This window comes from Hyperoodon ampullatus (genome assembly GCF_949752795.1).
Source record: "Hyperoodon ampullatus genome assembly, chromosome: 1".
Classification (NCBI taxonomy): domain Eukaryota; kingdom Metazoa; phylum Chordata; class Mammalia; order Artiodactyla; family Ziphiidae; genus Hyperoodon; species Hyperoodon ampullatus.
In genome coordinates this window covers 58,769,532-58,882,149 of record NC_136914.1, presented here as the reverse complement: position 1 = coordinate 58,882,149, position 112,618 = coordinate 58,769,532, and the positions used below count along the sequence as shown (strand labels likewise).

General features: G+C 39.8%; 3 protein-coding genes across 3 annotated transcripts; all 3 read right to left on the bottom strand.

The window, feature by feature from the left end:
- Positions 1–13,440: 13,440 nt before the first annotated feature.
- Positions 13,441–37,402, bottom strand: SUPV3L1 (Suv3 like RNA helicase; the record flags this gene model as incomplete). The annotated part of the gene is made up of 15 exons (XM_079698682.1): positions 13,441–13,914; positions 14,572–14,720; positions 17,432–17,608; positions 17,964–18,044; positions 19,672–19,891; positions 20,853–20,946; positions 21,485–21,665; positions 22,645–22,736; positions 24,260–24,337; positions 26,574–26,685; positions 28,465–28,633; positions 29,790–29,904; positions 31,039–31,146; positions 31,537–31,614; positions 37,129–37,402. 15 exons carry the CDS (start codon positions 37,400–37,402, stop codon positions 13,482–13,484), a joined length of 2,361 nt encoding a protein of 786 aa, XP_079554808.1. The 3' UTR covers positions 13,441–13,481.
- A 5,523-nt stretch (positions 37,403–42,925) lies between these two features.
- VPS26A (VPS26 retromer complex component A) lies at positions 42,926–65,944 on the bottom strand (the record flags this gene model as incomplete). Its single annotated transcript, XM_079715472.1, is given in 10 exon segments — positions 42,926–43,359; positions 44,925–45,067; positions 47,016–47,084; positions 50,523–50,629; positions 52,284–52,448; positions 53,087–53,243; positions 54,343–54,418; positions 61,144–61,293; positions 65,853–65,878; positions 65,881–65,944. Coding segments are annotated over 10 exon segments (1,071 nt in total). The 3' UTR covers positions 42,926–43,245.
- Positions 65,945–80,892: 14,948 nt separating this feature from the next.
- On the bottom strand, positions 80,893–97,693 carry SRGN (serglycin; the record flags this gene model as incomplete). Its single annotated transcript, XM_079704003.1, has 3 exons — positions 80,893–81,124; positions 87,038–87,185; positions 97,618–97,693. 3 exons carry the CDS (start codon positions 97,691–97,693, stop codon positions 80,893–80,895), a joined length of 456 nt encoding a protein of 151 aa, XP_079560129.1.
- Positions 97,694–112,618: the final 14,925 nt, after the last annotated feature.

Below are 112,618 nucleotides of genomic sequence, written 5' to 3'. Positions count from 1 at the left end.
GTCCGGAGCCTGTGCTCCGCAACGGGAGAGGCCACAGCAGTGAGAGGCCCGCGTATCACAAAAAAAAAAAAGTCAGTGACGGGACTTCCCTGGTGGCACAGTGGTTAAGAATCTGCTTGCCAATGCAGGGGACACAGGTTCGAGCCCTGATCCAGGAAGATCCCACATGCCACAGAGCAACTAAGCCCGTGTGCCACAACTACTGAGCCTGTGCTCTAGAGCCCGTGCTCTGCAACAAGAGAAGCCACCGCCATGAGAAGCCTGCGCACCGCAACAAAGAGAAGCCCCCGCTCGCTGCAACTAGAGAAAGCCCATGCACAGCAACAACGAAGACCCAACACAGCCAAATAAATAAATAAATAAATTTATAAAAAATAAAAAATAAAAAAATAATACAGTACTACATGATCCAGGGTTGGTTGAATCTGCTTGTAGATGTGGAATCACAGATACGGGGGAACCACTTGTACAGAGGGCCGGCTATTAATTATAAGTAAATTTTTGACTGTGTAGAAGGTCCAGCGTCCCTTACCTCTGAGTTGTTCAAGGGTCAATAGTACTTGGAAAACTAAACACAGAGATATCACTTCAACAGGATCTTCCCAGTGGGGGAAAATGGCAAATGAAGAAATTCCTGACCACAACATCCCAAATACTAATCAAATGCTTACTAAAATTAGCAACTGATCTGATGTTAATGAAGGTCAGCTGGGCACCCCAGTGTTTCTCTGCTCCTATAGGCACCTGCTCTACAATACAAAGAGAAAAAAAATGACTTTTCCTGGTCAACTTAGCGGCCTCAGCTTTGTTTGCTTTGCAAGTGCATAATCTCATTAATCAAGACAATTGCCAGATAATTGCCTGGCGAGAACCTTCAACAGCTGCCTCTTCAGAAGCCACTGATTCTCCAATCAGTGCTCTTTATCCATCCATCATGTGGATGAGCCATTGGAAGTCTAGCCTAAGCCCAGGGTGTTTGATTAAAATTACTCAGATGCTTTTCTCAGACTGATATAAAACCGTCTCCCAGAATGAGAAACACTATCCTTTTCAGTGTGTCTACCCCTCAGACTATGAACTCTTCTAGCTCCTTTACTTTGTCGTTTCTACAAACAAGCAAAGGCTAATCTTTAGTTGTTGACACTATTCAATTCCCCATGTGGAACTGGTGTTCTGAAACAGACGTGCTGTCCCTGAGTCTGCACTGGATAACATCCTGGGCAGATCACCGCCTACAGGTGATAACAGTATTGTCTTAATTCCTTCATTTAAAAAGTAACCTCAGGTGCAGTATGGCACCAAGGTCATTGACTTATTCGACATAGGGATAAGGGGTTACAATGGCTCATGGACAAAAGGACACAAAGCTATAACCAAAGACCTCTGCAGTCTAGTGGTTGCTTTTATGTGCCAGATAGGCAGCTTTGGGGATTTTAATTAGGCAAATGACACCAGAGAATTTTCAGCTATTACATCATTCCATTTTTTTAATCTAAGCACATTAGCATCTACATTCCAGGTCTGAGCTAGCTGACTAAACCAAGAAGCTTAATGATTATAAAAATCACATGTATTTGAAGTCATCTAGCTCGGCCCCCTAACTTTAGAAAGACAAAATAATTAGATTATTTTACCATTCCTCATCTGATTATTTCAGTTCAACCATTGGAATTTTTCACCCTTACTAAAGCTCTATGTAGCTATTCAACGATATACAAGTCTTATAAACACTTAGATTTTGCTTAAGAACACCATTTGAGGGTTAGCGCTGCTAAGTGACATTTTAGTTAAAACATTACCTGTCTGGCCCAAACCTTCCATGTAAGAAGGAACTCTCTCACATCTATACACATTTCTGTTTCCACAGAGCTGGCCCTTATGGGAAGACCTAAAGACAATATCTGCTTTCCTTTTAGTATTGAGCACAGTAGGAGGACAAGAAGTGCAACACAATTTACCTATTATTTAGTAAACACTTGTATTGATATAATGTTTACTAGGTGTTTTACAATATTAATTCCCACGACAACTATCATTCTATTTTACAGATAGAGAAACTGAGGCAAAGATCCCAAGTGGTACATGGTAGAATAGATATTTGAAGGCAGGCAGTATGGCTTCAGAGTCCATGCTTACCCACTGTGCTACACTGGCTCTCATTAACCTGGAAGCAAAGCACAGGGGAAATACAGGATCTAAGCTAGGGAAATCTAAGCTAGGGAAATACAGGACCTAAGCCCAGTGGAAAGTGCACAAGCCCTGATTTCCCACTTTGGCTCTGCCCTGACTGAAGACAAAGGCTCCAAGTTCATATCTGTGAAGGGTTCATAGCTCCCTTGTGATCATTTGCAGAATAAAAGTAAATGAGATCACATAAGAGAAGCCATGCATCCCATAGTGGGCACACTAAAAGCATCTCTTTAATCTAAGCCTTCACCTAGCTCAGTACCCCTTCTTAAAATTGCTATTTCAGGGCCTCCCTGGTGGCGCAGTGGTTGAGAGTCCGCCTGCCGATGCAGGGGATACGGGTTCGTGCCCCGGTCTGGGAGGATCCCATATACCGCGGAGCGGCTGGGCCCGTGAGCCATGGCTGCTGAGCCTGTGCATCCGGAGCCTGTGCTCCGCAACGGGAGAGGCCACAACAGTGAGAGGCCCGCGTACCACAAAAAAAAAAAAAAAAAAAAAAAAAATTGCTATTTCATCTCATCCCATTTAATCCTTTAGGATAAAAAAAATGCATGCAGCCCTTTCAGTACATTCAGTAAAACATAAAACATATATTACTTATATATGGAATCTGAAAAATAAATTAGTGAATATAACAAAAAAGAAACAGACTCGCAGATATAGAGAATAAACTAGTGGTTACCAGTGGGGAGAGGGAAGGGAGGAGGGGCAAGATAGGGGTTGGGGAGTAAAAGGTACAGACTACTATGTATGAAATAAATGAGCTACAAGGATATACTGTACAACACAGGGAATGTAGCCAATAGTTTATAAAAACTACAAGTGGAATATAACCTTTAAAAATTGTGAATCACTAGGTTGAACATCTGAAATTTATAATATTATGCATCAACTATACCTCAATAATAAGCAAATAAATAAACTTGAATAAACTTTTTAAAAAACCATAACTGTAAACCATTAGAAGGTATCAGTTCCATTTACTGGAATTATAGAAACAATTAGGAATTTTATAAATATTTTATTCCTGTTACTAAAGAAAACAGATCCTGAATTCTGTCCCCTATTTTTTTAATGATATGTCCAAAGTTAAGTTGTCCATAATATAAAACAGTCTGCCCTGCTGGTATTCCACATGCTGCAAAAGAATAAGAAAGAGAGTGTGTGAAAGAGCAAACTGCCATAAAAGAAAGTCAAAGTAGAAACTTTCAAACCCTGCCAGCAGTTACAGTTACTATGGTGTTGCCATGGGAGCAACCATAAATGAAGCAGAAATGTTAACTTCAGCAAGTTTCAAAAGAATACTACTGATAGTTTTTTATAGGCTTATTCCTGACCCAAGAGCAGTCAGGGAATGCTCATGAAGAAATGATCATGTATGTTAACTACAGTTCAATAAAAATCCATGTATTAATTAATCTTTAATAATTTTTTAAATGGGTGCATATTATTCTGTATGTAAATAATACCTAAATAAATTTGATTTCTAAAAAAGGGGGAAAAAAGAAAGACATCAACTGCACACAATTATTTTTTTTCACAACTGTACATTAAGAGCTGTATTTGCAAAATACGTAAGTGTGGCATAAACCCACAAGGACAAGAGAGCTTAACATAATTTTGGAAGACAGAAAGCTAACAGAGAAGTAACAGCTTAGCAGAGGAAACACTGACACCTCAGTGTCTGCAGAGAGTGACTGCACCAAGAAACGAGCAATGACATCTATAACTATAGAAATGCTCAGGAATTGAAGGCCTTGATACTTCAGAAAAGCAAGAGGCTGAAAAAAAAAAAAGATTGGCTAAAAGTGTATATAAAAAGCTTTCAGGGCTTCCCTCCCTGGTGGCGCAGTGGTTGAGAGTCCGCCTGCCGATGCAGGGGACGTGGGTTCGTGCCCCGGTCCGGGAAGATCCCACATGCCGCGGAGCGGCTGGGCCCGTGAGCCATGGCCGCTGAGCCTGCGCGTCTGGAGCCTGTGCTCCGCAACGGGAGAGGCCACAACAGTGAGAGGTCCGCGTACCGCAAAAAAAAAAAAAAAAAAAAAGCCCTACAGATGCTGATATTTGGGGCATACACTAAAAAAGTCAGCTTATACCCCATTTAGCCAAAGCAATCATGAGAAAGAAAAACAAAGCTGGAGGCATTACAATACCTGATTTCAAGCAGTATTACAAAGCTAGCAATCAACATAGTATGGTAGGGGCTTCCCTGGGGCTTCCCTGATGGCGCAGTGGTTAAGAATCCGCCTGCCAATGCAGAGGACATGGGTTCGAGCTCTGGTCCAGGAAGATCCCACGTGCTGCGGAGCAACAAAGCCCGTGCGCCACAACTACTGAGCCTGTGCTCTAGAGACCGCAAGCCACAACTACTGAGCCCGTGTGCCGCAACTACTGAAGCCCACGTGCCTAGAGCCCGTGCTCCGCGACAAGAGAAGCCACCGCAACGAGAAGTCCACGCACCTCAAGGAAGAGTAGCCCCCACTAGCCACAACTAGAGAAAGCCCACGCACAGCAACGAAGACCCGTTGCAGCCAAAAATAAATAAATAAAATAAATTTATTAAAAAAAACAACAACAGGGCTTCCCTGGTGGCTCAGTGGTTGAGAGTCCGCCTCCCGATGCAGGGGACACGGGTTCGTGCCCCGGTCCGGGAGGATCCCACATGCAGCGGAGCGGCTGGGCCCGTGAGCCATGGCCGCTGAGCCTGCACGTCCGGAGCCTGTGCTCCGCAATGGGAGGGGCCGCAACAGTGAGAGGCCCGCGTACTGCAAACAAACAAACAAAAACCAGTATGGTACTGGCATAAAAACAGGCACATAGCAGTGAAACAGAATAAAGAGTCCAAACATAAACCCCCGTATGTATAGTCAGCTAATTTTTGACAAGGGTGCCAAGAATACACAATGGGGAAAGGACAGTTTCTTCAATAAATGGTGCTAGGAAAACTAGATATCCACATGCAAAAGAATGAAACTTACCCTACACCATTCACAAAAATTAACTCAAAATCAAACAAAGATTCAAATAGAAGACCTGAAGCCATAAAACTCCCAGAAGAAAACATAGGGGAAAAGATCCTTGACATTGGTCCAGGCAGTGATTTCCTAGATAAGTCACCAAAACACAGGAAACAAAAACTAAAATAAACAAGTGGGACTACATTAAACTAAAGAGCTTCTGCATAGCAAAGGAAACCATCAATAAATTGAATAGACAGTCTACAGAATGGGAGAATTCGTAAACCATATATCTGATAAAGGTCTAATATCCAAAATATATAAAGAACTCATACAACTCAACAGCAAAAAAAGAAAATAATCCAATTAAAAATGGGCAAAGAACCTGAATAGACATTTTTCCAAAGAAGACATACAAATGGCCAACAAATATACGAAAAGATGGTCAACATCACTAATCATCAGGGATATGCAAATCAAAACCACAGTGAGATGTCACTTCACACCTGTTAGGATGGCTTTTATCCAGAAGACAAGAGATAACAGCGTTGGCGAGGATATGGAGAAAAGGAGACCCCTGTGCACAGTTGGTGGGATTGTAAATTGAGATGACCATTACGGAAAACAGTATGGCAGTTCCTCAAAAAATTAAAAATTGAAGTACCATATGATCCAACAATCCCACTCCTGGGTATACATCCGAAGGAACTGAAATCAGCATCTCAAAGCAATATCTGCATACCCATGTTCATTGCATCTTTATTCAAAATAGCCAAGATATGGAAACAACCTAAATGTCTGTCAACAGCTGAATGGATAAAGAAGATGTGGTGTATACATATATACAACAGAATATTATTTAGCCATGAGAAAGAAGGAAATCCTGCCATTTGGAACAAAATAGATGGACTTTAAAGGCATTATGCTAAGTGAGGTAAGTCAGAGAAGGACAAATACTGTATGATCTCACTTATATGTGGAATCTAAGAAAACTGAACTTGTAAAAACGGAGAGTGGAATGCGGTTACCAAGGGCTGGGGATGGGGGAATTGGGGTGATACTAAAGGTACAAACTTGTAACTAGTAAATAAATAAGTTCTGGAGATCTAAGGTACAATGTAGTGATTATAGTCAATAATACTGTATTATAAACTTTAAAGTTACTAAGAGACTAAATCTTACCTACTGTTAACATAAAAGAAATGATAAATATGTGACATGATAAAGGTATTAGCTAATGCTCCTGAAGTAATCATATTACAATATATAAACACACTGCATACTTTTTTTTTTTTTTTTTTTTTTCGGTACGCGGGCTTCTCACTGCTGTGGCCTCTCCCATTGCGGAGCACAGGCTTCGGACGCTCAGGCCCAGCAGCCATGGCCCACGGGCTCAGCCGCTCCGCGGCATGTGGGATCTTCCCGGACCGGGGCACGAAACCGTATCCCCTGCATCGGCAGGCGGACTCTCAACCACCGCGCCACCAGGGAAGCCCCACACTGCATACTTAAAATTAGTGTTATATGTCAATTATTTCTCAATTAAAAGAAAAAGCCAGGGCTTCCCTGGTGGCGCAGTGGTTGAGAGTCCGCCTGCCGATGCAGGGGACGCGGGTTCGTGCCCCGGTCCAGGAAGATCCCACATGCCGTGGAGCGGCTGGGCCCGTGAGCCATGGCCGCTGAGCCTGCATGTCCGGAGCCTGTGCTCCGCAAGGGGAGAGGCCACAGCAGTGAGAGGCCCGCGTATCGCAAAAAAAAAAAAAGAAAAAAAAAAAGAAAAAGCCAGCTTATGATCCAATCAACCTACATCAAAAGCCAAAAGCCTTACCCATGTAAACAGAGCTTCCTATTAGCTTAATTCCTCACTTTTTTTTTTTCTGACCACACTGCAAGGCATGTGGGATCTTAGTTCCCCAACCAGGGATTGAACCTGTGCCCCCTGCAGTGGAAGCATGGAGTCTTAACCACTGGACCACCAGGGAAGTTCCGTAATTCCTCACTTTTAAATATGAACATAGCCAAAGGCTACTAGACACTAAAGAAAAGTTTCCAATGGCAAAAGCAAAAACCAAACAAGAAAAAAAAATGTAGGAAACAGAAAAAAACTATAATATCTTTAGGGAAATAAGATATTGATTGTATCCATGAAACAAGAACAAGAGGATAACTAAAAACAAGGGTGGGAGCAGGGGGGAGGGAGAGGAACTATATGACACTTAAAAAAAAAATTCAGTACTTTTTTCCTAGCAAGAGTTTTAAACTCAAAAAGAGAAATTTAACTTTGAGCCATAACTGATAAAAAAAAAACTTATACGAATCTATAGGGAACGTCCTAATAAAACTTCTGGGAATAATTTAAAGGTGTATTCTCTAACGCATTTTCCAATATTTTTTGATTGTATTAAACATTCATATTCTCTGGTTACATTTTACAGCACTCTTAATTAGCTGTGAGTGGTTTAAATTCCACTAATAAGATAATGGCCTCTGAGAAATACATACAGTTGTACTAGGATTGTCTGTAAATGAATAAGGATAATACACACACGCATACATTGTAAACTTTGCTATAGCAATACAATATGATGTATTAAGTTGGTAAGGGAAGAAGAGCATTAGCTGAGGAAAATGAGAAGCTAAAAAGTTTTAAGATCAAGGCAAGATTTATAGTTAAAAGAATATGTGAAAATATATGAGTTCTAATATTACTAAAAATTAAATAACAGGAATCAGAATTGATAATTCAGCTGGAAATCATTTATGTGAATTTTCACATATAATTGAGTAAAAAGTCACAGTCTATGGACCAGATGGCGATGAAATTAAATCACTGTGCAGAACTTAGGAGACTAAATCATGGGAGGTTTTTCTTCTATCATCTCAAGGTAGACTCTTCTAGTGGCTGAAAACCTCCAAGAAAAGGCCAGAGCTGAAAGCATCTACTTTCTGAGAACTCAGGACTGCCAGCTGTTAGAATGTCAATATTCTCAAAGGAACCCTCCTACACTGTTGGTAGGAATGTAAATTGGTACAGCCACTATGGAGAACAGTATGGAGGTTCCTTAAAAAACTATAAATAGAATTACCATGTGATCCAGGGATCCCACTCCGGGGCATGTATCTGGAGAAAACTATAATTTGAAAAGATACATGCACCCCAATGTTCATTGCAGCACTGTTTACAGTAGTCAAGACATGGAAGCAACCTAAGTGTCCACTGACAGATGAATGGATGAAGATGTGGTAAATACATACAATGGAATATTACTCAACCATAAAAAAGAATGAATGCCATTTGCAGCAACATGGATGGACCTAAAGATTATCATACTAAGTGAAGTAAGCCAGAGAAAGACAAATCATATGATATCGCTTATATGTAGAATCTAAAAAAAAATGTTACAAATACACTTAAGTACGAAACAGAAATAGACCCATAGACATAGAAAACAAACTTACGGTTACCAAAGGGGAAAGGAGGGGGGGAGGGATAAATTAGGAGTTTGGGATTAACATATACACACGACTATGTATAAAATAGATAACCAACAAGGACCTACTGTATAGCATAAGGAACTATACTCGATATTTTATAATAACCTATAAGGGAAATGAATCTGAAAAAGAATATACACAGGCACACACACATATATATACATAACTGAATCACCCTGCTGTATACCTGAAACTGTGTAAATCAACGATACTTCAATTTAAAAAAAATGAGAGAATGCCAACATTCTCATAATAAGCAACAAAAGTCTTACCTTCTTTCTCGCACATTGCCATACTCCCCTTTATTCTTCTGAATTCTGTAACTCTTTCTTTTCAAATGTGTATCTGAATCTCTTCTCAGATGTAGACATTACACTGTTTATTGTTATGCCTCTTATTTTCAAAATGAAAAAAGGAACTATCAAATAATGAGCTCTAAGAAATGAAAACTAATATTGAGAAAATTAAATTTTCAATAGGTTAGAAGATAAAGTTGGAGAAATTGCCTAGAAAGTAGCAGAAAAGTCATGAGTATAATTTTAAAATACTGATTTAACAACCACAAAAAGGAGTAGTAGCTATATCAAAAGAGAAATGGAGAAAAGGAATGATTTAAGAAAGGAGTGATTTAAGAAAGCTAAATCCTCACCTACTATAACAGGAAATCAGTAGCTAATGCTTTAAAATGATGACTCAAGAGACAGTAGGAGATGTATATTATGCAGAGTCAGTGAGGTAAATATTAGAAGAAACAGATAATAGAGTTGAAAATGCTTGTTTCTGGTTTTTAAAGCTATGTATATATTCCTTTGACAAAAATTAATTTTTAAAACACGGCTTAAGCTTACTTGGCTTATGTATATAGAGTTAGAGGTAAGTTAATGTGCAGAAGTGTGGCTTAGGGGAAAGTTCTTATTTCCAAGTGAGCTTTGTTTTGAATTTATATTATATACTACTTTTAAATACATGTGATCAACATCTATTTATCAGTTTTTAAAGAATAACAATGAGTGATAAACATGATAAGAAAATGAAAATGCAGCTGTTAAGAGGAAAGAATAAGTCAATTTGTGAACATTACAAATTACTTAAGGAACTTTTAAAAATATATATGATCTCGACCTAATTACAAGCACTTGAAAAAAAACGATCTCCCAGCAGGGAATTATCAATTTCACTGCACTTTACAGGTGTGTCAAATAGCAGTTCAAAGTAGTCACTGACGGCAATAGAGACACAGACCAACCGGAGAACGGACTTGAGGACACGGGGAGGGGGAAGTGTAAGCTGGGACGAAGTGAGAGAGTGGCATGGACATATATACACTACCAAACATAAAACAGATAGCTAGTGGGAAGCAGCCGCATAGCACAGGGAGATCAGCTCGGTGCTTCGTGACCACCTAGAGGGGTGGGATAGGGTGGGTGGGTGCGAGGGAGGGAGACGCAAGAGGGAGGAGATATGGGGATATATGTATAACTGATTCATTTTGTTATAAAGCAGAAACTAACACACCATTGTAAAGCAATTATACTCCAATAAAGATGTTAAAACAACAACAACAAAGTAGTCACTGAGGTCACAAGCCTTTCCCAAGCCTTTCCCAAGCCTCTATAAGCACCAAGGCTTTTCAAAATCCCGGACTGGTTAAGGAGCACATGATACTGAATCTCTGGGCAGATTCTAAGAGTGTAGCTTTGAAGGACTTCAGAACGCCTCCTCAACCCAAATTTGCCAAAAGTAGCTTCTTAAATTCAGTCTTCAAAACCCGATCCTACTTCAAAAGCTTTTTTCCCCTTCTCTGGCATCTTTCTGCCCATTAAGACAACTACTGTTTATCGTCTCTGTTGGAATTGTCCTACTATGTTGAGTGACAGACTTTTAGATAATAGTGCTCAGAAGCATGTTTATAAACATTGTTATCTCTGTTCAAGTTTATGTATTTTAAAACCTTTGAAAATAGAGTAGGGAAACAGCCTAATTCATTTATTCATTTGCTTCTCTTATCAAACCACAACTTTTCATTATATCCTCATAGGTTTGTTTTCAATTGGACACACAAAGAATGACTGCATCATAATTACAGACTCCCAGGTCTGAGGTGTAAGAATTTTTGGTGATTGGTGATGACAGTTTTGTGATTCACAATAGGTCATTTTTCAAAAGATCCAATTCCATTTTGTATACTCACACTCCTCCATAAACAATGTACAAAGCATTACAAGTCATTGGTTATTATTGTTAACCACTTATGTACTAACCACATTTTACTAAATTACCCAGATCTGTACTGATGGAACTGAGGTCGGCATCTAAGCCTCAGTCCATACCCAATGCTGATGTTCAGCTGAATCCACAATAGTCCAAGGAGGGTTTTCAGGCAAGTATTTCAAAACCTGTTAGAAAACTGCAAGAAAAAAAAGAAGTTTTGGAAAGATTGAAAACATGACCTTAGTGAAATGTATGCCTTGAACTTAGCTTGCCCCATAAGCCCACAAAGAAAAATAAGTGACATGTCAAACTCATAGCAGAGAAGGAAGACCTGATTTCACAGTGACAATTTTAAACACACTGCAGAGTTATTCAAGGCCACTCCAATTATATTTTTCCTGTCTTGTTCCACCTGATTTCATCTTTCTTTTAATCTCTTCTTCTGCCTAACCACAGAGCTCTCCCTCCCCCACAAAAACGGGAAAGGTGAAAAGTAAACTATCACTAGTATTTATAAACACTCTGTAGCTCAATGTTCAAGCCGCCCCTCTCTGACAGCACCCCACCCCCACTCCTCTTATCTGAGCCTTCACTAACATTTAACTTCAAGAGTCTTGCCTAAGTGTCTTCTCTGATGTACCAATTCTATCTTCCAAACTGGAGAAAGTGAGAGAATTAATAACCCTCTAAGGGCTTCCCGTGGTGGCCCAGTGGTTAAGAATCCGCCTGCCAATGCAGGGGACATGGGTTCGAGCCCTGGTCCGGGAAGGTCCCCCATGCCGCAGAGCAACTAAACCCGTGTGCCACAACTACTGAAGCCCGCGCTCCTAGAGCCCGTGCTCCACAACAAGAGAAGCCACTGCAATGAGAAGCCCGCGCACTGCAACGAAGAGTAGCCCCCACTCGCCGCCAACTAGAGAAAGCCTGTGAGCAGCAATGAAGACCCGATGCAGCCAAAAATAAAATAAATTTATGAAAAAAAAAAACCCTCTCAAGTGACGTATCTCATCACGTAAATACGAGACCAAACAGTCACAGCAGAAAGCAAGTCCTAGAAGTTAAAGTTGCTCAAATGCAAAATATCAAAAGAAATATGCTCTTCCAGGCATTTCACTATTGATTATCCACAAGTAAGGGAGATATACAGTCAGTGCTGCCTGTTCAGCCTTTATTTTTATGAAGGCAAAGGTTAGAAGAATAAAGACTGCTATCAATTAAATATCATCTGAACTCTGAACTACTGAAGAAAAAGTCAGAGAGATGACTAACTGTAAACTTGGTTACTCCTTGACCCAACTGCAACCAAATCAGTTTAATCCCTAGTCTGAAGTCAGCCTCGATTTAGCAGTTGCTCAAGAAATTAGTTTAGTTCTTCGAATGACCTAAGAGCTCAATTCACAGCCCAGAATGAACCCAAAGCTTCAGGTTCATTTATAAAACACTTCCTGTAGACCAAGTCCTGTGCTATATGGCATCTCATCACATTTAACCTCCCAAACAACTCTAAGTAGGTGTTATTGTCCATCTTTTTCAGATGTGGAGACCAAGCCATAGAGAGGGTAAGATTACTGAACTAACTGGTAGTGATGAGAGAAGCTAAACCAAGATCTATCCAACTCCAAAGATTATGTCCTTAAGCTCCTTTTAGCTATATCTCTAACCAAGGCTTAAAACTTTATTGGACAAGTAAAGGCCACTACGCATCAGACTGGCCTTTGGACACGGGAAGACCACTCACTCTATGTAAAATAGCCCACAAACCACTACCACTCTCTTCCCTTATTCTACTTCTTTCTAGCATTTATCTCTGAAATCACATCTATTAATTTCACATTCATTTGCGCTTCTACTATATTCCAGGCACCATAGATATGGCAGTGAATTACACAGAGAACAATATTTGCCCTCACAGAGCTGACATTATTTATTTAACTTATTCCTGTCTGTCACCATACCAAAATATAATCTCCACAAGGGCAGGAACATTATCTGTCTCACTTACTTGCGTATTTACAGCACCTAGAACAGCCTCTGGTACATGGGTACAACAGACAGCAATCTCTGTCAAAGAATTCTACCTGTGACATCCTCAGCAAAGGTATAGGAAACTGGTCAAAACAATTCACCAAACTGATTTTATTCCCACGCAGAGTTCCTTATAGTGCATTGTCTTAGTGCTATACTACAAATGGCCATTAAATAAATCTTTATTTTTTTTATTTTTATTTTTTATTTTTTTGCAGTATGTGGGCCTCTCACTGTTGTGGCCTGTCCCATTGCGGAGCACACGCTCTGGACGCGCAGGCTCAACGGCCATGGCTCACGGGCCCAGCCGCTCCGTGGCACGTGGGATCCTCCAGGACCGGGGCACGAACCAGCGTCCCCTGCATCGGCAGGCGGACTCTCAACCACTGCGCCACCAGGGAAGCCCTAAATAAATCTTTAAATAAATCCTCTAAGAACAAAACAAACAGCAGTTTAGTTATCCTTAACAATTAATTTTTCTTAGCAAGAAAAAAAAAAAAAAAAAGACCAGTAAAAGATAGCCACAGTACCATAGCAGGCAGTAAATGCATATGAGGAAAAAAAGGATTTTAAAATAGATTTTTATTTGCAAAAATAAAAATAAAACTAATCTGAATCAGGTTCCTTCTTCTTTCTTCTTGTCCCTTTCGAGGAAGTCCCAGATTCTGTTCTTCCTTTGCCATGCTCAGTTTGTTGTGCCATCCACTCTTTTTCTAGCTGTTTCAGCATGTCTGCAGTGAGGAGTCCTTGCTGCACCAATCTGGAAGCAAGGGATTTCTCTCCTGCACCAGGGCCAAGTGGTTCAGCAGCTTTACTCCCTAAAGTTTTGGTGCCGTGATTCCTTCTAGTTTGGCTCTTTACTGTTCCTGACAAACGGGACTGCCTTTCTGATGAGTTCTGCAAATTCAGCAGTTTATGTGCCTCTGAAATTTTAATCAGTTTGGTGATGTTATGTACACCATCTTGGATAATGCCATCTAATTGTTTCTGGAGATCTCGAACAAGGCTGGCATCTGGAAACATATCTATAAACCGGTAGCTGGAAAAAAAGACATATTACATTATAGGAACAGCTCTTACCGCAGTTGCTGGACTAATCTCAATGAAGTAACTACATCTTGACACTGACTCATTCCAAATATTCTGTTTTTGCAAAACTGTGTCCAGTGCCTTTGCTCAACCTTTATTTCGGCCAACATACCTAAGGAAGATGTTGTTATGAGAGTCGGTCATTGCTCATATCTTAAATGATTCCAATATGCTCCCCTAGTGGGACATGCACCTCTTTTGATAATCACTGATCTACAGCAGTACCTCTCAAATCACGATGTATACATGAGTCACCTCAGGATCCTGTTACAATGCAGAATGTGATTAAGCCTTGGGTGGGTCTGATATTCTCTATTTTTAACAAGCTCCCAGTAGATAACAATGCTTTTGGTCCAGGGATCACCATTTGTGTCACAAGGATCTAGGGGACTTTCTCACCTACCTATCTTAACTAGAATCGTAAGAACTCCTTAAGTCATTTTTGGAATAGGTATAAACCAGGCTCAACTGCCTTAATGGACAAGAAACACAAAATAGAGCACCCTGCAAATATGTCCCTAATTTGAAAGTGCAAAAGACCATCATAAAACCTTTGATTCGCCCTATTACTTAAAAAATGAGAGCACATACAGGAAAAAATTGGTACCTTAGCCACAGGTAAAGATCCAAGACATCATGGACAGCTTCAAGATCCATGAGGTCTTTAATATTCTTAGGTGGAAGTAACGGCCATTTAATATATCGTCGTAACCATGAGAAGGTCAGGGGCTCATTCCTGCTATACTGCCTGGCAAACTGAGAGAAACAGAAGAAACGAATTTGGTAAAACAATCAGAATTCACTTCAGTCTGTGACCAGAAAAAAAAAAAAAAAAACCAGCACAACAAAATGTTAACTGTGGCTATATCTCAATAGGCAGGCTGGTTTCTCTCCTTCTTTATATTTTTCTGTATTTTAGAGAACACTTAATATCTTATAAAGGTAATTTTTTAAAAAAAGAGATGATTTCCTTCTTTTTTCCAAAACCAGGGCAACAATATGTACATGAACTAGCTTTCCAGGGACTGTCTATTAACTTTTATGAACAATTAATGTTCTAAGTTCTAGGCAGACAGTACCCAAAGACTCTCATTCCTTCATGCAATAGTCCTATAGCTTCAAATATGAGCTTGTATTTTTTTTTTTTTTTTTTTGCGGTACGCGGGCCTCTCACTGTCGTGGCCTCTCCCGTCGCGGAGCACAGGCTCCGGACGCGCAGGCTCAGCGGCCATGGCTCACGGGCCCAGCCGCTCCGCGGCATGTGGAATCTTCCCGGACCAGGGCACGAACCTGTGTCCCCTGCATCGGCAGGCGGACTCAACCACTGCACCACTAGGGAAGCCCGAGTTTGTATTTTTTAATATCCTCACTTATTATAAAGAAACTCTTTGAGGTGGCTTTGTGCAAGGCTGGTCATGAGTCAATCAAACTAGTAAAGAGACTGCCTCTTTACTAGTTATATAGTTTTGGCCAAGTCACCACTGTGCTTCAGCTTCCTCATTACCATAAGACCACCATACCTCCTTCTTGAACCACACGACACTCTTGGAGAATATGCCGCCTCCCAGACAATGCTAGGCATTATTATGCATCACAATATACTATAGGAGACAGAAATAAAACCATGCAAGAACTATCAAGCAGAAGTTTAAAATCTTTAGCTTCAAGGATAAGGTGATTTCAAATGGTTCATTTCCTAATTAGGGAAAATTATCTCTAAATACTTAACCTAAGCAAGGTCAATACTTTAGAGAGGCAGGGCAGTTTTCAAATAATTGTGGTTAAATAATGTTACAATTTTATTAATTTCAGTCTGGTGCATTCTGCTAGGTTTAATAAATGCCAAGTAGAACAGCCATGAAGAATGTAAATGTGACCTCACTAACTTACTAATAAGCAGGACATGCCAAAAAGTTCTCTTATAAAGGCAGTGGCTTTAATATTTTTGGCCACAAACAACTAATGGAAGCCCAATATGTAAAAGAGCTAAGCACGGAGCTGCTCAGAGATGGGGAAGGAGAGAGGCCCATGCAGGAGCCATGGAACACAGTTTCAAAACAGCTTCCTAAGGGGCATCAGAGACCATCAGTGGGATTGAACTCCTTTATACTTCAGTAATAATGGAGATCAAGAAAAAAGAAATATCTCTGGATTTCACATTTTAATCTGTAAACACAACACATAACAACTATTGACCTGCACTGGTCCAGACTCCTTACTCCTTGGTAAGATGCTTCCGCTTTATTAGGGTAGCTGCTTGAAGGATGGTGTAAATGGGGTCAGGGCCATGGGCTCCAGCTCCATCCAGGCCAGTTTTTTAAGTTTAAGACTTTGTTCCATAAACTTCAACCTTATGCTAGTTAGCTCTCTCACAAATGCCAGCTCTAAGAAACAGAGAGCTGGTAATAGCTGGACACAGTAAACAGCTGGACACAGAACACCTCTGAGACACATTAAGGAAAAAAGAAAAAGGCAAGCTACAGACTAATTCATTGTAACATTTATGGGAAAGCACACCCACCAAACAAAAACTAGAATTTCTACTCATACAGGTATGTAGGCAAATGTAACGGAAAAGGTCTGCAAGGATACACAAAGCTGATAATAGCAGTTATGCCAGAGGACTGAGACTGAAGGTGGTAGCCCAATTTAACCTTCTCTAATGTTTTAATTTTGCTCACACAAAAAAAGTACTTACGTATTATTTATGTAATTTTAAAGTAATTTAAAACAGAAGCTTATAAATAGATTTGCTAAGAACAGAGCTAGTATGCAGAAAGCTAACATCTATTAAGAAGATGGCAGTGAAACTACAGCAATGAATCAGGAAAAGATTCAAAGAGGAGACCTTTGGATTTAGTGGGGAGGGCGCTCCAAGCAGAAGCAAGAGGGAGAGCAAGGGCCCAGAGATGTGAGAGGACACGGCAGGAGACTGGAAGTTCAGCTTCTACTGCCTTTGCCTAGTCCCCCTGTTTGGGTGAATCTTGTGCTCAGAAGTTAGAGATTAGTATCCCTACCCAAATGAGTTAAAAGAAAAGAGGCTGGAACCTTGGCACCAAATTCACACAAGACAGCCATCCCTGGCCCAATGCCTGATAGTTAAGAAAACTGAATACTATTACCACTACTGACCCCAAAGCCACCTCCCTTCCAAAACATATTACCCAACACTAATAAGGGAAAAGTATATCATCAGGCAAAGACCCCTTTCCTCGAAAAAACTGTTTAATTATTTTTGTTTTAGCTTCTTCAAAAAGGCTACCATATAAGCCCAAATACAAAGCAAGACTTCTCCTTCCCCCAAAAAATTATCTGTAAGAAAAAAGAGCCATTTTTATTTAAGTTCGTACACAGTATCTCATATTAAAGGGTACTCTCTTATTTCTTTATTTTGAATAACAAACTATTGTTTGGGGAAAATGCATCAACCTGAAACAACTCAAAATATCACAAAGATAAAGGCTTACCTGTAACAATGAAGAACAGACAAAAGGCTGCTTCTTGTTGATAGGGGCTGTGCAGAAAACATACCTCACTCGTAGACTTAATGGAATATGCTGGATCAACTCTGCAGAAAATTTAAAATCATCCATGTTGCAGACAAAATACTGCCCATCAACTTGTGAAAAGTCTACAAAAATATCCTGGGGGAAAAAATATATTAAATTACTGGACTACCTAGCTGGGCATGAATAAAGTACTCAAGTCTATAAATGACAATCACTTTAATCCATTAATAGACTTCCAGAAAGGCTTGCTTAATTCACTGCCTCCTCAAGCTAACAGACTTCCCCCATAGCCTTCCCGACCTGAAATACTCAGAAAATTCCTCAGGACAAAAGTCCCAAAAGATTTTGAGAGAAAGTTCCCTCTTTCAAGATAAACTTCATAAACAGCAACTTCACAAAAACAGACTATCCATTCATGTCCACAAGGTTAACCAGTAATTGTCTGACATACTGACCTGTTTAGAAAAGCGATGTAAGAGTTTCTACTTACAATGAGATTAGAAAGCGTTGTGTCAGGGAGATGGTAGGCAAACATTTCAATCTGTTCAGCAGTTGGATGAAGACCAGCTGCCTTTAGTAAAGAAAAAACAATCATAAGCTTATTTTTTTAAGGATAAATTTTCTTAAGTTATTTCAAGATAAGTCCTATATTCAGGTTAAGCTATTGCCAAATGAGTTAAGGGACAAGAATTTAAGTAAAACAGAGAAAAGCATCATACTTTGCCATTTATTACCAACTGGGAAAGCTGACGAGATGATTTAGTAAAACTAATCAAGTATACCCATTGAGTAATTAATCTTTTGCTTATATTTTAGTTATATTTCTAAAATCTATGATGATCTGATAGAGTACCACAAATAGTTTCCGGGGTCCCAATTCTCCGCACTGAACAAAAACGAAAAAGGAAAACCCAATCACTTTAACCAGGGCAATAAAACTGACATACATACATAAAAGAGAAAATGTCTAAATTGGAGGTCAGCTATCTCTTTACCTGTATATTTACAATGCTAAGAACTGCCCACAAGTATAAGCAAGAAAATAAGACAGAAAAGGAATGGGAAAAAGAAACAGGAAAGGAGGAGAGAGAGATGAGTCATAGGAGGGAGGCAGACGATGAACACAAGAAAGGAGCTACACAGGAGGGAGATGGGGGAGATCCATTATCAGCTGCACTCTTAACAAAAGCTACAGAAATGATTTCAACCACAGCTTTCCTCCAGGAACTTTTCCTTGCATTCTCTCATTTATATGCCCTTTTACCTGGGTTCACTAAAATCAGATGAGCCTTAATTAGTGAATTTTCCAGGCAAACTTTAGTTTGTAAGTTTGTTTAAAACATGTACACTTCTGCCTCATTAACTACACTAACCAAAATTTAACCCTGTCCTTACTGGTTCGAAGTTGTATAGCTTAATGCTATTTTTGCCCCACACACAAAGGTTTCTTCTACTTCCAAGCTTCTCACAATTTTCAGTCTGCTGACATAGCTGTGTGCCCACCTGAAGCAACCATGCCCCTATCCCCACCCACTGCTAGATTATAGGAAGAACTAAAGGAAAATCAGGTTTACTAAACTTGTTATATTATGGCTACATTTGTAAAATCTGAATCTTTCACTTGCATACCATTCTCTAACCAAGGGGTCTCTAGTAGGCCTCTCAAAAGCAACAAAGCAGGGTTTTCTCTTCTTTCTTTCTTTATTTATTTACTTATTTTATTTTTGGCTGCGTTGGTTCTTTGTTACTGTGCACGAGCTTTCTCTAGTTGCAGCAAGCGCGGGCTACTCTTTGCTGTGGTGCGCGGGCTTCTCATTGTGGTGGCTTCTCTTGCTGCAGAGCACGGGCTCTAGGCATGTAGGCTTCGGTAGTTGCGGCACGCAGGCTCAGAAGTTGTGGCTCACGGGCTCTACAGCGCAGGTTCAGTAGTTGTGGTGCACGGGCTTAGTTGCTCCGCGGCATGTGGGATCTTCCCGGACCAGGGCTCGAGCTCGTGACCCCTGCATTGGCAGGTGGATTCTTAACCACTGCACCACCAGGGAAGCCCAAAGCAGGGTTTTTTTGACATGATTTTCATGGCACAAAATTTTCTTTTGCTTATTTGTTTCCAGGTGTCTGAGGCAAAAGTCTGGAAAGTAAGTGAAGGAAGGAATGACTGTCCTCCACAGAGAAGTAGCAATTACTATGTTACACCTTACCTTTATAGGATCCACAGGCCTATTCAAAATTTCTTTTAATAAACTGAGGTCTTCTCGATTCATTGTTGTAACCTCTCCTTCTTTAAATTTTGAACTGAATCTACCAGCTCTGCCAGCAATCTGCAAGGCTTGAGAGGTGGTGATTGGTTCTATTTCTTTCTCTCCCTTTTCATTGATACTGGGCTTCATAAGGGAGTAAAAAATAATTCTTCTTATGCTCCTGAAACAGAAATACAAATGACCTCATGGACTGCTGTCTGAAAAACCGTCCATCATTCGATTCATTACAGAAATGCTCACTCTAATTCTAGTTTAGGCCTACTTGCAATATTGCCCACTATTTACAAAGTAAGGTAAAAGGGTTTGTTGGTAATTCTTTTTCTTCCCTTTAAATAGCATTTTTAAACAACTGTGTACATTTACTAAAAATCATCATCAAATTATACACTTAAAATGGGTGAACCGTATAATATGTAAATTATACCTCAGTAAAGGCTCTAGAAAATAACTTTTTTACAAATAAACCATATAAAGCCTTCTTAGGCTACTTTTTTTTTTTTTTTTTTTGCGGTACACTGGCCTCTCACTGTTGTGGCCTCTCCCGTTGCGGAGCACAGGCTCCGGACGCGCAGGCTCAGCAGCCATGGCTCACGAGCCCAGCTGCTCTGCAGCATGTGGGATCTTCCCAGACCGGGGCACGAACCCGCATCCCCTGCATCGGCAGGTGGACTCCCAACCACTGTGCCACCAGGGAAGCCCTCTTAGGCTACTTTTAAACATTACTGCTGTTAATGGCTTTGAATAGTTCTTTCATGCATAAAGGTACAGCTGCATTCATTCCCCAGAGAGGAATACTCAGGCTTAATATTGTTAACCCCTAAAAATAGTGGCTGGCCCCACACGCCCAACAGGCACACACCAATATTGACTGAGACACTGAAAATAAAGTGAGGTAATGTAATAGGTTAGCAGTGGTAGGAAGCAGCACTCAAAAGTCCAAGTGTTATGTGATATTTTCATTTTATTCCCTCAACAGGTGTGAGCAAGATAAATCTCAGATCTATACTATAATATCCATTCTCCTAAATCAAAGTGTTTAGTTATTCTAATGCCAATTATAAGTTTTTAAATTTCCATCTAACCCACTGAATATCCATGATTATTAAAAACAGATTACTTACAAATTAAGTCCCATGCCAACTGCATCTGTAGCAACCAGGATTTTGCATGGATCATCAGGATCATTAAACTTTCTTGCTTGAGCAAGTTTGGTTCCTAAAACAGCAACAGTTTATATTAAATTAGTATTCTCAATCTTTTACTACATCACACTAAATATATCTTGGAAACCCTTACCTCCTACTCTCCATTTTTATGGATAAAACTCTTATTGTTTCAAATTTATTTCTTTACATTCTCAAGGAGCCAGTTACCCTTTATTTCCATTCCTTTAAGTATACCCACAAAGAGCAACACAATCCTCTTATCATTTCTGAGGACACTTATCAATAGATTTCTGGCAATATTTTAAGAATATTATCAAGTTCATATTTTAATGACATTTCTGTAAGAAAATCATCAACTCAATATTTAAAAATAGTCTAATAATAGCAAGTAACAAGAGCTATAAATAATTAAAATACTTCTATCACCACAAAGATGACTAGAGAAATATTTATTTTATATGACCTATAATAAATTACACACCAAGCAACTTAATTCATATGTTTTACTGTGTTTTCTAGACATATCTCAACATAAATGGCAAAAACAAGAGATTTCATATCTTGTCACGATGAAAGCCAATAATTACCAGGTGGGAGACTGCCATATATAACAGCTGATTCCAATCCCCGAATTTCAATCTGTCGACTCACAGAATAAATATCATTCTTGCTAAAACAGACAATGCAGTCCCCAGGCCGAAGGTTGTCTAAAGATTCTAATGCGTGATCCAGCACAAAAATGGGGGTAAGCCTCTTATAGGTTCGAACCTACAATAAACGATAGGATATTGTAAAATAACATACCTAACTCAGCTTCTTCTAATATTGTGAAAAACTCACAATCAAGAGTAGCTAGAAACTGATAAGTTCCAACTTTTTCAAGAGAAAATACAGAAAAACATTTATTTTGATATTATAAATGTTACCACCCATTCTCACTGGTATTTCTAAATTAACAAAATGTTAGAGGATTTCATAAATTTTCAAAGCACTTTCATATATATTTGATTTTTATGGCAACATGGTAATTTCAGAAAGGTTATTAAATATTATTTCCCTTTTATGAAAGAATAAAATAGAGTCTAATAAAAGCTCAGGTCTGATGAGGATTTTTCCAGTTCTAGCCTTCTGTGATTTGCTTAAAAACACAAAGTGAATAACAGCAAAGCCAAGACTAGAACCCAGAATTTCTTCCACTACATTCCACTATCTCTCCCTGAAAGCTAAGCACAAAACTAAAGTAATGGACCAATTTAAAAATATTTCTTCATTTTATTATAGAAGTCTGGTAAAGAAAACAAAAGTAGGATTAAATGGAAATGAGTTGCTTCCTACTCTAGGAATTTGAAAAAGGGTACAAACTATCTCTACCAATCAGATATATATCAAAGTCCCCAATATCTGACACCTGAGACTTTGAAAATCACAAACTTTTGCTGGAGCCTCCAACTTGCAACATTCCTGATTTATTTAATTCTAAAGAGTTCTGTTTAAACTCCAAAAGGTTTTGTCAAGAAAAGATAAGGAATCTCCTTATACTTTTGGAGACTTAGGGTGTGACAGCCACGCAGTCAGAACTTTAGTTCATGAGGGTCAACCAACTATGTATGATCTAGTCAACTACGAGAAAATGAAGCTAATCTTTCAAGTTCTGATTTTGCCACCATCTGGGGCCTATGAAGCCACTGCCTGGGTACTCTGGGCTATTTGCTATGTCACCTTGAGAACAAAGTGTATAATCTAGTACCTCCACATCTTCCCCAGTTGTGTACATAAGCTCGGTAACCAGGTCAATAGCAGCAGATTCTCCACACAAATGGATTTCTTCAGCACAGAGTCCTGTTAAATGCAAAATTGGCGTTTCTTAAAATTTGAAAGATATAAAATCAAATATGCAATACTCTAAATACCAAAAATACTTTGTTTGCTTACCTATTGCTTTACAACTTTACCAAGTGTTTTCATATTATCTCTATGATTCTAACCTCAAAACAAAACCTTCTAGTAGGCAAAAATTATTACCACTTTTATAAATCTTGGGGTTTTTAAATTGCTTTGGCCAAGGTTTTGAGTCTACTAGAGGATGAAGCCAGCCTGAACTAGAACCTGCATTTTAATGGTTAATACTGAACATCAGTCCTATACATTTTTTTTTCAAATTAGGCTCCATGGAATCACTGAGGTGCCTCAGAGGCTGGGGGCTGGTGGGTAGAAGAAACTCCAAGCTCCTTACCCCTGAGCATATCCACTTTCATCTATTTTATATTACAGGCTTTAGGGAATACTCTTTGTTTACAGAAAGAGTTTACCTATGTTTTTAAATTTGAAAACACTTGCCCTACAACATGCTGATCAAAAATTCACTCCAATATCAAGCAGGAGAAACGTTCATTCATGTCTATGGACCTCACTTCCAGGAGCCTATCCTAAAGAAGTAATAAAATGAATAAAAAGTTAATGCCTACAAAGATTTTTACTGCATCATTAATAATAGAGAAAAATGTTCGACTCTTTGGGACAAATTTCAACTGGTCTCCCACATCCACAGGTTTCACATCTGCAGATTCAACCAACCGCTGATTGAACATATTCAGTCCACGGTTGGTTGAATTCATGGATGCAGAAGCCATCCAACTGTAAAGGATTTGAGCATCTGCAGATTTTGGTATCTGTGGGGGTCCAGGAACCAACATCCCACAAATACCAAAGAACGACTGTGTAGTACAGTTCTTCAATGGAGAACATGCAACATTAATATGTGGTATGAGGGCTTCCCTGGTGGCGCAGTGGTTGAGAGTCCGCCTGCCGATGCAGGGGATACGGGTTCGTGCCCTGGTCTGGGAAGATCCCACATGCCGCGGAGCGGCTGGGCCCATGAGCCATGGCCGCTGAGCCTGCGCGTCTGGAGCCTGTGCTCCGCAACGGGAGAGGCCACAACAGTGAGAGGCCCGCGTACCGCAAAAAAAAAAAAAAAAAAAAAAAGTGGTATAAAAAAAGTCTATGAAACAACAGAACTGAAAAAAAAGCGAGATAAAAATTATATATTCACAAAACACCATATACATAAGAAAAAAGACTGCCATGAAACACCAAAATGTTAATAGTGATTGTGTAAATATGGCAAGATTTGAACAGTTTAATTAAGTGATTATGCTAATTTTTTTATGATAGAAGAAATGGACTTCCCATTATTAGAACAATATTTAGAAAATTAAAGCTCACACTTAGCTGACTTTTTTTGTTTGATTTGTGCCAAGAGAGAACCTAGCTGGCTCTGTTTGGCAATGTCAAGCAGATAAATGCAGATAAATCCCAGTGCAGATGTCACAAAGCACAGGTTTTATAGCAATAAGACCACCAACCTAGTAGTGCTCTGGTCCAGGCCCATCCTCTGGCTGGATCTTTAATCATTTGAATTTCATCAATCACGGCCACTTCATCTTGAAATAAAAAGTTATCATAAGCAAGACAATCTACTTCAATAGTATTATAAACATACCACAATACCAAAATTCAAGCTTCCAATACCACCATAATCATCATCATTACTTATTAGGTGCTTCGTTTCTGGCAGGCTTGTTCTAAGTGCTTTACAACTCATTTAATCCTCACAACAAACCCATTAGGTAAGTATCATTATTACTTACATTTCCTTTTTTTTTTTTTAAATTAAAAAAAAATTGTCTTTGGCCACGCCGTGCAGCTTGCGGGATCTTAGTTCCCCAACCAGGGACTGAGCCCATGCCTTCGGCAGTGAAAGTGAGGACTCCTAACCACTGGACCACCAGGGAATTCCTCTACATTTACATTTTACAGAAGAATAAACTGAGACCCAGAGAAGTTAAGTCACTGGCCCTAGTGTAAGATTTAAAACCGTGAAATTCAAACCCAGACTGTCTCTACTGCACTGCCTCCCAAACTGAACAGGTTCAGTTGTCCTATTTTCTGCAATCTCAGAGGCAGCCTGGAGAATCTGCCTAACAAGAACACATCCACACAGCAGTTGAAGTAGCTCCTGGGACCAAGGAGTAGATAACCCTGCAGTAAAATGAAGCACCTCAGGAATCCAGACGGGTGTCAGGAGGAGAACTGGAGAAGAACGTGTAATTCCCTGAGCTCCAGCTCTACTTATTCTTAGGGGTTTTAAAGCTTATTATTATGGTAAAAAAAATAGTGGCTGTTTTCTAATGCCAAAATGCTTCCAACCATATTACTTTATTCTTTTTAAGTCATATAAATTATATTTTAGTTTGCTTCCCAAAATACCAAGGAGTTGCAAGGAGCATATTTTAAAAAAAGGAAAAATTTAATGTGCCCACAATGACATTTAGCAAACAAAAGAAAGCTAATTTTATACTGAAAAACCATCAGATTAAAAATCACTAGCATATCTGAGCGTATACAAACAAGATTAGAAAAGAGGGCGCAGAAGAAGGAATTTTGATTCATATGTGCTATTTTAATTTTTACAATGTATTACTTTTAGAATAAATGGATTTTTTTTGAAAACTATCCATTTACTCAGAAAGTTAAGATTATTAAAATGAAAAAAGCAGGCTTCCCTGGTAGCGCAGTGGTTGAGAGTCCGCCTGCCGATGCAGGGGACACAGGTTCGTGCTCCGGTCCGGGAAGATCCCACATGCCGCGGAGCGGCTAGGCCCGTGAGCCATGGCTGCTGAGCCTGCGCGTCCGGAGCCTGTGCTCCGCAACGGGAGAAGTCCACAACAGTGAGAGGCCCGCGTACCGCAAAAAAAAAAAAAGAAAAAAGCAAGCTACCAAATAGTACATAATATATAATCCCTATTTTATTTAATATACACACCCACGATGCACACATAAGTATATGCATACACAATACAAACACAGTCTAGAAAATATACACCACAGGGTTAACACTTGTTGATTCTGGATGGGTGGAATTGGGAGATTATTTTTTTCCTTCTCTTTGCATTTATTTTTATGTTTTCTATAATGAAGAAATGATTGCCTATATAATAAGGAAAAAGTTAATTTTCATTTAAAATACTTTCAAAACTACAGTACTTAAATAGAAGTTCTCTGTGGCACTATATGTAATAGTGAAAAACTTTAAACAACCTAAATATTCTTTAATAGACAAATCAATAATTTTAGTCATAATATGGAATACTACATAACAATTTAAATGAATAGATGTGATATATATTCATGATACATATATATGTAAACAAGACTAGATCTAAAAAATGTGTAAAATAAAAAGCAAATTGTGGAATAATAATGCAATATGATAATCATGTAAATGTTTTAAAACACACAATCCACAGTATTGATAGGCAATACATTAACAGTGATACCAAAAAAAAAAAAAAAAGGAAAGGTATATACCAAATATTTGATAGCAATTGGATCAAAAGAGGGGAGAGGAATTGAACTGGGGAGTGATACAAAGGAAAATTCATACTAATTGACATTTCAGTTCTTTTAAGAGAAAAAGGGAAAGAAATTCAAAAGCAAACATAACAGAAAGTTTGGCATTTTTAAGTAGTGGTAAGTCCTGGGTATCTGCTGTACTATTCTTTTCTTTGTCTCAATTTAAAATTTTTTTCACAATAAAAAACACATTCCACATGTTCATCTGAATTTTAAAATAAAAATATACTGAACCATACAGTTTTTAAAATGGTGTATACATACAAGGAGTTGTAACACTGCACATCTCAACAGTACAAGCAACATGGGCAGCCTGTTTCCCATCTGGCTCTACTGTCACACGTTCTTCACCTGTTACCAAGTCACATGGCACACCCTAAGATGACAAAAAGAAAACTGCAATTATTTCCACCTTGAAAACAATAGCAAAAAGAAGTTTTGGATGTTTAATAGAGTATTCTCTCCATTATGTCAAATTTATTTGTCTAATAGTTGAAACAAAATATTCCCAATCCTTTAAAAAAAATTTTAGTAAGAAAATAAAAGCCACTCTCTTTTATAACCTATGTAAACTTGGAAACATCTCAAATCAGCTAAATTCTCAGGTAACAAAAGCATGAGAAATTGCAGCAGTTTCACTTTTTACCTCTGTACTATTTCAATAGTTTCTGTACCATTTTAGTTTATTAAAATGAAATTGTTTCTATGTTCAAGAAGAATATTATAAATAAAATTTAAGAATATAAAGACCTCCTAATATATTTCTTTGAGAAGGACCAACATCAATGCTATGGTGTATTAGAGTTACCAACCACCCCTGTCCACTCAGGACTGAGGGGTTCCCCAGGATGAAGAACATTTGGTGCTAAATGAGGGAAATTCCAGGCAAACTGGAATAGCTGGTCTCCACAGTGGCCTGAAACTAATGAGGAACCATCAGACATATCCAAACTGAGTGACAACTTACAACACAACTGACCTGCAGTCTTTCAAAATGTAAAGTTATGAAAGACAAAGAAAGACTGAGGAATTGTCCCAGATTAATGAAAACTAGAGACATGACAATAAAACATAGCGGGAGACCCTGAACAGAATGCTGGGGTGGCGGGGGATGGGGAAATGGAGTGGTGGCAGTGTTATAGGACAATTGGCAAAATTTGAATATGGACTGTGGACTAAATAATGGTATTCTATCGATATTAAATGTCCTACTTTAGATGAATATCCTGAGGTTATGTAAAAGAAAGTCTTTGTTCTGTGGAAATACTTTAAGTATTTATGAATAAGGAGGTATCATGTATGCAAATTACACAAATTATTCAGAACATAATAAAAGAGAATGCAAATCACCTACCAAAGCGGGTTAATCTTTCATTATAAAGTCATAATAAAACAATGAACTAAAATGTGGCCCCTTTACTGAAATGATGCCTCAGACCACAGGGCATTCAGTCCTTTTCTCAGTCTCTATCGTTAGTTCTAGTTGACAGCATCAAAGGTCTAATCTTAAAAAAAGGTAAATTGAATACAACAGAGTAGGTGGGTAACTCTGAGGAGACAAAGAAGGGGTTCAGAGGGCGTTTCATCTATATCAATACTTTTTCTTTTTTTTTGGCTGTGCCACGTGGCTTACAGGATCTTAGTTCCCCGACCAGGGATTGAACCCGGGCCCTCCACAGTGAAAGCACCGAGTCCTAACCACTGGACCGCCAGGGAATTCCCCAATAATATTTTATTTCTTAAAAAAAGTTAAAAAAAAAAAAGTATGGCAAAATATTAGAATCTGATGGGAGTTGGGTAGTGGACTCAGGTTATCTGAATGTTATTCCCTGCAATTCTCTGTATATGTAAAATATTCTGTAATATTGTATTTCACTCATTCTAATACACGTTCTTTCACATTTTAGTATCTCTGAAACCAGGATACCTCTTAACAATGGATGGCATGTCAGAATTCACTCGGCAGCATCATCTTCTTTCTCAGTTTTACATAAAATAACAGTACATCTTACACTTGATGGTTTGTTAGATGCAATGCAATATGGCACTTTTTGTTAACAGTAAATTACTACATACGCCCTCCCCCTCTACCCCCTTCACTCTACTCTCCCCCAAATTAACAAGAAAAAGAGAGAATATTTGGTAATATACTAACAGCAGCATTACTCTTTTCGAAGATCTCATGTGCCAGTAATTTTAAAGGGCCACAATATACTCCAGATTTTGCTGACAAGTATTTCTGGATTGCATGATAAGTCTTTCCACTGTTTGTGGGACCTGAATGGAATATTATCTTCCGCTGTAAGACTCTGGCTTCTGGGTACCTAAAACATGAGTAGGTAAACAGCTTAATTCCATTAACCTCAAAATCCTGGCAAAGGTATTAAATGAAAAAAATTCCAAGGAAACATCCTCTTAACATTCATAAGATAGCATCTTTGAAAAATTAAATGATGAGTTTCATATCCACACTAAAATGACCGCTTTCCAAGAATAGCATTTACTAACTAGAGGACAGAAAAATCCAAATGCAAATTAATTTATTGGATATTCTTTCCACTGTACAAATCCCCTTCCCCAAGAGTTACCTAAAATAAGTTTAAACTGCTAACAGCCCCAGAGATTTGTCCACATTATTTCCATAGCTCTACATAGGCCCTATAAATAAATATTCCTAGGCTTCTGAATTTCAGCATATACAATAAAATGACTGAGTCTTCTGCTTCTGGCCATGAGCACTTGCCCTCTCACCATAAACAAGTACAAAACTGGACAAAATATATACAGCAGCTGCCTGGGGACATGCACAGGAGGCAGTGCAGGACTACAAGCCCCAAAAGAAAGGAACACTTTAGATGAGCCCTGCTGTACCCCAGTAGGGCATAGGGAGGTGGAACCCAAGCAAGGTAAAATAGTCCCACTGAGCTGAGCAGTAGAGATCAAGTTCAAAGCTGCTGAAGCAGCTGGAATTTGAAAGCCAGAGTGTGAAAGAGAAAAAAGGGTGCAATAGAGGGGAAGCCTTGAAGTCTGTGCGGGAGTTCCTTGGGTCCTTGGCCAAGGGCTGGGCTGAGCATGTGCAGGGCCTAACAGAGGACAGTTTGCTAAGAGTTTGAGTGGAAAGTCTCAAAGAGGTGGCAAAGTGCTAGGAGATGCTGGAGTTCCAGCCACAGTGGTGGTGGAGAGAGCTCATTAATAGCGTATTCAGCTGAGACACCAGAAAGGCCACACCTAAATTGTAAGGATGACACCCTAAAGGGCTACTCTAGATCTGCCCTAATAAAACCTTAAACCAAACTTGATTAGGATTCAAGGGGAGATACCAGTTAACTGCCTGCCAAAACTGCCCACTTTTCTAGAGAAAACAAAACAATCTAGACGACTTATGATTTATCATCCAGCATACAATAAAAATATATAATGATCACTAATTTTCCAAGATTAGGGACTGAAAATTTCAAATCCACAAATAAAGAAACTAACCAGTTAGGTGGTATTCTTAGGTCACTGATTTTACGTAGATCATCCTTACATTCCAACACAGGAAATATCTGTTTTGCATGTCTCAAGAAAAATGGAAATAAATCATCCACGTGAGCTGGAAAATAAAACATTGCATTAATATGTGCAATCTAAATGTTATCCATAACTGAACTGAATGAGAACTTTACTCTTAGTGAGCTAAATTAAGGGTACATTGCCAGAATAAAAAGAAAAACCCTAAAAAAAGGAACTCTATCCTTCCCTGAGATCCTGCTTTGTCTCACATTTTTCTCCTTATTTCATTTATATTTTCCAGGAAAACAGAAAATTGGCTTTCAACAACCATGTTCCACTTCTTCTATGCAAACAGGTAAAGATCAACATTGATGAAAGTTAAGTGAAAAACAAAGAACCTGGGGGAATTCCCTGGCAGTCCAGTGGTTAGGACTCGGCACCTCATCGCCAGGGGGCCCCAGGCTCGATCCCTGCTTGGGGAACTAGGATCCACAAGTGGCATGGTACGGCCAAAACAAACAAAAAAACAAACAACAACAAAAACCAAAGGACCTGGGAATATACATTAGAGAGAAGGCCTGTGGTTACTGAAGAGAAATACAGGTGCAAGTATTTTTTAAACTACAGAGACCACTTAGAGACAAAACATGAAAGTGAACTGACTCCTCAGCAAGAAGTCTCCACACCTTAGTGGCTCTGATGAGGGTGGGGCTGTGTCCAATTCTGCTTTGTGTCTAGGTTCTACTTCAGTGCCTGGCCCAGGGCAAAAGTCTAATAGTCAAATACTTAAAAATATAACCAAAGCCAAACTGCCCATGGGAACAAAATAATGATGTTCCTACATTTTTATCTTTTATAGCAAGAGCTTTGTCCTAATATGAGAGAGAAACAAGCCAGTGGCAGAAACAGATGGAATCTGTTATGTATTAATTCTGTCTTGTGTGAGAGTTTATTTCACTGTAGCCTACATTACTACATAGTGAAGAGCAGATAATGACAGATGAAGACCCCAGTCTTACTCCAGACTAAGACATACGGGTGATTTAATAACCAGTTCAGAGACCCACTATAAAAGCAAAAGGACCTAGAAGGCCTCCTATGAAAGCACTGAATTGTTTGCAGAGGATATTAACAGGGCTTATTCTAAAGCAAATACACCCTAACCAGAGAAATAAACATAGGAAGAAATAAAAAGTATGCTCAACAGGATTTTAAAAAGTCTCTAAACACTTGCCTGCACTGAAGCAAATATCATTCAAAATAATGTGAATGTCCACATCCAGGGAATGAGACTGCATGATATAATTTCTAAAGCTTATGAAAGCTTGGTGGAAGAGACGAGCTGTGGGAAACACAAAATCAAAATAGGTAGGACTTAGTTTTCATTTAAATTCTCATTTAAAAAAATACATATACACGTCACACCTAACTCATCAAAGTGTCTTTTTCTTTTCTTGTAGTACAGCTGGTTTGTTATGATCTGGGCTAAAACTGATATTCTAGTAGAGCATGAAGGAAAGCTGAACACACAGCTCCCTTGCCGTGTGTCTGGCTCCCCAGGTGCATCCTGCCGATCTCCTGCCTAGAGAGAAGCAAAAGTCAGGGACATTCTCTAGATTACAACTATGTATTAATACGTATGTCCAGGCCACACTAGGTCCCACACAATAATGACAAAGCTGTAAGCTAAGCAGTAATAAGATGTCTCTAATGGAAATCTTATTAGCCTTACCATCGAGTCCATAATCAGCACTCAGTTTCTGAATTTCTTTTCTCTTGTAAAACTTATCTAAGATCTTCTTTACTTCATCTGGAAGAAAGATATACAAATTTAACATATGTTTAACATTTGTTTTCCAGATAGAGAAATGCCCAAAGAGCAAAAGAAACCTGAAATCGTAACACTCAAGGCAGCAGTCTACTGAGTGTTGCAAGAACTTGAAGGTTTTAGTTGATCACAAACTCTTTATAGTTTAATAGTGTCTAGAAAAAGTATAAAGTCAAACAATGCAATATTCCTGTAATACTGCAGAAGACTAAGCAAGGTGCTACAGGATTAGCATCACCCCTAGCCTCCATCAGACCACTTTCAGATAACCGTGTTGTTTTGTTTACTTACAACCATTCTGAACATCAAATAGTGAGCAGCTAAAGGTATCTAGAAAGATAACCCATACTGTGAGGGCCAGATCATTATGCTTTCATGTGAATGACTAAAGGAGCCAGGGATGATCTTTAGCTTGAAGATGATTTTAGGGAGAACAGACTATACATATTTTTTTCTAGATGGCATAACTAAAGTCAGTGGGAAGTGAAGGAAACAGATATCAGTGTAATTTATACAAGAATCTCCTAATAATTAGAACAGGGAAAAAAGGGGTTGTCTCACAAAAGTGCCAGCTCGTTGTCACTGAAAAGTACTCAAGCAAGGCTTAGATGACTGTATTTCAAGGGTGACAGCACAGAAATTACTGTGCTATAGAGGAGGTTGAATTAGATACCTGCTGAAATAACATGCCACTATGAGGCCCTAATTTTACAGGTGAAAATACTTTAATCAAGCTGAGATTGTATTAACACTGTACATGTTAAAACACTACTGCATTATTCTGTAGAGATAAACATTTTACTAATCCAGCCATACACTCTACATTTCTGGGAAGGCAGGCCAAAACTGATACAGTCTTTGCTCATGAAACACAGAAAGGCCAGGTGGCCTGTATTTTTGCCTCCCACCAGAGTACCAACTGCATTTTCATCCAACCACAACACACACACAACACTCACTGAAGAAATTAAGCCTGAATAAAGCATCTCACTATCAAAACTTTGTTTTGCAGAATGAGGGAATTTCGAAGTCACTGGTTTAGCCATTAGGTTTGCCCACAACTAAATGTAAGATGCATAGAAATATATCTACTATCACAGGCAGCTATCCTGATATTTCTGGGTTTCTGTTATTTTGTACCCAGTGGGTGCAACAGTTTCTTTACAACAGTGGAAAAATCAGTGACAAAAAAGGCACATGCAATTGCTTGGGGAAATTCTGCTGACCTATAAACTCAATACAAACTGAAGACATCACATTTATTAGAATTAATCCATTTTCTGTAACTAATACTCCAGTGTTATGCAAGAATTATGATACTTCACTCAATTGAAAATGCTTCAGAAATATGAGATTTCTCATGCTAAGTGAAAGAAACTAGTCAGGAAGGCCCACGTACTGTATACTATTTATATGAAAGGTCCAAACAGAAAGAGAATGTGGATTAGTGGTTGCCACGGGCTGGACAGAGGGGAGTGGGAGCTAGGGGAATGGGGAGTCACTGTTTCTGGGTATGGGATTTCTTTTGGGGGTGATGGAAATGTTCTAAAATTAGATTATGGTGATAGTTTCACAACCCTGCAAATACACCATTTAATTACACACTTTAAATGGATAACCTGTACAGTATATAAATCATACTGTACAGCTGTTTTAAAAAATGAATACTACCCACATACTAAAAGTGAAGTTTCTCTGTATCAGTACTTTCTTTTATCTAAAATTTAAAAGATAACTGCAAAAACATTAACCCAATGGAAACAGCACAGAAAAAAATTTAATCTACTACAGAAGTATATGGAAACATAGTTTTGTTTTTCATAAAAATTAAGCTTTAACCGTCTCATTGTTCTTTTTTAAAATCATTCATTCATTTATTCACTTATGGCTGCGTTGGGTCTTCAGTGCTGCGTGCGGGCTTTCACTAGTTGTGGTGAGCGGGGGGCTACTCTTCGTTGTGGTGCGCGGGCTTCTCGTGGTGGCTTCTCTTGTTGCAGGCTCTAGGTGCGCAGGCTTCAATAGTTGTGGCACACGGGCTCAGCAGTTGTAGCTTGCGGGCTCTAGAGCACAGGCTCAGTAGTCGTGGCACACGGGCTTAGCTACTCCGCGGCATGTGGGACCTTTCCAGACCAGGGCTTGAACCCATGTCCCCTGCACTGGCAGGCAGGTTCTTAACCACTGCGCCACCAGGGAAGTCCCTGTCTCATTGTTCTTAACAGAATGACCTGATTTGAGGATCACAGTTACTTCTCATTTAAATTAACAGTGATTAAAGGAGACTCTCTAGATTTCAGCCACAGTAGAAATGACTCAGTACTACAACTTTTAACCAGTTAATAGCTTTCTTCCAGCTTCCTACAATGGGAGTTTGGGATTTAATAACAGGTTCTCTTCTAAAATGTAAATGTACCTCACATGAGTCTTTACACAAAAATGATCCACTTTACTCACTCCACGTACATCTCGATGAAGAACGATGTAGCTACTACTAATGGTTGGGACTGCTTAAACCTTATGATTTACCCATTTTGTTAAAATGTTTTAATTCGCTTGTTCCACTGTACTTATCAGTAATTAACTAGAAGCCCATTACTTAATACATCAAAGCTCTATGATCACTTGAGGGTTGGAGAAGCAGGTGGAAAGGTACAAAACTCAACCTCTTCAAAACAGAACTAGAAACACCAAAGTCACAGTGGAAACACAGGTGGGAAGAAGTGATCAGAATAGATCAGAACATCTCTAGGATCCAAAAAGGAAAGGGAGAATCAATCCTGAAGAGACTGTACCAAAGACCACCTAGTAGTGGCATTTAGTTTCCACCCCTTTAATATTACAACTAGTATTACCACTCTTGTTGAATATGAAGAAGCACTGAAATATTGTTCTAGTAGTGGTTGAACTCATGATGAACCTTTTGTATCATCACAAAGGGAATTATAAACAATAGTACTAGATTTACTGAAACTGTCCCTACTGCAGCAGACAGTTGCATTAGGCCAAATGCCTCCGACCCTTCTGCATCTCTCTCAGATGATGGGTGTGAGAGATGACTATTCCCTACACCCTCAAATGTATCTGTACCTGATACACCTACATCAAATTACAATGACTTCGTTAGGCCTCCGTTCTTTCTTAAGGTTCCCCTTGTAACCAACAGCATGATTCTCATCCAGGAAGCTAGCTCTGCTCTGGGCAGAAAAGTGTTGCCTAATACCCTATGCAGAAACTGTCTCCATAATCTTGACCCCCTTAGCATTACACTGTAATTCTGTACTTCATGAGTGATTCGCCAGAACTTACCAATCCAGGTGTTTTGACAAGCAAGCTTCCCCCAAAACTCTGACTCCAGTTCACTTTACTAATATGGAGCTGAGTGGCTTCAACCTTACGAATCCAAGTTCCAATCTGCATCTACCCATCTAGCACTACTAGCATCTATGAGGAAACTACCACAACCTGTCTCAATTAATCTGATACCTTCCCTAGGAGTCACAACTGCTAATAAAATTCACCATGAGTATTATTTGTTGTTGTCACGTCCTGTAAACATACCAGTGATCAATCAAAAATCAGAAAGAGATCATGTGAGGTGCATCAATCACCCATGGTCAGCCAGGGCTCACCTAGCTTACCTCAGTGCCTGGGTGCCACCTTCCTCCTTCACTGCTCCACTTGAAACCACCCAAAACTTCCAGGTTAGTCAGTTGTCCAAGAAAGGGGAGGGCCACTCTGCCATCAAAGGTAGCTGCACTTCATTGTTAGAACTTCCAAACACTTAAAAATTCTTAACAGTGCCCAAAAGATTTCAAAACACTAATCTGGTGGGACCAGCTGATCATGAGTAAAAATACATCCAAGGAATTTTACACCAGCTATTAACAACCTAAAGAAAGAGAGGCTTAGAACCTTTATTTATATGATAACCCCAAAATAAGTATTCTGTTAAATCCTCACATCAACCTATGCTATATAGTTGGGATAGATTATTTGGGCTCCTAGGGTAATAGTTTTCCCAGTTTCCACACATCACAGATTCTACTGCAGGGTAATTCCATTTTTTAAATAGCAAATTTTTAGTACAAGTGATACTAGTTTACATTTGTTCACCCCTTTACACTTTTCAAAGTGCTTTGCCCAACACGTTATCATGACTTTCACAATCCAGAGATGTAAGCAAAGAAAATATTATTCTCATTTTACCATTTGGTAAATGGAGAAAAGGTAAGTAAACGGTAAATCGGGCCAGTCACTTAAGTGCTGTAATGACTATCACAAATATGCACCATCTTTCTACTTGTACTCAATCGTGTTCACATGGCTAAATGTGTTACAATCAACCAGAAAAAATACATATATACATATAATATATATACATATACTTATATACATATATGTATGTGTTACAATCAACCAGAAAAATAAATATATATTATATATATGTTTACATAATATATAAGTATATGTATGTGCTACTGCATGACTAGATAAGTATCTGTCAGGGGTAAAGACTGTCTACTTCATAAGAGTTACTGGAAAGATTAAATGGGTCACATGCTTAAAACAGTACCTATCTCTAGCAAACTCTGAGTATTAGCCATTGTTATTTTTAGAAAAAGAAGAAGAAGATGGAATTACAGATGTATTCTAGGCAGAAGGAGTAGCATGTGTAAAAGCCCTGGAGCACAAGTGCACATTTCATCAGTTTGACTGAAACAAGGAGAGTGGCGCACAACAACGCTTCTCCAACAGGTACCCACGCCAGATCAGGCAGGGATTGAGGACCCTTTTAAACTGGGAACAATGTTTTGCAAGGGGGCAATAGGATTAGATCTTGCCACTTGCTGATGCTAAGCGATTCCTTTCTCTCTGGAGCCCCGGATAACCAGGGAACCTACCACCTTCCGTGAGCACACCCTTATGTTCTACCTTGTACTACAGCTGACCATCCATATGTCCTTCCTCCCCATGAGACTGTAAGTTTCTGGAGCGGAAGAGATCTGGATGTGAGTCTGGTTCCTCTTGGCAACCACCATACAGCCTAACACAGTGTCTGGTTTGCGTAGGTACCCAGTCAATGACAAAAACTCCTGAAAGAAATCTTCCTCTGGCTTTTCAATGCCCCACTCCCTTGTCCCTTCTCGGAGCAATAGTTCTGGGTAGCGGGGGAGAAGGAGTACGCTAGAAATCAGTCGTCCACCTAACGACTCAAAAAGGTGAATCGTCCCATCACAAGAGGGCTTAAACCATTCACAGGACAACAGTGAAAAGGAGAAGGCCATTTCTGGAGCAGCACATCAAAGGATCAATCAGACACAGTCCCAAGCCTTGAAGGGCTCACACGCCAGTAAGGGAGGCAGACACTGACGGGCACGATGACAACGCTCAAGGGGACCTCGGGTCTCCAGGGGAAGGGTGGTGGTGGGGGGCGGGGGTAAGCTTCTTCGCGGGCCCTGCAACACCACCCGCGCCGCCCTCGCCAGCTCCTGCACTCACTCTTGTCCAGAGGGCGGGTTAGCTCGGCCCCGACATCGCCGTCCGCGCTGCGGCCCTGCGGTTTCACAGTCAGCGGTACGAACAAGGACGTGTTCGGAGCTTTGGAGCCTCCTGAGGCAGAGGAAGAGGCGCAGGCAACGGCAGGAACGCGCCCCAGAGTCCCAGGAAAGGGCCCAGTGTGGGCGCGAAGGGCAGAGCAGACGGCTGCCCGGGGGCCAGGCTGGCGCCCCGGGGGAAGCCGAGCCCACAACAGGGTACACCGGGGGAAGGACATTGAGACCGCAGACTCGAGAGGAGGCTGGCTGGAGCAGCCTGCGGACACGGCGGCGGGCAGTGACGCACAGCGCCAGTGCCTACAGCCCGCAAAGACCCAGAACAGCGGAGCTGCCCAGGAAGACGCCCGATCAATAAGGAAAAAGTGGTGCCGGAAGATTGCTCGTAAAGGGGAGGAAAAGCTTACAAGCGAAAATCACAGAAGATAAGTGCTTGTAAGTCCGTGTTCTCTCTCTCTTTTTTATTGGAGATTGAAGCCAGCTTTCTTTAAAAAAATAATCTGGCACCTTTGGGGATGTCACAGATGAGAGGCGCGGCCTGCGAGGTGTGTCACATGACGCAAGCTGGCCCTGCGGGTAAGTGTTCGGAAGCACGTGGGCAGTGCGGCCAAGCCCTGTGGGTGCGACTGGTGGAGACGCAAGTCTCTAGGTTGTGGCGCGAGCGTGGCTTGCGGACTCGAAGCTTTGAGGAGCATTTCCCAAAAGTTCCTTAGATTATAAACTTTCGTTTCCTGATGGAAGGCGTTAGAGAACATAACTTGATCTGCCCTTCAGGACCGTTATTAAGGAATTTTGTTCCACAGGTTCTTAGGTAAACCCCTTGTATGACGTGTGTAGGTACTTATACTTTAATGTGAGCAGTTTGTATACATCATCCTAGCAGCTGGTATGTCACAGCCGCGTAGCAAAAATATGTCCCCTGTACTCGGGGCAAAGTTTAATTTCTTTTGCATTAGTTGGATACTGTTTCATTTGAGGTTGCAACATCTTAAATTCAAGATATGCCATTGGATTTTCCATATCTCTTATTATACTTAAAACATTAAGGTCTTGCAACTTGAAGGAGCACGGCATATGATTTGTAATATTGTATGTCAAATAAGATTTCAGTAACAATTTGCTATTGTGCCTTTGATTCACCAAATACTTTTTAAACATCAGGGATTCGGGTAGACGGCCCTTTGCCCTCAAAGAGTTTTTTTTTTTGCGGTACGCAGGCCTCTCACTGCTGTGGCCTCTCCCGCCGCGGAGCACAGGCTCCGGATGCGCAGGCCCAGCGGCCATGGCTCACGGGCCCAGCCACTCCAAGGCATGTGGGATCTTCCCGGACCGGGGCACGAACCCGCGTCCCCTGCATCGGCAGGCGGACTCCCAACCACTGCGCCACCAGGGAAGCCCTCAAAGAGTTTTTGATCTGGTTTTGGTCATACGAACTGTTAACGTTAAGTAATGAAAATGTTTATTATTCTTAGGCTAATGAGAGTTCAAAGAACTATTCATGCCAGAACTACAGGCCAGTTGTTATGTCATTTCTCACCTACATACCTCTGAACACATTGGGTGCCTAGTACAACTGCTATCAAAGCACGAAAACTGGATCATAATTGTGTTTCTAGAGTAGTAGTACTCAAACTTCAGGGTGCATCAGAATCATCTGGAAAGTTTGTTAAAATTGTTGGGGCCCTACTCCTGGAGTTTCTGATTCATAGGGTCTGGGGTGGGGCCCAAGAGTACGAATTTATAACATGTTTCCAGGTGATGTTGACCCTGCTGGTCTGCGGAACCACACTTTGAGAACCACTGCTCTGGGTTATAGTTCCTTCAGGGTAGGGCAATAAAATAGCACTAAGGAAATACTCAGGAAAATGCTGAATGAATGCATAAATAGAGAAATAAATGGGGGACAGGGAAAGGAAGTGGGAGAAGTAAAGATATCCTTGGCGTAGGGAATAAACTAAGTTCTCTCTTCTTTGCCTTTGCTATTAACAAAACCTGGCTTATGTTTTCTCAAAAGCACATTCTAGTAGATTTCTCCCCCTCACATCTTGCCTACAAATTCTGTAATTTGACATTTCTAGAGTATTTTTCTAATGTAAGGTTATCATGATCTGGATAACAAATTGTTTATCCCTTAGAATCATAGAGTAATAGAGCAGGAAAGGGGTCTTAGAGATTACCTGGTCCAGTTTCCCCAGACCGAGGGAGGGAGCAACAATCAAATGCATTTGTAGAACTTGTAGATAGTATCCACATGGTCCTGCTCTGCTGTCTTGCTTTCTCTCCCCAGCCTGATAAGACTCCTAGAGAGCTTAGTCTATTTCCTTTATTCCAATACTAAGTTGCATAACAGTTCTTATCCATAATTTTATATTTAGACACATTTTTTTCCTAAAGGAGGACACCTTTAATTTTATAAGCACTAGGGAAATAAGCTTTATCCATTTATTCAGATATTGAATGTATTATGTGATAAGCACAAAGTATACCAAAACAAAACAGGCTGAGCCCTCAAGAGGCTTATTAAGTCCATACAATTAAAAAGTCTTCTAGAAGTGTGGTAAACAGTCCTGGAGGTGTGCACAGCATGACTTGGAAGCACAACAAAGGGACATCTCTTTGACTTAGCGGTGGAGATGGTGTCAGACAAGAGTGGCCTGGAGAGTCTTACAAGAACTTAAGTGACGTGCCGGCACAAGGGCACGCATTCTCCAAGGAGTCTGGCATAACTGGAGCTGAAGGTGTTTTGTAATAGGGAATTCAAGCTTTTCCTGGAATCGAGTCACTGAAAGATTTTAAATAGGGGAGTGACGTAAGAATTATGCTCATAGAAGATCCCAAGCCTAAAAAGGGATCTGTCATATTTAAGAGTGCACATTTTCCTCACTATATCTTTGATTTGAAACTGTAAAATATGTTACATTTCAATCCAGGCTAGTATAAACCCCCTGGAGAGTGCCTGTATATGTGTTCAGCAGATTCAGCTGAATATAAAAGGAACAATTTAAGACTTTACTGACCCACAAGGTAATTAGAATTGAGTATTCCAACTACTTGATCCACATTGAAGGGGTCCAGAATATGCCACTGGGGCATAAAATTTTTGGTAGAAGGCATTGGAGTTCCTGAAATCCTCTGTCTGCCTAATAGCAGAGCCTCCCAGAAGAACTCCATTGCCATAAATCCCCTCACAGGGAGCAACCAGGGAAGATTAACTCATCACCAGAGACAGCGAGAAATCGACACCTAAACAGACTTTCGTTACAGAACTATCATATATCTACCATCTATTTTCCTAAGGATCGTTTTATCTTTCTTAAAAATCATTTGCTTTCCCATTAGTGCTTTCTCCCCACAACTTCCTCTAAGTCATTTATAAGCGTACTTCACCCCCTTTCCCCTAGCAAGGTGATATATAAGCCCCAAATTCTAACCACTCCTTTAAGTCACACTTTTGTGAACTTCCTCTAACTCGATTAGAACTGTCTTTTCTGTTGCTAATCTGTCAGTTTAATTAGTAGGCTCTCAAACACAAAAGTGGGTAGAGGAAAGTTTTTCCTCCCCAATTCAAAACAATGAAATTAGCTATTTCTCTCTTCACCAGCGAGAGAAATAACTAATTAAATGGTTTGAACAGTGGTTCTCAATCCTGGGTAGTTTGTATTTTTTAAATAAATTTAATTATTTATTTTTGGCTGCTTTAGATCTTTGTTGCTGTGCACGGGGGCCTTCTCTAGTTGCAGAGAGCAGGGGCCACTCCTTGTTATGGTGCGGGGCTTCTCATTTCTCATTTCAGTGGCTTCTCTTGTTGCGGAGCACAGGCTCTAGGCACTCCGTCTTCAGTAGTTGTGGCACGTGGGCTTAGTTGCTCTGCAGCACGTGGGATCTTCCCAGACCAGGGCTCGAACCTGTGTCCCCTGCATTGGCAGGCGGATTCTTAACTATTGCGCCACCAGGGAAGCCCCAATCTGGGGTAGTTTTTGAATGCTGCTGTCCAGGCCCCTGAAATTCTGATTTTATTGGCCAGGATAGGACCTGGCATGATTATTTTTAAAAACTCCTAAAGTGATTTGAATGTGCAGCCAGGGTTGAGAACCACTGGATTAGATATTGTACTCTTTATTAACGACAAATTTCTTTTTCAGTTCATTTCTAATTAACTGGCCAACTTTTTACAGTTCACCAAATACCGAGTTCAAATTTTTATTTTTTAAATCGGTTATGCAACAAAGTTTCAAGCAAAGTGAATAAGCGTCCTATTTATGACAGTGTTTTAAGCCACCTAATTAAAAGCATTATATATTTAAAATTGAATATTTTTAAAAACTTCTAATCACAATTATAGCTTCCTAAACTACTGAGCAATCCTGTCCCCAAAGATAAATATGACAATGAGAAGAGATTTGAGAATATAAATATTTTAATCATTCGCATAGCAAGCTCAGTATGTGTTTCAAATTCTTTATTATACATCATGGTTGCACAATTTAAGGCTGGTTAAATACAACTGTTTTTCAATTTTTCTTTTAATATTTTCCAGATTACTACATGCAAGTGACCATTAAAATATTTGGCATTTTAAAATTTTGAAACTCTGAACAGGCACTTACATGAAGGAAAACATTACCATTCACAGATATCCACATTTAAAATAGATGCTCCAGCACATGGTACCTGGAACCTTTTGCCAGTTAAGAAGTTGGTTACTGACCATTTTTCAAAGTGCCATAGTAGTAAAACAGGCTTAAAGAAATGTAATTTGGGTTACTTAGCTTACCCATAAAGTAAGGTTAACTGACAAGACTTGCACTGAAGTGTATAAAAAAATATTGGTACAAAAACCAATGAACCGTAAGTGAAAGTAGTTTCACACAACAGGCTTCATTTTAGTTCCTACTCCCCACATTTAGTGTATTTGCGATCAGACCCCCATGCATAGCATAAAAACAGATGACTGCAACCTTCTTTTTTAGAGGCTTTGAACAATACTTGAATTTAATATTAAAAAAATTTAAACAGAGTGGATGAATTAGTTTAAATTTGAGTTTGAACTAGTCAAGTTTCCAATTTAACAAACATGAAATTGTTGAGATCTGGGCAACTACATACTTCACCAGTTCTCCTGAGTCCTCCATCCTCAAATTTTCCCCTGAAAAGGGAAGAGAATATCTGCAAGGAAATTATATTTGCATATATGTGCTAAAAAGATTCCTTAAATCAAAAAAATTTTTTTCAAAGTATTTATGGAAAAATTATATAGTTTTAACAAACTAAAATGCCAACAGAGTCAACTCCACATTGCAGAAAACATACCGTGGTACCTATCTGATAGTAGTAGCAAAATGGTTACTTAATATGGTACCCCCCCCAAAAAAAAGCTGCAATGACATGCCATATAATCTCTTATGGAAAAAAATTTAATATTCACACCACAGAAGACTTCAAAAAGAACAAAATTCAGGAAGCCATGAAATGGTAGACTCAGAGGCACCTACAGCGAAACACTCGTATGCATTTCTCAAACACGTATGGAAAAACAAAAATGTAGTTTTCAAAAATATTGAGATGCCATGTTTTAAATCTTTGCAGGATTAAGGGCCACTCAGGTTTTTCTAATTTTATTTGAACACAAAATGTTTAATTTTTTGCATGTAGAGAATAAGAGGTAATCATTAGCATGAAAAAGGAGAATAAAAAATTTGTAATCAACATTATGCAGAAAGAAAGCAAAATTACAAATACCAACCTACTCACATGAAAATCTTTAATGTTTATACTGATGTACAGCTGAGTGCTCATCATTAAATGAAAGTGTGTGGTTAAAAAAACAACAACACGGCAGTTTAAGAAAGTTCCAGTGTTTCAAAGAAAGCACTTTTTAAATGTATATACATGAAGAACATTTAGTTATGTCATAAAATAAACTCAGCACTGTAAGATAAAGGAAGACTATCATAAATGGAGTTTTGGCCTTTTCCCCGCCCTACACGCTGCAACCATCTTTAACCTGCCGAACTTAAATCTCAACAGATATAGGAGTTTTTTTCTTTTTTTTCGCCTATTCAGTTCACATTTCAGGCTGCTCAGCAGATGCCTGCGATTCTGGCGATTCAAATCGCTGGTGAAAGTTTGTTCTCTGTTTCCTCAGTTTTTCAGGAGCTTTTCTCCACAAAATTATCTCCTAGAAGACAAATGCAAGACAACAAATTAATGTCCTCATATTATTCCTTATATTTTCACCATAGAAATAATGCCACTTCAATTTTAACCATAACAAAACTAACTTCTTCCCTACAAAAGCCCTCCTCTTTCCTAATTGACTCACCTTTTTCCAATTCTAATCTTGGGCCTCCCCTTCTGCCAACTCTGCTCCCCCCCACCAACACCCATGCATGCCACCACCATGAATCCAATCTGGCACAAAGTTCTAGCTATTACTGCTTTAAAGAATTCCTAAAATCTACCTTTTGTTTGTTGTTCCACTGCCCTTATCCAAATTCAAGCCCTTGTCACTTCAACCTTAGATACTAAAATAGCTTCCTGGTAGATGGCTCTCCCTCCCTTGCCTGATACCCCTTTCTAAGCTATCCTTCCTATCACTTCCAGATTAGTCTAAAACATTGCTTGGATGACTCTTCAATAGTTCTCAGTTCCTCCAGGATAAATCTCCAACCAGGCATTCAAGCCCTCCATAACCTTTATCCAGTTTATCAACATCACTCTCTTCCCTACCTAGACCCCAGTACCCCACCAGCCAAACTGGGTTACTCTGCGTCTAACGCACTTCAAATTAAACTTTCCCTCCATCTTCCCCTTTATATTCTTCAAATCCCTCTTCCTCTGCCTATCTAAGTCTTACCCTAACCAATACATCCTGAGATCTCTTCTCTTCTAAATTCTTAAAATTACTTGCTTCATAAAATCAGGGCAGGCTGTTTGTTTTTTAACCAACATAGCAGAATTTAAACATCCAAATGAATGCTCGTGGGAAGCATATACTTACTCAGTAGGGCCCCAATATGTAATTGATTTGGAAATTGTAAATTTCATATGATCTAATTTGAAATTATAAATCACCATTTATAATTTTAATTATACAGCATTATGGCAGCATTAGCGGAGTAACTTTTCTCTCTTCCAAATTACTGTCAAACTATTACTTAAGTTTTCTGTTAATTATACAATCTCTCTCTTTCCACATATTGGCAATGTGAGGACCTTGAGGACAAACCATGTTTAAAAAGGTAGCTTTTATATTCATCACAGTACTCAACACAGAATAACTTTTTTTTCCAGAATAATTTCTAATTTAGTTTTGAACACTCAACTGACATTCAAATATTTATTAATCTGATTCAGAATACAGAAGACCATTCTAATCACAATCTTTTATTCAAAATTCACCAAAGGCTTTTAATTGATTTTCAAATGAGAACAAGTTTTATGATAAACATCTTATATTTAAAGAGTATTAGGGACTTCCCTGGTGGCACAGTGGTTAAGAATACGCCTGCCAATGCAGGGGACATGGGCTCGATCCCTGGTCCGGGAAGATCCCACATGCCGCGGAGCAAGAAGAGATGGATTACAACATAGTTCCATTCATGCTTACTTCTATATCATACTGTCAGTGTTTTCACTTAGAAACCCCCACTTGCTCAGTACAATAAAGCTTAGAAAAGTGGCTGCTTTCCAGGTGTTTTTAGAATTGCCACAGAACAAAATAACATCTGGGTGGCACCATACCTGCTGCTTGAAGTACCTCCTGTCTTCCTCATCAACAAGGACTAGATTCAAAAAGTACCTTACTGAAAATTTTTTGTTCACATCTCTCATTGTTGGAGTTGGGTCATAGCCTGCTAAAAACAGTCTTATTGGTATTGATTCACCTGAAAGAAAAGCAATTTCCATTTAATTCTAAAGGATGATTAAATATATCAATAGTTACATAACACCTAAAACTAAGCATCATAGAGAAGACATTAATGCTTCAGTTCCTCACAAGACAGCAGCATAACAAAAGCTTTAGACAAGGGTTTCTCAGCCTTGACGCTATTGACATTTTAGGCCTGATAATTCTTTGTCGTGGATAAGGTCCTATGCACTGTATGAAGTTCAGCAGCATTCCTGGCCTCTACGCACAAGATCCCAGTAGCAGTCCCCAAATATGATAACCAAAAATGTCTCCAGGCATTGCCAAATGTCCCCTGGGGAGGGGGGACCAAAATTGCCCCTAGATGAGAAACACTGCTCTAGAGCCAAAATGCCTGGATTTGAATCCCAACTCCAGCCAAGTCACTTAACCATCTGTTTCATCTGTACCATAATTTCTAATCATGTGTATAAATCCTTGAATACTTATTACTAATTCACCCAAAGCAACAAACATGTTCAGAATGATGACATTCCTTCATTACCAGAAAGATTGCTATTAAGATTCTCATGGCTTCTCTTTTTCTACAAATAATTATTTGCATATTCTGCTTTGAATCCTTTTTATGTAATACTTTTCTTATGTGTATCTATTTCCTTAAAGATGTACAACCCATCACTTTACATAAAAATTTGTGGCTGCTGGAATTTTACAAAGTTATGTTGCATAACACAAGAGTACACACACAAGAGTCCTGGAGTCAGAAACCCCTGGACTCAAACTCCAACTGTGCAATGACTAGCTATCGAAGGAAACCAGAATATGTCACTGAAAAATATTCCTCTTTGACATACAGATTATTTTGAGCTGAAGGCAATTAAGCAGCAGCAAAAGCATAAAAGAACCCCATTCTGCCTAAAGGCAGGATATAAATTCTCCTTTTACTGGAAACAGCCTCTTTTCAGCCCAGGGATGGCACGAGAGGAATCTGCAAACAAGCCTACTCCATTGGTTTTCTCCCACATATTTACCTGCCCGTAGTTTGCCACCCCGGGAAGCCTAAACTGCTCTCCTTTGCCCAGTCATTTCTCTCCAAACTTATTGTTCTTTTGAAGATGCTATATAAGCTGAAATTCTAAGTCACAGCTTTGAGTTACTTTTTTGTTGAGGTTTCTCCTGGGTGATGTGTACTGCATGCATTAATCAACTGTTTTTCTCTTATTAATCTTTTTGTTAAAGAATTCCAGCTGAAAATCTAAGATGGGTAGAGGGAAAGTTCTGCCTCCCCTACAGTATATCACCTTTAACAAGTTTTTAACCTCTACATCTCAGTTTCATGTATAAAATAAGGGCTACAACTACCTAACTCAAAGTGTGGTAGGGTACTTGACAGCGCCTGAGAATACAATGCCTCATCTATAGTTGGTACTCAGTAAATGGTAACTACTCTTTGAAGTAATTACTAACAGAGTAAGAAAAAGCCAAAGACATAAATTTAAAATGATAAATACTGGCTTCGTTATCTTAGACACTGAAAATTATCTAGTAAGGGAACTGCTTATTTTCTTGAGGGCTATATAAGAACTCCAAAATCCCACAGAAATGAATACTCAATTATACTGCACCTTATGTTCAGCGTGAGTAAAAAAGATTTACAGAGAGAAACTACTGTAACAAAAGATAATTAAAATATTATAAATTCAGAACTAGGGAAGAGATATCCATAAATGTCTCTTCTAAATTCTAAACTTAAACTGAGTAAAAAATTGAACCTTATTTCAAACTAGAAAGTACTACTATAGTCTTCTCAGCATTTATCAAAGATGATCTTAAAAATCACTGTAAGAATCATTTTAAGAATTCACATATATATTCACACTGAATAAATACTTTCAAACTAATCTGCCATGAACACTGCTATCTGAACTACCTGTAACTTAAAAAGTAAATGAAAAGTGTATTACCTTTTACTGGTGCACCATCCATTATTTCATATTTAGCGATTGTTTCTGTTTCTGTTGTGGTACTGGGTCCTAGTGCAATAATGTAAATAAAATTAACTTAAATACTGCTAGAATATGATTTCCAGACTTATACCTTCTTCCTATTTTCTGACTACATTATTTGAGTACTAATTTACTTTCCCCTTTTGTGAAAATGTTGATCATTCTTTTCTATTTCTTGATCTACACTTACTTACCACCCAACTGAAGGTCTCACTCCCTTCCTCCCAAAGGTAATTCAATAGACTCTTGAAAAACTGCAGGGGCTGGGGCACTTGACCGTACACACAGGAAAACGTGTGTATAATTTATAGTCTGTCCTCTGTATCCTCCACTCCTCCCTATCCACGGTTCCTCCCTATCTGTGGATTCAACCAACTGCAGATCATGTAGTAGTGTAATATTTACCACTGAAAAAAATCCACTATAAGTGGACCCATGCAGTTCAAACCTCATGTTATTCAAGGGTCAACTGTATACAGTTAAGAAATAATCTTCACAGATTTCCTTCTATCATTTCTAATATCTGCTAAAATAGAAACTAGCAATGCATAGCAGTGCACTGACATGCTAGTTTTCTCTGCAACACCCAAAATGTTTTCTCTTGTTAACTTTAACATAGACAAAACATCAAAGTGAATACCTGACATACAGTTCTTTTAAACAGTCAATGGTATGTTTAAAAGGTACACTAAAACATATAGTAATGATCCCAATGTTGTAAAATATATAATACGCAAAGGCTAAGGTCTGTTCTGGATTATGAGTACAAATTATTTTTTATTTAAAATTTTCCAGAACCGAACATAATTTTTATAACTAGAAAAAAATGTTTAAATAAACAATTTCTTTTTAAACAACAAATGGGAACCTGAAGTTTGGTTTTAATATCCTTAAATCACTTTAACTTTTTTTTTTTTTTTTTTTTTTTTTCCCAGTCTGTGGCTTGTCTTTTTATTCTCTAAACCATAGACAGTTTTGGGGTTTTTTTTTAAATTAATTAATTAATTTTATTTTTGGCTTCCTTGGGTCTTCGTTGCTGCGCACGGGCCTTCTCTAATTGCGGCGAGTGGGGGCTACTCTTCATTGAGGTGTGCAGGCTTCTTATTGCTGTGGCTTCTCTTGTTGCGGAGTGCGGGATCTAGGCACGCAGGCTTCAGTAGTTGTGGCACACAGGCTCAGTAGTCGTGGCACACGGGCTTAGTTGCTTTGTGGCATGTGGAATCTTCCAGGACCAGGGCTCGAACCCACATCTGAGCATTGGCAGGCGGATTCTTAACCACTGCGCCACTAGGGAAGTCCCTAATCACTCTAACTTTTATTAGCAGGTGAAAAATGGAGATTAAGAAATTACAGATGTTTAAAATCATGACTACCAATTATAAATTCTTAAAAAGTGTTGCCTAAAATCCTTTTTAGCAGAAAACCAGCAAAGTTAAAGGGAACAAACTAAATCTAAATATTAATTAAAATCAGGGAATTCCCTGACGGTCCAGTGGTTAGAACTTCGCACTTCCGCTGCAGGGGGCACAGGTTTGATCCCTGGTCAGAGAACTAAGATCCCACAAGCCACATGGCGTGGCCAAAAAAATAATAATAATTAAAATTAAAAAGAAGTTATGGGGCTTCCCTGGTGGCGCAGTGGTTGAGAGTCTGCCTGCCGATGCAGGGGATGAGGGTTCGTGTCCCGGTCCAGGAAGATCCCACATGCTGCGGAGCGGCTGGGCCCGTGAGCCATGGCTGCTGAGCCTGCACGTCCGGAGCCTGTGCTCCACAACGGGAGAGGCCACAACAGTGAGAGGCCCACGTACCGCAAAAAAAAAAAAAAAAAAGCAGTTATAAAAAAAAAACAGTTATGAACCAATAGAAGATTTGGGGGCAACTGGTCAGCTATCTGGAGAAAAGTAAAGTTGGATCCATAGCTGATCTCTTACATCAGGACAAATTCCAAATAAATTAAAAGTTTAAACAAAATTCCTAAACTATAATGTATTACTTTAGTAGAATCAAGCACAGAAAATTATTTTTAGAACCTCAGTGTAAAAAAGGCCTTTCTAACTGTGGTGTAAAACCCAGAATCCATAAGAGTAAAAACTGATAAATCTGACTTACATAAACATCAAGAACTTATAGATGGCAAAAACCACCATAAGCAAGACAAACGGGAAATTTTGCTGCTCTTAATACAGAAAGAGGGGGACTTCCCTGGTGGTGCAGTGGTTGAGAATCCGCCTGTCAATGCAGAGGACATGGGTTCGATCCCTGGTCTAGGAAGATCCCACATGCCATGGAGCAACTAAGCCCATGCACCACAACTACTGAGGCTGCGCTCTAAAGCCCACGAGCCACAGCTACTGAGCCCACATGCTGCAACTACTGAAGCCCATGTGCCTAGAGCCCATGCTCTGCAACAAGAGAAGCCACTGCAATGAAAAGCCTGTGCACCACAATGAAGAGCAGCCCCTGCTCACTGCAACTAGAGAAAGCCTGCACGCAGCAGCGAAGACCGAGTGCAGCCAAAAAAGAAAAAAAAACAGAAGAAAAAGGGATTGATTTTCCTAATATATAAAGAGTTTCTACACATCAAAAGGAAAAGACTAATAATCCAATAGAGATGGGGCAAAGGATATGGATAGGTGGTTTACAGAAAAGAAATACAAATGGCTTTTATACACATGAAAAGATGCTCACCCTCACTCAGATGAGAAAAATGAATTAAACTTTTCCCCCTACCCATGAGATCAGCTAGAAGTTTTATAACATCATGCTTATGAGACTACAAGGAGAAAGAGGCACCCTCCTACATTCACTGCTGGTAGTAATGCAAGCTGGTACAGTCCATAAAGAAGAAAAAGTGATAATATGAATCGAAATTACAAATGAATATACCCTTGGAAACAGCAATTCCACTTCTAAGATTTTATCTTGCACACAAACCAACACATATGTGAAAAGATATTATTAACTAAAGCATTGTTTATAACAGCAAAAGACTAGAAACAACCTGTTATATCCACCAATAGCTAGTACACCCATTGAATGGAATACTGTAAGAAAGATGAGGAAGTGTTCCACACATTGATATGTAAAGAACTCTAAAGTATGTATTGTATATAAAAACTAAGAAGGAGGGGGTGTAATATAGAGGCACTTGCACGTATATGGATAAATACTTAAAGGATTTTAAAACCTACAAACATATCACCTATGAGTAGCTGGAGTACATAAATAGGACACTTTTTACCGTATAATCGTTCACACTTTATTTCTGAACCATGTGAATTTATTATCTATTCAAAAATTAATTTTTAAAAAAACATAAATGAGTAAACTCATAAACTCACTGCCAGCAATATTAAGTATCAAAGTTAGTCTCCAAGGTGGATATTTATTTTAAGTTTAAACAATATTTTAAGATTTCAAAATTTCAACTAAAATGAATTTCAGTTCAAATACTCTTCAACTTACCAATTCCCGTGATCTCTTTTTTAATCAGTTGTAACTCCATATGTTGGATTTTTATTCTTACTAATAAGAAGTAAATTTTTCCAACGATCACATCCTTTAAATGATACCTTTGGGGAAAGAGTATTTGTCACTTACTAAATATCAGTTTACAAAACAAACAAAAAGAGTGAAACATGTCCTGAAAGGCTTTATTAGATATCTGTAGGATAAATACTATTTAAGAATACCATTCTGACTATTCATGTGTTTAATGTTCTTTTTTCAAAAAAGTACTCATCATTTTACTATAAAAATAAGGAAGCAAACTTTACTTGACCATTGATACACCTCAGAGGGAAGAATTGGCCTGATTAATTGTTGGTCCCTATGTAGAGGTTAACTTAGTTTCCAAACAACTTAAGCATGAAAAATTAAGATTTTTATGCCTGAAAATTTTTATTTGGTGTATGAAGATGTTTTGAACATTAAAAACTCTACACATGGGTTTAGTGTCAGTATTACTGCAAGTGCTAGAATAGTGCAGCTAACAAGTCACCTGGCCACAAAGAGAGACTCCATAAATTGAGTTTGTTGCTGTAATACCTACTAATCAAGGACTTTTCCCAGGGACCTTGAAATAATATGGTAGCAAACCTAGGAATTCCTGTAATTCCCAGAGGGCTTTTTTTTTTTTAAACTTCTCCCAGGTTTGGATCTCAAAATAATATCCCAAGAGTTGATTAATGCAATTATGTTAGTCTGAAGGGAGGCTTCCAGTGACAAGTTTTAGGTCCTAAACTATCTAATAATTTTATCAACAACATAATTTAAGACCCTGAACACGTGTGTATCATAATTTCAGTGATATAAACTGGGACATGACAAGTAATAAAAATCATGTAACAGAAGAGTGCACAGGAAGGGGATAAAAGAATGAATATCCATTTCTTCAACAAATAAACTTTAATGAAAAATAAATAAATAAAAGAGAAAACCTATAAATTAAAAGAGATTTAAGAATAAAAAAACCAAATGTAGTGTGTTTGGATCCACTGGATTTGAGCAAGTCTTGTTTGGATACTGATTTGAACAAACCATATGGGGAAAAAACATTTATGAGTAAATTAGGGAAAAGTGAACACTGACTAAATATGTGACGAGGTTAAGGAATTATTAATATTTTTAGATATATACTTTGGTATATGTTTGAAATTTTCCATAATAAAGCTTTAAAAGGCATTAATAAATAAAATAAGACCCCATTTCTGAAAATGCACAACATATATAAACATAAATACCCCCTCCCATGGAAAGATATACAAGAGGATTTAATAGTGGTTAAGTAGTAATGGTGAAAATATGTGGTATTTTTACTTCCTTTGACTTTTCTACATTGTCAGTTTTTTTAATAATAAAAATGTATTGCTCATGTGGTCAGAAAAAGAGCATTTTTACTTATTTTTAAAGAGATGACCAGCTAAAATGATCTCAAGACAAGAAGATAAATTTTTTGAGACATATAGGATTAGATGCCTTCTGAGATGGTGAGATCCTCTATAAAAAATGGCCAATTACCAGGAGTAGAATAAGAAAGACATCTGCACTGAGTCAGAAACAAAACCAAATTCCTAAAGTTTCTTTCAGCTCAGAGATTCTGTTGGTCTGTTAACATCAGATTAATGTTGATTCTATCCTTACCTTGACCAATTTACAAAGACATAAAAGGTTTATTTCTTAATTTTCCCTGAACATTTATGTTATCTGTTTGTGAAAGGTACTTACTTTGATTTATTATATTCAAATTCTATGTGTAGACAATCTTCAATGCCCACTTCCATCTTAATAGAATTGTTGACATCAGGATAGGTAGCAAGCTGGTGAACAATAAGATCATATTCTTTTACCAAGTCTGTCAGTCTTCTTACTATCGTCACTTTAAGGAAATACCTACAAAATTAATGGAGAGGACAAGTTAAATCTCCTGTGATATATCTCAGTGTTTTAAATAAGCAAACATTAACTGCAACTCTGCTTTCTCCTTCCTGGAACTCCTCAGGGATCAATTTACTCCATTTACTTCATGAAGAAGTTTTAATTTTTAAATAAATGCCCCCACCATGGAAAAAATACAAAGTTCAATTTTAAGAATAGTGTACATACTTTTTAGATCAATTTGAAGTACCATCATCAAGCCTACTTGAGGACATCTCTCTAGATCACTGCTTTTTGTTTGTTTTTTCTTTTTTTCTAGATCACTTCTTAACCATACACTAAATGAGATTCATTGGGAAACTAATGGATTTAGAGAGTAATTCCATTTACAGGACAAATGAAGTACCTAAGAACGATTCATACAGGGAAGTGTATGACTAAAACTTCTCATAATAGGATTCTCTACAACTACAGAAGGCTCTTTACTACATCAGATGAGCATTAGCCAGAAAAAAACAAAATATTTGACAGAATTTTAAAAATCTTAAGTCTTCCAGTCCAAAATTATAATTAGAAGTTCTAATAAGACATTCAGTAGTAGTCATTACTTTCTGGTTTTGATTCTGTCTACAGTTTCTGATACATGTTCATACCTTAAACGGACATTGGCACCGATGTAAGATTCATATGGCTTTTCAACTTGCATAAATTCAAAATCATAACTTCTGCTCTGTGTCAGTTCTCCAGGTAAGGCTAGTTCTTTCACTAGGTTTACAAATTCGTGAGTATTACTCTTGTCATTGAAAAGTTCTAAGAAATTTTAAAAAGCAAAAAGACCAATTATATTTAATACCCATCTCATTAAAACCCAAACTTCTACTTCCAAAGCAAATAATTTTTACAAAAAGAATTAGTTGGATTTGTCTCCGCTTTAAATACTAGAGCTATGATCTGAATTCCATTATCTTTCTCACTATTATGCTCCACTTAGGCATAAAAAAATTCAAGCAGCATAGCAAAATGAAAATTTCTATTATAAAAAAATGAATTCATTCCTTTAATGCAGTTAGGGTTTGCCCAGTATGAAGCTGTTTTAACAGACATATTTCCAGCAATTATTTGAACTTCCTCCCTTCTAGGCAAAAAATGTATTGTCTTGTTGTTTTGCTTTAGTTAGGCAAATATATTACCTTGATAAAACTATAATACGCAAAAGACTAAAATGAACTATCAGTTAATTACTATAATTTGTCCCTTAAATATAATCTCATCCAAAATAGACATGTAAATAAATATCCACCCATTCCAATTTTGATACTTTAAAAATGTACAGTAAAACTTAGAAAGCTAGGACCTATTTTCTTTTCTCTTTTCCAAATCTGCAGTACCAAAAGATTTATACAGTTTAACTCCTACTAAATCAAGAATGTCTCTGAAATACACATATGGAAACATACACAAGTTGATCTAAGTCAAAAAGAAATTACACTTTTCCTTTTCACATGGAATTTTCTATTGACAAGTGAGTCTGGCTACAGGTACACACTAAGTTAGGAAGAAAAATGGCATGGGTAATTAGAAAGTGAAGGATGAAGGTGACACTGTTAATTGTGAATAAAGCTGGTGAAAAATGTAGGCAGATGGAAATTTCAGTGAGTAAACTAATTTACTTGAATTATTTTTCAAGGCTGGTAGCTTACATAACTCCTTTCACTTTTAGTAATTAAGTTTAATCACAAATAAAGGCAGGATTAGTCAAATATTTAATACAATTAAAAGAAACATGATTTAATGTTTATAAAATAAATCCTCTTTTATTAGGCAAAATCAATTCCTTCTTTCCATAAAGCTAACTCTCTTCAAACTCAGTTATCAAAGAAAAAAAAAGTAATACTATTTTAAAACTCACCAATTTGACCTACAAATTCAATTCTAATTCCTTGGTGCTCTAGCCTCTTTCCAGATTGCTTAAAGGCTATGTTTACCTGCCAAAACATGAAATTGTAAGAGATGTTAACAATCCTTTGTGGGCCTACTAGCAGATTGCTTCCAGATGAATACAATGTATAAATATTTCAGGTATTCATTTCTGAAATCTGAGACACCACCACATACCTAGATCCTACCTAGACCTTATAGCGCCAGAGAAGGTAAAACCTACTCATATACAATCAGTAATGAACCTATTACTTATACGTACACTTAAAGCATCTTCTTTGTTAGTAAGGAATCCTTCTTTACAGCTGGAGAACTATAAAGACTCAATAAAAGGGAAAACTTTCAACTATTCAAATATGTTTTCAGGTCAAATAGTTAAAAAATTCTACAACAGCATTTTAATGTAAGGTTATTACTAATTCCAAGAACTGACCTTAAAGATCACTTTCAGCCTTTTATAACCAACAATATATTGTTATAATTCCTGATCTTAAAAGCAATGCTTATTGCCCTGAGTCTGCTACTCATCCTAAAAACAGAATGTCTAAAGATTTAAATTTTGAGTATGATTACCTTACGTGCTTTTCAAATTAAATATATAATCTAAAATCCCTAAATTCATATGTGCCAAATGGAAACCTTAATTTTATACATTTTAATTTAACAAAATATCTATAAAGTACATACATATTAAAAACAAAATTTGAAACATTTAAGGATTAGCTAACATACCAAAAAGCATACTTCCGGGTTTATTCTCTACTATAAAAAATATTGGTAGCATGACTCTTAAAAGCTTTTCTTCCAAATAGTGTTTTCAAAAGACAACAGAAATTAAGGACCAATAAAAACCGAAGTTCAGTTACTTCTGTCTGTAAACTACATAATTAAAATATTCATGCTTCTATATCTTCCATATCTGTGACCAGGATGAGTTAGTTACTTGCCTTCCAAATTAATATCTCAGAAAAACAAGTAAATAATTAAACAAATTGTAGTATATCATATGATGGAGTATAATTAAAGTATAAAAATAATAAGGTCAAAGAATATTTAATGATGTGGGAAGATGTGCATGGTATGTCACATGAAGGAAGCATGGTCAAACTGTATACAAGTATAATGCCAATTATATTTTTTAAACTACACAAAAAACTCTTAACAGGAGTTACTTCTGGAATGTATGCTTATGGGTAATTTTGTTTCCTTCTCTGTAGCTTTTTGTGACAGATGGCAATTAAATTTAACTTTAAAAAGTATATGCTTCAGGAGTCCCAAGACAATTCAATGGGGAAAGAATATTCTTTTCAACAAATAGTGCTGGAACAACTCAATCTCAACATACAAAAAAATGAAATTGGATCCCTACCTCGCACCATATACAAATATTAACTCAAAATGGATAAAAGACCTAAATGTAAGAGCTACAGTTACAAAACTCTTAGAAGAAAACATAGGTGTAAATCTTCATTATCTTGGATAGGCAACTGTTTCTCAGATGACACCAAAAGCATGAGAAATGAAATTTTAAAAAAGATAAACTGGACATCATCAAATAGAAAATTTTAGTACTTCAAGACACCACCAAGAAAGTGAAAAGACAACTCACAGAAATAGAGAAAATATTTGCAAAACATAACTGACAAAAGACTTGTATCTAGAGTATATAAAAAACTCTTACAACTCAACAATCAAAAGACAAATAACCCAATTAAAAATGGTCAAAGGATATGTACAGACTTTTCTCCAAAAGAGTTATACAAACAGCAATAAGGACATGAAAAGATGCTCAATATTATTCATCATTAGGGGAAATGCAAATCAAAACCATTATGACCACTTCTCACCCACTAAGGTGGCAATAAAAAATACAGACAATAATAAGTATTGCCAAGAATGTGAAGAAACCGGAACCCTCATACATTGCTGAAGAGAATATAAAATCGTGCAGCTGCATTGGAAAAGCCTGGCAGTTCCCTTAAAAGTTAAACATAGAGTTAACGTATGACCCAGCAATTCCATTCCTAAGTATACACCCCAGAGAAATGAAAACACACAGTCACACAAAAACTTAACACACAAATGTACAGCAATATTCATAACAGTCAACAAATAGAAACCCAAATATCCTCAACTGAAATGTCCTCAACTGATGAATGGATGAAGAAGTGTGGTACATCCATATACTACACAGATATATACTGAAATATTATTCCACTATAGAAAAGAATGGTGTTTTGATACATGCTACAACATGAATGAACCTTGAAAACATTATGCTACATGAAATGAGGCAGACACAAAAAGACAAATCTTATATGACCACTTATATGAAATAGAACAGGCCCAGAACAGGCAAATCTATAGGAAAAAAAGTAGACTAGAGGGACTTACTTCCCTGGTGGAGCAGTGGTTAAGAATCCGCCTGCCAATGCAGGAGACACAGGTTTGAGCCCTGGTCCAGGAAGATTCCACATGCGCGCAGCAACCCCATGTGCCACAACTACTGAGCCTGCACTCTAGAGCCCGTGAGCCACAACTACTGAGCGTGCATGCCACAACTACTGAAGCCCATGCGCCCAGAGCCCGTGCGCCACAAGAGAAGCCACCACAATGAGAAGCCCACACACCGCAACAAAGAGTAGCCCCTCCTTGCCGCAACTACAGAAAGCCTGCGAGCAGCAACGAAGACCCAACGCAGCCAAAAATAAATAAATAAACATTAAAAAAAAAAAGTAGGGTAGAGGTATCCATGGACTGGGAGAAAAGGGAAAAGAGTAGTTATTGCTTGATGGGTACAAAGCTTCTGTTTGGGGTGATGAACAAATTTTTAAAATAGTGGTGATGGGGGCTTCCCTGGTGGCACAGTGATTGAGAATCCGCCTGCCAATGCAGGGGACACGGGTACGAGCCCTGGTCCAGGAAGATCCCACGTGCCACGGAGCAACTAAGCCCGTGTGCCACAACTACTGAGCCTGCGCTCTAGAGTCCAGGAGCCACAACTACAGAGCCCACATGCTACAACTACTGAAGCCCGTGCACCCTAGAGCCCTTGCTCTGCCACAAGAGAAGCCGCTGCAATGAGAAGGCCACGCACCGCATCGAAAAGGAGGCCCTGCTCTCCGCAACCAGAGAAAGCCCGAGTACAGCAACGAAGACCCAATGCAGCCAAAAATAAATAAATAAAATAAATTTATAAAAAAAAAATAGTGGTGATGATTGCACAACATTGTGAATGTGATTAATGCTACTGAATTATACACATAAAAATGGTTAATATGGCAAATTTTATTATATATATTTTTTACCAAAATTTTTTTAAAAAGGAATAAACCTTGAAGACATCATGCTGAGTAAAGGAAGCCAAACACAAAAGGCCACATATTTTATGATTCCATTTATATGAAATGTCCAGAATAGGCAAATCCATAGAGAAAGAAAGCACATTTATAGATTAGTGGATGCTAGGTGTCTTAATCCATTCAGGCTGCTATGACAAAATACCATAGACTAGGTGGCTTAAAAACAACATAAATTTATTGCTTACACTTCTGGAGGCTGTGAAGTTCAAGATCAAAGCGCCAGGAGATTTGGTGTCCGGGGAGAGCTTGCTTTCTGGTTCACAGACGGCTGTCTTTTCACTATGTCCTCACATGTCAGAAGGTGCACATGGGATTTCTCTGAGGACACTAATCCCATTCATGAGGGCTCTGCCCTCATGACCTAATCATCTCCCAACCCCCCCCCCCAGCCTCACCCCACCCCATACATCACACTGGGGATTAGGTTTCAACACATGAATCTTATAAGGACACAAACATTCAGTTCATGGCACCAAGGGAGTTACTGCTAATGGTATGGTGTTTCTTCTGGGGTGATGAAAACATTATGGAATTAGATAGTGGTGACAGTTGAACAACTCTGCAAATATAGTAAAAACCTCTGAACTGTACACTTTAGTAGGGTGAATTTTATGGTATGTGCATTACAACTCAATAAAGCTATTTAAAAATAATAATAATAAAAAAAAAGAAATGAAAGTATATGTCACAAATAAAGCAATGGAACAAAACAGAGATGTTGAAACAGACTCATACAACCTCCGGCTGATGACAAAGGTGATGCTGCAGTGTAGTGGGGGAAAGGATGGCTTTTTCAATAAATGTCCTGGGTTAATAGATATCCATGTGGGGAAAAGCAAACAAACAAACAAGTAGCCTTGACTCCTATATCACAAAGACAAAATCAATTCCAAAAAACTGAAGATCTAAATGTGAAATGTAAAATTGTTTTAAACTATAGGAAGGGCTTCCCTGGTAGCGCAGTGGTTGAGAGTCCGCCTGCCGATGCAGGGGACGCGGGTTCATGCCCCGGTCCGGGAGGATCCCACATGCCATGGAGTGGCTGGGCCCGTGAGCCATGGCTGCTGAGCCTGCACGTCCGGAGCCTGTGCTCCACAGAGGGAGAGGCCACAACGGTGAGAGGCCCACGTACCGCAAAAAAAAAAAAAAAAAAAAAAAAAAAATTATAGGAAAAACAGGAGAACATCTTCATGCCCATACGGTAGGCAAAGATGTCTTAAACAGGATACAAAAAGCACTAACATTTGTAGAGTATTAAAATTAAGAACTCCTGTTCATCCAAAGACACCATTAAGATAGTGAAAAATCCAGCCAGAAGGATATTTATAATACATATGCAAAGGACTCTATATTGAGAAGCATGTATCAAGAACATACCAAAAAAAAAAAAATCCTACACATCAATAAGAAAAAAAGTCAACTGAGTATAAAAATGAGCCAAAAAATCCCCCACCAAAACCCAAAGTCTTGAATAGGCATTTCACAAAGGACATCAAATAGCCAATAAATATATGAACAGTCGCTCAACCTCATTAGGTGTCAGGGAAATGGAAATTTACACATGTAGCGAGAAAATGAGAAGATAAGACAACAAGCCATAAACTGGGAGAAAATATTTGCAGAAGCCACATCTGAGAAAGGGCTGTTTTCCAAAAAGGGCTGTTTCCGACTCTTAAAACGCAATAAGAAGAAAACAAACAACCCAAATGAAAATTAGGCAAAAGATTTGAACAAGCACTTCACCAAAAAATATATATATTTAAAGATAAACATATGAAAAGATGTTCAACATCATATTATTAGGGAACTGCAAATTAAAACAATGAGATACCACTACAAAACTATTAGAATGGGCAAAATCTACAACACTGACATCATCAAATGCTAGCTAGAATGTGGTACAACAGGAACTCTCATTCATTGCTGAAAATGGTAGTGCTACTTTGGAAAACAGTTTGGCAGTTTCTTACAGAACCAACACTATTTCCTTTACTCGTTTGACATGTTCCATCCTTTTAATGATTTTGTCTGCTCTCTTTCAGGCCTCTTCTCTTTCTCCCCATCATTTTAAAGGGAGGGTAAAGTAGAAAAGCAAAACATTTATTTCAGATATAACACTAAGACATCAGTAAGTAAACTGGCAAAGGACCAGAATAGACGATGCAGTAAAATAGCTAATAAACCTAAGTTCAACCTATCTAGTAACCAAAGAAATGCTATCAAAGAATAATATCACTTTTTCCTATAGAAATAGCAAAGATTAAAAAGTGACCATATTCAGTACTACCCTGAGTGAAACAAGGCATTAAGTGAACATGTGATTTGATGCAAATTATCCAGGTTAGTATGTATTGATACCCTTCAAATATTCATGTCTTCTGGTCCAGCAACTCACTTCCAGGAATTCATTCTAAGAAAGTAATCTTATCCTACAGAAATCTGGAGAAAAACTTATGTACTAAAGTTTTATTACTAAAAACATGTCTGTATTACTAAAGATACGGTGATATACTACAAGCAGTCTGAAAAATGCAGTAGAAACTATTTAAATATCCAATAATAGGGAAAAGGTATGCTTAATATATTATACATACATTAACTAATGCATAGAGACTAGGAGGAAACACATTCAAATTTTAACAGTGAATTATTTCCATATGATGGGAATATAGATAATTATTTTATTTCCCAAACTATCTACCATGTGTATGTATCACCTTAACAAGCAGGGGAGAGAAACTCTTAATATTTTATATTTAGAAAAATTATTTCAAATGTTTTATGACTTGATTTTATCTAGGATATTACCACTCTTCAGTATCACAAACTAATGAGTACTAATCATGTTCCATAAGGTATAAGAATAATCTTATACATCACTTGGTAAGGAAAAGGAGGAAAAAGTTAAACGACAGAAGGTATCATAAATGTATCTGACCATGCATGGACACATTCCAAATGTACTTAAGTCCTCTACAGAGTATCAAATGAGATCAACAGACACAATGACAGTAGTACAGACAGATAAGCTATAAAGAATGAGAAAGAAACTTTTAGAAAGATATACTAGAGAATTATCCCCAATCTCCACAACTCAACTTTATGTTAAAGGAGAAACAAACTTTGAGCGGATCACAGCCCCACTGTAGAAACTGTCTGAAGTTAAACAGATGCACATAGTCACAAACACACAAAATTTTGCACACAGTTTAATTTAGACTCTGCCCCTGTAACCCTTCCAGTTTAAGAATCTTTCCTGTAAATGTTCTACTGAATCAAGGATTTAACTGACCTTCTGAAAAAATTTTCCATCTCTAATAAAATCATTCAAATTTAGATACAGCACAAGCCACTTTCATGACTAATTCTAATACTCTACAACTAGGAAATTCTCCAAACAAAACATTTACCTTCCCTGAAACAGATTCTCCATCATAGAAAAGATAGTGTTTTTCTACTTTGCCATCCTCAGTTTTCATTTCTGCCATTTTCCTCGTTTCCCCATCATTAAGGACAACATCGATCTCACAAATGGGACCAAAAAATCCTCCAAGAAAACTCTGAAATAAAAGGAAAATGTTCATAATTATGTTTTGTCAGTCACTACATTTTTTAATTCAAATTTAATTACCTATAACCTACAGTTAATCTATGAATTCACAAGGAAATAAGAACTTATATCAAATACTACATCAAAACTAAAATTTCATACAATATGCATACAGTTAATGCTGTACTGTATGCTTAAAATTTTGCTGAGGATATATTTATGTTATATGTTTTCTACCACAATAAAATAAAAAGACAAAAAAGAAAACAAATTTAAACACTTTATAATTTCAATCATTTCCACAGGTAACCACTATAAATAATCAAATACTAACATAGACCATAGATCTAAAAGGACTACCCCAGTGGTCCAGTGGTTAAGACGCCCTGCTTCCACTACAGGGGACACAGGTTCAAGCCCTGGTTGGGGGAGTTCCGCATGCATGCCGCGTGGCTAAAAAATTAATCCTAACATCTGGATTTGAAAGGTTACCTTTAGTAATACATCTATGAGGTTCTTTCATTATACTGCTATAATGAAACTCATACAATCCCAATTACTCATGAGTTATTACAAGGTACTACTTATGGTAAAATCTACTGCTATATAGGTCTGAACAGCATGTGTTACATTGCGTAAGCCCTTGGAATAAAACTGGCTCTAATGGAGGAGACTAATTAAATTTCTGCAAATTTTGTGAATACCCAAAAGAAGTGAGCTAAAACTAGGCATGTTTGGTAAGACCAGCCCTCCCGCAGGAAGTTAGTATTGGTGCAGTAGCAAATTCTAGAGCAAGGAACTTGCGTTAAGGCTCGGTTCTGTCCTCAGGAGGACAGCAAACAAGCTAATGATCCTGCTAAGACTATGTGGGTCATAGGGTGATACTATGATCAAAGGAGATAGTGTTTTCCTAAATTCTGAGCTTGCTTCTTTGTTTTTTGGCAGTGCCACGCAGCTTGTGGGATCTTAGTTATAGAACTCGGGCCCTCAGCAGTGAAAGCTCGGAGTCCTAACCACTGGACCGCCGGGGAATTCCCACTTCTTTATTTTTATTAATCCTTTATTAACAAAAGGATTATAATTTCATGAAATCAACTCAAAGGATTGCCAGATTAGTACTTATGACATACTCCAAAGACATAACCAGCAAATTTTCCTTTTGGCAAGATGTTTTAATCTTTCCTGGCAATATTATAAATGACAAACAATTTTAATTAGAAAACTATTCTAGGGGGCTTGCCTGGTGGCGCAGTGGTTGAGAGTCTGCCTGCCAGTACAGGGGGCACGGGTTCGGGCCCTGGCCTGGGAGGATCCCACATGCCGCGGAGCGGCTGGGCCCGTGAGCCACAGCTACTGAGCCTGCGCATCTGGAGCCTGTGCTCCGCAGGAAGAGAGGCCGCGACGGTGAGGGGCCCGCGCGCACCGCGATGAAGAGCGGCCCCCCTCTCGCCGCAACTGGAGAAAGCCCTCGCGCAGAAACGAAGACCCAACACAGCCTAAATAAATAAATAAATTTATTAAAAAAAAAAAAAAACTATTCTGAACTTAGAATGAAAAACATCAATGATAGGGCATGTGCACTGCCCCTTCCTAGTTAGCTTTCATACCCCAAGTTTTAAATTCAAAACTTGCTCAAAATGGTATACATTCTCCTAAGAGTTACAAATATGAGCATGTATAGCAGCTGAAAATCAGTTACTATTTATCAACTATGTGCAAAGCACTGAGCCAGCAAAGGGCGGGGGGGGGGCTGCTGTGGGAGGAGCAATTATGAAAGGGTAGAAGATGACAGTCCAAAATTCAGGTTATAAAATAGAAGCAGGAAAATAAAATTTAATTTTCTCATTCCCCCTTAATACTTCCTAGAGCTGGTTGCAGGAAAACGAGATTTGAAAACTATAAAAATTGTTTTACAAATGAAAGGAAATATTATGGTAACTTTTCCCACATACCTATAGTTAACACATACAGCTGAACTGGGATTTGAAAGTTGATATTAAAAGATCAAATAGTCAAAAATAAAATAACAAAATCAAAATTGCCACTAATTAAAATGGTATAAAACAGACTTAAAAGTCACATAAAACTTCACAATTAACTAACAATTAGTAATTGTAAACAATAAGTTTTATTTTGACACTATATGTAAAAATGTAAGTCTTAGGCATTAAAAATATGTAAAAATTATGTTATCCTCTATTATTTTCTGTATGCATTAAGTATTTCATAACTAAAAATTAAAAATGGACTTACTTTTCAACACAATCAAAACACTAAGATTGGGAGAGATCAGAAGAAATAAAAAAAGCCTAGTGAAGCATATGCAGAAAAACAAAAGGTTGAATGATAAACTACAGCACTTTAACACGGTTAAGTTAATGAGGCCATGAGAATTTAGCACTGGGTTAACATCCAGGTTTTTACACTAGGACACATCAAAAATGAACTAGTCTTAGTAAAAGCCTCCAGAAAATTGTGCATGTAGATAACAGAGACAAAAATATCTGAGAAAAAAGTTTGTCTTGTTTTCCTTCTAGAAGGAGTTGAAAGAAAGATTCTCTACCCAAAGTCTTCTAGAGTTTTTATTTCTAAAAAAAAAAAGAAGGGATTTCCCTGGCGGTCCAGTTGTTAGAACTCTGCGCTGTCACTGCTGAGGGCGTGGGTTCAATCTCTGGTCAGGGAACTAAGATCCCACAAGCCGCATGGTGTGGCCAAATAAATAAATAAAGTTTTTATTTCAAGATGTGCATCTTCTGTATTTCAAACAAAAAGTCACAAAATTAAAATCTTCTTAAAATTATTCACAATCAAATTATAATACTTCTGATATATAAAGAGGAAAAAAATGATCAGAATGGTGAAGACCAGAAGAAGGAAAAGGAATAAAAGCTGTAAAGAGGGTTAGGATATATTAACATATACTTCTGCTGAATTTACAGAAGGCAGTTTTGAAATCTTTTACGAGAAAGACTATCAAGTTCTTTTAGAAAAGATATCTTCAAGTGAGCATTCAAAATAGGGGATTTTCAGCAGCAATACTAGACAATATACAGGTTCAAACTCTTAGGTGGCCTTTAAATAACTAGAGGGCAATATATATGACTACTTAAATATTAGAGCAATTGTTCTCACAGTTTTCCAATCGTAGCCTAAACTACATATCACTGAATTTAGGTTAATTTAAGATTTTTCACAAAATTTGTAAACCTAACACTGAGCATTACCATCTAGCAAAATTACACGTGTATATGTTAAAATACAAACTTTTTAGCCCTCACTGAAGAAATTTCACTACATCCAGTGGCTGTAAAGAAATGCAACTCAAGGTGAGGCAGAAGAGAGGCTCTCAAAATTTATTCACTTAGGGCATACACGAACAATGAAACAGCAAATTTTCATACATATATTATTACACTTGTGCCCATTTCAGTGTTATAAAGCTTTACAATTGTGTTTGTTTCAAGAGTAACTTGAAAATAAAAATTGCTCTTGAACATAATTCAAAAGCTCATTAAAAGTAATAACTTTAAATGTAAGCAAAAGATAGGAGGGCCTTTTAAGTTTTCTTTGCAAATTATATTCAACTAAAGAAGCCTTCTTTAACTCCCTGACAAGGCAAGGTCCCCCAATACTTCCTTCTTATCACAACTGTAATTATTTGTTTCCACGTTAAACAAATAATTACACAAATAAATGTTTATCTCCCTCTGGACTGCAAGCTACAAGAGAGCAAGGGCTGTTTCAGTCTTGCTCAGGGCCCCTGGGAGCAGCTAAGTATTGTAATTATTTGTTAAAAAAAAAAAAAAGGAAAAGGTTCCAAGTTTAAGAATGAACATGTCTGTCCTCACTTTCTTTTATAAATTAAAACAACTCGATTTCTGACTTTAAATGTATTTATTCAAAGTAACTTTAAAAAAAAAAAAAACCTAGCTTGGTCTATAAGCCAGAAGTCTCAAGCAGTTTACGGAACCGGGTGAGCTTTGAGAAAGCAGGTACTATTAAGGAGAGCACACAGTAGGCGCTCAACATAAGCTTGCTAAGTGAACCGAGTAAATGAATACTACCATAAAATGAGCCAAGTGAGATCAAATCTAGAGAAGATCGCCAACACACACAAAGCTAAACGCCATCGTGCCCACGCTGGTGCTTCCCACTAACTGTGGTGAGAGTACTCAGATTTCCCTCCCTCCTCTGCTCCCTAGGCCATTTCAACATCCCAAAGCGGTAAGTTTCCAGAATGGCTTAGTGAAGGAAACGAGACCCAACGCTTAAAACAGCACGCAAGAAACTACTGCCTTTGGCATTAAAAACGTCCTCCCCTCCAACGTCCTTCTCTTTTTCTCTCCCATTCTATAAGTATCAACATCAAGGCTGAACTGGGGTCAGGAAATCGCAGAATATCACCGTATGCAGGCTAAAAAAAAAAAAAAAATCACGGAGTTTATCAAGCTCCTGATCAACATTGGAAGAGAGTGACCAAGTCCCCCCGAGTCCGGAACTGGGGGACTCTTGGGTCATCCCACCTGAAAGGAAGCGAGGCTGCCCGGGAGGAGCAGTGGGGCTGGCTACCTTGGAAGGGGAGGGGAGGGGCGGCGCGGGGTCCGAGTACCCAGCCAGGGCCCCCGCAGCCGATCGAGGAACGCGAGCAGAGGCGCCGACATGGCCAGGAGAACGCGCCGCCACCCGCAGGTGCTCGGGCCTCGCCGAGACCGGGAAGGGGCGGCGCAGCCCGCTAGTCCCCGACTCCGCGGCGGCCAAACAGGCCTAGCCCGGCCCCCCGCCCTGCCCGCCTGCCCCCTCCAGCCGCTCCCCGCAGCCCCTCCCGCGACATCTGGCTCGCCGTTGGCCGTCCCGCCGCGCGCTCCGGGACGAGGGCTGCAAGCGAGCGCGCTAGCCGCCGCGCACTCACCATTGTCATCGCCACCGCCGCGTGCCCCACACTTCACTCCTCTTCCCTCAGGAGAACTCCAAGCCCCCGCTCCCTCCGCCCAGCGTCTTCGTCACGTGACTTTGGGCAGCTCGCCGCACGTGACCCCTCCCTTCCCTTCCTCCCCTTCGCCCAGCACTGGCCCCCTCCGGGCCTCTCGCCCCGCCCTACTGGTCAGCCTGGCCCTCCGAGGAGAGGCCGTTTGGAGGCGGGGCCTCGTGCTCCACCCAACGGCCTAGGGGGTGGGGTCACTGAGTGGCGTCAAGTGGGTGGGGCCAGGGCGGACGTAGGTTCCCCAGCTCCTCCACGCCCTCTTGTCTGTCACGTGACGGGCGGTTCGCTGACCGGCGCTTCGCTGACCGGCGCTTCGCTGACCGGCGCTTCGCTGACGGGCTTTTTTGCCACACCCAGTTCCACTTCTAGTGGAAGTTTGAGCAGCTGGGAAAGAAGAAAGGAGGAAAGAAAAGGTTCGTGCGGGAGGCCATGTCTGCGGGTGGGTTACTAGGCCGAGGAGTTGAAGGGGCGCTGTTACCCGAGGCCCTGATTCGTTAGGCCTCGCAAGAGACGTGCTCTCTCAATTCGGGGATGAGGCATTCTGTCACCATTCTCGAACTCTACCCAACTTCCTTTCTTTCCCTCAGCTTCTGAGATTTGAGAACTCAGAAGCTTTGTCACCTATGAGGAGACCAAAAAAAAAAGGGTACTATATCCGTTGCCTCGTAAAGTACACAGATAATTCCTGAACTATCCGCCCCTTAGCTGTGGAGGACTGAGAAATCACTTGTACCGCCCTGCCATTCCGTGAGGGGTGGAAGACGTTCCTGAAAAGCGCAATGATGCTGCTCAAAAGTACTCTGTCTTTAACCGCAGCCTAATCACTGTGGTGTAAGCCTAGAGGACGGGACCCTGAATTGAATACTGGTATTTTTTTCTTTTTTTTTTTAACATCTTTATTGGAGTATAATTGCTTTACAGTGGTGTGTTAGGAATACTGTTTTAAGATCTCAAAACTTAGCGTTGAGCCACCGCAGTGCACTCTATACATAACCAAAGCAGAAAAAAATGAGTCTGAACCTACCGGTTTTCCCATCGTAACAAAACATCATCAAGTTTGTGAGGCAGGGTCTTAAAGCGAGTCTCAAATTTAAAAGGCTTAAAATTAGAGTTTGGTCTCTAGCCACAGCAGAATTGAACTAGAAATAACAAAAAGCCAGAAAATCCACAAATGTTTGGAAGGTGAGCAACATAATTCTAAACCTCTATGTCAAAGAAGATGTCAGTGGGAATTTTTATATAGTTTGAACTAAAGGATAATGAAAATACAACATAGTAGAATTGATGGGATGCAGTGAGCAGTGTTCAGAGGGAGATCTGTAGCATTAAATGTATGTATTTGAAAAGAAGAAAGGTTTAAAATCTGCAATCTGTGTTCGCCTCAGGAAGTTAAAAGCATATTTAGCAGGTGGAGGGGAGCAGGGGATACATGGGAATTCTGTACTTGCTATGAACCTAAAACTGCTCTGAAAAATAAAGTCTATTTAAAAAATAAAAAGCGCTCACATATATGGTCAAATGATCTTTGACAAAGGTGCAATGATGACTCAATGGGGAAAGGACAGTCTCTTCAACGAATGGTGTTGGGAAAACTGGGTATCCATGTGCAAAAGAATGAAGTTGGACCATTATCTTATACCAAATACAAAAATTAACTCAAAATGGATTAAAGACTTAAACATCAGACCTAAAACTATAAAACTCCTAGAAGAAAACATAGGGGAAAATCTTCAGGTCATGGCTCTTGGTAATGATTTCTTGTTTATGACACCAAAAGCACAGGCAACAAAAGCAAAGATAGACAAATGGGGCTACATCAAACTTAAAAACTTCCATTGCAGGGGGCACAGGGAACTAAGAGTCCCACATGCCCCACTGTGCGGTCAAAAAAAAAAAAACTTTTGTGCATCACAGGACACAGCAGAGTGAAAAGGCAGCCTATGGAATGGAGAAAATATTTGCAAATCATATATGTGATAAGATACACAGAATAAAGAACTCCTACAACTTAGTAACAAAAAAATCAAACTGATTAAACAGTCCAACAAGCATATGAAAAGATACTCAGCATCACTAATCATCAGAGAAGTGCACGTCAAAACCACAAGATGTCAACTCACACTCATTAGGATGGTTAATATTTGGAAAAAAGAAAAAAGTGTAGGTGAAGATGTGGAGAAATCAGAACCCTTATGCACTGTTGGTGAGATTGCAAAATGGTACAGCCCCTGTGGAAAACAGTATGGAGTTTCTTCAAAAAAGTAAGAATGGGACTACCATATGATATAGCAATCCCAGTTCTGGGTGAATATCCAAAAGAATTGAGAGTAGGATCTCAAAGAGGTATTTGCATACTCACATTCACAGCACATATGAACGTTCCTGTTCATTCATAATAGTCAAGAGATAGAAGCAACACAAATGTTCATGGACAGATGAATTTTAATCTTTAAAAGGAGGAAAATCCTGTCATATGCTACAACATAGATGAAACTTGAGGACATTATGCTAAGTAAAATAAACCTGTCACAGGACTTCCCTGGTGGCCCAGAGGTTAGGACTCCACACTTCCACTGCAGGGGGCACGAGTTTGATACCTGGTCAGGGAACAAAGATCCTGCATGCCTCACGGCACAGGCAAAAAAAGAGAAATAAACCAGTCACAAAAAGACAAATACTGTATGATTCTACTTATATGACTTACCTAAAGTAGTCAAATTCATAAAACAAAATAGGATGCCGGTTACTAGAGATTTGAAGGGAGAAGAAAGGGGAGTTGCTGAAACAGAGTTTCAGATTGCAAGATGAAAACGTTCTGGAGGTCTGTTTTACAACACTGTGAAAATAGTTAACACTACTGAACTGTATACTTAAAAATGGTTAAAATGGTATATTTTATGTGTTTTGTTACCCCACACACACAAAAGCAAATTATACTCTAAGAAAGTAGAAGGAAGGAGAACAAAAAAATCCTAAAGTTTATAAAGCAGAAATTTCTGTGAAAACAGTGATCTGTGGATTAGCCCTACACTATGGTTAAATGTGCTTTTTGTGTGTACGTGGGACAACATCTTTATACATGTTTTAAAGTTTATCTCTATTATTGCTGATGCTCAGGTCAGCATTATAATGTATAGATAAAATATATAAAAATAAGAAATCACTATGTTCTTTATGTGAAACTAATACTGTAAGTCAGTTGTACTTCAATAAACAGGAAAAAGTGGAAATACTTTTCCATTTTTCACTAGGATGTTTGTCTTATTATTGAGTTTATTAAATATTTTGGATACAAGTTCTGTATCAGGTATATTAATTGCAAATATTTTCTCCCAGTGTGTAGCTTCACTATTTATTCTCTTAATAATGTTTTTGGATGACCTGAGAATTTTGGCTTTTACATTTAGGCATGTGATTCATCTTGAATTAAATTTTGCAAATAATGTGAGGTAAGATTTGAGGGCTTATTTTTGTCCACATGGTTCCAGCACCATTTGTTGAAAATAATTTCCTTTCCCCATTAAATTGCTTTGGTGCCTTTGTCAAAAATCTATTGACTATATAATTATGGATTTATTTCTGGACTTTTAATTCTGTCTCATTGATCTGTTTGTCTATCTTTATACAAACCACATTGTCATGATTACTATAGATTTATAGTAAGCCTTGAAAGTAAGGAAGTGTAGTTACTCCAAATTAGTTCTTTTTCAAGAATGTTTTGGTTCTAAGATTTTTGTGTTTCCATATAAATTTTTGAATTGTTAATCCACTTTTTTTTAAGCTGCTGTGATCTTTATTGGAATTGATTGAGCTCTATTTGAGGAAAATTGACATCTTAACAATACTGAGCTTTGCAATCCATGAACGTGGTGTATTTCTCTATTTATTAAGGTCTTTTTAAATTTCTCTCAGCAATGCTTTGTAATTTTCAGTGTAGAGAGCTTACACATCTTTTGTTAAATTTATTCCTAAGCATTTATATTTTTAATAATATTGTAAATGGAATTTTAAAATTTCATTTTCCAATTGTTCAATGCTTGAGTGTGTGTGTGTGTGAGAGAGAGAGAGAGAGATTGCTTTTCTATGTTGACTTTATAACTTACAACCTTGTTAAATTTCTTTGATAATGTCCTCCCTTCTCTTTTCTCTCCTCTTTTCCTGAGTCTTCTATTAGTCATATTGGGCTTCCTGATTGATTTTGTCATTGTCTTACTTTTTCTTTCCTATTTTCCATCTATTTGTCTTTTGGTTCTCCTTTCTAGGTGATTTTCCCTGATTTTATGTTCCAGCTCTTAGAACTTTTTTTTATTACTATGTTATGGTAGACAGCTTTTAAGATGCTCCCCAACGATCCATATGTCTGTGTAAGTCCCTTCTCAAATTCTATCAAGGTTGGTCTGTATGACCAACAGAGTAAGGTGGAAGTGATGATGTATGACTTCTAAGCCTGCTTCTGACTTGCTCTTTTCTGGATCAATTACTCTGAGAGAAGTCAGTAGTCATGTCATGTAATCCAATGGAGAGGCCCATGTAATGAGCTGAGGCCTCCTGTAAACAGCCAGCACTAACTTGCCAGCCAGGTGTTTGAGCCATCTTAGAAAGGTGACCCTCCCACCCCAGTCAAATCTTCAGATGACTGCAGCCCCAGCTAACATTCTAACTGCAATCTTATGAGGGACACCCCCAACCACCTAGATAATCCACTTCCAAATTTCTGATCCATAGAAACTATGAAATAATACATGTTATTTTTTAAAATTTATTTTATTGCAGTATAGTTAATTTACAAGTTGTGTTCATTTCTGCTGTACAGCAAAGCGATTTAGTTATGCATATATGTATATTCTTTTTCATATTCTTTCCCATTATGGTTTATTACAGGATATTAAATACAGTTCCCTGTGCTATACAGTAGGACCTTGTTGTTTATCCATTCTATACATAATAATTTGCATCTGCTAATCCCAAACTCCCAGTCCATCCCTCCCCTACCCCCCACCTTGACAACCACAAGTCTGTTCTCTATATCTGTGAGTCTCTTTCTGTTTCATAGATAAGTTCATTTGTGTCATATTTTAAATTTGATATATAAGTGATATCATATGATATTTGTCTTTCTCTGTCTGACTTACTTAGTATGATAATCTCTAGGTCCATCCATGTTGCTGCAAATGGCATTATTTCATTCTTTTTTTAATGGCTGAGTAATATTCCATTTATATATGTACCACATCTTTTTTATCCATTCCTCTGTCGATGGACATTTAGGTTGTTTCCATGTCTTGGCTATTGTGAATAGTGCTGCTATGAACATAGGGGTGCATGTATCTTTTGGAATTATAGTTTTTTCTGGATATAAGCCCAGGAATGGGATTGCTGGATCATATGGCAACTCTAGTTGAAATAATACATGTTTATTCTTGTCTTAAGCCACTAAGTTTTGAGGTGATTTATCACACAGCAATAGATAACCATTAGATGCTATTATATTTTTGATTTCCAAGAGCTCTTTCTTATTCTCTGACAGTCCCATTTTAATAGCATGTTGTCCTTGTGAAGATAAAGAAACAAAACATCCAGTAATCAACATATAAACATCTAAAAATGTAGATTTGTGCATAAATCACTGATGTAATTTCCTTTATATCAAATCACATATCAAGTGGCTGAATGATCATGATAGTAAAGTCCCTAGTTCCTATGTACCAATGATAAATGATTAATAATTACTATTCCATTATAAGGTGAGAACATAACTAATAAGACTGTAGTCCACAAATAATCATTGATTTAGTGCAGTGGTTCTCAAGAGGGGCAATGGGCATTTGGCAATGTCTGGAGACACTTTTGATTGTCAAGTCTGGGTGAGTGCTACTAAGATCAAAAATGCTGCTAAGCATCCTACAATGCACAGGACAGCCCCTTACAACAAAGAAATATCCTGTCCAAAATGTCAATAATGACAAGGCTGAGAAACCCTGGTTTAGTATATACCTAAGAAGACAAACAGAATTCTGAAAGATCAATTGTATTAGTATTTTAAGCAGTGATTTGAGTGGTAAAATAGACTATGTGCTGAGGGAATGGAGACAAAAAGCTTCTGCAAAATCAATCATCCCTTTCTCTTTGCTGTATTAGCATTTTGTTTATAACTATTATAAATTGGAAAAAAATCTATAATGTAATGTATTACAGTTATTTATTTGTTTCCCCCCCTACATCGTGAGTAGTCTTAATTGTTTATTCCTGGTGTCTTGGTCCTTAGTAGGTTTTTGTTGATTGTACAATATGAGAAAAAGTGACTGTGAGTTAGAGAGGTACAAAAAGTACAAACTGAAAGAAGCCCAACCCCTTCCCTTCCTTCAAACTTTATAATTATGGCAAATGATTGATTGATAAATAGAACCCAAAAGGTAAAAGAGTAAGAATGAGAAAGAACATGGGTTATATACTATTTCCCCTATGTGCCTAAGAATATTTACTTCTATCTACCTTCCTTTGTGCCAGGCAAGACTAACATATTACATTCACTCTCACTTGATCCCTGTTAAGGCTCTAAGCTCAAGCACAAAGGCTGTCTGGTGTGTCTTTGTTCCCCTTTGTATCTTCAATGCCTAGCACAGTACCTGGCCATGCCAGGAATCTTTAAAACAATCTTATGAAGTAGCTATAACACATATTCATGATTACAAGTTTTTAGGGGCTTTGAGCTAATCCTATCACATGTATTGCCTCATTTAATCTTTACCACAACACTATGGGCAAATATTGTTAACCTGTAGTACAGGTAATGATAACAGCTTGTAAGTTTATTCATCACTCAATGACATTGTTCTAAGCACTTTACATACATTAATTTATTTAATCTCAACAAACCTATAAGATAGTCACTATCATCATCTTCATTTTAAAGAGGAGGAAACTGAGGTACAGAGAGGTTAAATGCGTTAACTCATCTGATGTTACCTAGTTAGTAAGTGACAGCTTTGAACCCAGGTGATCTGGCTTCAGAGGCCACACAATTAACCCCTTCACAACATTGTCCTCCATAGACAATATTAGCAAAATTAAGTAACTTGCTTTAAGTTACAAAGCTAATAAAGAGTGAAATTGGTATTTAAGCCAGGACTTTGAAATTCTAAAGCTCGTACTTTTTTTATTAGTCTAATTACCTCTCTAAAAATAGAAATATTCTACATTTTCTTTGTGGCAAGTTTAAGATCTTTCTTAGTAAAAGTGTCATTTTTTTATAAAAATCAGCCTAGACTATCTACCCCTTCTTCAAATGTGTAAAACTTATCACTTAACTAGAAAATGCAAAACAGTATGTATATTTTTCTAAACCATGCCTTATTTTTTCTATGTATTTTTGGGGGCCCAAAAGATAGGTCTCATGACAGTAATGTCCTACTGGGCATAAAAACTCACAAAGTTCCTGTTAAATAATCACAGATTTATTAATGGAAAGATTAGGGTATAATTTAACAACTATCACCAGAAGTAAAATGCTATAAAGATAATTCCTATGAGTTGTGTCCTATGAGACGCAGACCCATAGAGGAAATTTATCAGGGAGTGTCCTTCGGATCAATGCCTGTGGAGGATTGGAAGGAAGCAGGATTAGACAGGAATAAACTGAGCTGCAATGGAATCACAATATGCTGTCTTCGTGTGACACCATAGAGAGTTCTGAAGCAGTTGTCCCTTCAGAGTTGTCCCAAGTGGAGCATGAGGTCCGAACCTTTATACCCCCACATAGATGAGTCTTTGGCTGTGAGCCTTCCTGGGAAAGGAGCATGACCTTGGATGTGGCTTCTTCATCTAAGTTGTAGCTATCAGCCAACCTTCCCAGTAGCTGGAGGAATAAGTCCTCCAGTTTTAAAGGGGGAATCTGGGCAACACAGTACAGCACAGCATCCATAATAGTCCACCTTTGTGCCTCTTAGATCCATTTGCTTCATATACATTCTGGAAGCAGCTTTTTCAGGACACTGGAGGGTTCTTAGGGAAAACTTATGAGGGGAGGGTCAGTGGAATGAACTGCAGCTGCTTCTCCTGCAACTGGTAACAAGATATAATCAAAACTAATCAAATTCCTCCTTTGTTATCAATGTAGTTTTCTCTCATCCGTAGCTAACACCGCTACTGGTCTAGGTGGCTTAGTTGGAGGATTGATCTTCAACCATGAGGATCTGAGCCCCTGGTTACCATGCACTTCTCGGGCCTAACTGCTAACTTTATCCATTTACCATCAAAACTGGGTAAGGAAGTACTAAGAGAAGCCTCAGTAGGTCATCTGGATTTCAAAGATAGTCCTCCCTGTCCCCATTGTGTAGCAGCAGCCCTCTCTCCTCCTGATGATCAGGTCCATTTCCCCCACCTAGATGATTACTTCTTATTGACTGTTCATCCCTTGGCACAAAGGGCTTAAAGTGCCTGAATGATGAGAACCATAGCTTAAAGTTCAATAGGATTTTTACTGTGTCCCCTGGTGGAAACATTTCCCCAAGGGTACCATAACATCTAAATCTGCAAAACACAGTTGCAGGGATAGGAAGCACAAATTCCCCAAGTAGGCTTGATGTTAAGTGTGTCCTAGCCTACTTCCACTCCTTGGTTCCTGGGCCCATATATTCTCCACGTATTAAGGGCACAGTACGATATAGAAGTTACTGATTTAGCATGTATACTGCATCCTGGCAGTTGGTGTGCCAACCTCCGTATATCATATCCAAGCTTGTACCTCAGCTGTGCCTTCGATAGACCCTTCTATCATTCTGTCATGTTGGTGGCACCTAGGGTCAACAGTGGATCCCATCGTCATGTGCCACTGCTGAATCTCCTTGCTATAAAGTGGGTCCTTTGGTCTGATGCAATGTTATATATGAAGTTATGTTGGTGGATCAAATATTCTGTAAGCCCTTAGATATTGATGTTGCTGGAGGCCCCGTGGGTAGGAAAGTCAAATACATACCTAGAGTACATGTCTATTCCTGTTAGAACAAATCTCTGGCCCATCCAGAATGGAAGGGGCCTAATATAGTCAACCTGCCACCAAAGTCTCCTTGAAGAATGGTGCCATATCAGTGGCACAGCAGTGAGCTCTGTTGCTAGCATATAGGACATTTGGCAACATCAGTAGCTAAAGTAGCCTTGGTCAGTGGGAACCCATGCATAGTCTCCCTCTCTGCCGTTATGGTTACTCCTCCGTTAGTTCATTGTGCTCTCATTAGGGTAGCCCATGACAGAGGCTGACTAATACCTGCCCGTCATTTAATCTACCTGGTTGTTAGTGCCTCTTCTGTACTGGATGCTTTCTGATTTGGCATTGGCATTTGACACAAAGATTTTCACACTTTGCATCTTCTCTCATTGGCTGATTCATGTGCCTTTACCCCAGACTTCTTACTCCCCAGTCTTCCAATATTTTCTATTTTAGGCCCCTTATCAACTTACCAAAACATTTACCACTACCCATGGAACTGTGTATATCCTAACCTTGGGCTACTTCTCTTTCTACACAGGGTAAATGACCAGGTACGCCACCTGAAGCTCTGCTCATTGGATTTCCTCTCACAGCTATTTTCAAGGCTACCCCTGATTGGCACTTCAGTGCAGCTGCCATCCATTTTTGACTTGAACCTGTATAAGAGGCCAATCCACCTATGAACCCAGCTTGATCTTATGCCTGCTTTGTCAGTCATAAAGAACACTCTCTACCCCCACCATATGGCCATAGTTTTGAGCTGAGGGAGAGATGTCAGTTCATCAGTGGCACATGACATGGGGGTCTGGATGCAGGCTCATGATCCATCGATACAGTGGACCACTGTGATATTCTGTGAGATGTCCAGCTAGTCCAAGTGTCTTCAGATTATATTATATTATGGCAGAGGGTAGAAGATTTAACATAGCCCTGAGAATAGACTAAATGTATACTGTTATCCGTTCCAAGAGAACATAACCTGTTTCTGATTCTCCTTTTTGATAGGGATGGAAATGAAAGCATTTGCCAGCTCAGTGCCTGCCTACCACATACCTGAAGCTGTGTAACTCTGCTCCAGCAAAAGTACTATATCTGGCATAGCTGCTGCAAGTACAACTACTACTTCGTTGAATTTGTGATAGTCTACTGTCACCCCCCAGAATCCATCTGGTTTTTGCAAGATCCAGACTGGTCAATTAAATGGAGATACACTGGGGACTAGTATCCCTGCATTCTTCAGGTTTTTAAAGGCACTACTAATCTCTGACATTCCCCCCAGGATGAAATGTTTTTGATTTGTTGGCAGATGGGGGTGGGTAGCTTTAGAAGTCTCTACCTGGTCTTCCCCATTGCAATAGCTCCTATCACACAGGTCAAGAAACCAATGTGGGGTTGTGCTACGAATTATGTCCATTCTAATTACACATTTAGGGACTGGAGAATGACCACTGTGAGCTGGGTCAATATTCCATTTAATACCTGATCACCTAATGCCCCACTAACAGGGAAGCCATGATGATGCTTTGGATCTCCATGTATCAAAGTTAATTAGACCCTGTAACTGACTGTCTTTGAAATGTCTGAATACTCTCCTTTCCCCAGGATATAGTACCTGAGTTAATGGCCATCAGTTCCTTTGGGTAAGCATTAGAGGAATCAGTGCTATATATACTTAACATGGTGTCACAGGGTCTTATTCCAGAGCACCTAACCTCTCTTTTAGTCAGTGGGTTCCAGGCCTGAAAACTGGCTCAGGTAAGGATACTGGAGCCAACTAAAGGGTTGCAACTTTCAATCCCACCCCTGACCTCCAGGGAAGGGAGATGGGAGAGGGGCTAGGGATTAAGTTCAATTACCAGTGGCCAATGATTTAATCAATCATACCTATGTAATGAAGACTTCAAAAAACCCGCAAAGGACAGGGTTCAGAGAGCTTCTAGGTTGGGGAACCAGAAGCTTCCATGTGCCACCGTGCCAGGCCCCAAACTCCACGAGGACAGAGACTCCTTTGTTCGGGACCTCACCTTGTGTATCTCTTCATCTAGCTGGAGTTACACCCTTTTATAATAAATTGGTGATCAGATAAGTGAAATGTTTCTCTGAGTTCTGAGAATTGCTCTAGCAAATTAACTGAACCAGAAGAGGTGGTCATTGGAAGCTCCAATTTACGGCCAGTCGGTCAGAAGCACAGGTAACAACCTAGGTTTGCGATTGGCATCTGAAGTGGAGGGAAGCCTTGTGGGACTGAGCCTTTAACCTGTGGAATCTGATGCTAGCTCCAGGTAGATAGTGTCAGAATTGAGTTGAATTGTAGGACACCCAGCTGGTGTCAGAAACTTTCTGGTTGGTGTGGGGAAATTCCTCACCCCTACCCTGCCAACCCCACCCCCTCCAACACACAATGGAATTGGGTGCAGAACTGTTACCAACTATCTTACCTCTGAAGATGCCACTCTATAACTTTGCCCTGCATTCCATTCTGACCTTCCTCATTATGATAATTGTACTACCTGGCTTCTGATGGCTGAACACCTCCACCTGTCCTCTATTATTTTGGGACCCCCTCCCCCATCATTCCCATTGCTATTTGTGAACCCAATTCTGTAACAACATTCAACCATCACCTCTACCCTTTAGAGGAGAGCTACCACTGATAGCTCAGAGATGCTGTCCCTCTTACCAGTGTATTCTTCATGGCTTTGGCCTGCCTTCGGACCAAAGTCATTTGGTAGGTTTTTAGGGCTTACACAAACTGTCCATTCTAGCATGCTAACTTCCTTAAACTTTTTGACCCCTTTTCCACTGCCTGCCATAGTAGTTCTAGCATTTCTACTTAAGAGGAGCTGTCACTTTTTCCAAGCTTCTAAGAGCCATTCTAGAAGCATGTCAACACCTCTCCCGGAGTTCTTGCCAGGGTGATAAAACCTTTATCCCAGAAGAGTACTTCTGTTGCAGGAATGGGGACCCCTTCCAGGGCCCGAGAGTGGGCTCTTCTCTAACACTCAGAAGTGAATTGTCTGAGGAGATACACGTGCTGACAAAGCAAGAGACTTTATTGGGAGAGGGCACCCAGGCAGAGAGCAGCAGGGTAAGGGAACCCAGGAGAACTGCTCTGCCACGTGGCCCATAGTCTCAGGGGTAATGGGGTTAGTTTCCAGGTTGCCTCTGGCCAGTCATTCTGACTCAGGGTCCTTCATGGTGGTGCGCACATTGCTCAGCCAGGATGGGTTCCAGCAAGAAGGATACTGGGACATGGACTGGCGTCTCCTCTTTCCTTTGGCCTTTCCCGAATTCCTCCAGTCAGTGGTAGCTTGTCAGTGGTAAGGTCCTTCCTTACCAGGACTTCCTGTTGTAAGATAACTCATGCAAGTGGTTACTCTCATGCCTGGCCAGGGCAGGTGGTTTTGGTCAGTGGTTCCCCTAACACTTCCATATTGATAAACACTTCCTTATCCAACTTTGTTTTTCCTCCATCCCTTGATCTAGCACTCTTAGAGTTAAGGCACATAGACACTTTCTTGGCTTCTGAGGTGCATGTCAGCTAAGCTCTGCAGAAACCTTCACTTTTCCTCCTTAGCAGCCCCAACACTTTCCTGTTGGTTTATATTGTAACTTTAGTTATGGATCTGGTGGCTAGGTGGGGTGGCAAGGCAGATCTTGAGGGAGTGTGCATGTGGTCTTAAAGGTCAGAGGCTTCTTAATCATCTTCAAGCCAGAGGAAAGCATTAATTCTTAAGGAGTGGGCCTCTTCTGTAGATTCAGAGGGTTTGAGGAAGTCTGGGGTTTCGAATTCTGAATGTATCAACCCAGATACATTTCTACCCAGAGGTCTTCATTTCTGAGGGTCCAGTATTTTCCCAGTCAGGGCCCTGATGTTGCTTAACAGACTTGGCTAGCTTGGCAACTTAACATTCTTGAACTTTGCTATTCTTCTGATTATATCCTGGGCCTGAGCCTCAGCTTTTCCTGCCCTTCCACTGCAGAAGAGAGTTTCTGAATATGCTGCTGAGGAGGTCCATTAGTTTTCACATTTAGTCTTTAATTAATCATCCTTGGTCTTTCATTAATTGCCTCCAGCAAGAGCCATCCAATGTCATTGTCTCTATAATTACTACTTCCCCATATTTCTCAGATGCCTCATATACCACACCCTGGTGCACTTCCTTCCACTGGTACACCATCCCAGTTCATCATCAGTGAAAGTTTGAACAATTGCAATGCTCTCTTGTGGTTGTTCTGCATCTACTGCCAGTGATGGGGTCCTCATTGCCAGCCAGACAGTAGGTGATCCAGCTCCAAAATCCCATTTTAGCATCTGCTTTCTACCCATCCTGGCACCAACTTTCACAGGTTGGATTCTCCATAGAGCAAACTCTGAGATGAAAACTAGTGTGCAGAAAGTTCCTAAGGGAGCTCTCTCAGGGGGGAATGGAAGGAAGCAAGACTAAGTAAAGGAAGAAACTGAGCTGCAAAACAGTCCCAACAAAGCCTCAGATGACTCCTCAAGGAGCTCTGAATCTGTGATTGTCCTGCTGAATTGTTCCAAGTTCAGGAGAGGGGTCTGGCACTCATATGCCCACATCAACCAGGCATTGGGTGCAGGCTGCCATGGGAAGAGGTGTGGCCTTGGACAAGGTGTCTCTCTTCCACAGAGGTTAATTTGAATAAGTCCTCAGTTCTGAAGAGGGTATCTAGATGGTACAGAACAGGATCCATGACAATGATGCTGACAGGCTTTTCAGAATTAAGGGGAACAGAGATGAGTATAGTATAGCCTTCAAGAAGAGGAAGTGTTTGGACAAGAGTAACCCTCTCTGTAGCATCATTGTTTTCTTCATCTGCTAGTTAACAGGATTTGATTCCAGTTACAAAATTTGGTCTCACTGTAAAATAACTTTACAGATATTTTGTTGATGAGAATCTAGAAACATTTGAACAAATAATTACTTCATGAACAAGGGAGCCCAGACAGCTTGACCCTTTGATTATACTTCTGCTTTAATAGAGTAATGTTTGAAAATACATAGATATCCAGGAAAAAAAGTAAAGCAGTATGAGGTATTGAGAGCACAATGGTGCTTTAATCTGGGTGTTAAGTTTCTAATTGTGACAGCAATCACACTTCTAAGCAAATGCTGTCCACTAGCTCTGCAAACACTTCCAGTGGTACTATTAGAGCAGTTAACTTCACACTGTAAAACATGTTAAATACCCACTCTGTACATTCACTGTATGTTTCATCTGTGTTTTTTCACAAAAAAAAGAGGCATATCTAGATTTCATAATCAGAGTCAGCTTCCTGAAGATTTAGATATGAAATAGTGCCTGTCAATTTGTTTCTCAAACTAAATATTTTAAAAACAGTATAATTTATTCTTTAAAGCAATTTTGTACATATGTGGAGTCTAGTTAACTTCATAGTGATGTTGTTGAATACGATACAAAAGAAATGCAGGTATTTTCCAGGACATTAGGATAGAAAAAGGAGGCTTTAAGAATTCATAAGAAAAAAAAAGATAATAAAACTTAAACTTCCTTTTCAGATGTTTTAAATTTTCTATAAAGCTTTTTGTCCTCAAATTAATCATTTAACCATGACACACAAATACATTGCCTGGCGTCAAGGTGGGAAACCCTCTCTTTTATATAGTAAAATCCTCTTCTGGTCCATCCTGACCCAAGTCCTGGTTGTCTGAGGACAAATTTCTCTCCAGAGACCTAAGGTTGTAATAAAAAGCATCGTTTTCTTCTACTGGTTGGTATTCCTGTTCAATTTCACGTAGGAAGCCACTTCCAGAGCCACTTCCAGAGCCTGATCCTGAAAAGTCCTCAGAAAGAGGGAAGACATCATTCAAGTTCCTGGATTTCATCATTCTGAAGCATGACAGAAAAATGGAAAAGAAACATTAAAGTTTGAGACATGAAAAGATAATCATAATAAATTTTTTAAGATATGAATGTAAATGTAGCCACTCAGTTGCTCAAATTTTAAGTTAAAAGTTTCCCAGTTATTTAATGTTTTAAAACAAAAAATAAGTCAGACCTTTCCACATATTTACAATACTTACTGTATCTAACTCGTTGCCTTTATCAGTTCAACATCTACTCATTGCAGATGCATGTAAAATGCGAATTTTCTTATCACTAACATAGCAATCCTATATTTGGAATTTACTTAAGGGGTCATTTATTTTTTACAGAAAAGATCCCATTTTTACACTTTCTCCCACTGAAGAAAGGACACACAAGTAAGTTATCCTAGATATATATTTTTCCTATTTTAAAAATTCTGCAAAATCTCTAATAACTTCACAGGGCTTCAACAAAGCTCATGCTTAAGAAATTCTTTGTAACAAGTCAAGCATTATATTTTCCAGCATGTTAACATTCAGTCTCCTCCCCGCAAATAAGTGCATTCATTCAACTGGGTTCAGTGGGATAGTTTGAAGTCCACTCAGCACCAAAGGACCAGAGCAATGATGCCACCCATCAGTGGCAGAATAAGGCAACGAAGTATCAGAGACGAAAGTTGAGTTTCATAGCCTATGGGTCATTTTCTGCATGAAAGTAATAAACCACAGGCCATACAACAGATCAGAGTTTCCTTCATGCCTGCATTCAATAAATATTGAATATCTGATCCCTGTTCTGAGTGCCTGGGATAGAATGGAGACTGATAGATGAGGTCCCTGCTCAGAGGTTTATAACTGGCGGGGAGACAGACAATAAAAAGTGAATAAGCAAATCAGGAAAATATTAGGTGCGGCTAAATGTTATGCAGAGAAAGTGGAATAATGTAATAGAGGGTGACCTGCTGGATGGTTTAGGCTGCGGGGTCAGGGAAAAGGAATCAGAGCTGGAAACACAGATTTGGTAGTTTCTCCCTCTCCCTCTCCTTCCCCCCCCCCCCCCGTCTCTGTCTCTGTCTTTGTCTGTCTCTGTCTCTCACACACACACACACACACACAGTATTTAAAGCCATGGAACAGGATGAATTCACCCCAAAAAGGCATGCAGATACAAAAGCAGCCCACGACAGAGCTAGGGCCGCCCCAACATATTAAATATTAATCACAGGAGAAAGAACAGCCAGGGAAGTAGAAGGAAACCCAAGACAAGGTGGGACCATGGAAGCCCAGAGAAAAAAGTATTTCAGAGGAAGGTTGGTCAACTGTTTTTGAAGGCAACTGAGAAGGCACGTGGGAATTCCCTGGCGGTTCAGTGGTTAGGACTCTGCACTTCAGTGCCAAGGGTGCAGGCTCAATCCCTAGCCGGGAAACTAAGATCCCACAAGCCATGTGGCGCAGGAAAAAAATAAATAAAAGAGAAGTCAAGTAAGCTAAACAGAAGTAACCAGCAGATGTGTCAACAGGAAGTAATTGTGACCTATTTGGTTTCTGTTTTTATTCTTTTGGATCACCATTCTCCCTATCCCTTCTTGCCTCCCTCCCTCCTAAACATGTACAGTAACTATGACTGCTACAAACTTGTATATAGTTTTTGGATCAAATAACATGAGGAGGTGGGGAACCATTAAAAATTGGGACTTCTGCTCTCCTTTGCTTTGTAAATTCAGAAGTCGGGGGTGGGAAAGAGGGATAGTTAAAATGTTTTAAAAACTTCAAGCTCCCTCGGAACTTTTACCAGTGTAGAGGAAAATAAAAAAGAACTTAAATTGGGAATTCCCTGGCAGTCCAGTGGTTAGGACTCCACGCTTTCACTGCCGAAGGCCCAGGTTCAATTAAAAAAAAAAAAAAAAGTTAAATTTTAAAAAAAAGTAAGTGCTTCTACCAAGCACTCTGGGTGAAGGTAGAACCAGAAGGGGTTGAGGAGATAGTAAGCATCGGCAACCCTATCAGGAAGTGTTACTGTGAAGAGGAGCAGAGAATGGGGCAACAGCTGGAAAGGATGCAGAGTCAAAGAGGGGATTTTACCTAAATGTAGGAAATACTAGAGAATGTCTGCATACTGATGAGAAGAAGATGCTGGGTTCAGAGGGTTAACTGCAGAATTAAAGTCCTGGAGAAGGTGCATGGGGATAGGATGCCCTGCACAAAGAGGGGTGGCCTTAGAAGCTGCCACAGTCATAGTACAGTCAAGAAACTTACCTAAATATTTAAGACAGGGAATTGCTTACACATGAGATGGAAGAGAAGCAAAGCCAAATAGGGAATAATAAGGAAACCCAGAGATGAGGACCAGCAAGAAAATATTTCCCTCGCTGGGCTAGAGGGGCAGTGGAGGAGGTGGTACTACCTGAGCCCAGGGACCAAGAGCATCTGGTGGAAGCTGAAGCCATGGATGAGACACAGCCTTGCCAGAGGTGCCACCCAAGGCAGGAATGAGAAGAAACATCCTTGTCTCTCCCTGCCGCCCACGCTGACCAGTCTCCCTTTCAGGCATCCCACTGGCCAAACTCAGCCACAGATCTGGGAGCCTGAGAAATGCAGACCATAGGGATCAGCCCTCACCACCCCCACCCAATGCAGAGCAGGGAGATGGAAGGAGAAGAAATGGATCTGAGAGCAAAAGTGTCCAAGACCGTCACTGAAGCAGGGGCTGTGCATCCATGTTAACAGGAGTGTCAGAGCAAGAAGGAAAGTCGCTGGCTGAGGAAAGGGAAGATCCTAGAGATGTTTTTATTTATTATTTTTAGTTGAGGTAGAGTTGATTTACAATATTATATACATTTCAGGTGTACAACAGTGATTCACAATTTTAAAGGTTATATTCCATTTATAGTTATTATAAAATATTGGCTATATTCCCTGTGTTGTACAATACATCCTTGTAGATTATTTATTTATTTTTATTTATTTATTTTTGGCTGCGATGGTTCTTCCTTGCTGTGCGCGGACTTTCTATAGTTGGCGCGAGCCGGGGCTACTCTTCGTTGCGGTGCGGTGGCTTCTCTTGTTGCAGAGCACAGGCTCTAGGCGCACAGGCTCAGTAGTTGTGGCACACGGGCTTAGTTGCTCTGCGGCATGTGGGATCTTCCCGGGCCAGGGATCAAACCCGCGTCCCCTGCATTGGCAGGCAGATTCTGAACCACTGCGCCACCAGGAAAGCCCGATTATTTATTTTATTCACAGTAGTTTGTACCTCTTAATCCCCTGCCCCTAGCTTGCCTCTCTCCCTTCCTTCTCCCCACTGGTAACCACTGGTTTGTTCTCTATATCTGTGTGTCTGTTTCTTTTTTGTTATATTCACAAGTTTGTTTTTTTTTTAGATTCCACATATAAATGATATCATACAGTATTTGTCTTCTCTGTCTGACTTATTTCACTAAGCATAATACCTCCAAGTCCATCCATGTTGCTGCAAATGGCAAAATTTCGTTCTTTTTTATGGCTGAGTAGTATTCCAATGTGTGTGTGTGTATCACATCTTCTTTATCCATTCATCTACTGATGGACACTTAGATTGATTCCATATCTTGGCTATTATAAATAATGCTGCTATGAACATTGGGGAACATATATCTTTTCAAATTAGTGTTTTCATTTTCTTTGGATATATACCCAGGAGTACAATTGCAGGATCATATGGTAACTCTATTTTTAGTTTTCTGAGGAACCTCCACACTGTTTTGTACAGTGGTTGCACCAACTTACATTCCCATTAACAATGTACAAGGGTCCTCTTTTCTCTACATCCTCGCCAGCAATTTGTTATTTGTGATCTTTTTGATGACAGCCATTCTGACAGGTGGGAGGTGATATTCACTGTGGTTTTAATTTGCATTTCTCTGGTGATTAGCGATGTTGAGCATCTTTTCACGTGCCTGTTGTCTAACTGGATGTCTTCGGAAAAATGTCTATTCAGATCTTCTGCCCAGTTTTTAATCGGGATGTTTTTTTTTTTGATGTTGAGTTGTATGAGCTGTTTATATACTTTAGATATTAACCCCTTATTAGTCATATCATTTGCAAATATTTTCTCCCATTCAGTAAGTTGTCCTTTTGTTTGTCGATGGTTTCCCTTGCTGTGCAAAAGCTTTTAAGTTTAATTAGGTCCCATTTGTTTATTTTTGCTTTTGTTTCCTTTGCCTTAGGACACGGATCCAAAAAAATATTGCTACAATTTATGTCAAAGAGTGTGGAAGATCATACAGATTTGAGGAAGGAAGAAATAGTGTAAAATATTTGTTTTGGAGGACTTGCATTGTTCCTCTAATATCTTAGATTTAAATGAATTACTGTTGAAATCCGTGACTTAAAATAATGGAGGATGCTGTAATATCACGTTCAAGCTTTATGCCATGGACCTAAAAGCACAGGGTTGCAGAGTTGCATTTTGAGGATGGTGATGATATAATTTCAGTGATGAAGGGGGTTACCAGGATCCCCAAAGTGATGATAGGCTTACCTGGTTTGGGCATGATGATTTACGTGGCTTTCAGGGGAGTGATTTTCTATTTAAGCCTGAAGATTAAAACTTTATGATAATTCTTTTCATAATGTACCTTTGCTACATATAATTTTGATATTCATTGAAATAATGGGTTTTAATACAATTCAATTTTTGTTACTTATGAATTCCTATTGGATCTTTTTTGCAAGTATAAGGCAGGTTTTATTTGATCAAGAAGAGTTTTGGACGTATGGACACCAAGGGAGGAAGCGGGGGGAGGATGAATTGGGAGATTGCAGTTGACATTTATACACTAATATGTATAAAATAGATAATTAATAAGAACCTGCTGTATAAAACATAAATTAATTTAATTTAATTTTAAAAAAGGAGTTTTGACTTTTTTTTATGAGTCATGGACACTTATTCTTCCTTTCCCTAATTTCTTTTTTTTTTATCACTACTATCTAAACGGAACATTTTTATCACCCCTCAAAAATCTTGTACCTAATAGCAGTCACTCTTTATTCCTCCCTCCCTCACAGCCCCTGGCAACCACTACTCTATTTCTGTCTCTATGGATTTGCCTATTCTGGACATTTCACATAAATGGAATCATACAATATGTGGCTTTTTGTGTCTGGTTTCCTTCACTTTGCATAATGTTTTCAGGATTCACCCATGTTATAGCATTTATCAGTACCTCCTTCTTTCTTGTGGCCAAATAATATTCCACTTAAGGGATGTACCACATTTTGTTTATCCATTCAGGTGATAGACTCCTATTGGATTTTAATATAAATATACAATGTGCTCTATTTACATTAATAAAATAATGTTCAATCATTTTCAATACCTATTGGTGAAAAATATTCAATTTTTGTTTCTGCCACAAGAAAAAGACCTTGCAAAAGTGTAGGGAATAGGGACTTCCCTGGTGGCGCAGTGGTTAAGAATCCGCCTGCCAGTGCAGGAGATACGGGTTCTATCTCTGGTCTGGGAAGATCCCACATGCCACAGAGCAGCTAAGCCCGCGCTCCGCAACTACTCAGCCCGCATGCCTAGAGTCCATGCTCCGCAACAAAAGAAACCACCACAATGAGAAGCCCGCGCACTGCAACGAAGAGTAGCCCCTGCTCTCAGCAACTAGGGAAAGCCCGCGCGCAGCAACGAAGACCCAACGCAGCCAAAAATAAATAAATTTTTAAAAATAAATAAAATTCTTTAAAAAGTAGGTGAATCATGTATTCTTGTGCATCTCATATACCAGTAAATACAGTACAGTTTTACCCTGTACTGTGCAGTGAAAACCTAACCATGGAACCTAACCATGGAAGCAAGAGCCTGAAGAAAAACACTCTTGGCAACCCTCCCACCTCCATGCCAAGATCTCAGCAGCGGATGGTGAAAGTAAAATCAAGAATTTCCACTTACGAAAAAGGGTCAGTCCTTGGAGATAGGATTCTGTTGGATTCACCTGGAAGTAGATCGAACTCTGGTCCCTTTTCATCAATGCAGTTTGCAGAATTGCTGTCAGGATTGCAGCGTACCCACTGGTATCTGGCTCTCCGCACAGGAGAACCTGCCCAAACAAGGAACCCACGTGGTCAATAAATGTCTCTTACACAGCTTCTAATCACTCTGTCCCTAAGAAATTTTTAATTAAATAGATTCTAAATTTGGTAGGTAAGGTGTGGACAGGTTTTATTAATATCATTAATATCACAGGAGCACCCACTATTTGCTAGCCCTTTATGCACACCATTTGTCCTTCTCACAACACCCCTCTAAAGTAGCCTAGAGTTTAAGGTTAGAACAGGCTTTGGCAATTAGCTGCCTGGAGTGAAGTCCCAGCTCTGCTACTGGTGAGCTGTGAAACCTTAACTTCCCCAAGACCCCACCAGAAAACTGAGGTACTAAGAGTGTCTCTTTTTCATAAGCTGGTAACAAAAATTAAATGAGAAAATGCATGTAAAGATCTTAACATAGTGCCAGGTACACAGTAAACACTTGATAATGTTAACTATCATTATCTTTGTACTATTATTTCCATTTTATACAAAGGAACACTGAGGCTGCACAGGTACTAAGTAGAGGACCCAGGATTCAAACCTGTATCTGACCCCGAATCCTGCCTGTTCTGGTAGAGATGAGTCGAATCATGTTCATAAAGGTTAAGGAATGTACCAATTAGTACCCGAGATACTACAGAGCCCTAGTTCTTTAGGGCCATTCTTGGGCATTGAAAATAAATTCTTGGGTATTCTTGGGAATGAAAAGTAGGTTAAAAACTTGGCCTCTTTCTTTGCCCTCACATCTAGTCAGATTTCAAAAATCAAGGCTCCTCTATTCACAAAAGCTGGTCTGTCGCAGTCTCTTTTAATGTCTATGCAAAAGGCTCCATATCTTGTGTTAAGAGGTTATATAGGCGATACCTTATTAATTCATGAAATAAATTCTTCCTTCCTCAGTCCAGCAAGGATGGAGGCCTGGTGGTGAGAAATACTTCACCACCCTTCCAAAGGTTCATCTCCCCACCTCAAGTACAAACTTGATTCACACAAGTGCAACTAATAATAACCTAACCTGAAGGTGCACATCTAAAATTCTTGAAAAGCAGGAAAGGTAGTTTTGTTAAGGGAATCACCGACCGAAACCACCTGCCCTGGCCAGGCATGAGAGTAACCACTTACATGAGTTGTCTTACAACAGGAGGTCCTGGTAAGGAAGGACCTTACCACTGACAAGCTACCACTAATGGGAAGAATTCAGGAAAGGTCAAAAGGAGAGAAGAGACACCAGTCCATATGTCCTACCAACCTTCCAGAATCCTTCTCACTGGAATCTATCTTGGCTGAGAGATGCCCTTGCCACCAGGAAGGACCCTGAGTCAGAATGATTGGCCAGAGACAAGCCGGAAACTAACCCCATTAACATAAAACCTGAGACTGCGAGCCACATGAGAGCAGTTCTCCTGGGTTCCCTTACCCTGCTGCTCTCCACCCGGGTGCCCCTTCCCAATAAAGTCTCTTGCTTTGTCAGCACATGTGTCTCCTTGGACAATTCATTTCTAAGTGTTAGACAAGAGCCCATTCTCGGGCCCTGGAAGGGGTCCCCCTTCCTGCAACAGTTTTAAAGCCCAGCACGTTATTCTGTACAGATTGAGATGCACGTGATGACAACTATTTATGAAAGCAAAATAAAATAAAATGAAAAACAGTGTTGTGGATAATCACTGCAATATTTTTTGTGATAGCAAAGATTAGAAAATTAAATGTTAATGAATTAAGGCACAGCCTACAGTACTATACAGCTATTAAAAGAATGAGGCAGTTCTCTGGGTACTGATATAGAATAATTTCCAAGGGGTGTGTGTGTGTGTTTGTTGTTGTTGTTTTTGGCCACGCTATGTGGCTTGCAAGAACTTAGTTCCCCGACCAAGGATTTGAACTACTGGACCGCCAGGGAATTCCCTCCAAGGTATATTATTAAGTTAAAAAAAGTAAAGAACGCTATGAATTGTTTGTTACCATTTGTGTGTGTTTGTGTTTTTTCACACTATATTTACATATATGCTTACATGCACAGAACATCTCTGAAAAGATATACAGCAAACTGATCATCTTTGTGGAGGGAGTTGGTGGCTGGAAGACAGTGGAAGGAAGAGCATTGACTTTTCACTGCATATCCTTTTGAACCTTTAGATTTTTGAGCCATATGTATGTATTATCTATTCAAAATTATTTTTATTTTTTGACAGCTTTCTTAAGGTGGACTTGACATTCAATAAGCTGTGCACATTTAAAGTGCACAATTTGTTTCGACAAATGGATACACCATGGAACCATCACCACAATCAAGGGTATGAACATATTCAACATCCCCCAGAGTTTCCTTGTGCCCCTTTGTGATCCTGCCCTTCTCCCTCCCTCCTCCTGACTCCCCCCAGCCCCCCTCAACCATCAATCTCGTTACTGTCATTATAAATTAGTTTGCATTTTCTAGAATTTTATGTAAATGGATACATACAGCAACTTTTCAATGGTTTCCTGACTTTAACTCAGGTTCTAGAGGGCTTTCTACCTTTTATAGTACTCTCTCCTAGAAATGGAGAGTTTATTTAGATATTCCTTACATCTAGACTGCTTTTGTTGCCATTTTTAATAACATTTATCTTAGAGAAGGAATATATATTCATTATAGAAAATTTTGAAAAATGTAGCAAACAAACAAAAAAATTTACTCCTAATCTCATTACCCAGCCCTCCCAAAGACCATAAGTTCTGGAGTTTTGCTTTTTTTCCCTCTGGGTATCTGTATTTCTAGGAGAGTATGCACAAGTTGTGTCCTGTTCTCAACTATCAGAGGTTGAAAAGTGAAGCCTCTACTGAGGTCAAATTCACTTTACATCTTAATGGGATGGCCAAGGACTTTGTTCTTAAAAAATTGCAGAACCACAGAACTTTTGCAAAATGTCCTCTTTCCTCATGAATCTCTATTATGTCTGTTTACACTCAACTTTGTCCTAGCTAATATTTCTGATTAATTTTATAAATACAGCATTGCTAAGTTATTAGTAACAACATTAAGATATACATTATATACATATATATATGGAGAGAGAGAGAGAGGGAAAATATGTAAAGAATTCATGATGCTGTTCACCTTAGTATTATTTAAAATAGGGAAACAGGAAATAACTAAACAATCAAAACAAGAGAATATACTCAGATTAATTATGAGGCATTCATATGAGAGAATATTAAACAAATGGGAAAAAAGCAGTAGTTATGGAAAAGACTATGTAGCATCATAGGAAAATCTATGTTCAAAAATGAGTTTAAAAAAAGCAGAGGGGACTTCCCTGGTGGTCCAGTGGTTAAGAATCCGCCTTCCAATGCAGGAGACTCAGGTTCGATCCCTGGTCAGGGAACTAAGATCCCATGTGCCGCAGGGCAAATAAGCCCATGTGCCGCAACTATGAGCCCACAAGCCATAACTAGAGAGCCCTTGCACCACAACTACTGAGCCCGCGCGTGCTGGAGCCTTTGCGCCACCACTAGAGAGGAGTCTGTGTGCCACACGAAAGATCCTGTGTGCTGCAACTAAAACCTGATACAACCAAAAATAAATAAATAAATATTTTTTAAAAAGCAGAGTACCACTATGCATAATAGTTGTTAATATAACTACATAAATAGATACCGGGGGGGTGAGGAATGGGAGGAAATACACAGAAATAACTATAGTGGTAGACTCTGGTGTTTTTTTTTTCTCACTTTGTTTTCTAAATTGCTGTAATAAACAATATTCTTTTAAAAATATAAACAAAACAAAGACTCTAATGTAGAAAGTAAATGTTCTCCCATTGTTTTCCTTCTTTCTTTCTGTCTGTCTTACTTTCATTCATTCTTTCTTTTAGAACTACTTACTATTCTATCACAATCTTCCCCATAGTTCCTGAATATAGCTTACAGTTTCTGGTCTGGGACGCTAGTCATCCAGAATGGGTTAGCTCTGTCACTGCTTGGAGGCTGGAGGTAAGGCTTGACATCAACTTGTGATGTCAAGTTGACATCACAATGTCTCCCCCTTACTAGCTGTGTAACCTTAACCTCCCTGTACCTCAATTTCCTCATCCATAAAATGGGGACAATAGTAACTCTAATAATGACATATAAATATTAGGCCGTAGAATAGTACCTAACACCATGGTCAGAGCTCTTTTTTTTCTTTTTTTTTTTTTTGCGGTACACGGGCCTCTCACTGTTGTGGCCTCTCCCGTTGCGGAGCACAGGCTCCGGACGCGCAGGCTCAGCGGCCATGGCTCACGGGCCCAGCTGCTCCGCGGCATGTGGGATCTTCCCGGACCGGGGCACGAACCCATGTCCCCTACATCGGCAGGCGGACTCTCAACCACTGCGCCACCAGGGAAGCCCAGAGCTCTTTATTTATTTAAATTAATCTCTCCCTTTTCTTTTCTTTCTTTTTTTTTTAACATTTATTTGTTTATTGATTTTGGCTGCACTGAGTCTTGGTTGCAGCACGCAGGATTTTCATTGTGCCATGCGGGATCTTTGTTGCAGCATGTGGACTTCTTAGTTGCGGCATGTGAACTCTTAGTTGACACAGGCATAGGAGATCTAGTTCCTCGACCAGGGATCGAACCCGGGCCCCTTGCATTGGGAGCATGGAATCTTAACCAGTGGACCACCAGGAAAGTCCCGTCAGAGCTCTTTAAATGCTAGTTTCTCTGATGATGAGGAGGATGACAATGACCTATTGACCTATCTCTGATAGTGAACAGCTTGTAGAGAGACCAAACTTAAATTCCTGTTCCACCACAGTATCCCATAATAGTATCCCAAAGAGTTCCTGTTTAAACAAGATAAAAGTATCTGAAACATCTAGCAGAAGCCTTTGCACATGGTAGGTATTTAATACATTTTAGCTCCTTCTCCTCTGATTCTTTCTTGAAGAAGCTTGAGCTTGGCATCTACTGAATTGTTACTTAGAAGCGTCATCATTGTGAGTCAGGTAAAAATTCAACATCTGCTCCAGCAGAGGGCAATGTCTTCACACCCCATGCCGTCTAGACCAGCACGGTCCAATAGAAACAAGAGAAACCATCCGTACACGTATGGATGTTACAACCGCCATATTTTAAAAAATAAAAAAGAGGTGACATTAATTTGAAAATATTTTACTTAAATATATTCAAATATTGTCACAACATAATCAATATAAGTTATTAATGGATATTTTACAATTTTTTTCATCCTAAGCTTTCAAATCTGGTGTGTATTTTGCACTTACACCATACCTCATTTTGGACTCGCCACGATTCACACATTTCAAGTGTTTAGTAGCCACAAGAAGCCCGCGGCTACCATTTCAGACAGAGCAGGTCTAGACATTCTTCTCTACTGTCGTGGATGGCTGAATATCAAACCAAGTAAGTGCTTGCATAGATAGGAAGTTAAACAGAAAAGTAAATTTAATAGTTTAATGAGGAAGCAGCATCTAAGTGAAAGATCTCATCTTTTCACTGGTGTAAGAAACACAACTCTGGTAAATTAGAAAACTTCTAAAATACAAATTCCCTCTAGAGTTTAGAATCTCAGCTTTTAAAATTTATAAAGAGGGGTTTCTTTTTTTGGGTGATGAAAATGTTCTAAAATAGACTATGGTGATGGTTGCACGTATCTGTGAATATACTAGAAAACCATCGATGTACACTTTAAATGGGTGAATTGTATGGTATATGAAATCTATCTCAATAAAGCTGCTCCAAAATTTATAAAGAAATCAAAGATAGAAGTCCACCTCCCCCACAGAAATGTTTATCTAGTTTGGGACTAGTGATTTTATTTTTTTAATTAAAAAAAGTTTTATTAGTATGTATGTAACATAGCACACAATCACTCTTCTAAAATGTAAACTTCAGTGGTTTTTAGCATATTCATAGGTATGTGCAACTATCACCACAAATTTAGAACAATTTCATCATCAAAGAGAAATCCCCTATCCTTTAGCTAGCCAGCTCCTGTATCTCATGCTTCTCATCCCTAAGTAACCACTAATTAATCTACTTTTTATCTCTATATTTTTAAGCAAGTTGGATGTTTCATATAAATAAAATCATATTAGGTGTTTTCTTAATATTTATTTATTTATTATTTTTATTTTTGGCTGAGTCGGGACTTAGCTGCGGCACGCAGGATTTTTCACTGAGGCACACGGGCTTCTCTCTAGTTGTGGTGGGCAGGCTCCAGAGTGTGTGGGCTTAGTTGCTCCACGGCATGTGGGATCTTAGTTCCCCGACCAGGGATCGAACCCACCTCCTCTGCATTGGAAGGCAGATTCTTAACCACTGGACCACCAGGGAAGTCCCGAGGTGGGTTTTTTTTTAAGTATAGTTGACCTAATATACTATGTTAGTTTCAGGTGCATAACATAGTGGTCCTGTATTGCTATACATTATAAAATGATCAACACACTGGGGATTTTAAATCTGCTTTAAAATAAAGAACACGAGGGCTTCCCTGGTGGTGCAGTGGTTGAGAGTCCGCCAGCCGATGCAGGGGACACGGGTTCGTGCCCCGGTCTCGGAAGATCCCACATGCCATGGAGCGGCTGGGCCCGTGAGCCATGGCCGCTGAGCCTGCGTGTCTGGAGCCTGTGCTCCGCAACGGGAGAGGCCACCACAGTGAAGGGCCCACGTACCGCAAAAAAAAAAAAAAATTAAAATAAATAAAGAAAGAACACGGTTACAGATACCAGGTTCCTGACATATTTATTGAAGGGTGTTGGCAGAATGTGAAAATTCAACAGTTCCAGCCCCCGATGTGTGGGAGTATCTTGATTCTATCTTGCTTGAGAGAAATCTTAAGATTACCATAATTTAAAAAACAAAAGGGAATATGCTCATGGACAGAAAAATTATCTTCCTAAGAGGCCCCACTTACAGATCTCCTGTTTAATTTTGTGGTGGATTCAAGGGAGAAGAATGTTTTTTATTTACAATCACTTCCCTCACTGCCCACCCCGCCCTTTCTCTGTCTGTCTCTGTCTCTCTCTGTCTCTGTCTTTGCCCCTATTTCTTTCACACATACACACAGAGTCACTAGTCCTGCTTTAGCAAATACTTTCTATAAGTAAACATTACCAGAGCAAATAACTTACCCCAGTAATATCGTATTGTAATATCAATTTTTCCCCAACATCATCTCAATTTACTAATTTCCTATTCTTAATGGAGACTTGCTGCAAGTGTGCTAGAAAAATTTAAGCAGAAACTGCCATGTTGTGGGGAGGGGGGAGGGAGACCATTTCGTTCATTGTTTGGTGGCATTCAAACAGACATCACCATCTAAGCTGGAGCTGCTTCCTACTGGCTAATCAGTTCCACAAGATGAATAAATTTCCCCCACCCTTGCATGGTTTGACAAGCTATAAAAAGTTCCAAGTTTACTTTCAATTTCTCCTTCTCTGTCCCTCAACTCAGTGGTTTTTGTAGCAAGGGCTAGAGTCAAAGCAAGGTTGTTTTAAATAAAGAAAATCTCTAATCCACCTAGAATACAGCTAAATTGCAGTAGAAAGTTAACTCTGAACTTTAAATCAGATGACCAGCTCTGCCATTAATTAGTTGTAATGGGCCTTGGGCAAGTCTGATAAATTTTTTGCAAGAGGCTGATGTAAAGAGCAAATGAGATGATGAATGTAAGACCCAATTTTCCCCTCTATAAATTGGTGTTAATTCCTCCTCCCAGGGAATGTGATGATCGTTTACCCGAGAATGGATGTGAATCACTTTACAATCAAACAGCAGTGCACATAGGTGGAATCAATATCATTATCGTGATCTCAGAGGCAGTGTAGAGTGGAAACATAGTCTGGCAATGACCCCCTTGGCCACACCTGCTCAAGGATTTTCCATTTTTCCTCTTTATGGGCATCTTTTAAAAAGAGAGGCAGTAAAAGAGTAAGAGTCACCTCATCAATTGATGAGTCAGGCCTCATCAATAATCCCCTGGAGCTCTACATTAAATTGATTAGCCAACTGTCCTCTCCAGGGTCTCCCACACATTGCCAAACTTCCTTCTCTTTGCACTTGGTAGACATACTTTTACAGCATGTCTTTACTTCAGCTTCGCTTATAGTCACTGATATGGGCTGAATTGTGTCCCTCCAATTCAATGTGTTGAAGTTCTAACCCCCAGTACCTCAGAATGGGACTGTATTTGGAGATAGGGCCTTGAAAGAGATAATTAAGACATAATGAGGTCATGCAGATGAGCCCTAATCCAGTATGACTGGTTTCCTTATAAGAAGAGGAGATTGGGACATAGACACACACAAAGAACCATGTAAAGACAGAGACAAGACGGCCATCTACAAGCTGAGGAGAGAAGCTTCAGAATGAAACTAACCCTGCTGACACCTTGATCTTGGACTTCTAGCCTCCAGAACTGTGAGGAAATAAATTCCTGTTGTTTAAGCCACCCAGTCTGTGGTACTTTGTTATGGCAGCCTTAGTAAACTAATACAATAACCTAAGATGTTTTGTTTCAGTTAAAACAAGCCAAAAGCCTAGTGCAGTTGATCAGTTCAGTCAAATCAATGGGTTAAGAAAAAAAATTTTTTTAAGTGGGGAAAGAATGCTACAGAGTCATATCTGGCATCACATAGAAGTATGATGAAATAGTGACCTCTCTGCAGCCTTGAGCTGATGTCACTCACACACGCAGCTGTGGGTGGACATCTATTTCCCTTCTTATTCAGATGTGAACACTAACCCTTGATTCCAGTACCAACTGCACTTCTCCTTTGGAAACTCCCTAGTTTTTCAGTCCATTCATTCTCTCTTTTTTGGTTCCTTTCCCGACATAGAGCTAAACCTACCTGGTGATGACATAAATACTAGTACTTTATAAAGTGTTATGATAGTTTCTTCACTACATTCTGAAGAATACCTATTACATAAAGAATGCTTTTGTTTTCATTTTAGTTTTCCCTATTGAATCTTAGTGGGGAATGTGACATTTCTGGGAAATTTTGAAGATGTAAAGACTCACAGAGCTCTGGTCAGGGTAGACCCAGCAGCAACAGGTCACTCAAGTCTGTGCTACAAACATGGACCTGACTGCCTGGATCTTGTCAGAACACATGAGGGAATTATTTCATCAAGCTGAAGGTTTTCCCTAAAAGATGCAAGTAAAGCCTGTTCCTTACATTCAACAATGTTTTATACCTTAAAAAATAAATAGACTAATGGAAAAGTTTCAGCAACATTATTTGCTGGTTTTTTCTTCAATAATTGCATAACAGGGCTTCCCTGGTGGCGCAGTGGTTGAGAGTCCGCCTGCCGATGCAGGGGACACGGGTTCGTGCCCCGGTCTGGGAAGATCCCACATGGCGCAGAGCGGCTGGGCCCGTGAGTCATGGCCGCTGAGCCTGTGCGTCCGGAGCCTGTGCTCCGCAACGGGAGAGGCCACAACAGTGAGAGGCCCGTGTACCTCAAAAAAAAAAAAAAAAAAAAAAAAAAAGAAAGAATAATTGCATAACAAGAAGAAAGTAATTTTATAAATTTCCAATACATAATGAATGTATATGAGATCATGTGTACAATTTCATTTCCACCAGAAGTAAAAACAAGAGAACTAGAAGTAACTTCGAAGAAACAAATCCAGGATATGTGCAATCACCATGACTCAATATTTCCTTTACGATTTGGAGGAACTTTAGTTTTTCTACTATAAATTCTCCCATCTACTTATCAGGCCATGACTTTCTGCCTTATTCAGACATGATCACTTATTTACCAAAGGAGAAGAAATTGTATTTTTCCTACAAATTGATTGTTTTCATTTTCTTAGTCATTAAAGGTTTTAAGTTGTTTCATTCTGACTAAACAACCCTAAATGATAGACCTAATAAGAAATTTCCAAATGTGATGTTTCTCTGAGCAACAAAACAATTACTAAAATTCTTTGGCCTCTCTTTAAAATCTGAGATGGTTTTCATTAACTATGTCTAAATATAATTGAATTTTCACTAAGAACTAAGTTTAAAAAAGGAGAAAAAATACATGCAAATTTACTCTGATTTTAAAAATAGTATTTCCCAGTATCACAATAATTATGACACTACCATATTATGTTAAGACTTGGGATTGATGTAGACACTTAGGGGTAGGTCATTTTCTATATTCCTTTCTTAAGCGTTTAAAAATGTATAAACCATTTTCATCTGACAATAAAATAGTACATTTCAATCATTTTAAGAACTTATAAGGCCACACCTGCCTCAGAGTTTAACTTTTTTTGGTACCAAACTTAACCAATCTCACACTAAGGAGTTCAGCTACCCCAAATCCTTTTTTTTTTTTTCTTCTTTTTTTGGCCTCCTTTCCCACAGTATAATACATTCCGTATATAAACGAATATAAACATTTGTGTGGACCCCAGGGCTTACAAGGAAGATTATAGGGGGACAAGATTCCTGGGTCTTACCTTGAACTGAAGAACCCAAAATCAGGATGAAGGCGAGAGCCAGGACAAGCCTACTGTACTGGAGGAGCACCTGCATGGTGACCAACTTGCTTCAGCTCCACCGCCTGCACGCCAACCTCACGACAGGGAAGTGTAGCAGGGTGCTCTCTGTCCCTTTTAGAAAAGGTTCCAGAACCTCAAACCCTGCCCAGAACACACGTCACAGTTTCCTGAACAAATAGAAAGAAATCCACATCAAGCCCCAGAAAGATTTAGAAAAAAAAAAAAGGGCAGAAAAATAACTATTCATACCCATTATGAAACTGCAGTGGACTCTCCCCAGGTCTGCTTTTTCAAAAGTTTTGTTGTTTGCCACTTGCTGAGTAGAATCAGCATTCAGGACACTTTGTTTTTTCTTTCTTCAGGTAACAATCAAAACACGAGATTGCTAACATTAAGAGCCCACTGCACAGTTGATGAGATAAGGGAGCTAGATGCTGCCATGCTGCCTTTTCATCACTGATGCCCTTCAACATAAAATATTCTTAATTTTCTTTTTCATCAGGAGTAGCATAACTCACTGAGCCAAGCTCAAGAAGTGAAGCTTCAAAGCTGAGTTTTAATCTACAAGAAAGTGTTGTCAGATTTCAAAATGAGCGGTTTCTTCTTATTGGACTCAGTTTCTCCCACTGGCTCACCAGTTTTCCCTCTGCCTCAAGAATCTAGTGAGGGGCTTCCCTGGTGGCGCAGTGGTTGAGAGTCCGCCTGCCGATGCAGTGGACACGGGTTCGTGCCCCGGTGCGGGAGGGTCCCATATGCCGCGGAGCGGCTGGACCCGTGAACCATGGCCGCTGAGCCTGCGCGTTCGGAGCCTGTGCTCCGCAATGGGAGAGGCCACAACAGTGAGAGGCCTGCCTACCGCAAATAAACAAACAAACAAACAAATAAATAAATAATAAATAGTGTGGGTCAAGAGGTGAGGCTAGGAAAGGCCAGCGCTGAGGCCGGTGATATTTCTGCCCAGCCTTTCAGCTTAAAAAAAAAAAAAAAAAGAATCTAGTGAGGATTTCCGGTTACAAAGAACTGGGTAAAACAGAAAAATGATTTTGCAGTCCTCTGCTCCTTCACACCGAGTATTTCTTATGATTTCATAAGAAATACTTTCATTTTTTTTCTCCTGGTAAAACTTTTCAACTTGACTTTTGGTCTTCTGGCCTTGAATAAGCCGGAAATCAAAAACAAGGGGAGGTTGTCCTGTCAGTGGGCTGCTGGACCTCAGAAAATACAAAAAAACAAAGTGAAGGAACAGCATTTTCCCCATGTCCTGGGGATTGTGTGCTGACTGAGGCCTGAGGAACACGAGGTAGAGGCTCCTTATTAAAGTCACATAATAAAAACAACAGTTTATCACACGCCCTTGTCCTTGGGGCATGTACTTTTCCCTTACTTCCAGTCAAGATTCAGCCTCTCTCCATTTCAACACATCTAACCCTGCAATGCCCACTTTCCATTTTCATCCTCACTCTGGCCTGTCCTTTGACAGGAGGGAGGAGTTTCCCTTCCCTTGTTCTCGCCTTCCTGCTGATTCCTTTACCATTTCCTGCTAAGGACGGGCCTCAGGATCTAATCGCTGAGTAGCTGTGGTGCAAGTCCACAAAGGCTACAAAGAATGCACATTTTGACCCTCCTCAGAACCAGCTGGACGTGTGTCCGGGGACTCCTCCAAGTGCAGTAACCAACTCCCAAACTCACAAACCCAGTGAGTTCCCCACCATGGAATATTGGTTTCAGCTTGAAATAACAACCCTCATCTTTGGTCCCTTTTAATCCTATCCCGCAATTTAAAACCCTGGCACGAAAACAATAATCCCTGTCAACAGCTTCAACAAGGCTGCTGCAACATCTCAGATCTGATTAGAGCTTGTGCTTTAAAATGGTAATTTTGGAGGCTCTTCCCATTTGAGTACTTTATTTTTTTAATTCTCTGGGTCGTGGTGATATTTTTAAAAACATTTGCAGCATTCATAAGCATTTACCCTGCTTCTGCTACACTGACAACCAAGTTTCTTTTTCCAAACAGTCTTCCTCCAGCTTCATTTCCCTAGTCCTCTTCAAACTGTGGATGAGCAGGACGTATCCCTAAACCTCAACCTCTCTACAACAAGTTTTCAGTATTTTTAAAAGACAAATTCCATGCTAGACTTAGTCCTTCATTCACCAGGCAACCTTAAATGCACCTACTTTACTTCACATTCAGTTGATTTGCCTGTAAAATGGGTATCCTTAAGCCTTAATGGTCATCCTGGAACAGGACAGAAATCAGTTCCTTGTTGTCTAAAAGTGTAACTACCCCCCTGCCCCAAAGCAGTGTAAACATTGCCTTTCACCAGCTATTGGTATCAGGGTGGCCTTTGGAAAAGGAGGATCTGTTTGGAGCACTTGAACCTTCCCAGAATTACGAGTCAGCAGAACAGTTCTTAAGACAAATTGAGGTTGTCAGAGGAGATACTGAGGGCAGCACAAAACTACTCCAAGGAATGGCTCCAAGGCTCAGTTCTTTTTTAAAGCTCCAAGTTAAAGATTCTGCCACTCAGCAGCCTCTGGGGCTTTCCTGGCTGCTCACTGAGAAGGTCTTAACTCTGAACTGGGCACTGCACAAAAAACCCCAAACAAACAGGAAGTAGATCCTGTGCCAAATCTATATTATGTCTCTGGAGGCTAAAAGAATGAATTTTCCAATAATTTTTTATTTTTAGAACTGGAAGAGACCTTAGAAATCATCTACCTCACCCACTCAGGTGGGAAAAGAACAAGCCCAGAAAGGTTACAGGACTTGCAGCTGGTCCCACAGCTGGTGAGTGGCAAAACCAGGTCTAGAACTCAGGTTTCCTAGTTCAAAGTCCAGAGACAGAGGAAGAATGAGGAAGAAACAAGATTAAGATTTGTAATCATCAGAAGTCTTCCTTTTAGTCTTTTTGGTCTTTAGAGGTATGTTCTGAAATATTCCTGTTTAGAATGATAAAATGACTGGAATTTGCTTCAGAATAATGCAGTTTGAGGAGGGGGCAATGAGAGAGGTATAGCAGTGGGCTGCTGATTGCTGAAGTTGAACAATGGGAAAAGTGGAGGCTCATTATACTAGTCTCCCTACCTTAATATATTTTTTGGAATTTCCATAATAAGACACTTCAAAAAATCAACCTTTTAAAAAGGTATGTTTATCTTATTTGGAGTCCATATAAATAAGAAAACATCTCCTGACTTAAAAGAGGACTTTTAAGGAAAGTCCAGGAAAAAAAAAAATTCTTTTCTTTAAAAAGCCACTTCTTTATTCTTGGATCTCAGTCATCCTTTGAGTTTCCCATTCTTTCGGTTCTACTCTCATTCCTACCCCCCCTCCCTTTAGTGCATGGGAAGACGGTATCTAAGACATAAAAGTATCTTGATGCTTCGGGTACAATGCGAACAGCTACCACTGTGTTCTTAGACCTCTCACCAAGTATCAGTGGATGGGTACCCATAGGATGAGTGCCCTGGGAGAGGGCACAGGCTCACAGGCATCCCCAGGAGCTCTTTTCCTTGATCTACCCTTCTCATCACTGTAGCCACATATCCAGTTTCCCAGGAGCAGGTGCCCCTTGTTGAAGGTTTCCACAGTCCTACTCCAGAAGCTGCCCCAGGTGTTGCCAAGTACGTAAAAGTTTGGGAACTTGGGGCTTCCCTGGTGGCGCAGTGGTTGAGAATCGCCTGCCAATGCAGGGGACACAGGTTCGATCCGTGGTCCAGGAAGATACCGCATGCTGCAGAGCAACTAAGCCCGTGCGCCTCAACTCCTGAGCCTGTGCCCTAAAGCCCGCGAACCACAACTACTGAGCCCACGTGCCATAGCTACTGAAGCCCGCACGCCTAGAGCCCATGCTCTAGAGAAGCACCGCAGTGAGGAGCCCGCGCACCACAAGGAAGAGTAGCCCCCGCTTACTGCAACCAGAGAAAGCCCGCACGGAGCAACAAAGACCCAACGCAGCCAGAAACAATAAATAAATAAAATAAAATAATAAAATAAATAATTTTATTAAAAAAAAGTTTGGGAACTTGAGTGTTTTAGTCTTGGACTGGAGATAGGGGAGGGGAAGGACCCCCCTCCTCCCATAGTTCGAATCTACAATTTGACAAGAAGAAAAACAAGGGGCAGTGGGTATGTAGGAAATCTCTGTACCTTCTGCTCAACTTTGCTGTGAACCTAAAACTGCTCTAAAAAATAAATTCTATTTTTAAAAAGAGGCATAAAAGAACTTCTCAAATACTAACTAGAGTCTAGTAGAATATGACATTCCAATTCCAAAATTATAGGGCTTTGAAGAACCAAAAGTTGCAATGGAACTTGCTGAATATTATTGATATAAATAACTGGGAACAGGGGGATGTGTTACTTTTCTTGGGAATATTTTCACAGGGATCAAAAATACTGGAAACAAATCTCTTAGGAAATATTTTAGACATGAGGGAATGGGAGCAGACACATGGTTAGGGGGAATAAGACCATCTGAAAATGAATCAAGAAAGGAGATCCTTATTTGACTTCTTAAGTCTTATCTTTTTCCTAAGACATACTATCTATCAATACTATTCTAAATTATTTTTCATATCTTTATTAAATTATATTTTTGTATTAAAAATTAATAAATGCTTACTATGGAAAAGTGGGCAGTTGAGGAATGGCAAAGGGGGACTTAAAGGAAAGTACAAATCCCTTATCACCTTCCATCCAGAGATTAGCACTGCCATGTCCTGCCTTTGATAATTCAGGTAGCACATACCTCTTGCTTGCACACTGGGGTCCCACTCATCTCCTCTTACAGCTTTTATTTTACACCTTACCCTGTGGCACTACCTGGCCCCACGAGTGTCCCCAGAACTAACTTTGATGTTGATTCCAGCCAATTCTATAACCCACCCATCAATTCACCACCCAAAGACTCTGAGCTCCCTCTGCAGACTAGCAAACTATCCAAGTTCCCAAACTCAGTATTTCCTAGGCTTCACAACCAACTTCACTCCTACTCCCCAAAACACACACATGCTGAAATTCCACTCACTTAACTACAATTATATTTAAGGTTATTGATTACTAAGGAAGAGAGAGGTTCTTGCCCCTTAATTTGTAACCACAGAACATCAACCAGATCTTCAATGGCCTATTGATTTCAATCTTCTGAGGAGGACCACATTTACCAATTAAGTTACTACACTTTAGTTGGTTCTTATTTTTTGCCAGACTCTAGGTTCCTTTTTTTTGGCTGGGGTCGGGGTCGGGGGGGGGTGGTCCTTGGTAACAAACATGAAATATGAACAAAATCTCTTAGTTAAATGCTTTTTAGAAGCTTCACCATTTGGTCACAGTTATTACATTGAAGTAGTGAAAATTTTTCTCATGGGAATCTTAACTTTTAACCCCCAGTAAAGAATGAAAAGATACTGCCTACTCTCCATCCAAAGAGATAGAATCCACTGCTGGAATCAGTTGCTCTTCGGACCTCAATGATACACTCTACATTTGATGACTTTTTATCTGATGACATCTCCAAATGGACTAAACTTCTAGATGAGGTTAGCATGTTTCTGTACATTCCCATAAGGCAATGAATGAATGGATAAATGAATGAAATCTGTATTGAATACTTCTATTTTGTTGTATGTGCTAGTCTTATCTTCACACCTAGATTATTCCAAGGATATAGTTTTGACTGTTATAGAATATAATGAGCTCAAATAACTGTTGCTTTCCAAAAAGTTAACAGTGGTGCTTTCTAGACAGTAGGATGACAAATGTTTCCCCTTTATCCTTTCTAGACTATGCCAAATTTTGTAGAATAAAATTATGTATCATATTAGTAATCAAGGAAAAAACAATAAAAAAATATATTAGTTAGTTAGTTATGTTTGGCTGCATTGGGTCTTCGTTGCTGTGCAGGGGCTGTCTCTAGTTGCGGCGAGCGGAGGCTGCTCTTCGTTGTAGTGTGCGGGCTTCTCATTGCGGTGGCTTCTCTTGTTGCAGAGCACGGGCTCTAGGCACGCAGTCTCAGTAGTTGTGGTTCACGGGGTCTAGAGTACAGGCTCAGTAGCTGTGGCGCACAGGCTTAGTTCCTCCGCGGCATGTGGGATCTTCCCGGACCAGGGATCGAACCTATGTCCCCTGCATTGACAAGCAGATTCTTAACCACTGCACCACCGGGGAAGTGCCAATAAAAATATTTTGATTGTTGATAAAAGTTAACTTAAAAAAAAACTTTTAATGGAGAGCATTCTTTGGATAACCTCTGTTAGGACACAATGAGACTAAAGAAGTTGAGTCAGAGATCGGCACTCAGGAACTGCCTGATAAAAGTAATTTTCCTCAAGACAATGTAGCTGGGAATACTATAGGTTGGGAAAAGTAGCAGTCAGGAAGGCTGAAGGGAAAGGACATTTGTGGGTTACGTAGATAGTCCAATCTCATCACAGATGAAACAAGAATAGAGTTTCTTTTCAGATTTTAGAATATCCACAGAGATAATAATACTACTGGCTAATGGGGGTGGAAGTGAGGTCCCTTTCACTCTTTCCAAGAACTTGGAAATAGGAAAATGAGACCCCCTTCAAACAAACTTATAATAATGGATTGGAGGAAAGATGTGCAAATTCACCCTAAAACAAAAGAATGGGGAGAGGGAGAGATGAAGAGATAAATCAAGCCAGCCTTTCCCAAGGCACATCCTACTTTAAAGACAAAACTGAAATCTCCTTGAAAGGAATCAAAGAGCATTTCCCCATGGGGAGAAGGAGTGGTCTCTCCTTCTTCTGGGCTGCTAGGAATGGATGAGCAGCACAAGTTTGCAAAATTCCTACTTTAAGGGACTCCTGATGTCGTTTTTATATTCAGATTCATTCACCTAGAAAAATATGAACCCAAGGTGCTCAGAATGTTGGTTTCTGCTCTCACTCTCATAACTGCTGCCTTTGGTTCCCATTAGAGCTAAGTGACTCATGGTGGAAGAGCTCATTAAAGGCCAAGACCCTGCAGAATTAGTTGTGCAAGGCTTTCCTATCATTGCTGGCTTTCCTATGATGCTACTTCCCAGAGCTTCCAAACAGAACCCAAAAAGACATTCTACTTCCCATCCTCATCTCTTTCTCAACTACCTTAGTCTCAGGTGATACTCAATGAAGGTATTATCCCAACATTTGCATTTTAATAGAGGATGATAACCATTAATAAACTTATTTTAGATTTTAATCCTCAAGACAGGTGGAGGTGGAAGATGGGGTTAGTGGGGTGGGAGGAAAAGACCGTTAGGGGCAAGCAAGAGCTTGCTCAATAGATCTCAGTTCAAACCACACTGTTGGGCTTTTAGGGCTTGCATTAAGAACCTCCTTGTTCCATATGACCAGAAGACCCCCCTTCCCAGAGGCCTTTCTGGTTATCATAGTGGAGACTGGAAGAGAGTCAGGGCCCAGAATGACTAGCCCATCCAAGCTCACTGCCAAGAACCATCCTCCTGTCATTTAGAACTGTACTGTCCATCATGGTAGCCACCTGTGGCTACTAAGTGTTTGAAATGTGACTAGTCTGAATTGAGATGTGCTGTATTTGTAAAATATACATTGGATTTCAGATATAGTAAGAAAAAAGAATATAAAATCTCATTAATAATTTCTATATTTATTATATGTTGAAATAATATTAGATATATTAGGTTAAAATGCATTATTAAAATTAATTTCACCTGTTTCATTTACTTTTTTAAGTCGGGCTACCAGAAAACTTGAAATCATATATGGTGGCCTGCATTTGTGGCTTGCATTATATTTCTGTTAGACAGTGCTGGCCTTGAAAATGGAGGCCCTTTTAAGATTAAGAAAAATATTGGTTAGAAAGAAGAGAGGCACAGAAACCTATATTCAATATACTATGATAAACCATAACGGAAAAGAATATTTTTAAAATAGAGTATATATATATAACTGAATCACTTTGCTGTACAGCAGTAATTAACACAACATTGTAAATCAACTATATTCAATAAAAAAAATATTTCTGTAACAAAAAATTTAAAAAAACAAAAGAGCGAGAGCGAGAGCTGCATAACCTGCAGTGTGCTTGCACCAAAAATGTCCCTAAATAGGAGTTCTCAATGAAAATCACTCAGACCTTGGTTAGGAAGAACCTATGTAACCCAAATAAAAAGCACCCACTGTTGGCTTTTTCCTTAGGACATATGTATAATTCTAAAGACTTCATCGTGTTAATTCACTTGATCATCATAACTGCCCTGTGCAGTAGGCATCATTTTTACACCTATTATATAGATGATGAAACTGAGGCACAGAGAGGTATAAATGCAGGTGGGATTTGACTTTTGGCAATCAGACTTCAGACCCTGACTTGTACCAGTTCTGTGACCCCTCATATAAGCTCTCCGGGTGTACTTTCTGGGGGGACTTTTCCTTGTTAGTGCTATTTCCCCAGCAGGTCCACCCCAACTCTGTCCTAGCACTAAAAAACCAAACACTCCTGTCTGTCATGGGTAGGGAAAGCCCCTACACACTGGGCCCTGAATCCTGGAGTTTGGGTAAAACCAAGTGTCTGGAAATACAGTGCTCTCAAACCCCTCTTAGCAACTCAATAGATTGTGAGAACACAATTTTGCATTTCTAGACCTTGCAGCCTAAAGGCTAGGAAACTTTGCCAGGTTTTATCTTTTTTTAATTTGTCAAAGACCGTTTTTTCACCTTACATAATACTTTCCAAACCTTCCCAAACTGACAGTTGGCTGCTGGCGGATGTTCTGAAGCTCAGCTAAGGAAATATTCTCAGGGAGCAGCCCAGAGGGCCTCAGAGCCCATTTCCCACAAAGGGATGACGGTTAAATGCCGGTGAGAGGAAGCCTTTTGCCTCTTTCACCTCATTTTTTTTCCTGACCAAAGGCCATACTCTTGCCTTTCTTTTCCTCAGAAACCACAGAAGTTAGATGGTTTTGCTTTTGATTTTAAAAAGCCTCAAAAATAAGAATAATTCTCTTATTCACCCCGGAAAAATGCTGCAACTGCCATCTTACTTGTAACTTTATTATTATTATCATTATTATTATAACTATTATTGTTATTACTATTATTACTATAAAGTACACTCAGGGGATTGCTGAGCAGGAGACCAGGGAGCCGCTAGATGTTGCCTGTCTTTGACAGATGTGGCCACTGAGGCCCAGGGAGTATGCGATTTATTCAAGGCCATGGCCTAGTTGTGAAAGAGCCTGGATCAAGGCTAATTTCCCTTGGCCCAGAGGTTTGGGCAGAGCCTGGTCCCCTGGGTCAGGTAAATCTTCCCACCCAGTGGGGCAGCCACGGTGCAATTAGCATAGGCATGCATGGCCTCCTTCCTCCCCTTGGCCTTTTCTCAGATTCCTTATCTTTCAGTTGGCCCCTTCCTGATGTTTGTGTTGGATTTTTTCTTTGAGGCTTTAGCTATTTCCACTGCCTGAAATGCTGGATTCCCAGATACCCTCATGGATAAATCCCTTTTTCAAGTCTTGACTCATATCTGACCTTCTTAGGAGGCCCTGATTCCCATCTAATACAGTACTGCAGCCTCCTCACCCACACCCTGCACCCAGCCCCCTTCCTTTTCTTTTTTCTATAGCATTTATCAACTAATTGCCTTCTCCACTAGAATGTAAGCTCCATGGGGACAGGGATCTTTGTTCGCTGATGTACCCCAAGTGTGCAGAAGAACCCCTGGTCACAGCAGATGCTCAGCAAATACTGGGTGAAATGGAAATTGTTCAAAGCCGTTCTTGATGCTCACCAGCTCAGACGGTAAGAACCTCAGGGTGAGGGCTGTGTCCCTGCCACAGGCCCTCGCAAGCAGTGCCCGGCACACAGGCAGGCCCTTGGGTTCAAAGTAAATTCTAATCTGTACAAAAATGTCAGGAGAGGAGGTCTTAGGGATAACTTCTTTCCACTACTTCTTTCCACTTTTATTTCCTGTCTGAATGTTCTGGAATATGGAAATAACAAATTAAGCTAAAACAAAATTCTGAGGACCCCATGTGCACCCTAGGTGTGACCCTCAGCACGTAACCAGTGGAAGGAGAGAGGCTGTAAACTCCGAACACTTTTCTCAGGGCCAGGGACAGGAAACCAGCCCATTGGAAAAGGGGCCAGGTCCCTCTTGCTCAGAGAGAGTTTGAGACACCATAAGACTATTTTCAAGCATGAGAAAGAACATGCTGATCAGCAGTTTTCCATCTCTACAGGTGACAGAGCAAGAGAAAATATGCCAATTTCTGAGTATAAGAGTGTTCAATGAGATTTAGAGAATACCCTCCTCAGAAGGAGATGAAACACCAGCAGAATATAACCAGGGGAAATTTGAGACGTCCAACTCTGGAGTAAAAGAAATTTTGATTAAAAAAAAAAAAAAATCAGGGCTTCCCTGGTGGCGCAGTTGTTGAGAATCTGCCTGCTAATGCAGGGGACACGGGTTCGAGCCCTGGTCTGGGAAGATCCCACGTGCCTTGGAGCAGCTGGGCCCTTGAGCCACAACTACTGAGCCTGCACGTCTGGAACCTGTGCTCCGCAACAAGAGAGGCCGCGACAGTGAGAGGCCCGCGCACCGCGATGAAGAGTGGCCCTCGCTTGCCACAACTAGAGAAAGCCCTTGCACAGAAACGAAGACCCAACACAGCCAAAAATAAAAATAAATCAATAAAAAGAAGGCTCAACATTAAAAAAAAAAAAGGCAAACAGGGCTTCCCTGGTGGCGCAGTGGTTGAGAGTCCGCCTGCCGATGCAGGGGCCACGGGTTGTGCCCCGGTCCGGGAGGATCCCGCATGCTGCGGAGCTGCTGGGCCCGTGAGCCATGGACGCTGGGCCTGCGTGTCCGGAGCCTGTGCTCCGCTGTGGGAGAGGCCACAGCAGTGAGAGGCCCGCGTACCAGCAAAAAAAAACCCCAAAAAACAAACAAAAAAAGCAAACAAATAAAACTCTGACATTCACAGGACAAAAATGATGTTCCTTTTCCCAGTTCTTCTGGATTCTAAACATTAGGGTCATACAGTGGCAAGAAAATGGAGTGGTTGGGAGCTGGGGCTTAGACTGAGACTGCTTGGGTTTAAACCTGACACATCCTAGCTGTGATCCAGGCAAGTTGTTAAGCCACTTGTGCCTCAATTTTTCTATGTTTTAAATGGGGTGATAATAGCACCAACCTCCAAGGAACACCGAGGATCAGACAAGCACATTCGAATTCATGTGAAGACCTGGCACCTGGCAATAAAGAACAACGCCAGGCAGGCACCCAGTCAGTGCCCAGTAAGCAGTGCCCAGTAAGCAGGCGTTCTTACCATATGGGGGTGGTGAGTGAAGTTACTAGTCCTTAAAGGTAGAGGTGGAGAACTGGAATAGGGAACAGAGGGGAATCTTAGTGGAGACAGAAGCTACAAGGAGACACACTAGGTCTGGGAACTGGAGGATGGGAAGCTTGGGGGTTGGTGGCAGTGAGAGGGGGGGACAATTGGGAACTCCGGAAGGCAAAACAACGGGAGCAAAACCTTCCTGAGAAATCTTAAACCCTTTTTAAAAAATCTTGGGTGAGGAGGGGCCTACTTGTGCAAGGCAGGGTGTGGGTGTGAGATCTGATCTTCATACAACTCTGCCAGGTTGGCCTGACCAGCCCCACCCCACAGATGAGACTTGAGGCTCAAGGCTGGCTGGTAAAGGGGAGGGAGCCGGGATGGACTGAGGCTTCTGTCCGTATCTAGTCACAGGCCCCGTGTAATTACAGTAACCATCACTCACATGTGAAAGATGAGCAGGCATTGCTCTAAGCACTTTTTACATATCAACACATTTAATCCTGTCACAGTCCACTGAGGATTGTACTGGTGAGGAAGCTGAGGCCAGAATTTGATCAGCTGAGGCTGAGGTCCAGAGGTGTAGAACGGAGGGGACCCCTCCAATCCAGGGCAGGCTTCCAGAACCCAGGCTGAGTTGGGCACCCAGAGGACCTTAGAGGAGAGAGAGTCCAGACAGAGGCCCCGCTATCCTGTTACCACCCAGTGGCCAGAACCAGCTTGTGACAACACAAATCACATCACGTCACACCCCTCCAGACCTTCCCAAGGCAGAACCACCTAGTCAAGCACAATTTCTCCCTCGCAGAAACTGCAGTTTAAGGCCGCTTAATCCTGGCCTCAAAATCTCATTAGAAGGAGCTTTCTCTGATAGGATCCATCCGCAGCACCTCCTGTTCTGCAGTGTGTACGTGAAGCAGAGATAGGGAAAAACTAACGATGGACATGTGAGGCAAGACCCCACAGAGGTCCAAGTCCTGGAGATAAGCAGGTCCTGAACCTCTTGCTTCAGTCCCCCAAAGAGGATAATTATTATCTCAGGGCAGCCACAGAGGATGAGGCTAGGGTCACCCCTGATTGCCTTCTGCAGGCAGGGGGAGACGGGAGGCAGGGCCCCTCTCTGCCTGGGCCCAGTGTCCTCTGGATGTCCTACTCCTGGCTGTCCCAACCCTATCCCCACTCTGGCCTGTCTTCACACCATCTGGGTGCAATGACACCAGCATGGAAGCTGGTGAGGGCAGGGACTGGGTCTGATATGGGTAGCCATATGTGCCTGGCACAGAGCAGGCTGTCAGGATATTTTTGTGGACCAGACACAGCTGAATCCAACACTTAACTGTACACAGCATGGGGGTTCAGAGCACGGCTGAGCCGAGCTGCCTGTGTTCACATCCCTGCTCTGACATCTGCTAGCTGAATGCCTTGGGGAGCCTTTAACCTTCCTGAACTCCAGCTTCTGCATTTGTTAAAAATGGGAGATTACTACCTCCTTCACAAGGACATTATGAGTATTAAATGAGTTGAAGAAGGAAGCCTTCTAGTAGTAAGTGCTCAATGGTTGTTAGCTACTAATTAGTATTACTATATTTAGCTGCATGATACTGGGCAAATCACATCTCTGAGCCTTGGTTTTTGTTCCTATAAAGTAGTGATATTAACCACCTCACAGGGTTGTTGGGAAGATTGAGAATGTCGTGTGTAGAGGGTTTAGTACACTGCTTGGAAAACAATGGATAAGAAGTGAATCATTTACTGTGTTGTGTTCCATTCTTTGAGGGTCTTGCTAGCTGAGTAACCAACTGGCTGGATATATTAATTAATATTAGTAGTCCACGGGACTTCCCTGGTGGTCCAGTGGGTAAGACTCCACACTCCCAATGCAGGGGGCCCGGGTTTGATCCCTGGTGAGGGAACTAGATCCCACATGCATGCCACAACTAAGAGTTCGCATGTCCCAACTAAAGATCCCATGTGCTGCAACGAAGATCCAGCATGCTGCAACTAAGACCTGGCACAGCCAAAATAAATAAATAAATAAATATTTAAAAAGAAAATATTGGACTTCCCTGGTGGCACAGTGGTTAAGAACTGCCTGCCAATGCAAGGGACATGGGTTTGAGCCCTGGTCCGGGCAGACCCCACATGCTGCAGAGCAACTAAGCCCGTGTGCCCCAACAACTGAGCCTGCGCTCTAAAGCCTGCGAGCCACAACTACTGAGCCTGTGTGCCACAACTACTGAAGCCCACGCGTTGGAAGCCTGAGTGCCACCCAGAGCCCGTGGTCTGCAACAAGAGAAGCCACCGCAGTGAGAAGCTCATCTACCACAACGGAGAGTAGCCCCGCTTGTCCCGGCTCGCCGCAACTAGAGAAAGCCCTTGTGCAACACTGAAGACCCAATGCAGCCAAAAATAAATAAATAAATAAATAAATTTTTTAAAAAAATTAGTGGTCCAGATAGACTCTCTGGAAAAGACAGAATTTCTCTGGGCCTCCCCTACTGGGGGCACATCATGAATAGCTCCCAATATCCGCCAACTGGATTCGGTGGTTAATTTCCCCCACTGTTGAGCCACCTAGTCATAGTTTTTCCATTGGAGAAATGGCTCAGAGAGGCTCCATTTCCAGACCTGTGCCTGAGCAGGAGCCCTCAAAACCCTACCCTCAAGAATGAATTAGTGGTTGTATTTCAGCCAAGGGGTGGTTAGTGAGGGATTATTCATAGGCAGGGCCTTTACCAGTTAGCAAAGGCCAAGCCAAACCACAAACACCCTACTAGTTCCTTGTCCCCAGGCCAAGTCCTCCCCCACGTGCTGACACGACAGCCCCCACAAGGCTGGCAGAGTCGTGGACCTATATGCACCAGGACTCAGGAAGGGAAAATGGCAGCAAACGCCCACCTCACAACTTCACAGAGACCCACACTCGGAGCAAGAGGGAGGTCAACCTGCAGCTCTCAACTCCGAGTTCTGGGTGGAAAGGAGAGGTCAGTCAGCCGCTCCTCCCTGAGGGCTGGCCTTTTTCACCTTGCTGTTCTCTGAACCCAGAATGAGCTCCCATGTGGACAAGGGGTTTTTCCCTCCTTTTTGTGATTTTATTCATACACAAAAAAGCTTAAAGTTTAAGAAAATTAAATTATTTGGTTATTTGCTTACTAAACCACTTTAACTGAAAAGAACCAACTTACATGCAATCTAAACAAGAGGTTACAGTACTTAAACTTCCTTTGATTGGTGGTGTATGGATCAGATGTGATTCTTTCCCCAGGTCTTTTTCTCCTCCAGTCAAAATACCTCTGGGTGGGACTTCCCTGGTGGCGCAGTGGTTAAGACTCCATGCTCCCAATGCAGGTGGGCCCGGGTTTGATCCCTGGTCAGGGAACTAGGTCTCACATGCATGCTGCAACTAAGGAGCCCACCTGCCCCAACTAAGGAGCCCACGTGTTGCAACTAAGGATCCTGCCTGCTGCAACTAAGACCTGGCACAACCAAAAAAATACCTCTGGGTACCTTCAAAAAAGACCCAAACCTTTAGAATAAGCTGCCCACTGAGCCACTAGTTCAGCAAGTATTTATCAGGCACCTACTGTGTGCAAGATGCGGGGCCATGAGGGTGAGGCATGAACAACACAGAC